This window comes from Protopterus annectens, chromosome 3.part0 (assembly GCF_019279795.1).
Source record: "Protopterus annectens isolate FY-2018-M chromosome 3.part0, PAN1.0, whole genome shotgun sequence".
NCBI classification, from domain to species: domain Eukaryota; kingdom Metazoa; phylum Chordata; order Ceratodontiformes; family Protopteridae; genus Protopterus; species Protopterus annectens.
The window spans coordinates 359,780,007-359,924,185 of record NC_056731.1 but is presented as its reverse complement, the minus strand read 5'-3'; positions in this window follow the sequence as shown (position 1 = coordinate 359,924,185).

Below are 144,179 nucleotides of genomic sequence, written 5' to 3'. Positions count from 1 at the left end.
ACCCAATTTGTCAGAGGAAACTTATAAATACTTAACCTGTTGGACTTTTTCAAAAAGATCACTAAAGCTATGAATGAGGGCAAAACAATGTATGTTGTCTGCCTTGACCTGGCCAATTAATTTTACTCAATACTTGACTTGAAAATTGTAGATAAACTTACAATATTAGGCATAAAGCCACATGTCACCCAATGTATAGCCAGCTGGCTCACTGATAAGACACAAGAAGTTAGGATAGGGAAATCCAACTCTACAGAGAGGCCAGTCACTTGTGGAGTACAACAGGGATCAGAGATAAGTCATCTCCTTTTTGGCATCTATTCTGTGAAATTGAGGCCAATTAGTCATGGCCACTGAATCCCCTAAAGACACAGATACCCTTCAAGAGGGCCTGGCACAGAAAAACAACTGGTTCCAGGGCCATGGAGTAAAACTCAATTTTAAGAAAAATGCATAACAGTACCCTTTGGAAAGATGGTTACCATGGTGTATTACCACATTGATAATACACCCACAAATGTAGTCCCAATGGTCAGGAATCTAGGGATGCATGCTGACAGTAACTTGACCTTTGACCACTGTTTGTCTACTTTGGTGAGAAAATCATTCTAATTTGCACAATTTATAGGTAAGGGAATAGCAAACAGGTCCAAGAAGGTCATTTTTCTGCTGTATATCAGACCAATCATCAGGTCCAGTATGCTCTTCATCGTGTACCCGACCTTGCATTTGCAACAGCTTGAGAGACCATAAAGGTTCTTCACAAAAAGAAGACAGGGTGTAAACAACAAGTCCTATGCAAACTATCTGAAAGCCCTATCCCAGTATTCACTTTTCTACAGCCTGCTGTGTGGCAATCTGTATCTAGCCTAAAAGGCATCCTCTGATCACATACTGATGGATTTGTTGCAAATCTGCATAACAAATAGCATCTGAAATACCTGTTCTAAGGACCTAAACCTTGTCTGCAACATAAAAAGGATATGTTGTAGGGGCAGGTATATGTCTTAAAAGATTATCCCTTCTCCCGAACTAGCTTCCCAACCATGTGAAGCAAAGCTCATCCCTAATTCTCTTCAAATGTGACTTGAAACAATGGATGGGAAATGACAAATTTAGCCCTGATTTGGAACCTATGTCCTTTGTGGCAGGAGCAGCCTGTGAATACTTGACGTGTTTTAACTGCACAATTCCATAGTATATTGACATGTCAGCAATATTTTGGTAAATTTGGGGTAAACATGATTAGGCTTAAAATGCCTAGCAACTACCTCTGAACAGATTTACCCATGAACAGAAGTATTTGGAGAGAGAATTAGGAATCTATATATTAGGCTTGTGTGTATAACATATTAGTGTATAATCAATAGGGAAATTTGAGATGCAAGATGTTGAACTGAAATAGCAAAATATTTATAGGAAGTGTAGATCAGAAAAACTGAGAAGTAATCATTGAGAATGATTATATCAGGGTGATAGATATAGGGGGAGAAGCATATTGTACATTACAGGAAGGATTTTTAAAGGAGGAGTTAAAGGTGAAGAAGCAAGGCCAGAACATAGGTAGTAAAGTGGCAAAATATTCAAGCATGAACAGAAAAAGAGGGCAGAGGGTAAGCTAAAACAGTAGAAGAAGACACGAGAAAGAAGAGAATGAAAAAAGAGCTTTGGCACTGGAAAGAAAGATGGCGACAGAGGAGGGCAAGAGAGAAAGTCAGGAATAACATGAGAGATGACAGAAGTCAGAAATAACATAAGAGATGACAGAAGTCAGGAATAACATGAGAGATGACAGAAGACTATATGCTATGCTTGGTTAAAAGTGAATTCAGGAAGGAGAAGAGTCAGAGAAGAAGGATTATCTGAGCAAATTCAATGAAGGAAGGGTGAACAGCATACATGAATGACTGATGCTTTTCAGCTTATTTTGCAAATTGTTATCCTATATTCAGTCTCCACTGAAAATGGACCACTGGCTTAGTCATAGGTTCATATGTTCATTGGTAGGTACTAGGCTAACTGACCTTGCAGACCATTTTATGCTTTTGGTGCTCAAAATAATCTATCCCATTTGGTTACAAATTGGCCTTACCCATAACATTGATAATTATATATTACTCCTAATAAGAATAACTGGGATCATACCATAGATAATTTGAGGGACCCATGCATAGGATAAAGCATTTAGCAGCTGCCTCTGTTCATTACTAGTACAGGCGAAGTCCTGTTCCACATTAGCAGTATCTCTGTGAGATATACCTGTCCCTCCAAACTGTTCTGATGATGTTGCAGAAGAGGTTTAGATCCTTAGAGTGAGTATTTCTTATGCCATTTGACTTGCTGATATGCAGTAAATCCATCAGTAATGGATCAGAGGATGCCTTGTATGAAAGACACAGGTCACCTCTTAGCAGTTTGTAGGATACCAATTATAGTGACAGAGCTTTGAGTCAGTCCATGTAGGACATGTTCTTTAGGCATTGTATCCTATTAGTAAGGTATCTCTGTGGGCATTTCAGTTGTTTCATATGTCTGAACAGATACACGTCAAAGAGGGCATTATATTCAATGACTGGCCTAAAGAGGGCTGAATAAAGGGAGAGAACGCTATGCTATTCTTAGATCTATACACAATCACTTTGTTTATAAGCTGTGCAATATACAGTAGAAGGACTTTTTTTACAACAATAGAACATACTGGTCAAAAATTAAGTCACTGTCCATGTAAATTCCTAAATCCCCATAAAAACTGGGGCTTTCACAGTTACTAAAGGACAAAGAAAACAAAAAAAAATATTATGATAATTGTATTTACATCGAGTGAATTTTAATCAGTTTTTTAATTATAATTCCTCAAAACAGTGAGCACTTTAATTGTGAGAGCTGGTGTTATATTGTGCTGGTGTTTTTCACTTTTCCTACTGTTATGTAAGTATATGTAAATAAGGAGACTGTGAAGGTTGAATTCCCACATGATTAAGTAGGGGGAGACTTACCCTCCTGTCAATAAAATTATATTTTATTGCCATTTTAAGTTATGTGTTTCTATTCAATAAAATTGATGAAGCTGAGTTGTAGTTCAGTGATATTGTTTGACAGAGGGAAAACAAACTATTTCATATAATATTTGCAATATTACCAGAAAAAGTGCTGCTATTTCATTTGTCCTTGTATGAGTGTTACAGTTATTAAACTTAGAATTCTATAATATAATATAATGTAATATAATATAATATAATATAATGGAGTGGGAAGTTGAAGTGATGAGAAGAAGGGGAAGGAGGGGGTCACTCCCTTCTGATGACTGAGATAGTGGCAAAGCTGGGTAAAGAGGAAACTAGAGACAGCCAAAGGTAGAACAAAACTGGAGAACTATTTCTTGGATTAAGGAGGGACTAACAGGTCAACAGTACCAGAAATAATTGCAAAAGGCTAGGAAGTTCTCAGCCAGAGGAGATGGCTCAGTATTTATCCTGTTCGGTCTTATTTTTTGCATTTGACATTACTGTGTTGTCTAAGGTGTTGTAATAAAAGGATGGATGGTGTCCCAAGGACAAATGTCAATGGAAAATTGACAACAATGTTGGAACAATCTAATGTCTCATATGAATTAATAACTGGAAAATAACCAGGCACACAACAAGTACCTGATTACCATCTTACTAGGGCATACACCTAATAGGAATGGTGGAGATAGGCAGGAGAATATGTGAAATACAGAGGAAGGAAGAGGCATGCCTATCCTCTTAAGCTAAACTACATAACAGAAGACATTCATTTCTTGGTTGAATGCATAGGAATGAGAGAATCATTTCGCTAGTGATGAGTAAATGAGGTCAAAAGGACAGACTACCAAAGAACTGACTGTGGGAAGTGAAGGGGACAGAAAGGGTTAAGAGCATCTGAGGAAAAGGAACTGAAGAATTCTTCTGCAGGTATAGGATCAAGCTTAACCTATCTCAGCAGGAGGGCTGAGCATAGGAACTTTTAGCACTCAGGAGTGAGGGTATTTTTTACTCCTTACCTTGCTCAGAACAATTAAGGTAGTGTGAAGGAGTCACACTAGAGTGGGGGTGGAAGAGAGTGTGTTGTGATGTAATAGTTATACTTTGGCAGGCAGGTACTAAACAGGAGATGGGAGAAGGAGGAGGGGAGAGGGAATGTACAACCTTATCTTGGAATATGGGAGGGGGTATCAAAATCAATTAAAAGGAAAAAGATGACGGTAAATAAATAGAGTAGTGTCTTGCGTTCTGCTGCTGGAAACAAAAATTTAAAGTAACAGATGTTGCAAAGTTAAGGATATACAGCATAATAAAACTGATGTGGACAGAACTGTTAGTGAACCGGGGGGGGGGGGGGGTGCAGTGAATTGAGAAAGGGAGGAGGACACCTTGTTATCTCCATTCTGTGAAAGGGCAAACTAAATGAAAGCTATCCCTTTCCCCACTTGGTTTCTCCCTGATGTTGTTATATTTAATTAAAGGAGAGTTGGTATAAGAGTAACAATCCCCTGTCAAAACACTCACATTCCCACACTTTCAATGTGAGTTTCAGAAATTACTGTCTGCAGTGAACATGGCTTTGATAAGATGTCCTGGATCCTTAGGAAAAGATGGACTTATTTTATTAACTCTCTCCCTCTTCTCTTCTCTTCTCTTCTCTCTCTCTCTCTCTCTCTATATATATATATATATATATATTTGTATATCACACAGACACATACCTATCACAGACATGCACATGTACATACACTCCCCCAAAAAATATATGTGTGTATATATATATATATATATATATATATATATATATATATATATATATATATATATGGAGAAGGTGCAGTATTTTAACATATCAAAATGCCTTTTTGTCAGGGATATGTGGCAACCTTTAACATATGCCAACATTTGAGAAGGAATATAGAAAGAGAGAGAGAGACATGGAAAGCACAAGTTAAACATAGTTAAAAAACACTTAAAAATGAGAGGGGCTAAGAGGAAGGGAGTATGGAAAATATACATGAAGACCTCAATATATGAGTACAGTAAAAAGAGCCCATGGCAGGGCTAGCACCCAGTGGTGTAAACCTTGGCTCTAGATGATTGTCACTGTTGGAAGTGACACCCTGACTCCATGTGCAAAAATGGGAAAAAGGGGTTGTGGGTGGATGGATGGATTTGGGTATGGGAAAAGAGCTCTGGGGTTCCATAAGTAACAGTGGAAAAGAAGGAGATGTGGCTTTAGGATTGGCAGAAGAAATACGTTCTAAGAATAAAACACAATGGAGTTAGGTAGAAAAGAAGCTGATCTTAGAAGCGGTAAGAAATTAATACAGAAGTGGGGAATAAAGGAAGCAGAAGAATGAAGGAACAAGCAGATAAAAGCCACAGTAAGGGCATGGCACAACAACTTATTACATGAGATGAAGAAAAAAGTAGAATAAGTAAAGGCTCCAAAAAAGGGGGATAAATGCAGTGGGGAGGGTTTGGTGACCTTTTTGGGAGAATGTAAAAAGAGAAAAGGGGCACTTGAAAGACATGGGAAATGTAAGAAGTAAGATGGCAGACACTGGAAATTATATGGAAAATGTTTAGAGCAATATAATAGAGTCAGTGACAGGCCAGAAGATATGGATGCCATATGAGTCATATTTAACTGCTAATAAGATGGTGAAACAAGGAAGAAAGATGGATGACTGGTGTTAAGAGACATGGGAAACTGGGAGCAGGATGGTTACATATGTTTTTTGAATGTCTGCATTTAAAAAGAAGTGCAGAAGAAGCAACTGTTTAGAAGAATGTAGAAATAATTTTTGGAAAATGGATGGACAGAGCCTCTGTCTCATGGCAATGGATTTACTTGTTTATACGTTTGTTAACCTGGTAAGCCCAAAGGACACAAGTGCTCCTTTCCATGGGAGGCATGACAGCAGTGTTTGGTCAAGTGACTTATATCAGGCAAATGGAAAGTGGAAGGAATGAAGCTCTGTAAGCTTGACTATAGGAAGCAATTCATTAGCACTTCACTGCACGAACTGCCAAATAGATCTAAGAGAGTAAGAAGTAAAAGGTAGAGAGAGAAGTCCTTTTTTAAAAATATTTTATTGAAATGTTATCTACAGGAACAAACACATTAACATAACATGGAATTCTGTGGTTAGATTGCAGACAAAATGCCTGCAACACACAGATGCTGCAGTACAATAGTCAATGCTGAAGAAAGGCAAATTTGGCTTCCATGTTGTTGTTGCTGTGTCTTTCGGCTTTTCCCGGTTAGGGGTCACCACAGCAGAACTCCGGTCCGCTAATGATTGGCAGTAGATTTTTACGTGCCGAGTTGCCATCCCTGACGCTCAACCTTCAACGAAGGTATGCCCATTCACAGATGTCTCCAGACAGAAGACGCTCTAGCTGAGAATTGAACGGGACAACGTTTTACTGTGAGGCGACAGCGCTACCGCAGCACCACCACCATAGTATATAGAAGCCTAAATGTGCTGTACCTTCCTCAACTACTGAATAAGAAAAAAAAAGGCCCTAGGTACAAAAAGCACTTCAGTGTTGTTAACAGCTTTTGTGTTATTTATTCATTTATTTACTCATGGCTTTCCCTGGCAGCTGCAGTGATCTCCTGACTGTGCCCTATAAGATCTTGTACTTGTGGGGTCCTAACCTGTGTTGTGAAGGCATCACTGTAACTGGCAGGAAAGGATTAGTTCAGTGGCAAATGATCTATGTAGAAATTCACAACAGAACACTATGCAAAATAAAGATGACACAATTTTTGTGAATAATAAAATAATTTTTACCTATTATATCTGAAGATGAGATACTTATTTGGAGAATATAACCCCAATAGTTATTTTTGATATGAAATTTTTAGTTCTTTATTATTTTAAATATTTTGGATAAATATGATTTTCATAGCTCACCATTTGTTTTGCAGTTGTTTGACATTAAGTCAACATCAGGCTATCAGGCTAACATTAGAGGTTAAGAACTATTATGTTCTTATCCATGTCTGTATTATATTTATCCATTAAATATTCTGTGACAAGCACTTTGTTCTCTCCTAACATTTGATTCTAAAAGATCAAATCTTTATTATATAAGCTTAGCATTTTTGAAAGTTCAGACTATCTATACATTCTGGTATGAATACTATAGGGAATAATGTGAAATATCATGCTTTTCTCTTCTGGCATTATTATATACATTTTGCAAATGTTTATTTATGCTGCATAGGTTCATAGGTTCATAGGTTCATACTAGGCTATCTGCCCTGGGGCAATTATAAGCCTAGCCCGATTCTGTATGGCTTACGCCACCCCTTGATTTGAGTATACTGTGCCCTTTTTAAGGTTTAGTTTACTGTGCCTCTGTCTAATAGTGACATGGGAGTAATCCCTGGGACAAACCTACGATCCCCCATCCACTTATCGAGATTCTTCTTGAAGAGATTCAGTGAGGTGCTCTGTCTCACATGAACTGGAATTCTATTCCAGAGCGAAGGGAGCCTCTGGGTTATGAACCTGTCCCTCCAGCAAGTTCTATTTATTTCTGTGCTGAGGTTCAAGTCCCTCGAGCGTGTGGCTCTAAGGGATTTAGATTTACTGAGGTGGATCATGTCCATTAATTCTGGATTTGACATAGCTTTATATGTCAGGCATAGATCGCCTCGAAGTAGACGGTATGCAACTGAGTAGAGCTGGAGTTTTTTTAACCGAGCAGCATATGGCATCTGTTTGAGACCCTTGATCCTCTTGGTGAGATACTTTTGGGGTCTTTCTAATTGCTGCAGGTGTCGGGTAAGGTACATCCCAAAAGGGGCATTGTATTCTATGATGGGCCTGATGAGGGATGAATAAAGGGGCACGATTACCTCTCTTGATCTAGATGTGAAACCCTTTGTGATGAGGTGGGCTATGTAGAAGGTCTTTCTAACCACTTTGGCAATGTGGTTTTCAAAGGAGAGATTGTTATCAACTTGGGTCCCCAGGTCCCTAATAACTTTCTCTGTACTTAATGGGTTTCTGCCTATGTGGTAATTTGTGGGCACATTGTTTTTGCCAAAGGGTATGACTATACATTTTTGGCATTTAGCTTTAAACCATGGCGCTGGCACCAGTTTTCTGTCTCTGTGAGACCTTTATGAAGGATGTTTGTGTCAGCTGGAGAGTTGATTATGGCGCCCAGTTTGCAGTCATCAGCGAACTTGGTGAGCCATAGTCCTCCCACGTTTGCCTGTACCTCGGAAAAGTATATACCGAACAAGAGTGGTCCCAGGACAGAACCCTGTGGGATGCCACTTGTGACCGGTTTCGAGTCTGACATGGCTCCAGCAACTCTCACTCTGTGGGTTCTGTCTTTGAGCCAGTTTGCGACCCATCTTGTGACATAGGGATTTATATTTAAGCTGGATAGCTTATCTATGATGCCCGAGTGGGGTATTGTGTCAAATGCCTTTGCAAGGTCCAGATAGGCTGTGTGGACTACCTTCCCTTCATCTATGGCTTTGGTGACTGTTTCAAAGAAGTCAACCAGGTTCAAAAGGCAGGATCTGCCCTTGACAAAGCCGAACTGGGTAGGATCTAGTGTCTGTAGGTCCCCAATGTCTTTGTTTATGAGCTCCATGATGATCCTCTCCATAGCCTTGCAGACTAAGCTAGTCAGGCTTATGGGGCGATAGTTTCCAGGGTCCATATAGGCTCCACCTTTGTGGAGTGGGACCACTGTTGCTGTACGCCATTCTGTGGGCACATATCCTGTAGTGAGGCTGAGATTGTATAGCTGTTTTATTTGAGGGATTAGTTCCTCTTGTAGTTCATGTAGGACGCAACCTGGGACGCCATCTGGTCTCATGGAAGCAGTGTTTTTTGCTTTGGAGAGGGCAGCCTTCACCTGAGCATCTGAGATGTTTGGGAGGCAGCCCTCTTCCGGGATAGATACTTGCTCTTTTGGGGGGGAGGGGGTGGAGAAGTTTGCACTGAACCTGTCTGCGAGGATATTGGCGATGTCTGTGGGTTCAGTGTATTTTTTGTCATTTAGAATCAACTCAGAACAAGTCTGGGAGTTGCATCCCAGGTTTCTAACATAACTGAAAAAAGCCTTATGATTGTCTTTGGTGTCCTGTACAATTTTTCTCTCGAAGCTGGCCTTGGAGGATTTTATGAGGGATCGTAATTTTTTGCTAGTACTGATCAGAGATGCCTTCCCTATTAGGGATTTTGCTCTATCATGTAGTAGCTTCCTCCTTCTGTTGTACAGTTTATTTATGGCAGGGGTCCACCAGACTGGACGCCTGCCTTTGGATGATTGGGTCTTGGTTTTGTTTGGGATAGCATGATCCATGCATTCCTGGAGATGTCCGTAGAATGCATTTATATAGGATTCTGCAGTTTGGGCCATAGTTTCCACTGGCCCTGGGGCCTTGAAGGATTCCACTTTGGTTTTGAGAAGTGAGAAGTTCGCTTTTGAGAAGTTTTTCACTGTGGTTTTCTGGGCTGGGGTGGGGTCGGGATGTGGACATCCAGTGAAATTAATTTATGGTCTGATCTTACCAATGAGGGATATACTTCTGGTGTGGAGCATAGAGTCCCCATGTTGGTAATGATCAGGTCAAGTATGTTGTCCCTCTTGTGGGAGTGGTGACTAGTTGTTCCATAGCATTTGAGTTTATAATTTCCAGGAATCTTTGGGCTAAGGTGCTGGGGCTTGAGTAGTGCTCCCAGTCAATGTTTAGGTAGTTGAAGTCGCCCAATATAATGGTGTTCGGAGAGATCTTCATGTTCTCCAATGTTTTCAGGAAAGCCGAATGGGATTCCTGACTTTGAGAGGGTGGTCTGTAGGATGCTATAAACTGAAAAGCAGTCTTGCCCACTGTTAGTTGCACATGGATGGTCTCCAATACTTCGTGCAATGCCACTAACCTGGAGGTGTGGATATCCTTGATAAATATGGAAACTCCCCCTCCTTTTGTGGTTCGGTCCGGGTTTTGGGGGCGAAAAGCATGATATGAGGTATAGCCTAGTAGTGCTGGGGTGCTCTCTGGAGCCTTGAACCAGGTTTCTGTCACTGCACAGATATCGATGTTCTCCATACTGAGGAGAGCTTCGAGTGTGTGCATCTTGAGGTTAAGACTTCTGGCGTTTAGCAGCATTACCCTTAGTTTCTTGTTCCTTGTGCTGTCTATGGGGGTGGATTTGACTTTAGAGCCTTGACGAAAAATGGCACTATGGAGGTGGCAAGAGCCTTTGCCAATATCCGAAAGCCCAGTGGTGACAGGTGCTAGCCGTATCTAGCGAAGCAACGTGGCTTGTCGAGCATGTCATCTCAAGCTGACAGACACTGGATCCCCTTTGAATGACACCAAAATTTTAGCCAATTGTTAAAATCGATCATTTTGTCTTTGTACTGTGGCATCATTCTAGGTGAGGGTAAGATGCTGCTCAAGGTCAGGGTCATACCAGCCTGGGCTACATGATCAGAGAGCTCCTCTATGTCTCTTTTCATGTAGTCCAGGGAGGTACGTCTCAGGTCATTCACACCAGCATGTACAATGACTGAGTCATATTTGTATTTGCTTTGGAGTGACCTGAGTGCTTGCGTTATGTGTCGGATCCTAGCACCCGACAGGCAGCTCACCGTGACCTTCTCTTTATTCAGCCTGGTGAGCGGGACATCAGTGTGTCTGACAATAGAGTCACCTATAACAAGAGTATCAGGTATGTTATTCAGCCTTAAGGGCTGTGGCTGCTTGGCACACTGACTTTGTGGGTTATGTGTTGTGTGTGTTTTGTTTTGAGGTAGCGTTTGCTTGGATGTCTGCTTTGGAGGTCTCTGTTGCTTAGGTAGATTTTTATTTAGAGCCTCCGAGTATGTTTTTGTGTATTTATGTGTTTGGTTCGCTGATGTGGTGGGACTATGTGATACTGGAATTGTGTTGTGTGAGGTTACCTTCTCCTCCTGACTGGTTACACCAGTTTTGAGATGAGAGAGCTCAGCCACCAGTTTGGCTAAATAGTTGCATCTCTCACATATATTTGAACCTGTTTGGAGGAGGAGAGGGTTGTCCGTGTACATGAGACAGTTGTAACATTGCCTCAAAATTCCCAGATTCACCAGCTGGACTGGAGAGGAAACCATTGACTGACCTTTGGACATGCTAGAGTAATAGGGAAACTGAATTTAAGATGGACCAATAGAGGACAGGGTAATCATAGAGAGTATAAGAGTAAGTAGTGCTTATGGTTTAATAGTGCTAACTTGTAGGATTACTTAATTGGACCAGTGAAGGGCCTTAGAATGAGAATATGGTGTTTAAATTGAGAGATAGAGCAGTTCTAAGGGAAAAAGTGAAGAGCAGACTTTGTGGAGCCAGGAATAGTTTAAACCCAATTAGGCGGCGCTGCCCGTTGTTGCGCTATGCTCAAAAACGTGCAAAACCGCGCAAAAGAGGGTTTTAAGAGAGGAAGATGAAGGACTTTTGGAATTGACCTAAAATGGCCAATAAACCTACAGTTTCAAGTCAGTAACTACTCCCACAGGGGCAGGCAGGCTGCTCAATGTTTTTCACTGCCACTGATCAACAGAGAGACTTTCCTTTAGCCCAAGCATAAAATGGCCTCACAGAAACTTACAAACAGTTCAAGAACAGCAAGCTTGTAACTGAACTTTTTTAAATCTCAGAAAAGTGGGAAAAAAGCAAGATTTTTTTGTTTTTTTGTTTTTTCAGAGATAGCAGAGGTTCACAAGTATCAACAAGTTATAACAGTGCAGTAAATGACCCCACACAAGAGTATAGTGAATCTTTTTCTATACTTAATATTTATAATTATTATAATATAATATTATTATAAATTATAATTATAATAATTATAAATTATTATAATTTATAATATTAATAATAATTATATTACCCGATCGAATGTTTAGGTTAGCAAATACCTAAACGTCGATCTGGTAATATTGAAAAATTTAAAAAGTGAATGGCCGATTTTACGTAGGGAATGAATTCTCTCAGCTGCAAAAAAAAAAAAAAAATTAAACCAAAATGAAGTGGGGGGGCTTTGCGCCCCACACCCACCCTAACTAAATATACCAACTCTGAGATTGCTCTACTGTGGGGAAAGGGGCAAAATCCACATTATGGCCAAGGGAGTTCTTTCCCTGCGTTAAACCAGCTGTTCAAGTTTTTTTTTGCTTTTGCTATTACCAGATCAATGTTTAGGTATTCGCTAACCTAAATGTTCGATCAGGTAATAGAAACCCATGGTTTCACATTGTTTTTTTCAACTAAGTGAATAATCAGAATTTAAGCATAAAGCTAGTGTTTTAATAACTGAGGTTATACCGCAAGTTTTTAGGTCAGGGAATCCTATTCTATAATCTTTCCATTCTCTTTCATGATTTCCCAGAGTTATTCTGTATTTGTTGGGATACTACAAGAACTTCAAATAAATGCTGTTAAACTGCTTAATGCGTTCTTTAAAAGGAACCAAGGAAGTTGTAGGATGTATAGTATTTTGGGTAAAATTACTATTTTGATTAAAATCAACCTATCTTCCATAGGAAAAAACAACGTTCCATTTATTTATTATTGTTTTAATATTGTCTAAAATAGTTTTTTGTTATGTAACAAATCAACCCATCCAAAGGCAAGGTAAAGCAGCTCCACAGCAACAGCATGTCACAAATCCAAATCTTTATTAAGTGCAAAGATTAAAAAAATCATAATATAAGCGCTTTCATTGATATAAAAAGTGTACACACCCCTGTTAAAATGTCAGGTTTTTGTGATATAAAAAAATGAGACCACAATAAATAATTTCAAAACTTTTCCCACCTTTAATGTGACCTATAACCTGTACAATTCATTTGAAAAACAAACAAATCTGTAAGGGGAAAAATATAAAAAATAAAAAACATACAATAAGTACACCCATAAACTAATACTTTGTTGAAGCACCTTTTGATTTAATTACAGCATTCAGTCTTCTTGGGTAGGAGTCTATCAGCATGGCACATCTTGACTTGGCAATATTTGCCCACTCTTCTTTGCAAAAGCACTCCAAATCTGTCAGATTGCGAAGGCATCTCTTGTGCACAGCCCTCTTCAGGTCACCCCAGAGATTTTCTATTGGATTTAGGTCTGGGCTCTGGCTGGGCCATTCCAAAACTTTAATTTTCTTCTAGTGAAGCCATTCTTTTGTTGATTTGGATGTATTATTGGGGTCATTGTCGTGTTGAAAGGTGAAATTCCTCTTCATTTTCAGCTTTCTAGCAGATGCCTGAAGGTTTTGGGCCAAAAGTGACTGGTATTTGGAAGTGTTCATAATTCCTTCCACCTTGACTAAAGCCCCAGTTCCAGCTGAAGAAAAGCAACCTCAAAGCATGATACTGACACCACCATGCTTCACCGTGGGGATGGTGTTCTTTTGGTGATGCGAAAAGTGTTGTTTTTGCACCAAACGTACCTTTTGGAATTGTGGCCAAAAAGTTCAACCTTGGTTTCATCAGACCATAACACATTTTCCCACATGCTTTTGGGAGACTTGATGTATTGTTTTGCAAATTTTAGCTTAGCCTGGATGTTTTTCTGTGTAAGAAAAGGCTTCCATCTTACAATCCTACCCCATAGTCTCGACATATGTAGAATACAGGAGATTGTTGTCATATGTAGTACACAACCAATACTTGCCAGAAATTCCTGCAGCTCCTTCAGTGTTGCTGTAGGTCTCTTGGCAGGGTCCCTGAATAGTTTTTGTCTTGTCTTTTCATCAATTTTGGCGGAACGTCCAGTTCTATGCAACGTCACTGTTGTCCCATACTTTCTCCACTTTTTGATGACTGTCTTCACTGTGTTCCATGGTATATTCAATGCTGTGAAAATGTTTTTGTACCCTTCTCCTGACTGATACCTTTCAGCAATGAGATCCCTTTGATGCTTTCTAAGCTTTCTGCGAACCATGGCTTTTGCTGTAGCAACTGAGTAAATGTCAGGAAAATCCTACTAAGACAGCTGAACTTTATTTGGGATTAATCAGAGTTTCTTTAATTGATGGCAAGTGTATATCCAAGAAGACTGAATACTGTAATTAAATCAAAAGACGCTTCAACAAAGTATTAGTTTAAGGGAGTGCACACTTATGCAACCAGCTTATTGTACATTTTTTATTTTTTATATTTTTTCCTCTAACAAAGATTTGTTTGTTTTTTAATTGAATTGTACAGGTTATAGGTCACATTAAAGGTGGGAAGTTTTGAAATTATTTATTGAGGTCTTATTTTTTTATATCACAAAAACTTGGCATTTCAACAGGGGTGTGTACACTTTTTATATCCACTGTACTTCATTAAACATATCATAGAAGTATATCAGAGTAAGAAATAATGTGACATACATCTGGACTTGATCCCTTGATGCTATGGCCAAAAGGTACTCTTCAGTCAAGTGATTGTATGTCAACACTCCACAACAAAAGTTGCCCTTTGTTTACATCCAGTAGTCAAAGAACTGTTGAGTAAATGTTGCAAAGTATTGCCTTTATTCTTACTTTACTCTTGTTATCTGCTAGCGCAACATGTTTAAGAAGCTTTGAGTGAGGGTTAACTGGACTACTCTGGGTGATGGCAACAAATGACCAGGTTTTGCCATAGGATATAAACAGCCATTCACCATTACTGAGCATTGTTGCACAACACGAAACTCTGAGCAAAGGCTGAGGACAAAAAGTGAAGGCTTTTTATGGAAAATTTCTGCCTAAAAGGAGTTGATAGGAAAGTGGTGCAATGGGGGTGGGGGGCAAGCAGAGGGGAGGACACAGGGGAAAGAAGAGAGGAATATGCAAGATTGTAGTGGGACAGAAGTATGGATATCCACTACTTCACAACATAAATGTAGACGTGTAGCCACAATTTGCTGAATTTGAACTCTCACCACACCAAGGGTAGGTGACAACAACAGAATAATGTTGTACAGCCAATTGTACCAGATGAAGTCTGTTAAGAAGACACATAGGTGAAGGGGAGAGCTACGTATGGGCTGCTGTTTTTTTGTTGGACAGGTGCCCATTTTCTTTCAAAGAGAGAGAGGAATGTTAAGGAAAGCACTTAGGAATGTGAGGGTCAGGTAGGAAGGTGAGGTGAGGAAGCAGATGCAGACATATAAGACAAACAAGACAGACAAGGATGGTGATGGACACAAAAGCTTGGGGGACACCGTGATTGGGGATAAGTGGGGGAAGTTGGAGGCACACCCACATCAAGCCTGAGAACAGTGAGAATTTAGTCCTCACCATCAGAACTGTCATCACTGTCTCCTCTCTCAGTGTCTTGTGTCAGTGCTCATTGGGGCATCATCTTGGCAATGTGACAAAGCACCTTTCAACATGACCAATTTGGACACCCAGACCCCTTTCCCTAATACCTTCCACCTGCCCTGTCAGCTCCTGGTGGGTTACAGAATCACCACCACCACTACTACTACTCCTGAAGGATACCAGTACACTAGCTGCTGCGGCAGAGCTACCTGTTGTGGGGGGGGGGTCGTGAAGGCAGCACTGACAGCTTGGGACCCTAAAGTGCTGGGTGTCAATGCTGCAACCTGTGGAGGGATGGTGGGCCAATCCACAGTGATCAGTCTATCTCCCTGTGCTGCATGTCAGATTTTGTAAGGAGAAATGTATAACAACTGCACATTTTTAAGCCATGTAAAATATTCCTCCACCCCCCCCCCCCAAAAAAAAAGAAAAAAAATTGAGAGAGAAAGGGTGGGGTTTAACAAAAAAGACGGAGAGAATTAGATCCATGGCATATCACAGTACTGTATAATATCAGTAAAGAAACAGTTATGATTATCCAGTCTATACACCTTTGCCGCATCCACTGTTTATTACAGTACTCACATATTGTATACAAATACAATACTTCTTACAGTTACTGTAAGACCTGATGCATACATACCCCTGCCTCTCTGAGATGAATTAACTTCTCTTGGTGTGCCTCACGGTTCACTGCAATGTTTTCAGGAGCTGTCAACAGAGAAGAAGTGAACAAGAAACATACTGAATAACAGTCTTGGCTGTGTCCTGCATTCTGTAGCATTTAATACATATAGATTAGCAGGGTCTATATTAAAAGACCGAATGTTCACAACCGCAAATACGATAACCGTGACACGTAAACGCTGAACAGCTGAAACAGCGAAACACGTAAACATCGAAATACGGAACACCAAACACATTTCTGAAAACAACAGCACCATACAAGACTTACTTAAACATACCTCAATAAGCACACTTCTGCAGGGGGGCAAGCCACCCTGCACACCCCCCCCACTTATATATACCAACTCCGAGATCGCACTACAGTGGGGAAAAGGATATATTTCCGCTTCCCCACGAACACCCTGCTGGCCAAGGAAATCCGTTCGGTGTTCCGTATTTCGATGTTTACGTGTTTTGCTGTTTCAGCTGTTCGGCGTTTATGTGTTGCGGTTGTCGTATTCGCGGTTGTGAACATTCAGTCTTTTAATATAGACCCAGATTAGCATACTTACACAACTGAGGGGTGTCAGCAGTCCTAAAATCATCCTCCCATCAGCTAAGGGGGGGTCCTTCTTTCACTATTTCAGGTCACTATAGTGGTGATGACAATTGTCTCCAGTGTATGGGATGCCAGTTGCATTGGATACAGCCTTGGTTATGCTCTTCCAAGCCTCAGTCTTATATTTACACCCAGTATAGTCCCCCTTGCAGCAGCCTAATATCCTGGACTCCTCAATACCTCATCTTTGTGCTGTAAATTCAGCACCATCATCTCCTACACCAGCCATACCTTCAGAAGTCAAGCAGAAGCTCCAAGTATGAATTGGCACCAAATTCCAATCTCGTGTTTAACTGCTAGTGTGCAAACATGCACAACTATGCCAACTGCATTTGCATAATGGTAAGTACTGAAAGACATTTGTAAACAAAGTAGAAAGTATTTTATCACACAGCAAAGATGGTGTGAAATATGGCAGTGAGATTTGCCAGGTGTGACACTCAACATATTCACACTTTTTTTTGATGGTCAACACTGACAGCCTCAACGGATTGCCTTGTTATCCCTTGTGTTGTGGATGTTAAATAGGATAACATCTTACATAACTTTCTGGAATTACAAACTGTAAAAAGTTAGTTGACCAATGTGGGAATGAAACCTAGGAAAGAAAAAATGTATAATTTTAATCAAGGTGCTACAGGAGAACTTTTCAAACATTGTCATTACAGATAATCTGAATTCAGTATGGATGGAGATTTACTCCACATATGCCTGCATGCGCATGACTTTAGGAAGTCCTGTGAAATGCATTCAACACTACAAGAATATCAGTATTGTTGAGGTTGTTCACCTAGCTGTCAAGGAGAATTACACTTTTTAAGTCTACTCTGCATGGTACACACACTTCAGAGAGAACAGTCACTTCAGTATTGCTTGTTGTTGTAGTAAGAGCAATCACTAACATTTGCAAGCCATTAGCAGCTAATAATTGTCATTGCCCCTCCCTGCAGTCCTAGGGTGTATGCATGCAATCATGTAGCTACTTTCATCATATTTACATCCCCTACACCAAGTGATTTTTTTTCTTTTTTGGTATTCCGAAATGCTAATGATTTCACTCCTCATTTTCATCTTCACAGTGCTTAGGGAGCTGAATCGACACTACATAATGGTAATGGTATAACTATGGAGGTGAAAGGAAGGGAGCCTGACTGCATGCAGACAGACCATTACTACTAGTTACTTTGAGGAGATTCTGCTAGTAATTACTGAACAATTTCATAAGGTATGTTTGTCCTCTTCATGAACTGCTTTCATTTCCATATTCTGAATGTATTTTAATGTGCAGTAGAACAGCATTTTGTAATGTGTGCAAGTCTGAATATTCACTGCTGGTATACTGTACATTTATCAGTTCTTGCTGTGCTTTCAAAGTTAGTATAGTTAAATCACAGCACTATGTTATCATTTGTTATTGGAATTTCACCAGGTACTGCAGACAACTGTATTGTGTTGTGCAAGTTGTGCAAGTGTAGCTACGGGAGATGTTAGCTTCTCAAATGGCCCCTGGTGACATCCACAGCAGTGGAGAGACCAATGGAAATTGCCTGGGCAATTTGACTCAGAATGTTTGCTTACTTATTGGTAATACTGCCATCAAGCAGACATTTACATAACTGCTGTTATTATTACAGATGTGTTAGCAGAATGGATATAATGCTAATGTATTCATGCTTCCATTTTTATGGGAGGGCTCCCTTACATATGTGTGGTCCAAAATGAGTATTGTGTGTTCAATTGTTTTTTGTTGAGGCTGGATGCACTGATCCATTTTGAGGAGAATACTTGCTGTATGTCCTACAAAGGTTTTTTTTTCTGTTTTGTGTCATACAGAATTAAGTCACCCAAAATATCTGATCCATGAAAGACACTATTCAGTGATGCAAAGAACACAGTCATTATTGAAGCCTTATGCCACCATGGATCCTTGACTGAGAGAAGCAGAGGTGATATGTTGGCCAGAAAAAGCATATGACAGCAGGTGGTCGCTGACATAAATGCTGTGGCCAGGAGTGCCAGAAATTATAATCAGGTGTGGCACCATACCACTGATATGATTACAGCCACAAGCAGGAAGGCAGCTGTGGTAGCATGAGAACAAATAGTTAACAGATGGGGTCCTGCTATGGAACCACCACTTACTGAAAATGAGCATTTTATGTAAACTATCAGAGATCCAGACAGCTCAGCAGAGGGTTCATACAGACTCCTTGTTGTTGGTTTTGATGTGGACAACAGGCCAAGTGGGTCCAAAGAAGAAATCCCAGGTATGTTATATATTTAAGCCATGTAATGCCATTGTAGACATCTCTATGTGCTACTACTTCTACAGCTGAAAACATCAAGACATGTGGCTTACACGAGCGAAGTGTCAATGGAGATTATGTTGGGGAGATGGTCAGTCGGCTTGATTCTGAGATGTTTCTTCAAGGGAAAGATAGGCAGAGCATTGTTCTCGTGTCCTTGTGTCATTTGCTTTCTGATGCTTATTAACCTTCTTTCCACTGCCTTCCTCTTTCTACAGGGACATCAGAATTACCATCTGAAAGATCACCTGCAGATGGTAAGCACAACTTTTATTTTATTAGTAATAACCATTACTTAGATGTAAGCCTGAGAAGAGAGTAGAACATATTATATTCCTTTAACATTTGGAATTGTTTAACATGAGTGTGTAGAAACAAGTCTGGATCATTTCTACTCACTATTTCTCTCCTGCTTATGTTTATTGATTATTATCATTGGTGATCCTGACCGTATCAGTGTAGAACTCATACCATGTCAGTGTAGGGTCTATATTATAACATCGAAGTCCTACAACTTTGAATGTTATAATATCGAACCCAGAAGAGTGAAACACCAGAAAACCGAACAGTCAGAATAGCGAATTTTTTCCCAGGGAAAAAATTTGCTGTTCCGACAAACACACAACACAAGCACACCAAAATAAATAATCCACACACACACACTTCACAAAACCCTACACTAAACCATACATACACCACTAGTTATCAACTTACCTTAACCCAACCCTAACCCTAAGGTCCATCACTATCGCACACTCACCTTACCCGCTTCCTAACCCTAACTCACCTACCCCACCCTAACCCTCACGTCCACACAATCGCACGCTTACCTGACCCACGCCCTAACCCTAACTCACCTAACCTGCTCCCAATTGCACACTCACCTTCGTTCACAAACTTACCTTAACTCAGTCCGTAACCTTCCCTCCACAGTCAGGAAATAGTGAAGCTGCAGAATCGGCCCACCTAATACTTTCCCTAGGAAAATATTCGGTGTTCTGCAGCTTTGCTATTTCCAGCATTCACTCTACTGGGTTCAATATTATAACATTCGAAGTTGTAAGACTTCGATGTTATAATATAGATCCATCAGTGTATCGGTAATGTCTAATGATGATGGTTTTGATGATACAGAGGCACAATCATTGGGTGCAGAGGTTCAGTCTGACACTGAGGTTTTGGCTCAAATATCCACTAGCCTTATTTCAGACACAGTCAGTATGCCCACTCATACTTGTTCCACTCAGGCCTCAAATATAGGACAGGTTAAGGGTGACATAATTGATTGGGGTAGTGTGGTTACTCCAGTTGCAGAGCTGGTTGAGTCTGTCTGTAGCCATTGTGAAGGCATGGCACCACACAGGAGGTTTGCTAGAGGTGCTCAGAGGAGGCCTTCTATCCACCCTTACCCTGATGTTGTTGTGTCATTATGTGCCATCATGGAGGCACAGGAATGCTTTACAAGCTCCTTGGAAGAAATTGTGTGAGTCCTATATGTGGTGCATTCCAATGTGCATGACTGCCTTAACTGTGTGGGTGACTCATTGGATTGGACATGTGACCCACTGAATCAGGCAGTGTCTGTGGCGGAATGCCTGCTGGGGGAGGGCTAGCATTCACATGTCCATAGAGCTGCAACATCCTCTGGTGTTAGCTGACATGCCTGTGCCAAATCTCACTCCTGTAGTGACACTGCTTCCACTGGTCTGTCAGTGATAGAGATGCCCGCACCTAGAATGGTAGGCCATGGAATCATGAAGTGAGTTCATCCAGAAGACATTACTCACATTCAGGTAGCATCCCCACTTCCAACCGGGGATGTGGAAGTGGCAGTTCAACTTCTGGCAGAGGCAAATCTCATGGTCGGGAGTGACAACACTGAAGTGACAGCTCTAACATGCACTCTCACACCTGTCTGACATGGCAGAACATAGTGCTAGCACAGAGCTTGATTGTATTCATGCAGACATACACACACACACACACAAACACACACACACACACACACACACACATTTCACAAAAACTGACCACACCGACCCATACAAGTGAAAGCTAACAAAACCTTAATGTTAATGTTGATTGGGATATATCTAGTTGGTGGGCCTGACATATTTCCTGCTTTACTGACTGTTCTGTGTTCTGTGTTGTATCACACACACACTCACTACTTCGGTGTCACCCTTAACCTACTCTCCCTCCCCCTGCAAGTGATGATGATGGTGCCATGCCCTTTGTTCATTTGGGTTTGACGTAGGGTTGCATATATGTCTGATGCACAGAGTGGGTAACTAAGTGAGTCTTTCTCTGTATGTTGATTATATGCATATTTAGTACATAACAGGATTGTGGATGCTTTTGTAAATACTCATTTTGGAAGACTTTTTTTTTTTCATTTAGAATTGTAAGTCATGCATTCCAACCAGTGATATTGCATTCCTGCTTATTGCTCTACTTATGAAACTGTTGTTATAATTGTCCAGATGACTGTTTTGTACAGTGGATAAGTGACTGACTTAATGCCAGTTATTGTGTACAATGCATACGTGTATATTGCAGATATAATTCCTAAAAGGCAAGAATGCCATTGGTGGACATTTCACACAGGTTCTGATTGAGTACATTTATGACTTACAGTATGCAGGTACCTTATCTTTTTACACATTTTTTTGTATAATACAAGTTCTGCACTTACCCCAACATTACTGCAATTATAAGTCATATGCTTTGGGGCTGTCTCTGTCTGATGCTATCTGTACACAGAATTTACATGGTTAAGTACAGTTTGAATATCGTAACCTCCCAACTATTTTAAATATTTTGAACTATATACATGGATACTTGCAATTCCAATAAATTACTCTTTTCTGAACTTAATGTATATCCAAACTATATGGTGGGCTATACCCCCCCTTACTATATATATTAATTCCAGGGACACGCTACAGTGGGGAAAAGGCCATATATAACTTTCAGTGACATGTGTTTCAGTGAATTGTGTTTTCAGTGAATTGAGCTTTCAGTGAATTGTACACAGTCAAATGTGTTTCAGTGAAATGTGCTTTCAGTGAATAGTCCTAGACCCGTGTCACTATGGATCAGACTTTATGCACAGACATGCAATCAGTTAATCTGTGCAACTATTTGCAGAAGGTGTGAACTTATGTGAATAAGTAATGGACATGGAAAGGTAAGATAAAGCAAACATGGCCTAATGTACTGCTACAGCTCCACCGACCTCTCCAATTACCACCCAGTTGCTATCCTCTCCCTCTCTCCAAGATACTTGAAAAATGCATCAACACCCAGGTCTCCAACTACCTCCTAGCTAATAATCTCCTCTCCAAAACCCAACATGGTTTCAGGCCATATCACAGCACTACCTCCGCTCTGCTCTCTTTCACCAACACTATACTTCATCACAAAACAATGACCTCTTCTCTACTGCAGTATTTCTAGATCTCTCAAAGGCCTTTGACATGGTATCTCATGAATTACTACTCTCTACTCTCCCAAACCTCTCCTTCTCACAATCAGCCTGCAACTGGCTCCACAGCTATCTACAAGGACATCAGCAATCAGTAATCTGGGACGATAACCTATCACCTCACCTCCCAGTTACTCTCAGAGTTCCCCAAGGGTCTATCTTTGGCCCTCTGCTATTCTCACTTTTCAATAACAACCTACATGCTGCCACCACACAAGCATCTCTTATACAGTACACAGATGACTATACTCTCATCTGCTCTGCCCCCACTCTACCATAACTACAACAAATCACACAGGAATCATTCTGTTCTGTAGAAAGCTGGCTATCCAATGCTCAGCTCCTACTCAACCCAAGTAAGACGAAACTTCTCCTGTTCCAACCTTCCAAAGCCACCCAAAACACCCCCCACTTCAACATTCTCGCCAAAGACAATACCATCATCTCTCCATCAGAACCCCTAAAATTACTCGGTGTGGAAATAGACAACAAATTTAGATTTGACACCCACATATCTCTCGCAATAAAAAAAGTTCACAAGAAACTTGGTGCATTATATCGAAGCCTCCAATTCCTAACCAAGGCAGCTAGAATCTCCATAGCCAATTCCCAGCTAATCTCCACCCTACTCTATTCATCCCCCATACTTACCAACCTTAGACAGACAGACCTATACAACCTGGATGCTTGTTACAACAAAATTGCTAAATTTGCCACTGGAACCTCCTACCGCAGCCATCATTGTATCTTCCTTAAAGAACTAAACTGGCTAGAACTTCCACAACTCCTTCACTTTAATCAACTCACCCTCGCTCATAAACTTATTAACCACCCCCTTAACATCCATTCCCTTCAAACCCTTCTCCAACCCTATCACCCCACTAGGCCCCTAAGATCAAGCAACAAAAATCAACTCACTGTTATCAAACCCAAAAACTCAGCAGGAGAAGCCATATTTTCATGTACCATATCTAAACTTTGGAACAATCTTCCACCCTCTATAACTACTCTACCTTCCAACAGCCTTTTCAAGACTGCACTCAAATTCCACTTAAATTTGCACTGGCTTTGTCCTTGTTCTAATCCAGACTAACACACCCACCCTTACTCCATTCAGACTCTTAACCCAACTATACTACCACCCCTACTAACCACAGTCAGAATTAGCTAGTCGTCTTTACATACTTTAAAATCTTGCCTGACAACTTTGTTACTAATATTATAAATGACAAGAAACTATCTTAACTTGCAACATTTACTGTATATACTGTTGATAATCAATATCTTGTTATTGTATTAAAGCCAACAATCTGTAATGTTGTTTACTATTGCTGCAACTTTGTATCTCTATTTATCATGTACATAATGTGGAGCTTTTCTCCCTGGGCATCCGCTGAAAAAGGACCTGCGTCCAGTCGGAATTTCCCGGTAAACAAATGTAAATAAAATAAAATAATACAGAATGAATTATCTTAACAATGGGTAAACGTTAATGCTACATCTATGTTTGATGCAGTCAGAAAAGTAGAACTGCCCATAACTATTACATACCTGTATATGACCCCACAGGGCATCAGTATTGCCAATACATGGCACACAACACCACATCATGCCAGAGAGACATCATGACAAATGTCATACAAAACACATGGAAAATGACATATCTTTCTTTTGTGCATACATGATATAGCAATACACAATTCCAAACCATACCACACTGGTGTGGCTGTACTATGGACAACATCTATTGTCTGTCATTTGCCCTCAGTAAAACACGTTTACAGGATAATTTTTGCAGCACTAGATGCAGGCTAACTGCCACAATCCATGGACAGCTGAATGTGGGTGGAAAGTGTAATGTGTTAATGTGTGGCATAAGCATGTCAGGTATATGATATGCATACACAAGAGCGCATATACGGTCCAGTCAATTATATGGTAACCAGCATGTTGGTAGCATGACACAACTGGAGCACACAGACAATACTTATGGACTAGAGGACCAGGCTGATGGATAAGCCTCATAAATGATCTCCTGGGTTATCTCCTTGAATGGGTCTCACAAAGCCTGTGTCATATTCTAGAAGAAAGTTCCCATCATGTCGAAAAACCTTTGTTTTTTCCAGTCACAAAATGAAAAATAATGCTGGAATCATGAAATAACTTGTGCTCACCACTTCGAATCATATCCTCGACAACTGCAGTTTCAATGTTAATGTCGAAAATATGAAATACATTGCAAAAGTGTTCCACCATCCTTGTACCTCATGTCAGTCTTGATTTTTTTTTAATTTTTTGCATATGCATGTACCAAACACCTCCTGATTTACTTCAATCAGATTACCAAGGTCCCGTTGTGCAGTGACATAACATAAAAAGCCATACACACAGTGAACATAGCCAAATAAAATTTGTATACTGATGCAGTCGAATAATGACATAACTATGCAGTATTTTGCGGTCCAGAAAACTGTTGAAGACTATCACGCAGTAACATATCTAATGAGAAAATCAAAATGAACAGTGCTGTGCCACAAGTTGAACAAATCCTCTTGCTGTAAACTGATCCCTTTTTGATAACAAACATAAGAATACTGCCTCCCTCTCTACCAACTGATACCTTTTTGGAGATGTGAGCAAGCAGCAAAGTGCCCTGCTTTTTAAATCTTCCATGTGATTTTGTTCAAGTTGTATTGCATGCAAAATATCTGAGAGATATAAATGTCTTTTACGAGCAAACTTCTTAGTCTTCTGTACCATCCCTCTACAGTGTTTTGACTTCTGGGGTGTCCCAAAGTGCATGTTTCATACTGGTTCCAATAGGTCAAGTCAAACAAAGAAGGATTTTTTTTTTTAGATGTGGCATTATGAATGCCATAATGCCAAGATCTACCTATCAGATAGTTATGTTTAAAGAAGTCACACAATGATTTTCCGAATTCTGGCATGTCTTTCAATTTCAAGGAAAGTAGGCAGAACATCATTAGGGTGTAAAAATGCCAGTTCTGGAATTTGTTTGCATAGCATAGAAAAAGGAACTTCATTACCAAATTGACCTGCAAGATGTAACTTCTGTATTTACCACTAAATGATTTAGCATAAGTGAAACCAATATCCTTTCACCATGCACACAGGAAAATTCCTAGTTATACTGTTAACAGCATCTTTTTCAAAATCACATAACACCATTTTAGGTTGCAACATCAAGGAGAATTGTATACATAGGTATATTACATAGGTCCAGAAGTGGTCGTAATTACCCTCAGTTTTTGAATTCAAAATACGATACACTGCAGGTATGACTTTACCCTCTGTACCACTTAGTAAACTACAATGCACTGTATAAATCTGTTTACATTCAGTATAGGAAAGGTACCGTCAACCATTATGAAATCAGATGCACACATTAATTGCAGATTGGATTCGGTGGTTAATATAACTGCGTGAGGACAACTAGTACCACTACTGCTATGATGCATAATGAAATTACCAGCTTTAATAGGTAATATCTAGACTTATGTCATTCAGAGAATGTAAATCTTTCACAAGTGCATTCCTACCCTTCCTTATGATCTTACTTTAAAGCAGCTGTGTTAGGCAAGATGTTTATTACTTCTTTAGATGTGCCCACTAACACCTTGGATACAATTTTACAAGGATCCTCTAAAGTGCTTTCCGCCACTTTCTTAATTGCAGTACGAAACTTACATCCTTCACATTTAATACCATTTGGACCATGAAAATGCTCACTACTTTTAATCAACTTCTCTCTATCTAATAATGATTCAGTAATGCAATGTCCCTTGCATTTATCTCTCATCTTTCAAATGTAACACCATTAATTACGTGTATCAGTACTCTTCTCAAGGTAGTACTGATATCCATCTATACACAACATTTTCTTGCCTTTCTGCATTAACACCATACCTCTCAATTGTACAGATTTTCACAGAATGTCCAGATTTTTGCAGTTTTTCATAAAATTGTGATTTTTCTGACAAATTAGTGGGAAATTATTAACGGTTGAAGTTAGAAACTTACAGATATTTGAGTTTCAGACTTTGTACCCTTCAGAAAATTCATACTAATGCAAAACCTATTATTCTATCAACTTTCTAAGTCTGTAATAGCAATATTTAAAAATTGTCCCTATTTTTGGGCCTCTGTCCCACTTTTATTTATAGCTTTTTCCAGATTTCTTGTTCTAAGAGGATGAGAGGTATGGTTAACACTGTCTAACAGAATTCACCATGTGTACATGGAGCACTGTCAACAAACTCAGTGTGACTCATCGTAAACAGCAACACCTATAAGTAATTTATGTTCAATGGCACTCTATTCCAGATTACATAATAATATATTACAAGTACATAACACACTGTATACTTACTGCCTAAATGTGTATAAGACTCTGCTGCTGAGCGATGTAGTCCATGAAAATGTTTTGGATAAATATTGGATAAATATATTCAATCTACATACATATCATGGAAAAACGTACACACACTTGAGAACCGGTGACATCATGTTTATATTACCACGTTCTTAAAGATGAATGCAACTTGTAATTCGGAATTTTTATATTCCATTTTTGTCATTAAATTTAAACCATCATTCGATTTATTCACTTTCAGACATGTCATTTACATACAAAATACATCAATATTTTAATAGTAAACCATTTGAAACACATCTGTCACAACCTCCCATTTCTCCTCCTGATAATTGTCTCTATTCTGGTCCTGGTGTCATCTCCTCCATGGTGCAACAGGCATGATGGCTTGGGCAGATGCAGGTCCAGCTTTCTCATCATCACCATCATCACCATCATCATCTGAGGACTCTGGCAGTGGCCTGGCATGTGCTTATCATTGTTGTCTGTTAGGCGAATGTTCAAAGGTTTTATGTTCTGTCAAGATGGATTGCAAAATACGACAAATAAAAAGCAAGATGCCCATGAATATCATAGCGGAACTTAATATGAAAATGACGTGTACATCTGCAATATAACATACTTAATCAACTTACCATCCACTTGATGAGTTATGCAACTACAGATATGAGTCTGAAAGTGCAGTAGCATACATAAAATTTCTTATTTAAAACACAGTTCAATTTTAAAATTTGCAAACATAAGTAAATAGCACAATTATAACATATTTGCTGCTAGTGAATGGCTCATAATGCACATAACACATTCCCTAGGTCACTTTATCTATAGTTATGGACATGACCAATAACAGAACATGTCAGGGAGAATATATTCATCACCAATATGAGCAGCACAAACAAGGTTGTGCAATGACATGTAAAACACAGCTTACAACTGGAAATCAGGACATCACCTGAACATCTGAATACTGGCCAGCATGAAGCATGACAAGCATACACAAATCAAGCATGTGACATCCGTCCTCTGGGTGAGTAATCAAGGATCCTCAATCCTCACCACTGACACTGGTAGGGAACATTCACTTAGAACAAAGATAGATACATACAGTATTTTCAGATGCAGTTCTCTGCATCAAGCACAATTTCTCTTAAGAGCACGAGGACAGCACACTCCAGACCTGGGGTTGGGTTTTCCTCCCCAGGCCCCAAATAAGACTTTACCTTTCTCTCTACAAAAATCAGTGCTCTGTCTCCCTGTTCCAAGTAGCTGACACACACAAATTCTTTGAGGTTTGATTTTCACACACACACACACACACACACACACACACACACACACACACACACACACACACCTGGGAAAGGCTGGCAAAGATTTACCTGCTATATCACCTTTACCCAGACTATAAGGTAGATTCACTGCCACCAGGTAGCTATTTTTAAGGCTCTTTCCAGGGTACCCAAATACTCTCAGTAAAATTAATACTTCTACAAATGGTAGTATTAATGAAACGGCAAGACTTTCAGGAGCATGAAACCACAGTGTCACCAAATAAATGCAATTACTCTCAGGGGTTAAAATATTTTCTAAAAGACCAGCCACAGTGAAAGGTTTAGATATATTTAATAATAAATAATAAAATAGAAAACATGTAAATACTGAATACCTATTTACAATAAACACCAGAGTTTCGAATCACAGGAAATATAAAAGCTACACAGCTAGAAAGATTCAAACAGATACAGAAAAACAATATTTAACTAATCTTAGTATATTTTCCTAACTGACTGAAGAATTACTGTTCACTACTTACTTGCTAGAGAAAGGCAAGATGAAATGGATATGTGTCTTTGTTGTCAGGTTCTCAAAAACAGAGTGCTGAATGTCACTATCACATCTCTCACTAATATCTCAAATACTTTCAGTGCTGGGTATAGAATGGCATCACATCTGGTCACCTGATTCTGTGGTTGCCACACTACCCCCTGACTAAAAGCTGAAACAGGGTCTAGCACAGATGTGTCACAATACACACCTAGGGCTTTGCTAAGGCATCTGGAGACTGAAAAGCAATCCCAGTACTTTCATCCTTCCTGAAGAGACTAACCAGCCATTCTCTGGCACCCCAGGTTAGCAATCAGTTTACCACTAAGGACAAGAGCCCAGGCCTTTCCCAGACATTGCATCTCTGGCTGCATTCAGGCATGAGAGAGAAAAGTTTTATGGCCTAAACCAATTAAAATGGCTATTTTTCTTAATGTAATGTTAGCTGAGCTAAACCCCTTCCCTTCCAGCATCCTCTATTAACATATATGCATTTCCTCAGTTACAGCAATACAGTCTGATATAAATGTCTATTTATTTTCTGTCCAGCAAGACTCACTGTTGTTAAATTTAACACAAGCAGCTTTACAAATAGATTTTTAACACATAGCATCTGTACAAATCAGTTGAATATACAAATAACATAAAATTATTTACAAAACTCCAGCTAGTTATGCTGGCATATGTTACACATGCACTGCCCTACTCTCTCTCTCGCTATCTCTCTGGCATAGCTTTGACTACCTCACATTATCACAAAACACGTGCAACATATCCTGACATTTGACTGAAAGCATGCCTGACACTGCCTCATGCCATGATAACATAACTGAACTTTGAAGAAATATCTTGTGAACGTCAACTTAACAATGCTATGGTGACCTGCACTGTTTAATAATGCAGTCTGCCTCAGTAAAGTGTTCCTACTGAAGTAGGTTATCATTCCCTTTCCTTTTTCCTTGCATGTGTTCCCTGAAGAGTTATGTCTGTGTGTCAATGTAGATGCGAGGTTCATCTGAAATTTATCCCCACAATTACCACCTGATATCCTGAATGAAATACTGTTTACCACATTCCACATAGCCATCACTGATGAACAGCTCTGCAAAGCACTTCCCAAGCCAAAACACACTACATCAATGGGCCCAGGAATGCTTACTACATAGCATGAAACATGACCTCTCACTTTTCAACTGTAGTCTACAATCAGGTTTTGTGCACAAATAATGGAAGATGGGTATAGTAATTCTCCTGAACAAAGGTTTTCAAAACACTGATCAGGGAAAATACAGGCTCATGTCTGAACAGCCTCATATGTCACCCCCATGCAAAGATTCATGTAGGACATGAGAAATGAGAATATAGCTAGCATGCAAACACTGGCCCTATCACAGTTCGGCTGTGTTAAAGGAAGGCCATGCCGATTAAATGTGGGAGACTTCACTGTGAGTGGCAAAAAAGCAATGGATGTGGCCAAGGCTGTGCACACAACTTACTTCAGCCTGGCCAAGCATTTTAATACAGTACCCTCAGGCATTATAGACAAGCTCAGTAAATAAGTATAAACCCTTTTTATCTCCCACTTAATTGCCAGTTGGCTCACTGATAGATCAAAACAGGTGAGACCACCTCCACCAAGAGCTCAGTCACTAGCAGAGTCCTTCATGACCCACTACAGGAGTCACTTCTTTTTGCCATCTATTTCTTTGAAGTGAAAGCAAACGGTGAAGGTTTATGGCTGACTAACTTTGCAGATGAGTGCAAGCTGGAATTTATCATTGACTCCCATGCAGACACAGGCATTCTTCAAGAAGGCCTATGTATGACTAACCCATGGTGGCAAAGCCATGCTCTTAAGATCGATTGTAAGACTTGCATAATTGTATCCTTTGGAAAGTCAATCATCATGGATAAGTAACCTGTTGATAATATGACCACTATAGTCTAGCCAGTGGTCATGAATCTGTGTACACATATAGACAGTAGCCTTACCTTCAGAAACCACTTGACCACAGCGGTAATAAAATCTTTTTGTGTTGCACAAGTTATAAGTAAGGTAATGGTAGCTAGGTCCATATAGGTCATTATCAGACTGCAGTCTGCCCTTATCACAACAATCATAGAGTACAATGCTCCCTTCAGTATGTACCTTACCTGGCATATGCAGAAACTACAACTACCTCAGAGTTTCAATAAATAAATAATACAAAGTGTAACAAACATGCCTTATGAAGAAGGCCTTAAACACATTTCCCTCTACTCACTCTGATATACATTTCTGAGGGGTGACATTATGATTGAATTACAAGGCATCCACAAATAACCCAGTTACAAATCTGCATATTCATAAGTCAAACAGTGCAGGAAATACAAGGTCTTAGGCCCACAGTGTTGTCTGTGACCTAAACAATACATGCAGGACAGATCATGAACCGGCTTAAAATCCATGTGTAGCTATTTTGTCTATTATACAATTTAAGCACAGCATAGCCAATGAACGGTTATTTATAAATTTTCACAGGGACTGACACAAATGTCCATCATGGTCAGAGGTATCTTATAAATACCTGCCCCTCAGTGTCCTATTTGTAAACAGGACATCACTATTTTGTTGTGAAAACTTGTATATGCTTAAAAACACCCACCCAAGTCATTAGCATAGTAAAAATATACAAATGTAGAACTCTATAAATTGCTCTATCTGCATGCAATGATTCATATGAACAGCCATAAAATGTCATTGTTAAAATCAGTAGAAAGTGATAATACAATATTCTGAAAACTAGTCAAACCATATAACAAACATCTGAATCAGGCAGCATGATAATTGGCTGAACACACATGAATATAATGAATACAACAGTGACAAATATTTTATATGTTCAATTACCACAGACTGTGACATATGATAATGTAATATACATTGCACTAGTGGTATTGTATGTGTATAGCTTTATGCATTACCTACCTAAAATTAGTACCAGTCAGTAGCCTCAAAATGCAAGCATCCTGATGATTTTTACTGTTTATGAACTGCTGCAGAGATGTCTATCAGCACAAGTGTCAGTAAAACTAGGCTACATGTGTGTTGTAATAAAAACACCCAAGGTTTTGTAGGCAGATGCAGTACCAAGGTTGAACTGAAGGCCTTGCTGAATATGAAATTTTGTAAAGACATGTCTATCTGCGCAAGTGTCACAAAACTAGGCTTACAAGTATGTTGTAATAAAACACCCAAGGTGTTGTAAGCAGATGCAATACCAATGTTGAAATGAGGGGCTGTCACAGTTTGCAAACAATGACAGAGCAGACATCTAGTTTGTGAACAAGCAAACTATGTACAACAGATATGTCATGAGGAAACACAACCATGCACTATAAACAGCAATTAAAGCACTAAGACTTGTAGACTAAGCATCAACCTCAAAAAGTGTGACAGATACACAAATGCAACAGTCATTTAGGCTGTCGAGTACATTTAAAAAATGTGTGCTGAAAAAAAGGCTTAAAGCTACATGATATTTCAACATTTTTGATTTAAAATTACAGTTTTAAGCAAAGCTGTAGTGTGATAATTTCACTTACCTTACTGATACATGATCGGTATTCCTGCATTCTAAGCAATATATATGGTAATGTGAAAAATACAGGCCTGTAACAAGCATCAGTTGCACTCCATTTCATAAAACAGAAAAAGTAATCAATATACCTCTCTCTCTCTCAGCTGCTCCTCAAGCATAAAGTGTGATTTCTTGTCCTATCTTCATCACTTGAAAAATGAAAAGAGGAACTCTGAATGATATAGTCATCAAATGACAATGATATACATGTGACGATGTGAGGTATTGCCAGCTATGCCAGGAGAAGTAGAGCAGTGGATGTGTAACATATGCCAGCATAGCTAGCTGGAGTATTGTAAGGAATTATATGTCATTTTTATATCAAAATGATTTGGGCAGGTGCTTGTGTTGAAATTCTATTTATAAAGTTGCTTGTGTTAAAAAATGTACCAACAGTGGGTCCTGCTGGACAGAAAAAGAAGTATATCTGTATGCCAGACTGTATGATAACTATTGAAATGAATACATTGTAATATATGATACTGGAAGAGAAGAGGTTAGTTTCAGTCGAGCTAACTTTGAAAAATAGTTTGAAATTAAGTTACTTGGTATAAGTCATAAAGATTGCATCTCATAGATCTTAATGCAGCCAGAGACAACAAGTCTGTACTAGGAAGCCTTTTTTATTGTCTTTAGCAGTGAACTACTTACTACTCTGGAAGAGTGGAAGTTTGAAATTATTTTATGACTTCCAGAAGCTCCAACAGATCTTATCAAAGCTCTATGTATGTGTATTATTGACAGATATGTGCTAGATTCTGGTTCAATTGCTAGTAAAGCGAGTGGTATGGGAACCAGAAGTTTGATGATCAGATGTGTGTGATGTCATTCTGTAATCCAGCACTAAAATGATGTTTTAATACTAGATGAGACAGAAGTCTCAAAGCAGTCTGTTTTTGAAATGTGACCAAAAAGGAAGACCACTCACCCACTTCATCTTGCCTTGCTTTATCAAGTGAGTAGGAAATAGTAATTTTTTTAGATCAATCAGGAAAATATTGTGAGATTAGTTAAGTACTGCATTTCTGTATCTGTGTGAATCTATCCATCTGTGTTATTTTTAATATTTCCTGTGACTGCAACTCTGGAGTTTATTGTAAATAGATATTTAGTGTTTTCATGTTCTTTTATTATTTATTATTAAATGTATTTAAACTTCTTAGTTTGGCTGGTCTTTTAGAAAATATTTTAACCTTTGAGAGTACTTATATTTATTTGGTGACACTGTGGCCACTCCTGAAAGTCTTGCTGTTTGGTCAACATTACCATTTGTATTAGTATTAATTCCTATCAGTATAATTGAGTAGATTTATAACAGCCTTAGAGTAGCTGGCTTTGGAGTGTCTGGTGACAATAACTACCTTACAGCCTGGGCAGAGGGACATAGCTAGTAGACCTGTACCAGCCTTTCCCAGGTATGTGTGTGTGTGTGTGTGTGTGTGTGTGTGTGTGTGTGTGTGTGTGTGTGTGTGTGTGTGTGTGTGTGTGTGTGTGTGTGTGTGTGTTTGAAAATCAAATCTCAAAGAGTGTGTGTGTCAGCTACTTGTAGCAGGGACACAGAGCACTGGTTTCACAGAGAGAGTGGTGGAGGACTTTGATTGAACACTTGGCTGAGGACTCAACTCTACAGCTGTGCCAGTGGGGATTCTTACTTGGGCCGGGGAGTCTTACTTGGGCCTGGAGAGAGAGAGAAAGAGGGAAACCCAGCCCCCAGACTGAGTGTGTGTGCTTGATGCAGACAGCTACCTCAGTAAATACTGTTTGTATCTATTTCTGTTCAAAGTGAACGTCCCTCATTGGTGTCAGTAGTGAGGATTCAGGCTCCTTGACTACTGGCCCAGAGGAAGGGATATCACATATTGGTAAGCAGTGGTGTGGATATTAATTGAACTTCTGTAGGCTGTAGGCATTTGTCACTGAAGGTGTATGCAGTTTCAGCAGCCACAAGGTAAACATACAGAGTTTCATTTTCATAACAGTTTTATTTATTTTTGTGTTAGTTTAGTTTAGTCAGGGAAAGTAGGCAAAGATATTAGCCCAGGATTATGGCAAGCTGACAAAGAACAGTTGGCCAAGGCGTGCAAAGCCAAAGGACTGGTACATGCCAACCTGACTAAAGATAAAATGATTTTACCCTTAGTCACAGCTGTAGCCCATATCAGCAACCAGGAGGATAACCCGACTGGTGATGGGGATGTGCAGCCCTCAGAAACAGGACAGTTCACCTTTTCCTTAGAGGACTTAAAAATCTGTCTAGAGTTAAAGAAACTTGAACTGGAGACAAAACATTTGGAATTAGAATCGGCAAAGTGACTGCAGCATTTGGAGGTTGAAGAAAAGGAGAAAGAGACATAATTAGAATCAGCAGAGAGACTGTACAGTTTGAAGGCCAAAGAAAATGAGAGACTGTGGCATTTGGAGGCAGAAGGAAAATGACAAGCATCATCAACATGAGATGGAGATGCTAACTCTTCATCAGGGTCATGGAGGTAATGAGAAAGGGAATAACAGAGCTCCAGAAGCAATAAAGGTCATTAAATTTGTTCCATATTTTGCAGAGGGTGAAAGTTTTGATAGTTTTATTCATATATTTGAAAGAGTATGTAGACAATAAGATGTTGACCAAGGGCTCTAGGTACAGTTCCTGATGCCCTTACTCAATGGAAAAGCTGTAACTGCTGTTTCTAAATTGTCTGATACTGATTGTTTAACTTATGATAAAGTCAAACACCGTGAAGCTTACAGAAAAAAGTTTTGTGAGCATGGCGGATGAAAGTGTATGTCATTATATTGCTGACCTAAGCACTTATTTTCATAGGTGGGTGAATGGGTGTCAGGTCACCCCTTTTGAAAGGCTAGCAGACCTTTTGGTGAGGAAACAAGCCCTTAGCATTTTTCCTGAGGACATGAGAATCTGATTGACAGAACAAGAGTGTAACTCTGCAGATGAGCTGGAGAAAAAAAAATATCTCTGCTTAGCAAACAGGGCATCACTGCATAGAAAAGAGATACCCAGTGCTGCATATGGACATAAGGGTACCCATGGTGGGCAGCCTTAACCACCCCAACAGAGTCCACCAATAACAGGGGAAGCCATAAATTCAGGTACACAGCCAGGATCCAGGGTTAGATGTAAGTGTAACCAGTGGGACCATGTCGCATACAGATGTCCATGTAAACAAGGTGGGGAACAAAAGGTGAGAGAGCTAGAAGGTGGGAATAACAGTATGCCAGTGGTAAGTTTTCTGGAGACACAGAGGGGGTACTAAACTATCACCAGAGTTTATATCCTATCTTAGTGGATGGAAAATAGGCCACTGTTAAAAGAGACACAGCCTCTGACATAACCATTGTGAAGGCTGCAGTGGTTAAAGATGGGCAGTACTCGCATGGGTAGTCCACTCCCATCAGAGCTTTAGGAGGGACCCCATTCCAAATGCCTTGATAGGAAATTATTTTGATAATTCAGTACCTTGTTTGCATGCAGGCGCATGCAGTTAGCCTTGGAGACAGGCATGTGGGGTAGACCCAGATAGACCCCACACCTGAAGCTAGGGCTGGTGAGGTGGCTATTTCAGGGAGGGAGCTACACTGTAACATTGAGCCTGAAGGTGAGCCACAGCTGCTGGTAGGTACACTAAGAGACTTGAGGTGGTAGCTAGGGAGAACCTGATTCTCAAGGATATGGGGAGTCTGTACACTGGAACAAAGATTTACTGTATAGACAGTGGACCCCTGAGGGAGGGCTAGAGGGCAAGGTAGTACAGCAGCTGGTAGTGAATAGAGCCTACCATCTGGCACTTCTAGCCATAGGCCATGACATTTCTTTTATAAGTTATATGGGCATAAAGCTTACCAAGAGACATATTATGCAGACCTTTTATTGGCTTGGGATTGTAAGGAGGTATAATAGGGTACTTCCAGACTTGTGAGCAGTGCCAACAAGTAGGCAAGGCAGGAGTCCAGGCCAAAGCTGCTTTGATGCATTTGCCTGTGATTGTGGGGCATCTAAGTACCCCAGGTTCCACAGGGAAGACGTATATCCTGGTGGTAGTAGATTATGCTACTAGATACCCTGAGGCAATGGCTCTGTCCTCCATCAAGATAAGGAACATGGCAAATGCTTTGTTAGAGATTTTCAGCAGGGTCGTTTTCCTGAAAGAAATACTGACTGGCAGAGGTGCCAGTTTCATGTCAGACCTGCTCTCTTGTCTGTGGGAGCACTGTGGGGTGAAGAATCTAAAGACCACCCTTACCACCCCCAGACTAATGGTCTTGTGGATAGGTTAAACTCTACATTAAAGACCATGCTATGGCCATTTGCAGACCAGTTTAAGAGAGGCTGGGACAAATATTTGCCCCATCTGCTGTTTGCATACAGAGAGGTACCCCAGGAATCCACAGGTTTTTCACCATTTGAGTTGCTGTATGGGCACAGGGTAAGGGGACCTTTAGATCTGATTTATGATGAGTGGGGAGGATGAGTGTAAATCCCACAAGGAGTCGGTCTGTTGTGGCACATATCCTAAACCTCAGGAAAAGGATTAGGGAGCTCATGGGCTTGGCCCAGGAGAACCTGGCAGAAGCTCGACAGCAGAAAAAGGTCTGGTATGGCAGGAATGCTTGAGCCCAAGAGTATGCTGTGGGACAGCAGGTTATGGTTCTCATTCCTGTTAGACACAATAAGCTGCAGGCAACCTGGGAAGGATCCTTCAAAGTGGTAAGGTCAGTGATGTTAACTACATGTTAGAATTGCTAGGTAGGAAGCAGGGGCACAAACTGTACCATCCAGCTTTTGTTTTCATTCTGAGGTGTATACCAGGCATTTATCCAGCTTTTGTTTTCTTTCTGAGGTGTATACCAGGCGTTTATCCAGCTATTGTTTTCTTTCACGTGCACAAACTGTACCATGTTAACATGATGAAGCCTTACCATGATAGGGAGGTCCTGGTGCTGAGTATTTGCAGTGGATGGCAGGAGGAGTCTGAGGGGGATCTATGGCTATATCGACCCAGCCTAAAAATGCCAAATTACTAGAGTGGTGCCTAGGGTTGCAGGCATATGACATGACAGTGCAGCACTGTAGTGGGGTCAGCAATGCCAATGCGGATAGATTCTGAAGACAGGCCATGTGTTAATGTAGTCCCAGACAGGCTCATTCCTCTCAAACAATGTTTGTCAAGGGTCACTTGAAAAACTAGTTAGAGTCTTAAAAGGGGGGATGTCATGATGTGAGATATTCCCAGCTATGCCAGGAGAAGTAGGCAGTGGATGTGTAACATATGCCAGCATAACTACCTGGAGTTGTGTAAGGAATTATGTGTCATTTGCATATCAAACTGATTTGTACAGGTGTTTTTGTTTCAAATGTATTTGTATTTTTGCTTGTGTTAAAAATGTGCCAACAGTGGGTCCTGCTGGACAGAAAAAGAAGTATACCTATATGTCAGACTGTATGGTAACTAATAAAATTAATACGTTGTAACAGAGGATACTGGAAGAGAAGAGGTTAATCTCAGACCAGATAACTTTGAAAAATAGTTTGAAATTAAATTACTTGGTATAAGCCATAAAGATTCTATCTCACAGGTCTCAATGCAACCAGAGACAAAAAGGCTGTACTAGGAAGCTGTTTGTACTGTCTTTAACAGTGAATTAATTGCTACTCTGGAATGGTGGAAGTTTGAAATTGTTTTATGACTTCCAGACGTTGCAACAGATCTTATCAAAGCTCTATGTGTGTGTATTATTGACACATATGTGCTAGATTTTGGTTCAATTGCTAGTAAAGTGGGTGGTATGGGAACCAGAAATTAGATGACCAGATGTGTGTGATTTCATTCTGTAATCCAGGACTAAAATGATGTTTTAATACTACATGAGACAGAAGTCTCAAAGCGGTCAGTTTTTGAAATGTGACCAAGAAGGAAGATCACTCATCCACTTCATCTTGCCTTGCTTTATTAACTAAGTAAGAAACAGTAAATCTTTGGATCAGTCAGAAAAATATAGTGAGGTTAGTTAAGTACTGTTTTCTGTATCTGTGCGAATCTATCCATCTCTGTTATTTTTATTATTTCTTGTAGCTGAAACTCTGGTGTTAATTGTAAATAGATCTTTCATTTTTTCATGTTCATTCATTATTTATTATTAAACATATTTAAGCTTCTCAATGTGGTTGGTCTTTTAGAGGATATTTTAACTTTTGAGAGTACTTATATTTATTTGGTGAGACTGTGGCTACTCCTGAAAGCCTGGCTGTTTGGTCAGCATTACCATTTATATTTGTATTAATTCCACTCAGTATAATTGGATGCACTTGTAAGACCCTTAGAGTAGCTGGCTCTGGAGTGTCTGGTGGCAGTAACTACCTTATAGTCTGGGCAGAGGGGCATAGCTAGTAAAACTGTACCAGCCTTTCCCAGGTATGTGTGTGTTTGTGTGTGTATAAAATTGAAAATCAAATCTCAAAGAGTGTGTGTGTCAGCTATTTGGAGCAGGTCCACAGAGCACTGGCTTCACACAGAGAGTGGTCGAGGACTTGGCTTGGACACTTGGCTGAGGACTCAACTCTACAGCTGTGCCAGTGGGGAATCTTACTGGGGGCCTGGAGATAGAGGGAAACCCAGCACCTGGACTGAGTGTGTTCCATGTGTGCTTTTAATGGAAATTGTGCTTGATGCAGACAGCTGCATCTGGAAATACTGTGTGTATCTATTTTTGTACCAAATGAATGTCCCTCACTGGTGTCAGTGGTTAGGATTCAGGCTCCTTGATTACTGGCCTAGAGGAGGGGATGTCACAATACATTTCTCAGAGCAGTTTCTAGTCAATTTGCTTTCAAAGAACATTATATAATCACTATACACATTTTTTCAAGCTTATATACAGGTTTTCACATCTTTGAACACTGCAATGTATATCCAAGCACAACTACCTGCCTAGCTAATCCATCTTGATTGAAAATGTGCATTGTGAAGGTAGTAAAAAGAGTTGGTGTTATGACATCACCTGGATGGGGGGATGGCCTACTAATATGGATCATGACTTAGGATTTCAAATGAACATGTGCTGAGCCTGCAGGTAAAGTGCTAGCAAAAATTAATTCATGTCAGCACTGTAGTCAGAAAAATTAACAGTAATGGAAAACATACGTTCTTGAGATAGTGGGACAGTGTCATGTATCATACAGCTTCTGTTAGCAGAATAATATAAGCTGGTGTACATGAGGGACACAGTAATGTATGTGGGAGGAGTAAGATATTCCTTGACAAAGTACACATTACAAAGCAAATAAAAACATCTTCCCTGTTCTGCATTCCAGCTATAAGTCTGCCCATACCATTCCTTCAAAATATAAGGATGATATTGTTCTTAAACTGAATGGAATAATTAGTGATAAAACAGAACTTGATAGCACTTTTAAATTTTAAACCATATTGCAAAAAACATTTGTCAGACATATAACAGCCTGTAGCAAGCTTTACTAAACCTGCAGTTAAAGAGCTGCTAACAGAGCATTACAGATTATGGCCATATTAACATGAATTTGTCCAATAACCAAGTTATTTGTGACCATGCACAAAATAAATAATATCGGTAAGTGGAATATTCTCCTATACAGAACTGCTATGTGTGAAGTAAACCAAGATAACAATTTCAGATATGTTTCCCATGTGGTAGACATGTTGACCAGTTTGCTTATAGGCCAAGCTAACAGCCAGCAAACTGTTTTTAACAAACAGATACTGCTTTACTAACTTTGCAGTTAAAGAACTGATGTTATATATATTTGGGACAGACATCTGTATTTTGATTCTGCAGCTTTATCATCTTGTTTGTTTTTGGAGCTTTTCTCCCTGGGCCTCTACTTAAAACAAGCTCACCCTGGCCCAGTAGACCTCCCAGTAAACAAATGCAAATAAATAAATAAATAAAATTAATAAATAAATAAAATGTTGGCAGAGTTTTACAGATTATGGGTATATTCATAGGAATTTGATGACTAACTCAGTTATTGGTAACCATGCACAAAATAAATGTTAATATAATTAAGTGCCTTATGTTTCTCTGCATAACTGCTGTGAAGTAAACCAAGATAGCAATTTCAGAAGTTTCCCCATGTGAACTGGAACCTACAGCACATCAAAATGTATGCAAACTGGCTGGTTTTCTTACATGCTGAGCTAACAGGCAGTAGGTGTTGTTTCTTAACAAACAGGTAATGCTGGTGTTTATTCAAATTCCTGCAGAGAATGGTTGACTACAGGCATTTTAAACTCTTATTGGATATTTTATTCTAAAGAAATAACAGCTATCAACATAACTGAAAACGTGTGCAAGTAGTAGGACAGGTATTCCTTTTGGCTTAAATAAATGTAACTGATTAAGAATTTTCACTTTATTTGTAGGAATGACTTCAAGAAATTATGTATGAGTTTTTATTCAGACATATAATGCTGAAGTAATGATACTGTGGTACTATAACTGACAACTATGAAATGCGCAGTCATTAGTGGCTTAAGCATTACAGGCATCAGTGATGCACGACAGTAGATATGTGAAATGATGTTCATTGTTGTAAAACATATGTACATTAATTATGTATATTTTAAACATTATTAAATAAATTAACTGCATGGCAATCGAGCCAACACTTATAAGAACAGCATTTACCAGATCCACTTAATTATCCCCATGAGCTAATTGTCACAACAGTTGCTTAATGGTTATAAAAAATGTCTAGCTGATATATTTTTTGACAGACATATATCTTGAATTTCTGTAGAAATGCTTAGGTATATGAAGGATAGCCACACTTACTGTAGGGATCCACTGCTTTTCTCCATACATCTGTGACTCTCCAATAAAGTTCTCCACATCACTCCAATGCAGGTCATCATAGCAGTGGTGAACCTGCTCTCCAGTGTGGTAGATCCCTGTATGCTGTTCAATTGTTAGTTTGTGTAGTATTTTCATGTGAACTACATGCAGTCTCTTGTGGCATGATGCTTATATTTTTGGACCTCCACTCCACATATATGTGAAGAGTTCGAATCCCGCAGATAGTGTGTAAAGATTTTATGTATGCTGGCATTGGCGTTACTTTTTATATGTCACATTAGTACTTGTCACAGACAGTGTTTTAGACTTTTGCATTGCACAGCAATGCATACTGTTTATGTTGACATACACTGTCCACAGAATCATCTGCATAAATTAGTTCACACAGGAATATGATTGTGTGCATATCACTGTCTTTCAGGTAGCCAACCATTCTAGGGATGACAATTGCTTCCCAGAGGAAAATTACATCATACTTGATGCTCTCCAACAACATGGATGGAGACTCCTTGGCTATTCTGGCAATACGGTTTGGAGGCATGAACGCTGCTCAGACATGATACTCCATGCAGCCAATAGATTAAGATGATATGAGAGATCGAGGGATGCCACCAGTGGTGGACCACCATTGAATCTCCGATGACATCACAATATTTCTGGCCTCACTGCATACAGCAAGTGGGGAGCGACACTTACCTGGGAGTGGGATAGAAGCTGGAGTTCCAGGCCAAACATTTATGTCTGTCTTTTCATGACATGACTGAATATAGAGAAAATCACTGCATATTGCTGTAGCATGCATATTTATGTATTGCCATTTTTGATTTACAGCAGCAAATTTGTGTCATGCACACAGATTCAGAGAGGGTGATGATGATGAATGTAAGTTTAATGACATGTAGTCATACTACTGCAATACAGAAAGAATAGTCCAACCAAGATTTGTAATGCTGCATTAATAATCACAAGTCCATCTACTTTAGGGCAACACCCAGGAATGGCAGGTGAGTGTCTCCATACAGTGCTACTGTGACCACTACCTGTTGTGGCCTAAGCCTGCTGTTTACTCTCATATCATTATTTCCCTAACATTGTACAATAAAGGTACATCCAGCGGGGCCCAAGCCCTGCAGGTTCAAGTTCAGACAGACCAGGTATGTTACTGCAACAGTTTCATTGCTTACATCAGCGTGTAGCACACATAATACATGACATTAATGTCAACATTTTTCAACACAGAGTCATCTGGCCTACAGGTACAACTACAGTTGCAACATCCATCACATGAGTATCTGAAGCTCCTGTTACTGTGTTGTATATGTAATGCTGTCAGTATTGTTTTGGCGAAATACATGACCGTGTTGTTTTTCTCTTTACTTTCACAATACAGCACACAAACTCAAAACAGCGGGAGACTGTCAGGGATATGGCATTAACTGTCTTTCATATATGTCATTGCTGTGTCAGTGGTATGTTATTAACTGTTTCATATATGTCATTGCTGTTACTCCTGTTGCTGTCCTCCATTTATACTGTGTCCTTCTTTCCATTCCTAGGCCAGTCTGCATCAACCTCATCAACTGCACAAATAAGTGGTATGTCTATGTCTAACCTACTGTATCTTTTAACTGTGTTCAAATGGTTAATGGCGGCAATGATGTGATCAATAATGCTGATGTTTTTCCTAGAATAGTTGAAGTTCATCCCTCTTTAACAGCACAACCTTCCTATGAAGAGTGTCAGGTTTGTGTTTTGTTTGTATTCCTGTGTAACCTAATTGTATATTCCATGTTATGTAAATTCCGTGAACCATATATACAGAAGACCTCATGTAAAGTCATTATGATTTGTCAAACGAAACACCACCAGTAAATCAAGACCAAAAAATGACAACAGAAGAACCCAAGACAAGGAGACAAGCTCTTAAATGAGTTGGTAGATAAAATTCAAGTCGTAGACCAAAATGAAAAAAATACATTAATTAAAAGAAATCCAAATTTAAAGTGCTAGTGCATATCAAATGAACAGGGTTGAAGTAATGCTTTTATCAATACATAATTTACTGTTCCTTAAGAAACATTTGATATTAACTGTCTCGTTGAGACCAGGGGGTTGATCAGATTTTAACCTGATCTGCCATAGTGCTTCCCTCTGTTCAACAAAATTCCTAAAATCGCCCCCCCTCAAATCAGATTTACAAACCTCAACAACAGTGAATAAAAATTTTTTAAAATTCACACACACAACTGAATGTCTAAATAAGGCATTTGATACATCATGGGTCTTGATACTATAAACATGTTCACGAATACGTGTTTTCAAACACCTTGTCGTCATTCCAACATAAAACGCTGGACATGAACAACATAACCCAATATAGACAACACCCTTAGAACAACAGTTGACATATTCAGGTACTTGAAATGTCCTATCAATAGATTCAATAACAATCAATGGTCCAACAGACAAAAACCTACACATGTTACAGTTGTAGCAAGGAAAAACACCCTTAGTACTAATACGGGTGTTAACTGTTGAGGTGTAATTTCCTTCTAATGCCTTTTTGATATTGTAAGTATTCCTAAAAACAAAATTAGGTTTCTCACCAAGGACTCTAAAAATGTCAGCGTTTCCTTGGATAATTTTCCAATTATTTACAATCAAGTTTTTTATAGCCTGCCCATCAATACTCATTCCCAAAGAACAAACGGGTCCATCTAACCCTTGATTAATAGATGTTTTGGCAATTGATACAACGGAATGGTTTTGCCCGTTGTACTCCAATAATGCCGGATAGTGGGTGTCTCTTCGGCCAAGTACATAAATAATGATATCATCTAACATAGAACAAGGATACCCCCTATTGATAAACAATTTTTTAATAAGAGCTATTTCATCCATCAGATCACTTTTGGATGATGTCAATCGGCAAGCCCTAATAAATTGACCCTTGGGAATGTTTCTAATAGTGTGTTTTTGATGAGCACTATCAAAATGAAGATAACTGTTGGTAAATGTTTCTTTACGATGTATCTTGCTATTAAATCTACATTCCTTGTTGTCCCACCTTAAGGCAACATCTAAAAAATGGACACATAACCCTGAACTTCCAAGAGTAAATTTCAAAAAATCAACCTGTTGATTAATCTTAATAAGGAAATCATCGATGACAGCCTGATTACCTTCAATAACAAAAAACAAGTCATCCACAAATCGAAAATATAATAATAAGTGGAAACTACTCTTCAATGAATCCAGGAAGGAATCCTCCCACCATGACATAACCAAATTGGCGTAAGAGGGAGCTGCGGAGGAACCCATCGCAACACCCCTCTTTTGTCTATAATAGGAATTCCCAAACAGAAAAAAATTGTGATGTAACAAAATGTCAAGAAACCTGCATATTGTAGAAACTTGACCACTACTAAATTTACCCTGTTTACTTAATAGAGTGCGTACAGCATCAATACCTTCGTCATGAGGTATACAAGTAAACAAAGAAACCACATCAATGGTGAACAAAATGTGTTTTTTTGGGTCAAAAATACTATTGTTGGCAAATTCATTAAACCTATTTAAAAAATGCCATGAATCCTTAATATAGGATACTTGCTTGGACACCAAAGGTCCTAAAGTGGCATCCAAAATCAATGAAATCCCCTCAGTAACAGAGTGGGGGGAAGACACAATAGGCCTAAAGGGAGGTTTCGTGATGCTTTTATGTGTTTTGGGGATTCCAAAAAGAACCCCTACCCTTGGTTTGTTGATTACACAAAATTCATAGACATCCAAATCTATCTCATTGTTCATGAGAGCATCGTATAAAATAGAATGTATAAATCTCTCTTTTTTCTTAATTTCAGGAAGAGTAATAATTTCGTATTCATCCTGATTATTCAATAAAGCTAACATTTCCTTAGAATATTGTTCTTGTGTCATTATGACAATATTCCCTCCCTTATCACTTTTCATAAAACGTAAACAGTTGTTTTTGTTACGTAATTCATTAAAGGCTTTTCTCTCGTTAAAATTCAAATTGTGATTGAACCTAGGATAACTTGCAAAAACCTTGTCAAGCTCATTGAGACATGTTTGCTCAAAGATTTTGATGGTATGTATCAAAGGAGGGTTATAAACAGAAGGTTTTTTTAAAATGTTCCTAACTTCTGGAACATCATTCAAAATATAAGTGAGATTTAATTTCCTCACAAATTTTTTTATATCCAAAACAGTTTTACCATAATCAGCTCTTACTGTGGGAACAAAGTTTAAACCACGTCTAAGCACGTCATATTCAATATTACTAAAAGTAAAACCAGTTAAGTTGATAATGTCAAAATTTCCTTGTTCTTGTCTCAAATCTCCTCCTCCGAGGAGTTTGAGCCCAGAAAAGTCCGGCTCCTGGTGAGCATTGTCTTTTTGGCTTGTGGAATCCTTTTCCCTAAAAAAGCCGAAGTAACTGAATTTGACGAGTCAGTGATGGTATTATTAGCCAAACCTTTAGCGGTGTTGACATTCAAGTCGGTCGTAGTAACCGCACCAGCCTCCACGTCAGGTGCATTACCAGTAATGTTAACTGAAACCCCATTGCTCTGTTTGCCCCGGTCATTAGAATGCCCGGTATTTGAAACACTGTCAAAACCCGGCAAAGGGGGCTTGTTCCGGTAAGTAGCAACAGGTTCGGTAGACAAAACTTTACTATTGTTAGCAGCAGCAGAACTATAAAAACGCTTATTACCAGAAAACGAAGCCACCATTCTAGAATGAGGCTCTTTATTACCAGGAACAAAAAAATTGTAAGCAGAATTGGATTTATAAGAGAAAATGTCCCGCTCAAGTTTGGTATGCTTCCTGTTAGTTATTTCCGTAGAATGCTTGTCAACTTCGTCAAATAATTTATTAAAAAATTCGCTTTGAACACGTTCATTACCAACTCTCTTGATTTCTTTTTCCAACTGACAAATTTCATCATGCAACACAACCATTTTAGCAGAGTTGTTGTCAATTAAAAGCTTCAAAAATGCCATACCTGCATCATTAAAGAAAGAAACAAGGGTGCCGAACATAGGGTCGCCTATCTTCACCCCATTCGGACACTTGAAAAACCGGAGTCCCTTAGGCATAACCCGTAGTTCAATACAACGTTCAAAATAATGATTTTCGATGGACAACGAACAATGTCTTTTCAGCAATCTTGTCAGTAAATCTTGTTTTTGTCTCAAATCCTCGTCGAAAAGGGAAAAAGAAGAATTCTCACCAAAAGGATTACTGGTCCCTTCCAATAGAGGTTTAACAACGGAAGCTTCAGCCGGAAGTTGGCGTCTAAACGCTTTGCTGTTAGCTCTGGTAGAATCTTCCTCCACTTCAATTACAGTGTCCAGTTCCTTAAAGGAACCGCTAGGACTACAGGCATTCGCCGCAGCTGGTGGTGTAATACTAGCTTTTGACACCAAAAACTTTAACGTTTTATGTTGGAATGACGACAAGGTGTTTGAAAACACGTATTCGTGAACATGTTTATAGCATCAAGACCCATGATGTATCAAATGCCTTATTTAGACATTCAGTTGTGTGTGTGAATTTTAAAAAATTTTTATTCACTGTTGTTGAGGTTTGTAAATCTGATTTGAGGGGGGACGATTTTAGGAATTTTGTTGAACAGAGGGAAGCACTATGGCAGATCAGGTTAAAATCTGATCAACCCCCTGGTCTCAACGAGACAGTTAATATCAAATGTTTCTTAAGGAACAGTAAATTATGTATTGATAAAAGCATTACTTCAACCCTGTTCATTTGATATGCACTAGCACTTTAAATTTGGATTTCTTTTAATTAATGTATTTTTTTCCTTGTGGTCTACGACTTGAATTTTATCTACCAACTCATTTAAGAACTTGTCTCCTTGTCTTGGGTTCTTCTGTTGTCATTTTTTGGTCTTGATTTACTGGTGGTGTTTCGTTTGGAATTTCGTTGCTTTGTTATCCAGACCATGGCTGAGGAGACGGATGAACAATTATTGAATTTAAGTATTCACCCCACTCCCGGTAGTGACTCCAGTTCTAATTTTAATAACTTACTCGTATCTACTTTACTTGATATACAGAATTCATTAAAGTTTCTGGTGTCAAAAGCTGCTATTACACCACCAACTGCGGCGAATGCCTGTAGTCCTAGCGGTTCCTTTAAGGAACTGGACACCGTAATTGAAGTGGAAGAAGATTCTACCAGAGCTGGCAGCAAAGCGTTTAGACGCCAACTTCCGGCTGACGGTTCCGTTGTCAAACCTTTACTGGAAGGCACCAGTAATCCTTTTGGTGAGCATTCTGCTTTTTCTTTTTCCCTTTTTGACGAGGATTTAAGCCAAAAACAAGATTTACTGACAAGATTGTTGAAAAGACATCGTTCATTGTCAATTGAAAATCACTACTTTGAACGTTGTATCGAACTACGGGTCATGCCTAAGGGACTTCGGTTTTTCAAATGCCCGAATGGGGTGAAGATAGGCGACCCTATGTTCGGTACCCTTGTTTCTTTCTTCAATGAAGCAGGTATGGCATTTTTGAAGCTTTTAATTGACAACAACTCTGCTAAAATGGTTGTGTTGCATGATGAAATTTGTCAGTTGGAAAAAGTAATTAAGAGAGTTGGTAATGAACGTGTCCAAAGATAATTTTTTAACAAATTATTTGACGAAGTTGACAAGCATTCTTTAGAAATAACTAATAGGAAGCATACAAAACTTGAGCGGGACATTTTTTCATACAAATCCAACTCTGCTTATAATTTTTTTGTTCCTGGCAACAAAGAGCCTCATTCTAGAACGGCGGGTTCTTTTTCTGGTAATAAGCATTTTTATAGTTCTGTTGCAGCCAAAAATAGTAAAGTTTTATCTACAGAACTTGGTACTACTTACCGGAACAAGCCCCCTTTGCCGGGTTTTGACAGTGTTTCAAATACCGGGCATTCTAATGACCGGGGCAAACAGAGTAATGGGGCTGCAGTTAACGTTACCGGTAATATACTTGACGTGGAGACTGATACGGTTACTACGACTGATTTGAATGTCAACACCGCCAAAGGTTTGGCAAATAATACTATCACTGACTCGTCAAATTCAGCTACTTCGGCTTTTTTAGGGAAAAGGATTCCACAAGTCAAAAAGACAATGCTTACCAGGAGCCGGACTTTTCTGGGCTCCAACTCCTCGGAGGAGGAGATTTGAGACAAGAACAAGGAAATTTTGACATTATCAACTTAACTGGTTTTTCTTTTAGTAATATTGAATACGATGTGCTTAGACGTGGTTTAAATTTTGTTCCCACTGTAAGGGCTGATTATGGTAAAACTGTTTTGGACATAAAAAAATTTGTGAGGAAATTAAATCTCACTTATATTTTGAATGATGTTCCAGAAGTTAGGAACATTTTAAAAAAACCTTCTGTTTATAACCCTCCTTTGATACACACCATCAAAGTCTTTGAGCAAACATGCCTCAATGAGCTTGACAAGGTTTTTACAAGTAATTCTAGGTTCAATCATAATTTGAATTTTAATGAGAGAAAAGCCTTTAATGAATTACGTAACAAAAACAACTGTTTACGTTTTATGAAAAGTGATAAGGGAGGGAATATTGTGATAATGACACAAGAACAATATTTTAAGGAAATGTCAGCTTTATTGAATAATCAGGATGAATATGAAATTATCACCCTTCCTGAAATTAAGAAAAAAGAGAGATTTATACATTCTATTTTATACGATGCTCTCATGAACAATGAGATAGATTTGGATGTCTATGAATTTTGTGTAATCAACAAACCAAGGGTAGGGGTTCTTTTTGGAATCCCCAAAACACATAAAAGCATCACGAAACCTCCCTTTAGGCCTATTGTGTCTTCCCCCCACTCCGTTACTGAGGGGATTTCATTGATTTTGGATGCCACTTTAGGACCTTTGGTGTCCAAGCAAGTATCCTATATTAAGGATTCATGGCATTTTTTAAATAGGTTTAATGAATTTGCCAACAATAGTATTTTTGACCCAAAAAAACACATTTTGTTCACCATTGATGTGGTTTCTTTGTTTACTTGTATACCTCATGACGAAGGTATTGATGCTGTACGCACTCTATTAAGTAAACAGGGTAAATTTAGTAGTGGTCAAGTTTCTACAATATGCAGGTTTCTTGACATTTTGTTACATCACAATTTTTTTCTGTTTGGGAATTCCTATTATAGACAAAAGAGGGGTGTTGCGATGGGTTCCTCCGCAGCTCCCTCTTACGCCAATTTGGTTATGTCATGGTGGGAGGATTCCTTCCTGGATTCATTGAAGAGTAGTTTCCACTTATTATTATATTTTCGATTTGTGGATGACTTGTTTTTTGTTATTGAAGGTAATCAGGCTGTCATCGATGATTTCCTCATTAAGATTAATCAACAGGTTGATTTTTTGAAATTCACTCTTGGGAGTTCAGGGTTGTGTGTTCATTTTTTGGATGTTGCCTTAAGGTGGGACAATAAGGAATGTAGATTTAATAGTAAGATACATCGTAAAGAAACTTTTACTAATAGTTACCTTCATTTTGATAGTGCCCATCAAAAACACACTATTAAAAACATTCCCGAAGGGTCAATTTATTAGGGCTTGCCGATTGACATCATCCAAAAGTGATCTGATGGATGAAATAGCTCTTATTAAAAAATTGTTTATCAATAGGGGGTATCCTTGTTCTATGTTAGATGATATCATTATTTATGTACTTGGCCGAAGAGACACCCACTATCCGGCATTATTGGAGTACAACGGGCAAAACCATTCCGTTGTATCAATTGCCAAAACATCTATTAATCAAGGGTTAGATGGACCCGTTTGTTCTTTGGGAATGAGTATTGATGGGCAGGCTATAAAAAACCTGATTGTTAACAATTGGAAAATTATCCAAGGAAATGCTGACATTTTTAGAGTCTTTGGAGAGAAACCTAATTTTGTTTTTAGAAATACTTACAATATTAAAAAGGCATTGGAAGGAATTCATACTTCAACAGCTAACACCCGTATTAGTACTAAGGGTGTTTTTCCTTGTTACAACTATAACATGTGCAGGTTTTTGTCTGTTGGACAATTGATTGTCATTGAATCTATTGATAGGACATTTCAAGTACCTGAATATGTCAACTGTTGTTCTAAGGGTGTTGTCTATATCGGGTTATGTTGTTCATGTCCAGCGTTTTATGTTGGAATGACGACAAGGTGTTTGAAAACACGTATTCGTGAACATGTTTATAGCATCAAGACCCATGATGTATCAAATGCCTTATTTAGACATTCAGTTGTGTGTGTGAATTTTAAAAAATTTTTATTCACTGTTGTTGAGGTTTGTAAATCTGATTTGAGGGGGGGCGATTTTAGGAATTTTGTTGAACAGAGGGAAGCACTATGGCAGATCAGGTTAAAATCTGATCAACCCCCTGGTCTCAACGAGACAGTTAATATCAAATGTTTCTTAAGGAACAGTAAATTATGTATTGATAAAAGCATTACTTCAACCCTGTTCATTTGATATGCACTAGCACTTTAAATTTGGATTTCTTTTAATTAATGTATTTTTTTCCTTGTGGTCTACGACTTGAATTTTATCTACCAACTCATTTAAGAACTTGTCTCCTTGTCTTGGGTTCTTCTGTTGTCATTATGATTTGTAACATTTCAATAATATATATATATATATATATATATATATATATATATATATATATATAAAATATATATCTATATCTATATCTATATCGATCTATATATATATATATATATATATATATATATATATATATATATATATATATATATATATATACCATATGTCTTTGATATTATCTGACATGTGATGTAAGCACGTTGCCCTGATCTGTGCCATCTGACTCTTCTTTTAGTACATCAACTGTCTTTATCCTCCATTAGCCCATCCAGTGATCACGATGTGGGATCTGATGTGTCTTAGCATGGTGGAATGGCCCCTGGCACACAGGACCTTGACACATTGATAGAGTCCATCCAAGATGTTGACAGTGATGTTGAAGCATCTGTAGCCTCACATGTGCAGGGAAACTTGTCTGGCCATTCTGATAATGATGGGACATTGGCTGGTGGAACAGAATGAGGCTGTTGAACCAGAGACCTAAGTTGAGACTGCTGCTGATATTGCCAGTTCGCCACAACACCTTGAAACTGGGCATTGCAGTAGATGTAAGCATCTGCATGGTCAGGTTTCAGAGGGGGTCCACCTACTTCTACAGGCAAATGAACATTTTCAGCAAGATCATGGATCAGACATCTGTGCACTTGCCCGTGCCATAGATTGTGTTGCACACCAGTTCTGGGTGAGGCATGAAGGACAGCAGTGCAGACACGGTGTGGTAATGCCATCACTGGCTGCTCAAAATGATTGTATGCTAGCCGTGGCATGGTCAGTAGAAATTCTAGCTTCTACAGTACTATAGCAGTGCCATAGTACAAGCAGGGTTCTGTGTGCCCTGAGTGTGCTTAGCTGATTGCAACATGGGAGTGGCAGGCCACCTCTTAGCAGAACTATCATTGCACATTGAGCATCAGTGTCTATGATCCAACATGGACACACTACTACTGCTGACCCTTCTGCTGTGGTCTCATCAGTCACAACAAGACCTGCAACTCACAGTCATGCTCCTTCACCTCAACATGGTGTTGCCGCCACATCAGTCTCCTCTGTGGAGCAGCCTGGGCCAAGTGCTTCTGTACATGGTAGGGGCAGAGCAGACCATGGCCTGAGACATCAGCAAGGTTGCCCTAGACTGCTTTAGAGTGAGTCCAACAGTTTTGTAAACATAGCTGACTCCTCGTATTACATTCCTAGCTTACTGTGATGTATTTTTCAGAGGCTATTAAAAGTTCTGCATTATGTCATGTGTTGTTAGTCTTTTTCATGTTATTATATTGTAGAGAATGTGTTGAACTGATATGTGTCCCTTATTGTTTTCCACACACTGGTACAACAGTCTGAGTGCACATGCATACCTGTGTCAGTTGTGCCCTGAGTTGATGATCCCTATGTGTTCATAAATTATATATTATGATTATGGTGATAAGTCTGATGCTCAGTTTGTACATCTAGTGGGTACTTGCCATTAGATACAATCTGTGCTGCTGTGGTGAACACCTGGATAACCACAGTCACCTGCTGTGGGGAATAAAAACACATTTGGTCAGCAGAGATATTGTGAGGGGTATCCTTAGCTTACATCCTAGCTTACATCCTAGCTTACATCCTAGAAGTGTCCCTGTACGTACCCAGTAGCAGTCTCTCAGGTATTTCCCCTTGCTGGAATGTAGCCATCTGTACACTTTCTCTCCATATGGCAGCATCATGAACACTTCCAGGGTGTGCTACCATGATGTTTTTTATGCTGCCATCTGATGCACACAAAACCTGGCAGTTGATAAACGGCAACCCTTTCTGTTTATGTATCATCTGCTTCAGGATGTACTGGTGTCTTTATAGGTATGTGTGCACAATCTATTGCAGTGAGTGCATGGGGTAAGTTTGCAATGCTGTAAGACTTGTGCATTACAGTTCTCTGCAACATGAGGGTGGATAAAAAGTGTAAGTAATCATCCACAATGCTGCACATTACTTTCAGGAATTTTGCCAGGATATAGCTGACAGCTGTCTGTGACACTCTTACAGCATTCCCCATGTATGTCTCTGGAATGTCCCAGATGCAAGTACACCAGGATAGACATACTTTGGTTTCAAGGGGATGGGGTTTCCTTGCAGCATCTGCACAGACATGTGTGAGGCATAATGCTGCAGGCAGCCTGCACAAATTGCCTGTCTAGCCAGTACCTGTCAATTATTTATTGGTCTCATAACTGGTTTAGTTGCAGCCTTGCTCTGACTCTAGCTGGCTGCCTTCTAGGGTGCAGAGCAACAGCCTCATTTATGGCCTGTATCACTGCAGCCTGATGCAGTTCATTAACTGCATTTTTGTTTTGTTTTTGCTATGGAATTTGACAAACTCCATAGTATTAGCTTGAGGTCTGTAAAGCATACATTGAGGACTTCAGAAACAGAGCCGGCATGGCAGTTTGTCACATTTAAGTTGCATTGTGTGCACACAATGTGTTTATAGGTAAACAGAACATGTGTTTTAAAGCCCACAGTCTGCTAACAAACAAGACTGCAATGAAGTTCTGAAAGAGGTCTCTTTCAACTAACAACAAAACACTATAAGAAGAAAATTGCTGTTTTTGTCAACAAGGTAATTCCCACAATGGGTACATTTTTAATACGAGATTAAAAGTAGAAACAAATGAAATGCCTAGAGTTGAGACAAAAAGCTCCAACAGATTAAAAAATCCCTGTCTCTGCATTCATTCTGTACACTGTCTGAATATTTGGTTACTGAGTGAATAAAAGTGAAGACATATTTTCTTACCAGGACATGTTTTAGAAAATGAGAGGTCACCTTTTGGACTAATGACCTGCTTATTGTTTTATACGACTGACAATACCTTTCAATTCTACTTACTCTTTAAAATCTTCTTACTTTAATGATCAGTTTCTTTCACCTGTACAGTACCTCTGGAACTGAAGCAAAAAAAGAAAAAAAGAAAACTCTTATTAAACTCTCTATTTTTCCCGACAGAGAACCACAAGGCTAGGCCCCTCTTCACTTCAGAGGACAAAGAAATGGAAGCCTTCATTTTTACTTTACTTATTTTGCCTCTGACAGTTGCAGGACTGACCCAATTGACTCTTCCTTTTCTTAAAACTACATACTGCTTATATTCTGTATTTGTAAGGCCACAGCAGGCTTTGCAAGAACAATCAACTTATGTATGCCAAAATACCATTCAAAATTTATCTTTTTATTTGATGTAGCACTTCTTTATAATGAAACCAAATTCTGAGTGATAGTTAAGTACGCAAAACAGTGCTGAAGGTATACTAAAAAGATAAATGGAGAACACAATCATTTCTCAGTTTTAGATTAGCTAAGGAGGATTAGTTTTAACATGTAGAAAATTTACCACTAAAACAAACCCATAGCAGTGTGGACTAAATTATGCAAAGAGTAAAAAAAAAACTTTCTAATTTCTGTGAGTTTTATAATACTACATTTGATTAAAAGCAAACTACTATATCATTGTTCCAGATGGAGTGCTTTGTCTCAAATGATGAAATACGAGAGTTATTTTTGTTAAAAATAGAAAACGTATGATATATAAATAAAAAGCTAAAAAAAAGACTTTATTCTTATACAGTGGTGTAATTATAGTTCTTTAGCTGAGAATGCTACACGCACTCGATTCTCAAATGGTTGAAAACCACTATTTTGAAGCCGGGGACTTGAGCATCTTGCAGTTCATGTGGGCTGCTGCTCATGCTCAAACCTGACCATGAGTTTAGGTACGCAGCTGTGGGGAGTAAGCAGGAGGGGGGGTTTTAGAGTGTGGGAGGAGGAAGGGACATTTAGGTTTAGGGAGCAGGAAGGGAGTTTTAGGTTTAGGGAGCAGGAGGGGAGTTTTAGGAACAGGTAGCAGGAGGGGAATTTTAGGGTGAGAGAGCAGGAGGGGAGTTTTAGGGATAGGGACCAGGATGGGAGTTTTAGGGTTAGAGAGCAACAGGGGAGTTTTAGGGACAGGGAGCAGGAGGGGAGTTTTAGAGTTAGAGAGTAATATGGGAATTTAGGTTTAGAGATAGAGGTTGGAGTTTTGGGATTAAGGAGTGATCAGGGAATTAAGATTTAGTTAGATGGAATTATGTTTTAAGGTAAGTGAGTGAGGACTCAGTTTGGGATTTGGGTGGGCGTTTTAGGATTAGAGTTCAGGTTCTGGTAGAGCTATATAGTTTTATAGGACTGTATATTGGGAGAGCTACATAGAAATGAGATATCAGGCTAGTAGGAGTTTGAGCACTTGTTTTTTCAAGCAAATGGTAGAGAACAAGTGTGTCATAAGCTACTAGCATCTGAGCACCTATAGTAGACCCTTTCAGTTACAACTTGGATCTTTGGCTCCATATTTCCCTTAGATTTAATATGTTGCTCTCCATCCTTCCCACCACTACAAAGGCTAGCAAGTAAATCTTTAAAATCCACAGTAAAAAACACATTGGAAAAAGACACTGACACTACTTTCACAGCTGGAAAGTCAAAGAATAATGTATATGCATAACCATTTATTCAAAATGCCATACATTTAGGCACATGCATGTGCATTCATGCATGGTCCCATATTTACACACACACACACACACACACACACACACACACACACACACACACACACACACACACACACACACACACACACACACACACACACACACACATACCTTTTTCAATTAACTTTCTAAGTTAATAATGGCAGCATTTAAAACTTGCCCCTAATTTGTGACATATTTCCTAATTATATATTTTTATTGTGATGATTGCCTCTCAGACTTTGTTACTTTCTTTGATGCACTGAAATATGTCTGCCGTGTCTCTCCTTCTTTTAGGGCAATAATGTTAAGTTCATTTATTCTCTCTGATTCTTGACATGTGTTCTGGTTCACAGCCTATACCATATGTCCTTCTCTATACAGCCTCTATATTATGAGACTATCTTAGCCTTTTTGGGGGATACAGACCTGTTACTACAGAACAGATGTCATTTTACCAACTGTAGAAAGACAGAGGAAAGCAATACATTTCATTATGGATCCAGGAAACTCTGTAAATATTAACTACCATATACAGACTATCCACCTTTAGGCAATATGACATTGTTATGCTAAAGGGTATGCTTTATGCTCTGTTATGTAGTACCAGAAGTGTAGCTAGCTATTTTTGTGTATGGTGTCATTCCCTCATCTGGTGCCCCCTCAAGTTTATGTTGAGAAGTAAAGGAAAAAAAAAACTCTTTTCTCCTTTAAATTATAGTAATCAGCGGCTGCAGTTTATGCCACACATAGTTCACTGCAGTCCTTCATTTTGTATACTAAATGTCAGAATGCACTGAAGATATATGTATATATATATATATATATATATATATATATATTATATAATTTATGCCATCTTTGTGTGACCAAAAGAAGGTGGCATAATAATGAGCACTGGGAGAAGGTAAAACAGGGCATTGGCAGTTACATATATTACACATACACACACACACACACACACACACACACACACACACACACACACACACACACACACACGTATGACAAACAATTTGTTGAAATGACCCATGTAGTGAGCAGAGTAAGACAGAAATCCATCAAAAAGCAAAACTCCAACACAAAAGTGGCTCCTTGCAGTTTATTTCTATATTATGGTAACAATGTGGTATAAAGCAAGAAAAATAAGCAACAGACCAAGGTTTCTCTGATTATATGGTCCCTTCAGTGAAAAATCTGAGATGTGTGTGTATGTGTGTGTTGTAACACCTCTGTGTAACTATCCAAGTTCTGGTATTCCAACACACCTCCAAAATGTTTGTTTGCAGCGCCACTACGAGGCAAATTAAATTTTGACACTGCTGAGTCAGGCTTTCTTCCTTCCATTTTCACTCCAGCACTTTTATCTGCTCATCACCCTTCAATTCCCTTATATACCAACCTGCCTATATCACCACTTCTATCTTTTTCACCTTAATGAGCTCATCCTACCTCCAATTATTTGCATTTCTGCCACCATTTGCATTTCTACCTCCACTTCCCAGCCCATTTCACCTCTATCTGTTCTACTCCTAACACAAACATCCAATTTCTTCTCCATCTTTCCCACAGACCTCAATTACAACTGCACACATATTTCTTCACACCCCGTTCTTTTTGTGGGTACCCCATCACATATATGAAAGAGATCTGAGGAAGTTGATTGTTAACTGATGAAATCATACATCTTTAATTAAAATAAAGCCATTTTAAAAGGTTTATAGGATCCATTTTTTTTTATTCGGTAAGTGCAAGATACCATCTCAGCAGAGAAAACTACTCAGACACTAGGATTATAAATATTAACTGGTATTGTGAGTTAATATCTGTGAGAAAAACACACAGCTAAAGACAACAAAAATGGAAAAACAAGAAGGCGCCAGATATGACTAATGATCCTTTCAATTGTTAAGAATTTAAACACCTTTAGCTAATGTGATTTTATTTTATCCAGAAACCTCGGAACACATTAGGCTAGTGCCAGGTGCCCTCACAGCATGGATTCCCAGGACAAACTCAAACAAAGAATAAACCTAGCATTTCAGGTACTTAATCTGGATGCCTTGATGGTTTGTTTTCTGACAGCACACATTTTAATGCAACTACCATGATTACTAAAACAAGGTAAATAATTCCTGATTTGTACACTGCTTGACTTGATTCTACAGAATAACTTTTTTTTGTATTGTCAGTCAGATACTGTAATCAGCTGAACGGTATGGGAATGGGAACCTCTGTGGCCTCTTCATTCACTAACTCAGTATACACATTTTTGAAAAAAAATCTTATAGGTTCATAGGTTTATACTAGGCTATCTGCCCTGGGGCAATTATAAGCCTAACCCGATTCTGTATGGCTTACGCCACCCCTTGATTTGAGTATACTGTGCCCTTTTTAAGGTTTAGTTTACTGTGCCTCTGTCTAATAGTGACACGGGAGTAATCCCTGGGACAAACCTACGATCCCCCATCCACTTATCGAGATTCTTCTTGAAGAGATTCAGTGAGGTGCTCTGCCTCACATGAACTGGAATTCTATTCCAGAGCGAAGGGAGCCTCTGGGTTATGAACCTGTCCCTCCAGCAAGTTCTATTTATTTCTGTGCTGAGGTTCAAGTCCCTCGAGCGTGTGGCTCTAAGGGATTTAGATTTACTGAGGGGGAGCATGTCCATTAATTCTAGATTTGACATAGCTTTATATGTCAGGCATAGATCGCCTCGAAGTAGGCGGTATGCAACTGAGTAGAGCTGGAGTTTTTTTAAACGAGCAGCATATGGCATCTGTTTGAGACCCTTGATCCTCTTGGTGAGATACTTTTGGGGTCTTTCTAATTGCTGCAGGTGTCGGGTAAGGTACATCCCAAAAGGGGCATTGTATTCTATGATGGGCCTGATGAGGGATGAATAAAGGGGCACGATTACCTCTCTTGATCTAGATGCGAGACCCTTCATGATGAGGTGGGCTATGTAGAAGGTCTTTCTAACCACTTTGGCAATGTGGTTTTCAAAGGAGAGATTGCTATCAACTTGGGTCCCCAGGTCCCTAATAACTTTCTATGTACTTAATGGGTTTCCACCTATGTGGTAATTTGTGGGCACATTGATTTTGCCAAAGGGTATGACTATACATTTTTTGGCATTTAGCTTTAAACCATGGCACTGTCACCAGTTATCTGTCTCTGTGAGACCTTTTTGAAGGTTGTTTGTGTCAGCTGGAGAGTTGATTATGGCACCCAGTTTGCAGTCGTCTGCGAACTTGGTAAGCCATAGTCCTCCCACGTTTGCCTGTACCTCAGAAAAGTATATACCGAACAAGAGTGGTCCCAGGACAGAACCCTGTGGGATGCCACTTGTGACCGGTTTCGAGTCTGACATGGCTCCAGCAACTCTCACTCTGTGGGTTCTGTCTTTGAGCCAGTTTGCGACCCATCTTGTGACATAGGGGTTTATATTTAAGCTGGATAGCTTATCTATGATGCCCGAGTGGGGTATTGTGTCAAATGCCTTTGCAAGGTCCAGATAGGCTGTGTGGACTACCTTCCCTTCATCTATGGCTTTGGTGACTGTTTCAAAGAAGTCAACCAGGTTCAAAAGGCAGGATCTCCCCTTGACAAAGCCGAACTGGGTGGGATCTAGTGTCTGTAGGTCCCCAATGTCTTTGTTTATGAGCTCCATGATGATCCTCTCCATAGCCTTGCAGACTAAGCTAGTCATGCTTATGGGGCGATAGTTTCCAGGGTCCGTAGAGGCTCCACCTTTGTGGAGTGGGACCACTGTTGCTGTATGCCATTCTGTGGGCACATATCCTGTAGTGAGGCTGAGATTGTATAGCTGTTTTATTTGAGGGATTAGTTCCTCTTGTAGTTCATGTAGGACGCAACCTGGGACGCCATCTGGTCCCATGGAAGCAGTGTTTTATGCTTTGGAGAGGGCGCCTTCACCTGAGCATCTGAGATGTTTGGGAGGCAGCCCTCTGCCGGGATAGATACTTGCTCTTTTGGGGGGGGGGTGGAGAAGTTTGCACTGAACCTGTCTGCCAGGATATTGGCGATGTCTGTGGGTTCAGTGTATTTTTTGTCGTTTAGAATCAACTCAGAACAAGTCTGGGAGTTGCATCCCAGGTTTCTAACATAACTGAAAAAAGCCTTATGATTGTCTTTGGTGTCCTGTGCAATTTTTCTCTCGAAGCTGGCCTTGGAAGATTTTATGAGGGATCGTAACTTTTTGCTAGTACTGATCAGAGATGCCTTCCCTATTAGGGATTTTGCTCTATCATGTAGTAGCTTCCTCCTTTTGTTGTACAGTTTATTTATGGCAGGGGTCCACCAGACTGGACGCCTGCCTTTGGATGATTGGGTCTTGGTTTTGTTTGGGATAGCATGATCCATGCATTCCTGGAGATTTCCGTAGAATGCATTTATATAGGATTCTGCAGTTTGGGCTGTAGTTTCCACTGGCCCTGGGGCCTTGAAGGATTCCACTTTGGTTTTGAGAAGTGAGAAGTTCGCTTTTGAGAAGTTTTTCACTGTGGTTTTCTGGGCTGGGGGTGGGGTCGGGATGTGGACATCCAGTGAAATTAATTTATGGTCTGATTTTACCAATGAGGGATATACTTCTGGTGTGGAGCATAGAGTCCCCATGTTGGTAATGATCAGGTCTAGTATGTTGTCCCCTCTTGTGGGAGTGGTGACTAGTTGTTCCATAGCATTTGAGTTTATAATTTCCAGGAATCTTTGGGCTAAGGTGCTGGGGCTTGAGTAGTGCTCCCAGTCAATGTTTGGGTAGTTGAAGTCGCCCAATATAATGGTGTTCGGAGAGATCTTCATGTTCTCCAATGTTTTCAGGAAGGCAAATGGGATTCCTGACTTTGAGAGGGTGGTCTGTAGGATGCTATAAACTGAAAAGCAGTCTTGCCCACTGTTAGTTGCACATGGATGGTCTCTGATACTTCGTGCAATGCCACTAACCTGGAGGTGTGGATATCCTTGATAAATATGGAAACTCCCTCACTTTTGTGGTTCGGTCCAGGTTTTGGGGCGAAAAGCATGATCTGAGGTATAGCCTGGTAGTGCTGGGGTGCTCTCTGGAGCCTTGAACCAGGTTTCTGTCACTGCACAGATATCGATGTTCTCCATACTGAGGAGAGCTTCAAGTGCGTGCATCTTGAGGTTAAGACTTCTGGCGTTTAGCAGCATTACCCTTAGTTTCTTGTTCCTTGTGCTGTCTATGGGGTGGGTTTGACTTTTGAGCCTTGCCTAAAAAGGCACTATGGGGTGGCAAGAGCCTTTGCCAATATCCGAAAGCCCAGTGGTGACAGGTGCAAGCCGTCCCTAGCGAAGCAACGTAGCTTGTCGAGCATGTCATCCCAGGCTGACAGACACTGGATCCCCTTTGAATGACACCAAAATTTTAGCCAATTGTTAAAATCGATCATTTTGTCTTTGTACTGTGGCATCATTCTAGGTGAGGGTAAGATGCTGCTCAAGGTCAGGGTCATACCAGCCTGGGCTACATGATCAGAGAGCTTCTCTATGTCTCTTTTCATGTAGTCCAGGGAGGTACGTCTCAGGTCATTCACACCAGCATGTACAATGACTGAGTCATATTTGTATTTGCTTTGGAGTGACCTGAGTGCTTGCGTTATGTGTCGGATTCTAGCACCCGACAGGCAGCTCACCGTGACCTTCTCTTTATTCAGCCTGGTGAGCGGGACGTCAGTGTGTCTGACAATAGAGTCACCTATAACAAGAGTATCAGGTGTGTTATTCAGCCTTAAGGGCTGTGGCTGCTTGGCACACTGACTTTGTGGGTTATGTGTTGTGTGTGTTTTGTTTTGAGGTAGCGTTTGCTTGGATGTCTGCTTTGGAGGTCTCTGTTGCTTAGGTAGATTTTTATTTAGAGCTTCCGAGTATGTTTTTGTGTATTTATGTGTTTGGTTCGCTGATGTGGTGGGACTATGTGATACTGGAATTGTGTTGTGTGAGGTTACCTTCTCCTCCTGACTGGTTACACCAGTTTTGAGATGAGAGAGCTCAGCCTCCAGTTTGGCTAAATAGTTGCATCTCTCACATATATTTGAACCTGTTTGGAGGAGGAGAGGGTTGTCCGTGTACAAGAGACAGTTGTAACATTGCCCCAAAATTCCCAGATTCACCAGCTGGACTGGAGAGGAAACCATTGACTGACCTTTGGACATGCTAGAGTAACAGGGAAACTGAATTTAAGATGGACCAATAGAGGACAGGGTAATCGTAGAGAGTATAAGAGTAAGTAGTGCTTATGGTTTAATAGTGCTAACTTGTAGGATTACTTAATTGGACCAGTGAAGGGCCTTAGAATGAGAATATGGTGTTTAAATTGAGAGATAGAGCAGTTCTAAGGGAAAAAGTGAAGAGCAGACTTTGTGGAGCCAGGAATAGTTTAAACCTAATTAGGCGGCGCTGCCCGTTGTTGCGCTATGCTCAAAAACGCGCAAAACCGCGCAAAAGAGTGTTTTAAGAGAGGAAGATGAAGGAGTTTTGGAATTGACCCAAAATGGCCAATAAAACTACAGTTTCAAGTCAGTAACCACTCCCACAGGGGCAGGCAGGCTGCTCAATGTTTTTCACTGCCACTGATCAACAGAGAGACTTTCCTTTAGCCCAAGCAAAAAATGGCCTCACAGAAACTTACAAACAGTTCAAGAACAGCAAGCCTGTAACTGAACTTTTTTAAATCTCAGAAAAGTGGGAAAAAAGCAAGATTTTTTTTGTTTTTTGTTTTTTTCAGAGATAGCAGAGGTTAACAAGTATCAACAAGTTATAACAGTGTAGTAAATGACCCCACACAAGAGTGCTAGGCCAAAGAGATAAAATGCAAGTTTTGAGAAAAAAAATGATTTTAAAAATAAGTGCAAACAGGAAATTCAGTGAACAGCTCTAGGTTGTGCTCTAAATACAGTTACTAATGCAGAAATCAAATTTAACAAGCCAGAAAATGCTCAAAATAGGCGGCTATGCAGAAAAACTTAGCAAATAAACAGAGGAAAAATACTTAAAGTCTCAAAAGTGGCTCCTTTCTTCTCTCAGCGTTTTCTCCTCTTGGTGGGTGCTTCACCAACAGCCAACAAGCCTGAAAAGACGCCAAAACCACGAGGCAACCAGGTTATAAGAGAGGAAGATGAAGGAGTTTTGGAATTGACCCAAAATGGCCAATAAAACTACAGTTTCATGTCAGTAACCACTCCCACAGGGGCAGGCAGGCTGCTCAATGTTTTTCACTGCCACTGATCAAAAGAGAGACTTTCCTTTAGCCCAAGCAAAAAATGGCCTCACAGAAACTTAGAAACAGTTCAAAAACAGCAAGCCTGTAACTGAACTTTTTTAAATCTCAGAAAAGTTTGAAAAAAGCAATTACAACTGCACACATATCTCTTCACACCCTGTTCTTTTTGTGGGTACCCCATCACATATATGAAAGAGATCTGAGATCTCTTTTATATGCATAAAGCATCCTGATTTATGGATATACATTTTATGCAGACTTTTAGATGACCTTTGTTAATAAAGTACAAACTAAAGACAACTTTAACCTATAGGTAAACTGAACATGAGCACAGGATCCTAAAATTTTCTACTCATATCAGTGCTAAATTGTGTGTGTTATTTAGATATTAACATTTCATATGATAAAGAGAGTTCTCAAATTCAGTCAAATAGGTTCAGGAAAAACCACAATTGTTAATAATTATTTATGATTGAAAAATCATTATAGTTACAGCTATGTGAGAGGGTTAACTACTTCAAATGCTAGAGCTAAAGAAGATCAGTTGGGTAAATTGATTCAATTATTTGTTCAGAGAGGTTTAACCTGGTTTTATTACACATATGTATTGATGGGTTAGCCAATATTCAAAGCACTATATGCATTCAGATTCTTAGAGCTTTTATAGACAATAACACAGAGGTGGATTCTGAGAATGCTGGTTTCAGTCCGGTTGATTCCTTTGAGATATTTATCCAAGATAACTGAAAGATTTAAAGCTTGATCCAGGAATAGTTAAAGGTTGTTAGCAATAATCCTAAATTTATTACCCAAAGAAACCTCAGTCTAAAGTCTTTATTGGAAATAATCATTTCACTGGTGGAGATTGCCAGAACTTTGAATCTTAAAGGTATTTATGTATGTGATTTTCATACATGCTGCAAATTTATCTGCAAACATCAATATTTGAATTTAGAATATTTACTGAGGACTATAGTCACAAAAGAACATCTCAATTGTTTTTCCAGCGTGGTAGCATATGTAGCCATATGCTCAAATTGTAACACCGTCTATCTGCAGAAGACTAAAACAAACTGTCACAGTGTATATAAAATAACGTATACACTGTTTATGGATCCACTTCTAAATCTTAAAATCTCATAATCTCAAAATTCAAAATACTGAGTCCAAAATCTCGAAAGTTCAAAATACTGAAAACTCAAAATACTGAATTTCATAATATCGAAAAAAACTACAGGATACCAACACTTACTATACTCTACCAGAAGTGCATAGAGAAACAAATAAAAGACAAAGCATATTACTTTACTCCAACTATTAACTCCGACATCACACTTTACTACCCGAAGATGAGTTATGTTGCAGTATAGTAAATTAAAAGGGAACATAACTAAGGTTACAACTGGCGGCCATGAAGCACGGAATGGTATGTTTGCCATTTTCTTCTGTGGAGTGTGATCTCGGAGTTGATATATTTAAGTAGCAGGGGGGTGTGGGGGGCACAACCCCCCACATGGCAGGGCACAGGGAGGCTTGTCCTCCTGCTTATAGTTGGAGAAGAGTAATATGTTTCATTATGTAGTTGTGCTGGAATATTGTAAGTGTTAGTGTACTCTGTTTTTTTGATATTATGAAATTCAGTATTATGAGTTTTCAGTATTTTGAACGTTCGAGATTTTGGACTCAGTATTTTGAATTTTGAGATTTAGAAGTGGACCCCTGTTTATACAGCCTCACTAATGCCTTATATAAGTACAGGATAATATGTGCAGACTGAAAGAGATTCCTTTTCTTTGTAGTTGACAAAGACAAGGTGGAGAGTTGGGGGCAGGGTGACTTTAGAGGCATTTTGGATTTTAAAGAATTGCACTGGCAGTTGTCACCCTCCCCACTTTTATAAAAACATATTAATATTAAGAGTATGCTAAGGACAAGACACCTACAATAAGCTCAAGCATTCTGCTATGATTGATGTTTATTGAATTAACAAATACACCTAATTCTTTATAAGTTCAGAGGATTTTGCCAAGCTTATGGCGAAGGAGATAATTGAGAAGTTCAACATACCTCTCAACTCTCCAGATTTTCACAGAATGTCCAGACTTTTGCCTCATATTTTTGGTCTGTTCCTTATAAAAGTGTGCCATTCTGGCAAATCACTGAGGACTGAACTCATTAAATAATGATATATATTTGAGTTTCAGTCTTCATATCTTTCAGAAAATGTATGCTAACACAAATTCCATTATTCTAGCAACTTTCTAACTTTATAAGAATAATATCTACAGTCTGTCCCTATTTTTGGGCCCTTTTCCCCCTATTATTTTAGACTTTGTCCAGATTTCTTGCACTAAGAAGTTGAGAGGTATGAAGCTCAGCCACTTTACCGAGCACTGTGGGAGGCAGTGTCCCCCGTTAAGTAGGCTTTCTCCACATATCCCTGGTAAAAATTTACGATCACCCATCCAGTTATCCACACCTGTAAAGGTTGCTAGGGAAGTATTCTGCTTGATATGTTAAGGCAGTCTATTCCATAACTAGGATATACATTGCTTTAGGTATCTGTCACCCCATTTGGTATTACTGATGTTGTAAATTTGTAGTATTGGTTTAGGTCTCTAAAAAGAGGCATTTGCTTTACAAGTAGCTCTTTTAGGTGTAGGTGTTCAAAGAGTGCTGGGTCATTCATAACATAGTAGCCTAGGCAGAGATCACCCCTTAGGAGTCTGTATGACACTGAGCAGAAGGGCAGAGTTTTTAACCTATTAGAGTTGCTAAGCATTTTGATGAGGAAATGCTGAAATCTCTCCAGCAGGTTGAAGTGCTTAGTGAGGTACATGCCAACCATTAAATTATATTAAATAATAAGCCTAATAAGAGATGAATACAGTTTGAGTATAACTTCTCTGAACTTTGAGGACATACCATGGAGGATGAGTTGTATAAGGCAGAAGGACTTTTATAACCACCACAGAGATGTGTTGGTGAAAGGAGAGTCTCTGCTGTCAAAATACATGCTCAAGTCTCTGATGCCTGGGTCAAATTTAAGTGGATTGTTATCTATATGGTAAGCAGCAGAGATTCTGGATTTGCCAAAGGAAATGATGCTGCATTTCTTGGTGGTGATGGTAAGCCACGATTAATACACCAAGCTTTTGTTTGATCCAGACCTTGCTGGAGAATTTGAGTATCAAAATGATGTTTAATAACCACTCCTAACTTTGCAATCATCAGCAAACTTAGTTTGCCCTAGTCCCTTGATTTCATCTTTTATGTCACAGAAATACATACCAAGGATGAGTCTCAGAACAGAGACCTGTGGGACACCTCTGGCAACATTTTTTTCTGTCTAGAGTAAGTACCCCAACCTTAAACAGATGGGTTCTCTCAGATAGCACATTACCAATCCAGTGAATCATACATGGGTTAATGTTGGGAAAGTTTCTTAAGAATGTCAGAATGGAAAACAGTATCAAAGAGATTGGCAAGATCCAAATAAGCAGTGTGGACTGCATAATCCGTATCCATGGCCTCAATAACCTTGCAAATAACCTAAAAAGACATGATCTGCATTTTACAAAGCTGAAATGGTGTGCACCCAATTTATATATCACTGTAATAGATTTTTGTTTAGATATTATGCACATTTATATATTTTACCTTCTATTGTTTACTTATACATTATCTGAGCATTATTATTTGCTGCCTTTTAGATGGTCATATGATTTTTATCTCTAGTTAATGAGGTGTGACATCTTTTACTTTGTTCTGAAAAAGTTTCACTGTACATGTTGAGATAAAAGCACTTAGCGTAGCTCAAAGTTCAGTGAGGATCATGCTCTATAGCTGGTAAATGTTTGGGTTTATTTTCATTTTTGTACTGCTTACTTGCCACATTTTTATTTTGTTCTCACATTTTTGCCTGTAACAGTAATCCGCATGATGTGAAGCAAGCGCTTAATGATCCATCTGAAACATTTTATAATGCACAATGAAAACTTACAGCACAGTTTCACAGTGGATAGCATTGTTACCTCACAACAAGAGGTTCCCCAGTTTGATCCTCGGCTGAGGTACCTTCTGTGTGAAGACTGAATGTCCTCTTTGTGTTTGCGTGGGTTTTCTCTGGGTGCTCTCATTTCCGCCCACATTCCAAAGACATGCAGTAGGCAGACTGAACATTCTAAACTGTCCATAAGTGTGAGTATGCATGTGAATGTGTGGTGTGGAAGAACAATCACGGCAGGGCTTGCTACACAGTAAGAACCTTTGCTCTAGATGGCTGTCACTGTTGAAGTGACACCCTGATCCCATGTGCAAAAATGGGAAAAAGGGGTTGTGGATGGGTGGATGGATGTAAACTTACAGCCACCTCAGCTAATTTGAAAAGCATCAATATGAGCAGGTTAAGAAAATAATCTAGAACGAAGTCCAAGACAAATAAAAAGATAGAAAGTAATATAGGCAGTAATTAAAAAACTCAAAATCTCACTCAGAGCAGTGCAATTACAACTTTCAGCTATGGTCTTTCTCTTCCTCTTTTAAGAAAGACTGTGGAGAACTGTGCTTGTTTGCCTCAACCTCAGATGTCAGAAAGTTGTTCTGGTTATTTGTTACACCAGAAATAACTCAGGAAATTACTTCTTCTTCTTCTGTTTTCTTTTCTTTCTTTCTTTCTTTTTTGCATTTTCCACTGCATTTAAAGTCATTTTGCTGTTTTTGCTAAATTTAATCTGTTTTGCCTCTGGTTTTTACATTTAAATCACTGTTTGCAATTTGCTTGTTTCTAACCTAATGCGGAAGCCATCTTGAGACATCAGTGCATTATTTGCTGATTTTCTGGGTAGCCAAGCACTGATTGGTAGAATTTAAAGCTTCTGTTCATTGATCTTTTACTTTTTACTGTTTGCTGTATACTGAGATCAGATAAGCGCTCCTGTTGTCAGTTAAGAAAGACTTTGAAGAGCTCTGCTAGTCTGCTTTAACATGAAAAGTTGGATAGTTGTTCTGATATTTTTTTATACCAGCAATAACACATAAAAGTTACTATTACTTTTTATTTTTTGTTGTAGTTGTTGCATTTCCCCACTACACTTAAAATTGATTTAATAGGCATTATGAATTGATTCTGTTTTGCTTGCTTTTTTTTCCCATTTGAATCATTGTTTTCACTGATTGCAGTCAGATTTGTTTCTGGCCTAGTGTATGAGCCTGATAAGTCTCAACATTATCTGAATTGCTTATTTCACCAGCAATAACTCAGGAAATGTTTTTTTTTTTTTTGCATTTTTCCATTGCAGTTAAAGCCATTTTGCTGTTTTCCTAAATTTAATCTGTTTTTCTTGCTTTTTTTCAATTTAAATCACTGTTTTCACTGTTTGCAGTTAGCTTGTTTCTGGCCTAGTGAGGGAGCCAGTTTACTATCAAAATTCTGAAACACAGTTGTTCAAGTAATGACTTTTACTCAAAAAAAAAAAAAGGTCGGAAATGACAAATATCATTCACTCAAAACAACGAAACTGGTAATGTCGATCATCCATAGTCGACATTATCAACATTACCTAACTTACCTTGATGTCTGGTGATTTCCTACAAATGTTTTGCAGGGGGGCACGCCCCCCTGACCCCAATCCACACCCCCTGCTAATTATATAGTCCAACTCCGAGATTGCACTACAGTGAAGAAAAGGGTAAATTTCCTAATCCCTACTGCAGTGTGATCTCCAATCAGAACATCCACCTCGCAACAGAGAATGCACACTAGCATTCACTGTTATGGAGTTGAATATTTTCCAGATTGGCATTACGTGAACTCGAAACTAGCCACTCAATCAAAGGCTTCCGCATACTGACCAAAGCCTTTGCTGACTCCATTGTACCTTTTTTAGGCAGAGTTCATCTAATGAACATACCAACCTAGCTAAACAAATCAAATCATTAATTGAATAGCATTGTGGGCACCCTTTTTAATGCCATGAATCTTAGCAATACACAGGCTGATTTGGAGGCACTTATGTTTCTGGAACAATTCCATGCCTGTGTAATGACAGATGTGCAGTTAAAGTGCCATGAATGCACTGTCTGCATGCCATGATACTGTGCCCATCATTCCTTCAAGCCCACTTTTAATGGTGGAGGTGTTTCACTGCCCATCAGGGATTTTATCCCTTCCAAAGTGATATGCCATGACCCCACCCGTGAGTTAATTGACCATTAGCTCACACTAGATTATTCAGAATTTTATCTCATAGCTTGTTACCAATCACCTTCTGTGGCCCTATGGAATTATGAAAACTTCCTGGCATTCCTTGAAAATATCCTATCAGAAATTTTTTTTTAATCCTCAGTGATTTCAACCACTCCTCTGTAGACTGGAATACTTACACTTCTAGTGTTAGTTATACACAACACTTCTTATAGGTTCATAGGTAAGTACTAGGATTCTTAGATTGGGTTAATGAGAATTCCCTGAATCAAACTGCCCAACGTCTCAACAAAGGTGGTAATATCATGGAGCTAGTTCTTGTAAACTTGGTCCCAACATATTCCCTGACTCTGATTGTTTCATCATTAGTTAAGTCAGACCAGGAATTAGTTACCTTTACTTTAAGAACATCTGCCACCTTTTAACCAACACCACCCTCTTTAGAGACTTCAAAAGAGCAAATCTTTTACAATTGTACAATAAAATATTTAAATGTACTGATATCAATCCCATTGAATTTTCAGGGCATGTAGCCACTTATGCAAAGGAGTTTTATGCTCATTTAAATAAATGCATTGATGAATCAGACCCTACCAGAACCAAACACAATGGCAAATTCAACAACATACTATCCTGGTGATCAGCAGACATTAACAACTTATATAACAGAAGGATGAAACTGCATAGATTACCTTGGAAAGCCAGAATCTCCAATCACAAAGATAATATAAAATGCCTCAGCAAGAAGCTGAAGGCAACTGTAAAGACCAGCAAAGTTTCCTATGAATGTAGTCTAGCTTCTGAGGCTAAGAATAATTATAATTCCTTCTCTGTACTGCTCTGAACTTATCTATAATGGCACCTCACATTCAAATCCTGAAGGCACTGCAAACATATTAGCAAATATGTTTGCTGAAAATGTTTCCCCTGAAACTATCAAATCCACTCCAAACATCTCTGAGTCACTTCTGGCTACCATCTCCAAGGATCATATCCTTAAAGCCATCTCCACACCAAAGCCAACTCGTCAGTGGTTCCCAGCAATATACTGGATTATCTAACAAATAGGGTTAAGCAGAATCTTTCTGATCCCCTCTGTAAGTTGTTCATGCTAATCCTTGGCACACAATATGTTCCTGAGTCATGGTGTATTGTGGTAGTGATGGTCCTCCATGAGGGTGGCCCTGCCACTGACCAGGGAAACTACAGACTCATTAGCCTTATTATCAGAAAACACAAATAAGCCAGCACTTCACCAGTAATTCTTTAATTCACAACGATCTGGTACCTCGGCAATTCGCTTTCATGGATCACATTTCATCCAAGTATAAGCATAGTATATATACACACGCATATATCCCAAAATCGCAAGTATCATTATTCAATTAATTAAATAATTAAATAATTAAATATAGCAGCATTCCAAAATTTAAAGTGACCATGATCAGTTTCATCAATAAATATCATTATTAATATATAATAACATTAAATAACATTCAAACATTTAAATAAATTATTAAATAAAATTAATATACGGTGAGAGTTAGGGTCTTAGAGCATTTAAAAGACATCAGAAATAATAATCCAAATAGTCCTGTTGCCAAACATTTTCATGATAGACATAACAGTTCTAGTAGTAGTTTAATATTTTGTGTACTTGGAAAACCCTTCCTAAATAGAGGTGGTGATATTGTAGTTAAATTATTAGAGTTAGAAACAAGAATGATTCTTAAATTTCATACTTTAAAGCCATATGGTATGAATCAGGAATTAGGTATATAATTAAGTATATTAATTTCATTTAATAATTTATTTAAATGTTTGAATGTTATTTAAAGTTATTATATATTAATAATGATATTTATTGATGAAACTGATCATGGTCACTTTAAATTTTGGAATGCTGCTATATTTAATTATTTAATTATTTAATTAATTGAATAATGATACTTGCGATTTTGGGATATATGCGTGTGTATATATACTATGCTTATACTTGGATGAAATGTGATCCATGAAAGCGAATTGCCGAGGTACCAGATCGTTGTGAATTAAAGAATTACTGGTGAAGTGCTGGCTTATTTGTGTTTTCTGATATACTGTCTGCTGATGTGTTTAAAGTCATTAGCCTTATTACTCTTGTCAGTAAAGTCATAGAACACCTTGTCACAGTCCCCATAAGCTATGATATTAACAATATTATCGGACTCAGCCTGCAACAATTTGCATTTGTTAATGTTAGATTGTGCAAAATCTTGTGTGCTTCTTTCAAAAGGTTATGCAGGTGGTGGACAGTGGTCACACTGTTCATGCTGCCTACTTGGATAAGGCAAAGGCATCTGACACCACAAGATGAGATTGTTATCAAGCTAATGGCTTTAAACATTGACTCATATGTGGTAATATGGATTGCAAGCTGGCTCAAGGACAGCGTATGTCGTCAGGGTCAGTAATGCCTCCTCATTTAAGGAAAAGGTAACCAGTGGCATTCTTGATGGTTCTGTACTAGGTCTCCTCTTTTCAGGCATTTATTTCTCTAACCTAAACTTAGCAATAAGCATCTCTAGCTGAGTAAGTTAGCTGGGTATAGTAGTTAAATCAGTCAGTGATACTGACATCCTTCAAATGGAACTAACATGCATTAACTTCTGATGTGCTCAAATTAAATGCTAGGAAATAATCTCATTTGGAAAACAACAAACTCCTACCTCCTACTGTATCCATGACATCCCATTGTGCTGTGAGTTCATGATTATGGACTTGGGCTTCTAGGTCAGTAGTTCACTCTCCTTTGATGACTATGTAGCAACTATAGTCATAACATATTTCTATATCTCACAATTAATCACAAAGGGCATTCCATCTAAGACCAAGGAAGTTATTGTTCCCCTGTACTCTGTCCTGTTTAGATCCCATTATAAAATATGATGTACTGTTTGCATGTATCTCACTAGATACATAAAAATCTTGAAAAACTGCAGAGGTTCCTAAAAAATGAATTTCAGGCCTCCAAAACCTTAGTTATCAGGAAAAGTTGGAATCACTGTCACTGTACTCCATGTGATATAGGCTACTGAGGGGAGATCTGTGCCATGCGTTCCATTCCCTCATAGACCTTATTATCTATGACCTCCTCTTTCTTGATATGACAAATGATGTAGCCTGCACTAGAACATAAGATCTCAGTTTACAACAGGTAATAAGCAAAATGAAATGGAGAGACAGATTCATTACCCAGTGCCCCCCCCCCTCGCTTTGGAACAAATTCCCCTTGCATGTCAAGCAATGTGACTCCATGCCAACCTTTAACATAGTTTAAACAAATGGATGGGTACCCCAATATACATATGGATGTACAGGCTTTGCCCTCCTTGAAGAAGTTTATAGAGCCTGAGGGTTGTTATTGACAAGGCACACACATGACATTTGGTTGAATGGCCTTGTATTTCCTAAGATACCTATCAATCTCTCATTGATAAAAAGTTTAGATAAGGTAGAATCCATGCTGTACAAGCAGTGCCCTAACAGATCATGTATAAGAAATGGATTTAGTAAAATCACATAGGTAGAAAAACATTTCCTCATTCATTGCTTTCTAGGTTCAGATATAAATTTAGGGCAGTCTGCAGTGTACAATTACAAACTGTATAAAGTCAGGAACGCGTGAGAGTTGATAAATCAGCAGCCGTAACCAAGCTGTCTGGAATAAACCCATAAACACAACATAACGTCACTACAGTTTCATGAACTCCAAGCTAGATGACGTCCTTGTGTAATCTGAAATCATGAATTTCATGCGTTCTTTTATTATAGTGATAATATAGCAAAAATGAGCAGAGAATCTCAACAAGGTACATAAAAGGGCCATATGTAAAATATTAGCATTTATAATATATAAAATGAGCCCATTGGTCTTGAATCTGCATATCTGGGAAGCAGTTCTTTACTGACCTTTTCATAAAATTAATATTTTTTCTAGTGCTGAGTGTAACATGACTCAGGCTGTAAAGACTGAACATTTTTTGGCCTGACTTCTTTCAGGCGATCATTTTTTTAAATTTTTTTTATGTCAACTTTAATTTTTGTGATATCTGTAACTACTCTTACTAACATTTCCTTCTCTGTCTGTTTCGTTTTTATGTATTTTACTCTGTAAATGCTGCTGAGATGTTGAAGGCTGTAACTAATATTATGGTATGGTACTTTTCTCCATCTGTTCTACATTATGCAGTAAGCCATTACATCATTAACTTCATATTCTTTACCATATTGCATATGTTCACATTTATAAATGCTGTTCTTGCTTCCACATAGTTTTATTATGTTATACCAGGGCTTTTCTGATCAGCAATAATCTTTTTCTATGCCCTTTTTTCTTGTGTACATTTATATTTTCCACAATCCATGTTATTTTCATAGAAGCTTGCTAATATCTTTCAGCAAATGGTCTTGTGATCTACTGCAAAGCCATAATAATAATAATAATAATAATAATAATAATAATAATAATAATAATAATAATGACAGCAACAACATATTTGGTTTCCCAATCTGCATATCTCTTTAATAACAGTTAATACTCTATAACTTTTCCAGATCTTGCACATCTGTGAATGTAACTACAATGCTTTGTAGTATTCCATTGCTTTATTACTTCTTTACATTGAAAGCACTGATATATAACTGTGGGTTACAGCCACTTATGACGTTTGTTCATTTTGCTACTTATTTGGTAGGCTATAAATTCTTACTTTGTCAAAATTTGAGTTCCTTTTCTCTACTTATTCCAACATCCTTCTCACAAAGTTCTGCCACGGGCATTTTTGAAGTGTGTCACTACTTTTGTGACCTGTATATCTTCAGAAAACCTAGTCGTCCTCATTGTATTACAGTAAGTTACTTAAAACGTTTTGTCACATCTCTGTTCTACATTCTTTTTTCCACAATATATTTTAAACCTTATGTGTGTGTGTGTGTGTGTGTGTGTGTGTGTGTGTGTGTGTGTGTGTGTGTGTGTGTATATATGCATATACACACATATATATATATATATATATATATATATATACACATATAATTTGAATGAACCCTGAAACACAGACACTGAATTTCTGAAAAAATGGAGTTACATGTATTAAGTCATAGATGGCCATTTCTCAGAAGTAGGTAAGTAAGTAAATAAATGAACAAACAAAAACATATTTAAAAATGATTACAAAGTATATATGCTTCCAGGAAACAGGCACCATTTCTTCATATCTCTACCAATGCTGATCAATATCAGTGGAGATCATTTTCAGCCTTTGCAGAGTATAAAAATGTACTTCCAAGCACAAATCCTGAACTCTCTTAATTTGGTAGCATTGGTGGCCATTTGACAAAACCTAGTCCAAGGTGCTTCTCTATTATTTCATTTAACAAAATAATTCATTTTTGTATTATTTTAACAATGGTCTCATTCTCTAAAGCAACTAATATCTTGGATATCTAATTAGCCAACCCTTTCCTGCCTCCAATAGAAGTGATACCACTGCTAGAGGCTTAGCACTTAACAACTCAGCCAATCCCATAATCCTCACTGTTCCAATTAGATTTTCATACTCAAGTCTAAAGAACTGAAACAATTCAAACTCCTGCTGAACCTGTGACCATATACGACAATTTGTATTAAATCTTAATCAGTCTCATTTTCCTGCCTTTCCAGTTCTTTAAACTTGCCTCCTCATGTATTCCCATTTCACCACCTTCTGAAGGCACTAACAACTTTGTTTAGGGATTGACTTCATCCAACATGATACATAAAAACACTATTGTCTGCTTCATCTCATATGGGGAATCCAAGCTCCTGCATTCATAGATGCACACTGAAACACTGTCAAACATACTGGAATTTATAGTATTTATTCTTTCTAGTATTTTCTATTCTGCATTATAATTATTCATGGACAACTGTCACAGGCATAATGTTGTAGCATACCATTAACTATTCTGAAAAAGTTAAATTGGAATATCACTATAGCCATAAAATGTAATCAAAACAGGAACACATGAAAATCTTCCAATAACCACAAACACAGTCCAGCTTTTGTTCAACAAGCATAAATTGTTTAATAATACTAAAAAACAAGCAAAAAAAAAATGAACACTGTCATCCTTATTATATGGATTTCATTAAAATATAAATTTAACAGGACACTTCCTGTTTTATATCAACATACAATCATGTGACCATTGTTTGAACCAATATAAACACACAGCTAGTTAAAATAATAAATAGATGTTTCAACATAAAGGTGTTTCATAAATATATAACACCTTATCAGAAATACATATATAAGAACTACTTATGCATATAGTATTTGTGCATACAATCTGTCATTAAATAATAACATAATAATAATAATAAAATAATAATTTGGAAGCAAGTAATTTTAGAACACTCGATATTAACCATGTCATTCAATGCTGAGGATGAGACTGCATCCAATCTTATCTGCCATATTAATTTTCTATAGTCTAGATTTGTCTCCCAAAATATATCCCTAATGTTTATATCCACTTTCCACTAATACTGAAAAAAGAAATCTTTTCTGATTACTACACCATTTTGCACATTTGTTTAAAGCATTCCTAGCATCATCTCTCCGAATGCTGTAATCGTACTCTTAAATTCTTGATCTTAAATCCCTTTCTGTTTTACTCATTTAAAATGTTTTGCATGACTCCAAAGCAGGCCAAATATACTATGCATTTTGTGCAATAATTGTATCTGCCCTTTTCAATCTACTTTTCCACCCTTCTGGACATGATCCCATGTTGTTTGTTGTTACATTGGCTATATTTGCCTAATTTTTGGGTCATTACACTATAATGGTTACCTTCCGGCCTCACCTACTTGTTAAAGTGATAATCAATTTTTTCTTCTAAATTCTTTCCAAATTTTAATGCAAACTCTCCAATTGTTATTAATGATAATTTCACATGGTCTGTATCTATATTCAATCTTATAACAATGGCCTTTTCAAAACAACACTCTTTTTCTGTTCTTTGTTTCATTGGACGTCTTGCTGTTTAATATTGGGCCACTGCTTTTCTATTTATTCTAAAGTCTCCCTCCACTCCTTTTAAGAGGAGGTCAAGATTGTCCCTTTCCTTATATAATCCAATCAAATACATTAACTACTTATCAAACACTGAATCTTCAACCCATAACCTGGACAGTCAAACCACTTGTCCCTTAATAAGGTTATATGTTTGTATAAAAAGGTGGCAGCTTTTGAAATACAGATATACATTTAAATGAAATATAGTTATGAATTTAAAAAGGTGGATTGCCTGTGTACATCAAAGTATTAACACCCTTCTGACTCTTTTTTTAATAATGGCTACATCCATATACTCAGTTTGCTCCCTAGAATAATTTATAGTTAAAATGTAAAAACTCATCAGAGTTATTCAGATAAACTGAAACTTCTACTAATAATGACTGAACAAACCACAGAAACATTATCTAAAATCCTCAAATAAAGTAAACAAAATTTTATAAACTCTGAATTAAATACCAAAATTCTTCTCCCACTCCCATCACTAGTATTTCACTCGGTGGCCGTATTCTGCATCAAAATATATAAAATTGCAATCAAATATGTAATCAATAAATTGATATATTATTTTGATGTCAAAGGCTGATAGTGACTCATATTTCAATATAGCTTTTTTAAGCCACGTTTTACTCAATTTATATGTAATCACAAAAAATACATCTTTAATGTCAATAGTGACAAATCAAGTAACTTCATTATAAGTTATATTCCTTCCTCAAAACGTGCCGTACGTCCTTTAACAGATAGCTGAAAAAGTCCTGGAAGCTCTTTAACTTTTTTCAATGAGCATAACCAGGGGTTGAGTTTTATAACCCTCTGCATACTTTCCGTAAGTTTTTAAAGGTAAAATTTCAAAGTATCCTAGCAACTTTTGTGATCCAGAAAAGTGCATAAGCAATTGGACAATCCATTATTATGCCCCATAGTAGCTACACAGGGTTCTAAAACTCAAAAATCCTGTCATATTGAAGGTAATTTACAGATATAAACTATATGATAAGCTGCAAAGTGAGCAAATAGTATTTCATCTCAAATGTGTCCAGAAATCAATGTATGAGTTGCAGAGAAAAAAGTGCTCAGTTTTTCACCATAAGTGTAACCTTGGAAAAAATACCTTATGTCTTATTATATTAGTAATGCAGTTTGAAGGTACTTGAGTAGTACTCACATGTTTGGTTACATTACTGGAAAATAATAAATACATTTCTGAAGGAAAAAAATAAACATTCTCCCTTTAGGGTAGGTGTTGTGTAGTTAGATGATTAACACCACAGCTGTCAACCTCTTTTTGCAAGAAGTCTGGACAAAGCCTGGCAAAATGGGGGATAAAGGCCCAAAAATAGGGACAGATTTTAAATGTTACTCTTATAAACTTAGAATGTTGCTAGAGTAACAGGGTTTGTGTTAATATACATTTTCTGAAGGGTATGAAGTCTGAAACTCAAATGCATGTCATGATTTGGTGACCTCAATCCTCAGAACATCCCAGTGATTTTCCAGAAAACCACACATTTTATGAGGAAGAGACAAAAAATATGAGGCAAAAATCTAGACATTCTGTGAAAATCTGGACAGCTGAGAGGTATAATTAACACTTTTTGATGACCACTTGCTCCTGAATAGTGTCCACTTCCAGATTAAGCATGTTGTTTCTCTTCCCATATGAGAACACAGGTATAAGACAATTCTTTCCTGGGTAGATTCTTGTACAGGCTGCTTGAGGCCTTCCACTTGCATGATTCCTGCTCTATGGTGAAAAGAGAACTTGCTTTAGTTAACATCTAGCATGTTAAAATACCCCACTACAAGTACATTCTTGTTTCAAATTCATTTAATGTTCATCCTTTGTTGACTGGGCTAGTCCCACTAGGCTAGTGGTGTCTTTTTAAAGACACTCAAGGAGGTATTTATACTAAATTTGACCAGGGAATCAAGGAACTTTACCTACTCTTTCTGAAAGGTGACAACTTGAGATGTCAGCATCTCAAGCAGATGGGAACACAGTTTAATGTCTCATGCAAAGGACAATACACTGAGGAGAGTAGTAATCCCCTTATTCTGCACTATAGTGCCAATAAATCTAGCTACCTGGTTTGGAAACACAACCCACAGTCTTCTGCCCCAAAAGCAAATGCGTTACTTGTTGCACCACTGACGCTGCTTATCCTAAGGATACCACCACTAATCTTTTTGTAAGTTTCTCATAAGGATATGGTGCCCTTACATATCCCTGCAAACAAAATGCTGCTTTTTGTAATAGTCACTTTGACTCACAAAGGTTCATTTCCTTACTGCTTGACTGTTTGTTCTGTTAGTTCACTTCTTATATACATGCCTTTACCTAATGCTAACATTCAATCCATATTTTACTGGGGCATGTGTACTGCTGCAATATTAATATAACTTTTCACCCAGACCATGAACAATGATACTCCATTTTGTTTACTTTCTTTTACCTTGTTGTTATTTGTTCAATTGATGTGTGTGACATCCTGATTACTACATCATTATTTTCTTCTCATCTTGTTCACAGTGCTTGAAATGGTTTACTATTATTTAGTTGATTCCACTTTGTGGGATTTTTATTAGTGTGAAATGGCAGTTTCGCACAACGAAAAGATGAATGCTACAATGTCAAAACCCACAACAGTGAATGCATAACAGCATTTGCTGTTGTGAGTGTCAGCATTGGAATGCAGATTGCACTGTAGTGGGCATAGGGAAATGTACCCTTTCCCTCACTATAGTGCAATCCCAGAGTTTGCATATATAAGTAGTAGGGGGTGTGGGGGGTGCAAGGAGGCTTGTCCCCCTGCAAACACATTCTTTACTGTGCAACACACAGTGATGCTGTTCCCAGAAGCATGGTGACTGTTCATATATGTCGAGTTCGACATGTACGAACAGTCCTTTCAAAGTATGCACTTCCTCAGCCTCCAATTGCTAATTAAAATATCTGTTGATATATCAGTTAAGCCCGTTACCCCATATCCAGGAACCTCTGCCATAGAGATGCATATTGTCACTTCAGTACAGGCCACCATGACTAAAGCGATGCTTACTGTCCAATGAACCCAATGTCCTGACACCAGATCTTCAGGTATCCTTTCTCCTGCTGAGGGCAAGCAGTACCTGTCAGAGCAGTGTAATTTGTACTATTTGTCCTATGTGTCACATTCTGTTCCTGAATCACCTCCTGCCTACTCAGAGCTCTTTCTTAGCCAAGCCATTTATCCTTACATTAATAATGACATCAAGTATTCTAATTTTTCTGAGGCTGTGGCCTTGTCAAACCCTGTCACAACAGCTTGCATGAACCTTTCCTTTCTGGTGTGACTGGGCCCAAATCAACCATCCTAAAAGATAAGTCCCTCAACTTGATAAAGATAGGGTAGAGTGGAATATCCCCAGGCTGGGACTGAAATTAGGCAGAAGTGATCAGTGCTCTGCTCCAGTTAACAAATTCAGGCATTATTCAGTGTATAGAAGAAGAGAGCCCTGGGCTCTCTGGTATTTCCCACATGCAGAAAATCAAACTTTTGTTTGTAAAGCTATGTTTAGGAATTTACTTATTTATTTTTACTAACACATTAATCAGAAAAAATACCTCCTTTAAAGACTTTTAATCTAAAAGAGCCATAGTATATAAAGTAAAAAAAAAAATTTTTTTAAGAGGGAATATGTAAGCAAAACAAAAAATAAGTACCCTTACTGACTGGTTCCAATTATTGTTATAGGGCAGACATGCTATGGATTATGCTTTATTACACAAACCATATTATTTATACTTATGGAGTGTGTTATATTACACAGAAGGGAGTATTTTTGTCATATTTTGCTATATGTTGTTCTTTTTGTCATTGCTGCATGGGATTTTGGGGTATTCTGTCATCTTTATTTTTAGTTATTTTTAGTATTTCTAGTTGGCCATAGTTAGATGGTCATTGTTTGCAGAGAGATACTATGATCAGCACTGAGTGCCCCTGTCCATGAGGGCCATAGGTGCCACCACTGGGTGAATTTGTGATCTCCCATCCAATTGTCAAGGTTGCGCTTAAATAGGGTCATTGAGGAGCTCTGTAACACATGAAGTGGGAGCTTATTCCAGAGGAATGGGAACATCCGGGAGACTTATCTGTCTCTTGCACAGTTCTATTAATGTCACAGGCTAGGTTGAGATTTCTGGAGCGAGTGACTCTTGTCCAATTGATTTGCAGATGTGCAGCATTTCCATTAGTGCAAGGTTAGAGACTGCTCTGTAGGCCAGGCACAGGTCACTTCTCAGCAGCTTGTACGATACAGAGTACAGTGATAGGGCTTTCAGTCTTTCCATGTAGGTCATGTCTTGGAGGCCCTGAATTCTCTTGATTAGAAACCTCTGTGGTCTCTCCAGCTGCTGCAGGTGTCTGGTGAGGTACATACAGAAGGGAGCATTGTAATCAGTGGTCTGATAAGGGTTGAGTACAGCAGAGTAATGACCACCCTGGTCTTGGATGTGATAGCCTTATGTATGAGATGGGCAGTGTAGAAGGCTTTCCTTACTACTATGGACACATGGTGATCGAAGTTTAGATTGCTATCAACCTGCATTCCCAAGTCACACACTGCTGTGTTTGAGCTTAGAGGGGTGCTGTCTATATTGTAGCTAGCAGGGGCTGCTTCTCTGCCGAAAGGGATAAAAAGGCATTTTTTTTTTGCATTTAGTTTTGGTCCATAGCCCTGGCACCATTTCTTTGTCTGTGTCAGTCCTTTCTGCAATTTTTGATGCTGTTGAGGGAACTCTATAATTCCACCCAGCTGACAGTCCTCTGCATGCTTAGTAAGCCACAGGCCATCAACCTTTGAGTGGACTTCGAAAAATAAATTCCAACAGTCGATGGCACAGTACAGATCCTTGTGGTACACCACTGGTAACTGGTCTACTCATGGAGGTGGAGTCCCCAACTTTAACAGTGTGCATTCTATCTGTGAACTAGTTTGCTACCCATCTAGTGATGAATGGGTTGACACACCGCTGGGAAAGTTTCTCAATGATCCCTGAGTGGGAAATTGTGTCAAATGCCTTGGCTAAACCAAGATAGGCAGTGTGTACTGCTTTACCCTCATCCAGGGATTTGGTGACTGTCTCAAAGATGTTCACCAGAATTAATAAGCAAGATCTACCCTTGACAAAACCAAACTGGTTTTGGTCAAGAGTTTGAAGGTTGCCTATGTCCTGGTTGATAAGGTCCATAATGATTCTTTCCATGGCATTGCAGATAAGGCTAATCAGGCTAATGGGTCTAAAGTTCCCAGGGTTGGTTGATGGACCCCCTTTGTGCAAGGGGATTACTGTTGCTGTTCTTCACTCCTCAAGCATAAAACCAGTGCTCAGGCTGTGGTTAATGAGACAGTTAAGTAGTTCTGCTAGGTCTTGTTTTAGATTGTTTAGTATGCAGTCTGGGATGTTTTTGGTCCCATATATGCCATTTTTTGGCTTTGGAGTGTTCTTTAGTGACCTGTTCTTTGGAGATAAACAGTAGAGGACAGGTGTCAGGAACGCTGTGGGGTATGGCTGGTGGGAACAGGGGGTAAATTTTCATCAAATCTGACAACCAGCAGGTTCTGTGTGAGTTGTGCCATCCACTATAGGTTCGGCAAACAGCTGGGTGTTCCCTTTGAGGTTTTGGACGTAGCTAAAGAATGCCTTATAAATATCTTTAGTTAGGGATGCCAGTCTATTCTTGTAACTTGCTTTAGAGGACTTTACAAGGTTTCTGATTTGCTTGTTTAGGCTGTTGAGGGTAATTTTCCTTTGCTAAGTACGTTCCTTCTTTTTCTTCAATATCAGTTTCTTTCTTTTTTTATATAAATTATTTATCCTTACAATCCACTTGCTTTTGTGAGAGGACCCAATTTTAGTCCTGTCAGGTACTGCTGAGTCAATAAATTTGCTTAAGTGGCTATATAGGGCATTTGTGTACTTTTCTGCATAGGAGTCATTGTTGCCTGTGTTAGCAGGGACTTTGAAACCATTTATACCATTGCTTAGGAGGTGATAGTTTGCTCAGGAGAAATTGTTTATGTTTTTTTGCTCCTGTGGGGGTATCAGATTGGATCTTTACTTCAAAAAAGACAGATTTATGGTCTTACTTAACTAGGGAGGGCAGCACACTGGGGTAGTGCAATAGCTCCCCCATGTTGGTAAGTACTAGGTCTAGGACATTTCAGTCCCTCATTGGAGTCCGGACTAACTGTTCCAGTGCATTTCAGTTAACAAAGTCCAGAACCTCAATGCAGTTGTGTTTGTGCTTGTATAAGTTTCCCAATCGATGGATGGGTATATGAAGTCTCCCATGACCAAAGTATTTGGCTGTATACTGAGTGATTTTAAGCAAGTCCCAGTAGATGGTATGTTTCTCCTGGTTCATGGTGGGGGACCTATAGCTAGTTATGATGTGGTAGGGTGTTTTGCCTATAGATGTTTGGACCTGGAGTAGCTCAAGAAAGTCATACTGTTTCACCAGTAATCAAACACTGGTGATTACATAAATGCCTTTCAATCACTAGTATTTTGCAGACAAGTCACATTCCTGGAACATGTGCAGGCAGCAATGGCAAGTATTGGAGGGAGACAGAGATGGAAATAGCCCTGCAAGAGCCAATATCACAAAGAAAATTGGAGGTAAATGGACAGGGAGTGGCACACACATAGAAGGGAGGAATAGAAGGTGAAAGAGGCAGAACAGACAGTGGAAAGCATTTCCAGGTAGAGAGTGGAAGATACAGGAAAGTGAGCCATGGCATTGCAGATAGTAAATCAACTGTTGTAGACAGTGAAGAGAGCTGCTAAGACCAGAAATGGAAGGGGAAAAGTAGGCTGATGTGACAGGACATAAAGGAGGTAGGTTGCAGTCTGGGGATGGAGAAAAACAATTTCATTGAGTGTAAATTCAGTCACTGAGGGAATTAAAAGTTTTGGCAAGGGGAAACATTGGGACTGAGTCACAGCAGGACAGTGAAACCAGTCTTGGGAATAGATTTAGTAAAACATATGAGGAGATGATACAAAGGAGGGGTAGACTGATGTGGTACATGTTGGCACCAGTGATATGTCAGAGAAGAAATGGAAAAGGATGTCAGGGGGAGGAATGGGGGTAGTTGAGAATATAGGTAGCCTTCTCGTAAGTATTACTTATGCCAACAGCCAGCACACAGGTGAAAGACAAAATTAGGGAGTATAAGCACTGGCTGTGGCAGTGGTTAATGGAGAACAGCTTGAAATTTGATGCTGAGATTTGCAGATGGGGGCATATTCAGTCCAGAAGGCCATTTAAAAATGACAAACTGCAACTTTTGGGAAAATGGGCTAAAAATAAAAGTGAAGCTATTAGTTATAAGCAGAGTAACAGACAATGTCATTGTGACTTCAGGCCTAAAGCAAGTATCTATTTCCTGTATAAAAGTGAAACTTTTATTCCTTTTATATGTTGTGACATAAAAGTGACATTACAAAATATATATTTTTTCATTATAATTCAAAGAACACCTGATCTTTTCCCTGTGAGTCTCGGAGCACAAACTAGGAGTATTTATTTAATAAATGTTCCTTGAATATTTCATCAGAGTACCATAAACTGTTTCTGAGATACATACATTTGTATACAGACAGTCAAAATAGTTTGTCATTCACTGTGTGCAGAAGACAGCCTAAAGACTGCAGACAGTGTTGTTACAGTAACTATGCCCTCATTCTCAGCTTTTCTCTCTTCTATGCATCTTAGTGTCATTAAAATTCAAAAAACAGGAACACACATACATATTTAAATTATATGATGAAAGAAAGCTGCCAGTAAACAAAACACACACAGACAAACACAGACACACAGATTGCATACTAGCTTGGCAGTGAGTAAGTGTGATTTCTGTGCATTAGTACATGTTTGGGAGACAGAGGGATTAAGGAAGTTTTGTTTTTTGATGATGATGTATTCAACATTTCTTTACAAAGGTATGTGTTGCGAGGGAAAGTACACTCAAGTATTGCTTGTGTGTGTGTGTGTGTGTGTGTGTGTGTGTGTGTGTGTGTGTGTGTGTGTGTGTGTGTGTGCGTGTGTGTGTGTGTGTGTGTGTGTGTGTGTGTGTGTGTGTGTGTGTTCCTTAAAATTTGAAATGTAAAATCTTACTGAACGTAAGCAAACTTTCCATAAAAGAACATACATTGTTTATTTTTTACATAATGCTTATCTATTGTTTATAAAAACTTTCCCTGGGATTCAGGAAGCCTAAATTTCCATGCAGGAACAGTGTAGGAGCTCCTGCATGGAAAATGGCCACTGAGCGATTCAGGATAGTGCTGTTTTCACGTGCACGAGCAGCACTACACTGTTCCTGCACGGAAAACCAACAAGTAGCAAATCACCTCATTTGCTGGTGAAAACCATGCAAATGAGGTGATTTTTGCAATTCACCAAGCTGCACGGACTCTATATAAGAACAGTGTCATTGCAGAAATGCATTCGGCTAGTAACCGAATACATTTCTGAATCTGACAAAAGAGGGGCATAACAGCTCATGTAAAAGCATGTATTATGTTCAATACATATACCAATGGCCAAATATAAGGCCATTTGCATTAAAAACAGTTTTTTTTTAATTAAACTTTTTTTTTTTTTTTTGGACCGATCTCCGACGTTTAAGCTTAGGGCAGCGGCGCACAAATGGCATTGTGCCGAAAAAAAAAATGAGAAATATCAATTTTAAGTTAATTCTGCATTTTGCCATTATAGTCAATGGCATGCAGAATGTAAACATTACCAGGGAGCACTGGCTGTCAAGGGGAAAGGGTCCATTTTAGAGCAGTGACTAATGACCTACACACTGGGATATGCAAATAAGGGGAGTTATACTGACTCACAAATTTCCTCAAAGTGTCCGCTTGTACCTAACCGTGTAGGTACAGTAATAGAACAGTACAAGTCTAAGAGCTGGATGACTTCATAATGGGTTGTGTCATGCTTGTTGGAAGCTCATTTGAGCTCTGTGGCCCATGTTTGCCCAAAGAAAGGGGTGTCAGATGTGCACGAGCATGGTGTACATAGCCTAAACGGGTGTGCATGCTGAGCACTGGGTTTTAAACAAAAAAAAAAAAACACACACACAAGCACAAAAAAAAAAAAAAAGAGTAAATGGCAGCACTGTTTACATTTGAGCTATGGGTACAGACCCAGGGTAACCTACCAGGGGCTACATGAGCTGGAGATAGTGGAGTGCTATAGGGTAGACAGGGACATTCTACAGCAAATTGTTGAGCTGTGCCGGCCATACCTCACACACAGAACTAAGAGGGGAACCCATCCCAGTGGATACCAAGGTATGTCTAGGCTTAAGAATACTAGCCACAGGTACCTTCCAAAGACCAACTGGGGATATCATGGGGGTCTCACAGGCATCAGCATCCAGGATACTCCACCATTTCCTGGATGCCATGACACCTCATGCCAATGAGCATATTTATTTCCCCAACACCCTTGAGGCATTGACCAGAAGTATGCGTCTCTTCCACCATATAGCAGAATACCCTGAGGTAGTTGGTGCTATAGACTACACACACATCCACATCAAAGCACCACCCAGTGAGCAAGGTAGGGTCTACATAACCCGCAGGAGCTTCCCCTCCATCAACTGCCAGGTCATGTGTGATGCCTAGGGCATTATCATGAATCTGTATGTTGGCAGCCCTGGAAGCTATCACGACTCTCATATCTGGCATTGCTCACACCTGTATCAGGCGTTTGTCAGTGGGGACATCCCATATAGCCATCTAGTGGGGGATGCTGGCTATGCACTGGAGCCTTGGCTGATGACACCCATCATAAAAGCACACACATCTGAACAAGAACACCATAATGAGGCACACGAACAAACCAGGATCATTGTAGAGCGTGTGTTTGGCATGCTCAAGTCATGGTTCCACTGCCTTGACATATCCGGTGGATCCTTGCAGTACTCTCTAGCTACATGTACACAAATGTTCATAGTATGTGCTATGCTACACAATATGATCCTGCGGAAACAGTTGCAGCAGGAACAGCACGGGGCAGGGCCACACAGCCCCCCACCATTGCCAAGCCCATCACAGGCACAGACGGACTTGGAGGAGGAACATCCTGAGCCTGCCCCTGTAAGCAGAATGAGGCATGCCCAGTATGCCCAGGCCTTGGCAAAGAGACAATGCATAGCACACACACTGACACTGTGGGGACCCAGGGACTGATACCTCTCTCTGACTCACACATACAGTAAAAGGGATGCCATACATGAACTACCTGTGCTTTACCATGTATAGGGAGTGTACTACGTACATCTGACATAGTCAGCCCTCCAGCACCATTCTCAATACTGGCCCAAGAACAAGGTAAGTCACCCTTCCTATCAATTACTGAATGGAGTAGTATGTTCTCATAGTTGTATGTAAGATATGGATGCAAGCATGCAGGTTAATTGGGTGGCTGAATGGGATAGCAGCAGACAGCTATATGGGACAGCAGGAAATTCACAACAGATACTGGTGTCAACATACTAGGCAGCACTACAGAAGGTGACAACCCCCAACGCAGTACATGTGATGGCCCAAATAACTGTGGGTATTACTAGGTCACACAAATGGATGTCAGTGAGGGTCACATACCCACCACAAACCTCAACCAGTAGGACAGGTGCAGATGACCATAAAAAAAGGCCAGCTAAGGTCATCAAATGATAGCAATGTTGAACAGCCCCCCACCAGACCTACTCAGACATACTACAACAGATCTGGCAGTTGCTTTCTAGTTCTGAAGGGTAAGAAGCTTGAAACTGAAATGTATGCCATTAAGATCTAACATGTGTACTCTACTGATATGCCTCCTTTCTGCATGATAGGTTACAATAAAATATGAAATGGAAGCCAACAGAGTAACCGGAATACCAGTACAGTCATTGTAAATGTTTAAAGTCTGCAGGTGTGCACCCCCCAAAAAAAATCCCAAATAGAAATGCAGTAACAGATGGCCTGCAGCACTCTCAAATGGACTACAGTCCTCTGGCAAAGGCCCATTCATCACCCACAGTGCCAATGTACGGAATGTCAGGGGGTCCCAACTAACAACCTAACACAGTAAACAGGAACCAAATGCAAGGCCATGTTGACAAATGCCAGTAGCATGCCTCCCCATGTCTTACTGCAAGTACTGTGGACCAGGCCATACATACTACTGGGATAAAGGCCCAACTATAGGGATACCTCTGAGATATTGCTTACGTAATGTTAGTAAGAGGAGAGAATAACAGAGGGGGGAGTGTAGAAACATGGATGTCATGGAGTGTGTGAAGTCTGAAATTCTAATGTCCACCCTTACTACTCCCTGACTGCAAACCCAAGAATGAATAGCCACAAAATTGCTTGTAAACCACAATGTGAAGGTAAACTGACCACATATATGAGTCTTGCCTCTGGATAACCTGGGTGTATCTGTACAGATGAGAGGTATGGCCCCAGCAGGATATGGTCATTCCATGCAGTTGATAAAAGCACAAGAAGGGGATCCCCAGCCAGCACACTAACAAGGCATTACACTATTTAAACAGAACCAGCAGTCTATTGTCTGTAGCTACCCCTCCACAATTGCAGGTGTGTGACAGAATGTGGTCTACATCCCTCAGAATATTGGTCTCAGCTTCCTTCATCCTGTATGTTCTTGGTAAATAACTGTGAGCAAAGAATGATAACTGTCAGTAGTTGATGACATGATACATCACAGTGTAAAACAGTACATATGTCTGAAAATCTATGCTACAACCAAACATGTCACACAAGCAGCACAGACAGCAATAGTTGCAGTATCCCATGTATGTTATGCCCATTGTGTCTCCATATTGACAACCTAGCTACAGATGTCCTGCAGAAACAGTTTGCTAGGTGTAGGGGTAGCACACAAAACCCTGAACTGGAGTCCAACTCTCCCTGGAATGGATGCATACACTCAATATAGAAGGTCATACTGGGCATCCTCCTACACTGAGAGTAATGAATCCCATGTCTCACAACACAGTGGACTACAGGTATCGGTTATTCACAGCTGTCTGTGCACACACACCAAATTGTACACCACTGATGCTTCACATGCACAAATTGGATAGGAATACTCACAAATATCTAAGGCCAACATAATATAATATGTCAAACATACACACACAGAGACGTGAGGAAGAGAAAGATAGACAGTGACAGAGAGAATCCCATTATGAGGCCTTTCACACCCAGTACACATCCCATTGGCCTAGATCACATGATGTTCTGATATCATTCACTGTAGAAATACCTTTGGTTATCCCCCAGCCCTATAGTCTCAGTGGTCCTTGTGATAACTGTGTAACTCTACAGTCCAAATAAGTATACATGTAGCAGTTGTGATCTCAGTCCTGTCAAATGTTAAGTTTTGTGTGTGTGTGTGTGTGTGTGTGTGTGTGTGTGTGTGTGTGTGTGTGTGTGTGTGTGTGTGTTTGTGTGTGTGTTTCTAGATGAATGTGGTTGAGGCCATTCCAACACACACTAAACTTCCCTTATCCCTCCTTTAGCACTGCTGCTGATGTCACTCACTTTCAAAGATACATTAGGACAGCCCTCTAACATATAAGTTCTGTGGTGCTTGCGATAACTGTGTAATACTATAGTGTAGCAAACTAGTTAGGTAGGAGTTCTATTCCTGGTCCTTGCAACTGTAAAAATGTGTGGATTTGTGTGAGAGAGTGTGCTGTGTGTCTTTGTACACACCTGATTTTGTGGTCATTCACACTTACTACACTTCCCTTACCCCTCCTTTAGCACTGCTGCTGATGTCACTCACCTTCAAAGATACCTTTGGACAGCTCTCTAACATATAAGCTCTGTGGTGCTTGCGATAATTGCATGATACTATAGTCTAACAAACTAGTTAGGTGGGAATTCTAATCCTACTCCAGGCAACTGTAAAAATGTGTGTGCTTGTGTGTGAGAGAGAGAGAGTGTGTGTCTTTGTAGACACCTGATTTTGTGGTAATTCACACTTACTACACTTTCCTTATCCCTCCATTAGCACTGTTGCTGATGCCACTCACCTTCAAAGATACCTTTGGACAGCTCTCTAACATATAAGCTCTGTGGTGCGTGCAATAACTGTGTAATACTATAGTGTAGCAAACTAGTTAACTAGGAATTCTAATCATGGTCCTGGCAACTGAGAAAATGTGTGTGTTTGCATGAAAGAGTGGGTGTGTCTTTGTAGACACCTGATTTTGTAGTTATTCACACTTACTACACTTCCCTCACCCCACCTTTAGCACTGCTGCTGATGTCACTCACCTTCAAAGACACCTTTGGACAGCTCTCCCACACGTAAGCTCTGTGGCGTGTGTGATAATGGTGTAATACTATAGTGTAGCAAACTAGCTAGGTAGGAGGTCTAATCCTGGTCCTGGCAATTGTGAAAACGTGTGTGTGTGTGTGTGTGTGTGTGTGTGTGTGTGTGTGTGTGTCTTTGTAGACACCTGATTTTGTGGTCATTCACACTTACTGCACTTCCCTTCCCCCTCCTTTAGCACTGCTGCTGATGTCACTCATCTTCAAAGATACCTTTGAACACCTCTTCAACATATAAGCTTCATGGTGCATGCGATAACTGTGTAACACTGTAGTAGCAATACATAGCTAGGTAGGGGTTCGAAACTCAGTACTGGCAAGTGTGTGTGTGTGTCTGTCTGTTTGTCATCAGTATTATGTGTGAGGCTGATTATGTAATAAAACTCTTGATGAAAACTGCAAAAAGTATCTACAAAACCACACTTAAACGCCAAAATTTAATAAGTAAAGCTTTCGGGCTCACCACCCTTCATCAGTACATAGAAACAATGAAATTTTCAAACCATTAAATAGGGATACAGATAAAATCACATGATCCAGCCAGCCTAACACATTCAACTTACAATTAACTATTTAAATTCTGCTACTTAAAACAGTACTAACATATATTAAAACCTTTTAAAACATTCAAGTTATCCTATACTACTAACGTATAAAAATCAATACAGTATAATTACATCTGTTTACACACATATGTATATATATAGTTTTTAAAAAAACTTCCTATGCAAAACATATTTCATATAAGATTTCCCTTACTATACATAACTACATGTATGCTATACAGCAAATAAACTGTCTTTCAGCTTTTCCCGGTTAGGGGTCGCCACAGCGGAACTCCGGTCTGCTAATGATTGGCAGTAGATTTTTACGTGCTGGCTTGCCGGGCCTAACGCACAAACTTCAACGAAGGAACGCCCATTCACGCATATCGACACACAGAAGACGCTCTAACTGAGAATCGAATGTGCAACGTCTAACTGTGAGGCAACAACGCTACCACAGCACCAGCACCGCAGTATGCTATACAGCAAATATTATCTCATATTTCATAAACATTCAGCTAAGAAGAACTGTGTAATAACAGGATTCATTGGGTGGTGGGTTTTGCTAAATTATTATATTGACGACCTAGTATATGTCCCAATGTCCACATTACAAGGCCAATAGTTATCAAACACCGTAGAGGTTGGTGTACACAATCCACAGCCCTAAGTGTCTACTGCCATGTGGAATGACTATGTAACAGTATGAATTAGTGAACAATATAGGCAACCTTCTAATACTCAGAGTCCACTCTCTACCCATGAATCATACACAAACACACTTGGCTAGGCAGCAACCAGTATATTGGTAGTTCTCCTAAAAATTGCTTCACACGGTGTGATTGCAGTGGACTACGTGCCTGCTGACCTCAACAGTGCCACTGATATCAGAAAGTACTTTGATGTGTTACATCTCCTGACTGAGTGTGTGTTATCCACTAAGTAAAAGGCCATGGCACCCTGTTCCATTCCCTCAGTAGCCCAATCAAGGAGTACAGTGGCTCTTTTGCCATGTTCCCCACTGGGCACCTACAACTGTAGAGTCTGCAAATGTACCCCACAAAGGGAATACCATGCCTTATACAAATGCCCTGTAGGGACAGATGCCAATAACTCCAATGAATCCCCATATCATACTGTCTATGTAGGTGCAATCAATACCTCAGTTACATAGCCAGGTCTCAACAAATGAGGTCAGGAATGCTACTTTTGAAGATATCAATCTGTCCACACAACATGGCCCAGAGACCTCAAGCACACTTCCACACTTCAAAGGACATGCTTGTGGGATAAGTTCACAACCCAGACACTGTTCATGGTATGGAATATAAATCACATACATGTGAAGCACCTCTCCATTACAGCAGACATGTGTCCTCCACTCTAACAACTGCTATGGCTGACTGCATCCTGACAGTTAGATGTCTACTGTTGAGCAGCATGACCCTCAGTTTGCATACATGTGTAGCTGTTATGGTGGCAATAACATTAGAAACACTGCCTAATAAGGCATCATAGGATTGGCAAGACACTTAGGGAGTGCCTGAAAACCCAGCAGTGACAGATGTAGGACATCTGTAGCAAGCCATTGGGTTCTGTCAATTGTGTCATCCCAAGCAGAGAGGTACTGGATCCCCTGAGAATGACACATAACACATAAGCCAATGTTGCAGTCAATCTGTTGATAGTACCACAGCATCATTCTTGGTGACAGTGGTACACTGTCCATGGCTATTATCACACCTGCCTGGACCACATAATCAGAGAGTTCAACCATGTCTCTTGTCATGTAGTCCAGGGAGGTGTGTTCCAAATCATTCACACCCACATGGATACAGAGTTATACTCGTAGTTGTTGTGGAGTGCCATGACTGGCTGTCATGTGTTCGATGCTGGCATGTGATATATATTTGTCTGTTACCTGCTCCATATTCAACTTAGTGAGTGGGGTATGTGAATGCCTCGGTACTGAGTTGACCATGATCACTGTATTGTGCAAGGTGGTTTGCCTCAGAATAGACAAGTGTTCCAGGTTAATGGGTGAAAGCACAGATAATCACCTTACAAACATGCCAGAAGGGGTGGACATAACTCGTAAGTACTGGGGCTACATCTGTGATGAACAAGTACTGCTGAAGGCTCCCAGGTGTGCCACATGTCTTGATACAATAACCTGGTGAAGTTCCAAGCCATAATGCTAGTTGAAGTGCAAGATAGGAATAACTAGCATGATGTACAGGTGGAACAGAAGGCAGACTGTCTGCCACATGTAATACTTTACCACAGCTGTGCAGTTACCAGCAGCTTTGGCCATGTGAAAGTTTGGTAAGCTCTGTAGTGCATGCAGTATCTGCATAACACTATAGTAGACATAACTAGATAGGCAACAGTTCTAATCCCAATACTGGCAAGTGTGTGTATGTGTGTGTGAATCATGTACTGTCTGGCTTTTACCATTTTTGACCTGTGTACTACCCTTTACACTTCCCTTCACTCCAGTTTAGTAGTCCTGTTGATGTCATCCACCTTAGAAGTACCTCTGGAAGAGGTGGAAATGTATAAGATCTGTGGCGCATCTGATAACTGCATAGCACTATAGTCGGAATACCTAGATTGGCAGGAGTGCTAATGCTGGCAACTGTTTGTGTGTGTGTATCTTGTGTGGCTTACACCATTTTGATGTGTATACCATACATGGCTGGTGACCATCTCCCACTTCCATTACTTTATATAGTGTGATAACATCATCTGCCTCACATGCAGCAGATTAAACCATTGTACAGCCCCCTATATGTGTCTGGCATATCCATATGTTTGCAACCTATAGGTGGTCAGAAGTGTCTGTGTGCCTTAACAATGCCCATGTATGTGATATTATAGTCAAATACGCCACAGTGAGTGTACTGACACATATGGCAGCATGAGGTATCATACCTGCCTGAAACATCATGCTGATACGATGTCTGCCTCCCTCACAGGTGGCCAGCCTTGTAGGTGCAATAAATTAGTCCAGATGCATGGTTTTACAGGTGAACTGTTCCTGTTATGGGTCACATTACAGGCTGGAAGAGGTGTGAACTGTCATACTGTGATCCTAATTAGTATGTAACAGGAACACCTTGCATCTTAAGAGGGGTGAGTACACAATTTATATTGACTGTATACCACTAATGTGTCATGCATGATGCTACCTTAGACTGTTTGTCCAGCCCATTTTGCTGGCCTCTGTCCAGACATCTTGGCACTGACAAGTTGTGAGGTATGCTGCAGGAATGTTGAATTCACATCAGATAGGCCCCGCTGGTGACCACTGTGATGCAATACAATTAGCCCCAGCACAAGTGAACATGCACAACAAGCAACATAGTTATTACATAAAGCAATATAGCTATTGCTGATGGTTGTGTGCATGGTAAACTGCATGCACTTTACATGCATGGGGTATTGCCAGGCAACAAAAGAACAATGTCATACTCACCAGCTTCAGGCTGCTGTCCCATATGCAGACCAGAGGGTTCTAGGTAGATGTGACAGGGAGTTATTGTCAGCAGACTCACACGTGGCCTTGGTACAGGATGGATGCAGCATGTCTGTACATCTACAGTACTAACCACAATAATACACAATATCCTGTACTCACCATAGATGTGCAACTCTGTGCATTAGAAAACCCCATCCACAACTGCATTCGGACCTGACACATGCATGTAGATGCAATACAGATTACTGTACTAATCTCCACTAGGCCCTTACCTGCAGGCTCCTCGTCCAGTGTATGTGTGTGCAATCCACCTCCACAATGCATCCCTCAGCATCATGGCTTGTGTATGGGACATGTGCCACAAGTTTGGCACAGAGATCCTTGGTGGGTGTTAGTGGGGGCTGTATGGCTGGGCCCTCACCTGTGGCTAGCTGGACCCTCGCTACAGCAGCCGCCCATTGACGGGCATGGCAGATGAGGTGGGTGGCCTGGTGCTGCACATGCTCATAAGTTCTGCTGTGCAGGCTAGCATCATTTACCCTGTGGACCCTGTGTGATGTTTACATTATGCACAAAGGCCACTATGACACATATGACTGTTGTCAGAACCCTGGACATTACCTCAATGCCAGGAGATGTGCCGCCATTACCTTTGTGAACACCATGGCTCACATGAAGTAATACATTGCTGGTAGTCCACTGAACAGTAATGTTGTTATAACATAATGGGGAACTTGGGTTGACATTGAGCTGTCTGTTGACCACAACAATGCCGATGACATCAGAAAGTACTTTGATGTGTTATATCACCTGACTAAGTGTGTGTTATCCAGCAAGTAAAAGGACATGGTCACCCTCTACCTCCCCTCAGTAGCCCAATAAATTTGTACAGTGGCCTTTTTGTGATGTACACCACTGGACACCTGCAACAACTGTAGAGGCTGCAAATGTACCTCACAAAGATAATACCAGGCCTTACACAGATGCCCTGTATGGACAGACTCCTATAACGCCAATGAATCCCTGTATCATACTGTCTATGCAGGTGCAGCCACTGCCTGAGTTACACAGCCATGTCTCACCAAACTGGGTCAGGAATGCTACATCTGAATATCCCAGTCTGTCCACAGAACATGTCCCAGATATCTCAAGCACACGTCCACACTCTAAAGAATATGCTTGTGGGATAGATTCACAACCCAGTCACTGTCCATGGTATGGAATATAAATCACATACATGTGAAGTAATGCACATCACTGGCCATCCACAATACACATCTGGATGAGTGGATGGGGAATACAGTACACACTCCTGGGGCTCACTCCAGTGAGTATACTCATTAGCCACACTGGGGACTATTTTCATGTGGCCTGATGCCAGGGTATTTCCTTGGCCTAGCCTTGTAGAGCCTTCATGGCCATTCACCTACTACACACCTATGAAGCTATGAACCAAAGGATTTGAGTACTGCAAAATGTTTATGTGTGTGTGTGTGTGTGTGTGTGTGTGTGTGTGTGTGTGTGTGTGTGTGTGTGTGTGTGTGTGTGTGTGTGTGTGTGTGTGTGTGTGTGTGTGTGTGTGTGTGTGTGTGTGTGTGTGTGTGTGTGTGTGTGTGTGTGTGTGTGTGTGTGCGTGTGTGTGTGTGTGTGTTTGTATATGTATAGTAATCTGAATGTTTTTGTTTGATGAATACCCCCTGGGAGTGTGGTTATTAGCAAACAGAGGTGTGTCCAAACCAACATACTTACCATTCTCCACTCTGAAACAGATGCTGTCAATCAACATAAGCCTATATACAACCCTCATCCCTATAATCTGCGATTCATATGCAATCACTGTTGTACAGACCAGTGCAATTCATGCAGATACAGCTGTACCTTGCCTATGACATGGCTGATGTATTACTGCACTGCCATACCCCTTGGTCTTTTTGCAGGGTCACATCCTGATGACACACAGAGGCCTAGAACACAAACAGGATACAGCATGTGATAACACATTCAGTCAGGATTAAGAATAGCAATAATACATCATAGCTTAAACTGTACACACACTCTGATGTGTACCCCTTACAAACGCTATTATGGCGACTGGTGACGGGGAATGGGTGGGCATTGTGACTGTGTGCGGGGAAGGTGTTGATATAGGTGGGATGCCAACCAGTGACACAGCTGCAGCCCCTGACAACCCCACCTGTGCCTCACTATGGGTATCATCATGGTCAGAGTCACCAAACAAAGTAATATCACTTACCCAGCAGGAGGAACTGCAACCACCATGGCCACCTGTGAGAAAAAGACAAAATATGTACATTACTATTGGCACTATAAAGTTTGGTGGCACACTCACATGCTCACACACACACACACACACACACACACACACACACACACACACACACACACACACATGAGGTGTCCCAGAGGCATTCCACAGACCTCATATTAGCCAACAGATAGTCATGACACACACTCAAACCAAAGCAGACACACTCTGGAGTGGTCCTCAACATCATGCAGTCCATACCTTTCAACTTACCATAACTACAAATTTACACCACTCTGATATGTGACTGTTTTTATTTGGTGGTGAGCCTTCACCTGCAACACACTGCACCCATGTAAACATTACTACTGTTCATCTGTGTACCACTGTGGCCAAACCTACAGAACATACCTACCAACTGTTTCCAGGAATATCTACATATGTGGTTCATCTTTCCTGTCTGATGATCATTACTGGTTGGTCCAGTGGATTGGTGACACTACTTAATGTCATACTGTGATATGAAAATGGCATAACCTGCAGTGCATGTATGTGAAAACAAGGTTGGTTACTGAAACAACTTCCCAAGCCTACAATGGATATAGTAAGTGCACAAACCCTTTTTAACATGCAATGATTTTGTGACAGATCACATGAGACATCAGTGATATTGCCATAACATTTCCACCATTTCATATGACATATAACCTGTGCACTCCAATTGAAGAACATACACATCAGGAAGGGTTCAAATATAGTACATGATATGACTACAATAGCTGGGTTGCATAGGGGTGCACACCTGTAAACTGATACTTTAGTAAAGCACCTGTTCATCTCATCACAGCATTCAGTATTCTTGGGAAGGTGTGTATCAGCATGGCACATCTTGACATGGCAATGTTTGCACACTCTCCCTTGCAGAACACCTCCAAATTGGTCAGATTGCAAAGCGATCCACTGTGCACAGCGCTCATCAGGTCACCACACAGATTGTGTATCATATTCTATCCATCGTACATATATATATATATATATATATATATATACATACATCTTATATATATATATATATATATATATATATATATATATATATATATATATATATATATATATATATATATATACATATATATATATATATACATATATATATATATATATATATATATATATATATGGGTCTACCTGAAAACTCCCACAGTGCACAATGCCGATGACAAGAACACCGACACCGGAAGATCGACAACTGAAAAGACCGACAGTTGAGAATCCCGACGCTGAGAACACTGACATGTTAAGGTAAGTGTGCAATAGGGATGGACGTTAGGGTCAGGGTATGGGTAAGGTTAGAGTATGATAGTGACGGACGTTAGGGTAGGGTGCGGGTCAGGTAAGTGTGTGATAGTGACGGACTTTAGGTTTAGCGGCAGGTTAAGTGAGTTAGGGTTAGGGTGCAGGTAAGGTAAGTGTGCGATGGTGACGGACTTGAGGGTTAGAGACAGATGAATTGAGTTAGGGTTAGGGTAAGGTAAGTGTGCAATAGTGACGGACCTTAGGGTTAGGGTTTGGGTTAAGGTTAGTGCATAGATAGTTGTGTATGTAAGGTTTAGTGTAGGTTTGTAAGGTTTGTGGTGTGCTTGTGTTGTGTGTGTGTTTTTTGGGAAAGGTATTTGTTTTGTTGATTGTCGGGATTTTGGTTTGTCGTGCATGTGACGTTTTGTATTTTTGAACTTTCTTTTTTGTCGTTTTTTTCGTGTTGGTTATTTCGTTGTCGGTGTTTTGGTATGTCGGTGTTATCAGGTAGACCCATATATGAATGTATATATATATATATATATATATATATATATATATATATATATATATATATGTGTGTGTGTGTGTATATGGTATCAGATTGTAGCCATCCTTTTGCCCAGTGGATGTAAGGTGTGGGCCATTGCTGTGTGCAATGTTGACATACCTCTCCATACACAGGTATGTGGCAGACACCAGAAGGATTATAGCCACAAGGGACTGGTGTTTGAAACTGGTCATAATACACTCCAAATTGGCTACAGCCCCAGTTCTAAGTTGTGAACACCAAACCTAAAGCAGGACACTGCCATCAGCCTGCTTCACTGTGTGGGTAGTGTGCTTCTGCTGTTGTACAATGATTTTATATGGCCAAAATAACATGACCGAATTGTGGACAAAGACAGATTAACATGGGTCTCATAATAAGTTACCACATTTACACACATGTTTTTGGAAAAGCTGATGTATTGTTGTCCAGAAGTTACCCAGGAATGGATGTTGTTTGTTGTGAGGAACAGTTGTCATCTTCCAAACACACCATATAGCCAAGACATGTGAAGACCAAATAAGATTGTTGTCACATGTAGTGTGCACACACAGTACTTGCCAGAGATGTCTGTCACTCCTTTGGTGATGCTGTATGGCTCCTGGCAGCCTCCCTGGACATTGTTGGTATTGTATCCTCCACATACATGTAGGGATGTCCACTTCTTCACAATGTCACAGTTGCACCATATCCGGAACACCTTTTGATGACTATCTGCACTATGTTCCATGGCATATGTAATGCTGTGTGTATGTTTCTGTAGCCTTCTCCAGGCTGATACCTTTCTAACATGTGATCCCTTTGTAGCATGTTAAGCTGTATGTGAACCATGGCTTTTGCTGTAGCAGGCAACTGTGGGTCTATGTTGGGATATCCTTGGTATGTGAGATGAGTGTTATTTGCAGTTGATCCAAGAGTCTGTAATTGATGGCAGGTGTGTATACGATATGATGTACTGCTGTGATTTTGTCACATGGTGCTGCACCACAGTATGAGCTTTATCCTGTGCACACATATGCATCTAGTTTCTTGGACAATTTCCATGTCACATACTTGTTCCACTAACAGATTTGTTTGTCTGTCAATTGCATTGTACAGATTATAGGTCACAGAAAAGGCTGGATATATGTTTGGTCTTCTGTATTGTGCTCACATTGTCATATATCAGAAATAACTGGCATTCCAACAGGTGTGTACACCTTTCATATGCACTGTATAACAGCAATGTCTACAATATGTCCTACTCCTGGTCATTTGTCCCCACATTTTGACAGTCTTTATCCAGATGTCCTGCAATGACAGGTTTGTGAGGTAGGTATGCTACAGATATATGACATCACATGCAAATAGGTGCCTGTGATATCCACTGTGATATTAGGTAGTGAACCCCACTACAAATGATCATGCCGATATTGCCAGATGGCTGTGTGTAACACCTTACCATGCCTGGGGTACTGGTGAGCCAAAACAGTAAGATCTCATACTCACTGGCTTCAGGCTGCTGTACCTCTTGTAGAGTCGAGGGACCTAGGTAGTAGGGAGGGAGGGAGAGATATTTTTAGCTGATTCACAATATGCATTGGTCCACGGTTAATGCTACATTTATGCACAGGTACAGTATACACTATGGTATTTCACAATTTGCTGTCCTTTACCATAGATGTGCACTTGTGTGCATAACTAAACCCCACCCACTGATTTTATTAATTTATCTATTTTACAGTTTGTTTACCAGGATAGCCCATTGCTCCAAGAAGAACCTGCTTTCAATGGAGTCCCGTGGAGATAATCTCCATGAACAACAATATAATATGAAGACAATGTAGTTACTGTTATGCAATAGTATTGAACGATGGTATTACATAACATTATAAAAAAATCTACAATTGCAGTGAAAATACGGTTACAAATGCAAAAGGTAAAATTACACACATATATAAGTCAACTAGAATATGAAAACCCCATTGCTGCATATTTCTGCTACATTTGTTAGAATGTGAAATAAGACAGGGATAGCATTACAGTTTTACGTGAAATCTTAGCATAGTTAAAGTAGGATGGGTGATAAGAGGTGAAATTGTTGAATCGTAAGAAGGGTGGGACAATAACAAAAAAGGAAAACAGTCGAGCAAGAGTACGAGTAAATGAGACAAATGAAGATGGTAGTAGTCAGAGAAGCTCAGTATGATGAAGAGAAGACAGACGTAAAGGAGTGTGAGAAATGGGGAAAAGCAGGCGAGTCATGTGTGATGAGAGCAGCAACATTCCCAGAGGCTTTTGAGATGGGAATGAAGCAAGATCTTAAAAGGTAGAGTGGTTTTCTGTAGTACCAATAAGAGGTGTCTGGGATTTCCAGAGGTGAGCTAGGGAAAAGAATAGTGGGTGTCTGCCTGGAGGATGAGCAGGCTTGTGCAGTTAATGAAAATTCTGGTTATTGGATCTTAGAAGTTTGTTGGGTATCTGCATTTTAAAGAGGGATGCAAGGGAGGGGTAGATATAAGGATTACAGATGAGTTTATGGGCATGAGTAAGTTGAATTTAGGTAAGATGGCTGGGAAGTCCAAGCAAATTTAGTTTGTGTAGGGTATTGCAGTGGTGGTATTTGGATTTATAGCTGGTAGCAAACTTAGACATTTTCTCATAACAGGATAGCTTTGTTTTTAGAGAAGATTGAAAGTTGGTAAAAAGTGGGGCACCATATAGGAGACAATGAATGAGGAAGGTGTTCAACAGTACCATTTTAGTAGTGGGAGTGATATAGCGGTTATGGTGGTACTATTTTACCCTGGCATATGCATCACAAGACTCTATAGAACACAGTTGTAATGCAATCTCAGTACATTGATGTGCACTTTTGGCTTACCTCCTTGCCTGTTGCCTGGGTGCCACCCACCTCCACGACTGAAAGTTGTTGTGTAAATCTTCTTGTGGGCACTACCCCAAGGTTGGCCAGGAGCTCCTCCACTGCCGTAAGAGGGGGCTTTGTAGCTGGTCCCCCACCAGTAGAAGAATGGTTCCTAGCTACAGCAGCAGCCTGTTGATGGGCACCCCGAATCAGGTCAGCTGCTCTATGACATACCTGATCATACGTGTGGCCATGGTGGCCCAAGTTGTTTACATTTTGGACAATTTCATCCTATAATTCAGTCTGCTCCCGCTGGTTTTGGCGACCCTGACCAAAAAGATTGTATAGTTCTGCAGGATGGCCTCAGTTTTGGCCGATGTCTCCTGCTCATTGTAGCCCGGCTGCCTTGGCATAGCACTTGAAAGACATAAACAGGAAACACATCACAGGACCTCAGACATTGCACAGACTTCTTTACAGAGACAGCACATGACTAATTATCAACAGTGTACACTATATACAAATACATAAGATGCAGCACTGTATGAACATGCATTGTACTCCTGGTCCTGTTGTGTCATATTTCCCCCTGTGAGGGCCATACATTTCATAAACCACCATTCACATTTATGTAGAAGGTAACAGTGTCTGTGTTTCTTACAGATGGGCTGTCAAAGCTGCTCAAGCTTAGCTTGCATACAGTATGTAATGGAGCTGGAAGCATATGTCTGAGTTTGTGTACGATACAGACTGGAATGTTATCAATCCCCAAGGGGACTTGCTATTTTCATGTTTAAGTGGGCGGTTTGCACCTGATCCATGATGATGAGGGTAGTGGTGCGTGTGGTGTGCATATCCACCTATACTGAAGTTGACCGGGGGGTGATGTTTGGCCTAAACATGTCTGCAGCAGGTTGGCTGTAGCGGTGGTGTGTGTGTATGTGCTATGATTGACCTCCATTACAAGGTAGTCTGGGTTGTTGCCTGTGAGACTGCAGACATATGTAAAGATGGCCTTCTGATTGCCCTCAGTGGATGTGTCCAATTTATACTCATAGTCAGCCTTACAGTAATCCACCTGTGACCTACTATGATCATCCAGACAAAGGATGACATGCTGGCCAGTTGGTGACTGCTCCTACTGCCCCCTGTACAGCCAATATAGCATCACATTATGTACTTTGTGCACTACTGCTGTCCAGCAAAGGGTTTTCTGTACTTTGGTTGAGACAGGTTTTACAAGTTAGGTATTGCTGAGGTGATACAGCTATATGGCTGGTCATATCAATTTTGTAGTAGGCATGGACACAAGGTCATAACACAGTTGGACACCTCTCTATTTCCTACTTGATACTCCTGCTTATGGCAGTGCCCATGTCTGTGTCAGGCCAGTGCAACAACCATTAGCTGTAAAAGTGTGAATCTGTTGACTGCACGCACATTAACATTACACACATGTGCAACACATGCAGCTCAGTTACATGCTGCTTTGCATCCCATGTCAGGTGTTATGAGGCAGACAGGTACACCTACCCATACATGCATACATCTGCACAGGTAATTACAATACATTTCTGTTCTATGTCAGTATAGCACACTGTCATAACACTTTTGTTCCTCAGTCATACCTGTCAACCTGGTAGGGATCAACATGTGGAGGATGCCGTACATACATGGTGGGCTATGGACCAACATTAGTGACAGTGTCTTCACATTGCTGTAACATGCATACATCATTTGATATTTGGGTTGCCTTTGCATTCACAGTCATACCCTGGAGAATGTGCAATGCTCCTATGGCAGGCAGAGAGGGGAATGGCTAGGAGTGTGCAGTGAGTGTTAGGGACATTTACACATTTATACAGTGAAAGAGGTTGGCAAAGGAGAAATGGGATTGTAAGACAGATGAAGCAACTATACAGGAGTATAATGGGATGCATGGCAAAGAGAGTGGTGGCAAAGGGTAGGGATGGTGTGTCTGAATGGTTGTATGTAATGTTGGATACCAAGGATGGAGACTAGGACCTGTACCAATTGGCTAGAAAGAAGCACATAGATAGGAGGGATGTGCAGCAAATAAGGGTGATTAAGGATAATGTGGGAAATGTACTCACAAGTGCTGAGAGTGTGTGCAGCAGATGGAAACAGTACTTTGATGGTCTGTTGCATGAGGAGAATGAGAGAGAGAGAGAGAGAGAGAGAGAGAAAGTTGCATGATGTGGGTTTGGTGAATCAGGAAGTGCAACAGATTATGAAGGAGGAAGTAAGGATTGCTACAAAGGGGTGTAAGGCTGTTGGTCCACAAGGACATACCTGTGGACATATGGAGTTGTTTAGGAGAAATGGCAGTGGTGTTGTCAACCACATTGTTTACTGGGATCTTGGAAAGTGAGAGGATGCATGAGGAGTGGAAGCAATGTGTTTGTGTACTGATTATGAGAATAATGGTGGTGTGCACAGCCATAGTAACTACAGACGGATAACATTGATCAGTCACAGCATGAGGTAATGGTAAAGGGTGGTGGAAGCTATTTTAAGAAGGATGGTAAGTATTACTAATCAGCAGTAGGATTTCATGCCAGGAAAGATCAATACAGATGTCATGTTTACTATGAATGTGTTGATGGAGACATACAGACAAGGTCAGAAGTAGCTGCATTGTGTCTTTGTGGACTGACATAAAGCATATGACAGAATGCCTAGGGGGGGGCTGTGGTATTGTGTGAGGAGGTCAGGAGTGGCAGTGGAATCTGTAAGAATGCTACAGGATATGTACAAGATTACTGTGACAGCAGTGAGTTCTGGTTTGGGAGTAACAGGTGTATTTAAGGTGGAGGTGGAAGTACATCAGGGAGCAACTTTGAGTCCTTTGTCATTTGCAGTGGTGATGGACAGCTTGATAAACATGATCAGACAGGGGTCCCTGTTGACTGTGCTGTTTGCAGATGACATTGTGTTCTGTAGCGAGAGTAAGGAACAGGTTGAGGAGACTCTGGAGAGGTTGACTTATGGTCTAGAGAAGGGCGGAATGTTGATCAGCAGGACTAAGACAGAATGTATGTTTGTGAATAGAAGGGAGGATGGAGGAATGGTGAGGATGCAGGGAATACAGTTTGCAAAGGTGGACAAATTTAAATACTTGCGAACAACAATTCGGAGTAATTGGGAGTGTAGAGGAGAGGTAAAGAAGAGAGTGCAGGGAGGATGCAGGTGGTGGAGGGGAGTGTCAGGTGTGAATTGTGACAGACAAGGACCATTAAGAGTGACATTGAAGATCTACAAGAGGGTGGAGAGCCCAGCTGTGTTTTATGGGTTGTAGACAGTGGCACTGAAAAATAATGCAGGAGTCAGAGGTGGATGTGGCAGAGTTAATGACATTAAGATTTGCATTGGGCGTGATGAGTGTGTACAGGTGTAGGAACATGTATGTTAGGTGGTCAGCCCAGGTTGGATGGCTTGAGGCCAAAGGCAGAGAGCCGCAGGATTATGTTTGTTTGGACATGTGATGAGTAGGTATGCTGAGTATATTTGTGAAAGGCGGAAGTGTGTCCATATTCATTAAGGATATCCACACCACCAGGCTAGTTGCTCAGCATAATGCATCTGAGGTTATCCAAGTGCAACTAACTCTGGGCAAAACTGCAATCCAAATTGTAGCTTGCTACAGATCCCCCACCATGCCCCAGGATTCCCACTCCTCTTTTCTTGATGTGCAGGAAAATATTAAAGTTCAACCAAACACCCTAATAATAGGCGACTTCAACTACGCCACCATTAACTGGGAAAACTACTCATGTACCAACTCCTTAGCTCAACGCTTTCCGGAATTCATAAACTCCAATGCCCTGGATCAACATATCCGTAACCCCAACAGGGGCAACAATATCCTAGACCTAGTCATTACCAACATGAGTGACCGGTGTTCCACACCTGAAGTCAACTCCTCGTTGGTCTGATCTGACCATAAGCTAATCACCCTTGATATCCACATCCCACCCCCACCCCTGATTAAGGAAACCACAGTAAAAAATTTCTCCAAAGCCAACTTCATGCTCCTTAAGACAGAAGTGGTGAAATTCACGATACCCATGCAGATGGACAATACACTTACAACTGATGAATCCTACACAAATGCACTCTATGAGCACTTACGCGAGTGCATGGATCATGCTATCCCAAACAGAACCAAGACGCTACCCTCCAAAAAAAGAAGCCAGTCTGGTGGTCCCCTGCCATAAACAAACAACAAAAGGAAGAAACTATTGCAAAAGAGAGTAAAATCCCATGAGTGGAGGAGCTCCCTGGTCAGCCTCAGTAAGAAGTTGAGATCCCTTATAAGATCCTCCAAAGCTAGCTACGAAAACAAAATTGCCACTAATTCTAAGGACAACCACAAAGCATTCTATAGCTATGTCAAGAATCTCGATGGCAACACCCAGATCTGCTCTGAGTTACAGCACAACGGCACAAAAATTACAGAACCAACTGATATTGCTAACATCCTGGCAGATAGGTTCAGTGTTAACTTTACCCCCCCTCACCCCCTAAAGGGCCCATATCTATACAGGAAGAATGCAGAGTCCCTGTAATCACAGCTACGCAGGTAAAAGCTGCACTCTCTAAAGCCAAAAACACAGCATCCATGGGACTGGACAACATCCCAGGCTGCATTTTACACGAACTTCAGTGCGAACTGGCTCCCCACTTAAGCACCATGTTCAATAATAGCCTCGCATTAGGCTTTGTGCCCACTGAATGGCGCACAGCAACAGTTATCCCACTCCACCACTGATCCCGGAAACTATCGACCTATTAGCCTGACGAACCTGGTCTGCAAGGCCATGGAACGTATCATCATGGAACTCATAAACAAAGACATTGGTAACCTCCAAACTCTGGATTCCACCCAGTTCGGGTTTGTGAAAGGCAGATCATGCCTACTGAACCTGATCGACTTCTTTGAGGCAGCCACCAAAACTGTAGATGAGGGTAAGGTGGTTCACGCAGCCTATCTTGACCTCACTAAGGCTTTCGACACCATCCCCCATTCTGGAATGATAGCTAAACTCACTAAACTAGGTATAAATCCCTACGTCACAAGATGGGTTGCAAACTGGCTCACTGACAGAACCCACACTGTAAAAGCTGCAGACTCCAAATCTGACCTCAAAGCAGTGACAAGTGGAGTACCTCTGGGTTCCATCCTGGGATATCTCCTGTTTGGTATCTACTTCTCTGAAGTACAGGCTAACACAGAAGGCCTCTGGCTAACGAAGTTCACAGATGATTGCAAACTAGGAGCCATAGTCAAGTCCCCAAATGATGTGGACATCTTACAGAAGGGCCTCGCTGAGACAGATGCCTGGTGTCAGAGCCATGGCCTCAAGCTCAATGCCAAAAAGTGCAGTGTCATCCCCTTTTGTAAAAACTCATGAACTACCACATAGGCAGCAATCTACTTAACACCAAATGTGTGATAACAGACCTTGGGACTCAGGTGGACAGTAGTCTCTCCTTTGATAGTCACACTGCCACAGTAGTCAGGAAGTCCTTCTACATGGCACACCTCATCATAAAAGGGTTCTCATCCAGGAAAAAAGAGGTTATTGTTCCCCTCTACTCGACACTCATTAGACCCATTATAGAGTACAATGCCCCTTTTGGAATGTACCTCACAAGATATCTGCAGCAGCTGGAAAGGCCACAGAAGTACCTCACAAAGAGGATTACTGGCCTCAAACAAATGCCCTACACTGACCGTCTCAAAAAACTCCAGCTTTACTCCGTAGCATATCGCCTACTCTGAGGTGATCTCTGTCTAACATATAAAGCTATGTCAAACTGTTGGAGCTGTTGGACATGCTACACCTAAAGAAATCCCTCTGAGCTACACACTCTAGGGACCTAAACCTTGTCACCACAATAAACAGGACATGCTGGAGGGATAGATTCCTGTCCCAGAGACTTCCCATACTCTGGAACAGGCTACCCATCTATGTCAAGCAAAGTTCTTTATTAGTACTCTTCAAGAAAAAACTTGATGAGTGGATGGGAAATAGGAAATACACTCCGGGGATCACTTCTGTGTCTCTGCTCGACAGTGGCACAGGAAAATAACTTTCTTGGGTGGCGTAAGCCAGGGAACCTTGTTGGCTAGGCTTATGTAGGCCCTTGGGCCAATAGCCTAGTACCTACCTATGAACCTATGAACCTATGAAAGTATGAGGCTGTTGGTAAGAGGAAAAGGGGAAGGCCTGAGGTAAGGTGCATGTATGTGTTGATAGCGGACATACAGCTGGTTGGTGTGAATGAGCAAGATGCAGAGGACTGGAAGACATGCAGTTCAACACACACAGCTGCAACAGTATTTTACTATGCAAATACCCTGTACCTCACATTTCTGATACAGACATGTATATCACATTAGTACTCACAATTAACATATGGATATATGCGACATCCCAGTAGCTGGCCTTGGAGTGTCACAGTCAGTATTGTTCAAAGCACTCTCCAGTAGTAGTCATATGTGACTGACTCAGGGGCATGAGCTGTGTTCTATGTCACTAAAGACAAACACAGATGCTATGGCCATAGGTTCTGATCCGCAGTATATCAGTACAGCAGGTGTTGTTGAGAAATATTTCTCTAACTTCCTATTTACCTCCTTTACATACCCCCTACTACATTCCATTGCATGATTACTTGTTTCACATGCCTTTTTTTACTGACCTGTTTCAGTTGCTGTATTGCACAGGTAGACAGGTGTGTCTCACAGATTTTTTTTTTGTAGTCTGGTTGTGATGGTCTTGCTTTTTGTTGATTTATCTTTCTTTCTTTCTTTCTTTTTTTCTTTCTTTCTTTCTTTCTCTCTCTCTCTCTCTCTCTCTCTCTCTCTCTCTGGTAGATGTAGAAAAATACATCTGTTTTGCACAGGCAGCAGCTTGACTTTTGTAGGTAATGTTCATGATCAGCTGATGGCCTGTGCACGAATTGGAGTCCACTACTTGCTAATTGCATATGGAACAGCTGTGGTATCATTCCTATAGCCAATTGCATGGAAACACACTCCTATACCTAAGCATTTCATGTGGGTGTTGGCCCTTTTCCTTCACTGTGAGCAGGACTTCGTGTGGGTGTCTGACAAACAGCATCACAGAGGGTAGTTGGAAATACCTCTTACAACAAACACTGTGGAGACAGCCCAACAAACTGGAGAAGGATGTTCCAGACATGGGGACAGAATGTAAGTATTGCTGTTATACATTTGGAGTAATGTTAGTTTAACAGGGTTTATGTGGATATGGCTGTTCTGCATGATTTAAAGTCTGACATGACAGTGTTATGTGGTTGAGAAAACTCTCACCTGTAGGACTATCTGCAGACTGGCAAGAGTTTGTAGTCTTAGATTTGGTGTGTTACTCACACATATTTTATCTATATAAATTCAGTAGAATACTCTGTGGATTGTAGTCAGTAAATAGTAACATCCATGTGTGTTTCTGACTTCATATCCCTCAGAAGAGATATGTTACATTAAACCCTGCAACACCAGCAACTTTCTCAGTGTATAATAGCAATGTTTCAAGTGTGGCCATGTATTTGGGCCTCTCTCCCCCAGTTATGTCAGGCTTTGTCCAGATGTCATACAGTAGTAGGTGGATAGGTATACTGGTCTATCATTAGTTAGTGCTGTCATTCCTGCTGAGGGGAAAGGCTGGGAAACATGTTGAAGTCGGTGCATTCAAAAGGTTGGTGTATAGAGAATGCTCTTAGATGCCCTTGTAACATATTCTATGTGGGGCAGTAACACATGTTTTACAACAAGACTGTTAGATCATGTGAGACAAATTACTGATAAGAAATATTACAGTTCTATAGCCATACATTTGAATAAATCTCACCATGGGGACAGTAGTGGGTCCCAAGGTACAGTTTCTAAAAACGTCTGTTCCTCAGTTTGATGAAGCATTCATAAAAGGACAATTGTTATGTATAGACTCAATGTATTAATATTAACTGTGATACTTTATCCCGTATGGAGTTAAATGAGGGGTGTAATTGGAGGCTGAGTATTCAATTATGTAATTAGGTGTTAATTGCTTGTTGTGATTAAGGCTTGTATTTCTGGTAATGATTTACTCCATAAAGGCTTTGGCCAAGACATCAGAGTATAATAAACATGTGTGACTTACTGGCTGGTTGTATTTCTCTTTGCTATGTTCAGACATTTTATTTGTTTTGCTAAGAGGTTGTTGTATGTCTGGCCATTGTGTATGGCCTATCATGATTTTGTGGCAGAGTACTGTTCACTTATTTATTTGGACTGTGGGGGGAGGGTCAGACATGAGTGTCATGGCTGCTTTTGTATCAAACTTTGCATGCTGCCCCAGTTGTGGGTGGTCTATAAGCAGCATATGTTTGTATGGGCATTTTGGGACATGTGGAAAATTTAAACATAGTACAAGTAGGACTAGAAGCTAGGTGCCTAAATAAGGCCTTATTAGTGTTCTGCTTCCTTACTTGGTACATGTGTTCATATATTCTGTTCTTTAGGGCTCTATCTTTTTTCCCCTATATAGAACCCTGGACATGTACAGCACTTAGCTAAATATACTATATGCTTCAAACTACAATTACCATTCTTAAAATACACAACAGATCTATTGACGTTGTCTAAAATTAAAAACTGTTGCTCCAATATGGCAAAACATTGATTACATCTTCCACATTTTTTAGTACCTTCTATTGTTTGTCTTTTAGTAAAGTAAACATGGTGTTCAAATTTATATTTCAGGTTAACCTCTGTTTTAAAGACAAATTTTGGTTGGTCCCCTAATAAATTGTACACCTCACTATCACATCTTAATAAATCCCAATTCCTAACCACTATACTTTTGATAAGGTCAACTGAGGGATTGTATTCCAAGACAAGAGCTTTCCCATAATCATCACCTCCTTGTTTATTATTGTTATTATTAGTGGATTCAATTTCCATTCCTAAAAGGGGTTTATATTTCTTACCCCACTGAGTTTTTACATAATGAGTCACATCCTTAACCATCACTAATGGATAGCCCCTGTTCGTGAACATTTCACCTATAAATTCTATTTCCCTTATCATATCATTATGCTCAGACGTCATGCAGGCAGCCGTAATACACTGCCCTCTAAGTATACTTTTTTCTGTCTATAGGGTTGGCAGCTAGTAAATTCTAAGTAAGAATTGCTGAATGTCTTCTTCTGATAGATCTGAGACTTGAACCCCTTTTCTGAAAGAGATATATAGGTGTCAAGATAGGGTATACCTTCCCTACTATAAGCTGGTGTAAATTTTAGAAAGGTACTGGTGTTATTTATGTATTTAATAAACTCACTTATATTTTCAGATGTTCCTTTCCATAATAGAAATATGTCGTCCAAAAAACAGACATAGCATTTAATGTTCTCGACATACTTGCTCTTCAATACATATTGGGTTTCCTAGTCTAATAGTACCAAATTTGCAAAAATAGGGGCGCATGATGCATCCATAGCCACCTTACTCGTCTGTCTGAAATGTTCACTTTCAAAATATATGAAATTATTGTCCAATACTATAGTCATAAATTCAGCTATCAATCGAATTTTCTCCCACTCGAAGTCTGAATAAGCTCTCATACTGTTAATGAAACTTTCCAAACCTTCATCCCTGGGGATACAGGAAAATAAATCTATAACATTAATGGTTACAAATATTAAATCCTTACCCCATATCTCTCCTTTTAATCGACTCAAAAAATCCCTTGAGTCCTTCATCAGATGTTCAATATTGTTATATATATGTTTTAACCCCCTATCTCTACTCCAAAGGGGAAGGTTTTGGATTTACTACTCAAAATAATGGGATGAAATGGTGGTTCTAAAATATTTTTATGTATTTTCGGAATTCCTACTATAGTAGCTAATACAGGGTTCTCCACTTTTAAAAAAGTTATATTTATCCTGAGTTATTTTGTTATCTAACAGAAATTCTTTCAAATATAAATCAATGCGATGGTGGACAATATTAATCTCATTAACAGACATAGCCTCATAGCAGCTAGAATTGTTTAAAATATCATACATCTTATTCATGTATTCCAGTGTGTCGTATAACGCTACACCCCCCTCCTTTATCAGGTTTCATAACCCGTATTTGTTTATTTTTACTTATTTCATGTAGTGCTTGCCATTTTGTTATACTTAAATTGCTCTTTGTCTTTGTAGTCTTGTATTTCTCTTGTAACATATAAATCCACAGTGACAACCTTTTCAAACACCATAAGGGAAGGGTGCAACGGGGGATTAAAACTGCTTTTCTTCTTTAAATTCCCTTTGTTCGAAGGTGTTTTAACATCTTTAAAATAAATAGCTAGATTTAGCTGCTTATAACAGTATAGTTTCAGGCTTTGTGGTTAGAGTCTCTTAACACATAATAAACTTTGGATCAAACTATTTGCATCCCATGATGGGTGCTAAAAAGACTCAAAGTTTACCACATTATCAACAGGATAATCTACATGGCAAATTCTTCCTTATGGGAGATGTCAAATGTTTGCCAATTTCAGCTAAAACTAGTGCTTCTCAGAATATCAGCACTCTCTAGACAGCTTTCTTGTTGGACTCAGGACAAATTTAGGTCTGGTTACCTTCCTAGAACCACATCATTTTATACTCTCTGCTACAGCAACTCCAGTAGAACTGAAACAATTTATGCAGTGCAAGAGCTATTACAATCCCTTTGTCTCTCTCTCTCCTGCTGTCTCTCTCTCTCTCTCTCTATTTGATGCTTCTTGTAAATATTTGATAGCTTAGTATTGTTGTATGGGCATTTATATACCACCCCCTTCCAGATGTTTAAGGAAAGAAGGGCACATTTAACGAGTTCCTTAAATCCCTTTCTCAAGAATTTCTATAGGCTCATGAATACATTAGGTAAGTCATTAAAGATGTTGCAGTTATTTTGTCATGGTGCTTTTCTCCCTGGGCCTCTGCTGAACATGGGCTTCTGGCCCAGTTGGACATTCCCAGTAAATAAATAAATAAAATAAGATTCTTATTCTCAGCACTTTATTTGATATTCATACAGATGTTTTTTTTTTCATGCCAGGCTGCCCACATTGACCAATGTCCTGTTGGTGTCTTGGCAAAGAGACCAGGCAATGCTGCAGAATGAGTACCAATGATTGTGGACAGCCTAATCTTCCACACACCTTAAGACCCATTGTTACTGTCTTTTAGAGCTTAAGACTAAAATTCAGAACCTCATAAGACAGATATCATCATGGTTCATCTCATCTCATGCTTTAATACTATGAATTACCCCTACCTTGTACAATCATTTAGTCAAAACGTTCCTCATGTCACCATTATGTTCTGATCTTAGATGATGTTTCTAACAAGACAAGTCCCCCCACATTGTTTGAGTCTCTTTTACTCTGTCATTCCTATTTCTTGTCTATGATCTGGATTCTTGTCCATCAGGTGACAAACCAGTGGATAATACATTAGGTAAGTCATTAAAGATGTTGCAGTTATTTTGTCATGAGGATGTGCAGACATTAGGTAACCTGATTGCTTGAGAAAAGGTAGATAAATCTACAGCAAAATCAAATCCTGGTAAAGCACCAGGAATGGATGGACTCCCAGTTAAACTTTATAAGTACTTCTTGGCTATAGCCATAGGACTCCTTTAGAAAGTCTGCAATCACACTTTGGAGGAAAGTCTTTGCTGTCTGTGTTGGAATCAGTGCTTTATAACACCACTGTGTAATCTGCAGAATAATTGTACATCTTCAGATATTCTCTGCCAATTTACTTAACATTGACTATAAATTATTTCAATTGGTATGGGGCACCCAATTAAGGCTGCACTTGCCAGGGATAATACATGCAGATCAAGCTTGGGAAATATTCTTAGAGTAGGTCACTGGATGGAAACAAGTACAATATCATCTTCTCCTTAGGTCATACTGACATTAGATGCTGAAAAATAATTTGTGTCAAATGGTCATGCATGACCAATTGACACAGATTATTTTTCAGCATTTCAGTGAGAGTGAAGTGTTTATGGTAATTGGCTGATTGGGGTTACCTGGACTACGGCTTGGAGTAAACACCTCATTGATTCTTTCGAGCTTTTTTTTTTTAAGTTGTTTCAGGTTTCAACTTTCTGCTACTTATGAAGTTACCTTGTGAGTGTTTCTGTCATTTCACACAGAGCTAATCGGAGGAAGGGCACTGAGCAAAACTCTGATCTGTGATATATAACATTAAGTATCCTGTTTTTGTTTATTTTTACTAGTTATTACTTATTACAGATATGTATAGCACTTTTATTGTCTGCTGCATACTTTTTACTGTATTTTATAGCTATAAACTAATCTGCACGGTTATATTAAAATTGTCTGCCTCACAGGGCCTGATAAGGTTTAAGGTTTTTACTGTCATACTGTTTGTAAATCTTTTCCAGCTAGTTTCATTGTGTGTGAGGTATTAACTAGACATTTTCTCCATTTGTTAAACATCTGTTTGTGTTTGTTCTGATTTCCTGCCAGGCAGTGTATCATATAACTGATTTAGTTTCCCACCCCCTGTCCCTACTGATATCCTGTTCTTATACTTGATGGCTTTGCAGTTGCCCGCCCCTACTCTAAATTTGATCTGGGACACTCCTCCCAGTCTAGTGTCATTAGCTCATTCTAACTAAAACAGAGAGAACATTTGGGAAGTCCAACCTACTTAGTTTCTTAACCTTGAATTATCTTCTGCTCCTCCATTCTCCCTTTCCATTTTACTTAAAAAAAATTCTAAGCTTGTTTCCTGCCTTTCCTGTAACTAGTCTAGTCTAGATACAGAGTTGATGTATCCAGGACTGCTTGTAGGCTTCTGAGCCCCCCAAGTCTTTCTGTGTTGGAAGGAAGCCTTCTAGCTTATCAGTGGGAGTGGTAAGCACTAGGTAGCCTATCTGCCTTAAGAGGAGTGGTTTCTGGCCCAGAAATTGTAGTATATTGGCCGTTTGGGCAGGTTTTCCATCTCTTTCAACTTTCTGGTTTAAAAGCCCACATTTGCGCTTTTCCCACCTTTCCTGTAACTAGTCTAGTCCAGATACAGATTTGCTGTATCCAGGACTGTATGTAAGCTTCTGAGCCCAACAACTCTTTCTGTGTTGAAGGATTCTGAGCAGTGCCAAAGTCTGCTCTTTAATTTTTCCCTTAGATCTACTACTTCTCTCCTCTCCTGCACTTTTAATAGCTTATTAGTCTAGCACTTTACCAGACTTTACCAGACTTCTTTTAGCAATTGTTGTAGCACACAAAAGTGCTACCAGCACTAAACGTTCTGCAAAGAAACAGCTCCAGTACTTATTATTAATGCCCACCCCTCCAGGTATGTCTAAAGGTCAGTTCCCTGTGCATTCTCCTATTAACCTGGTGAACTTGGGCATCCTGAGGCAATGTAGCAACTGCCTCATGTACACTGACAATCCTCTCTTCTTACCTCCCAACACTCAGTCTTGCGAGAAATGCACTTATATATCCAAACTGGAAGTCACGCACTCTCCAGCCAAGACTGGAATAGCTGGTCAAGAGGAGAAGCTCAACACTAGCACCCCACCACATGGAACACATAGCCCTCCAGAAAACACACCAGCACTGTCTTCACATAAAAACACAAACTGCACACCCACCTTCGCGGAGGCTCTCAATAAAAATCTACCCAAACAGCAGAGACCTCCAAGGCAGAAACACACTCGACCACCACAACACAACACTAATCACGAGACACATAACTCTCCTAAACAGCGTGCCACTCAACCAAAGCCCCTAAGGCAAAACAGCATGCTCAACACACTAGTCATAGGTGACTTGATAGTGAGGCACACTGATGTCCCACTCACTAGGTTGAATAAGGAAAAAGTAACAGTCAGCTGCCTGTCAGGTGCCAGAATCCTCCACATAATGCACGCACTCAAGTCCCTCAACAACAGGTACAAATATGACTTTGTCATTGTACATGTGGGTATGAATGATCTGAGACTTACCTCCCTGGACAGCATGAAAAGAGACATGGAGGAGCTCTTGGATTATGTAGCCCAGGTGGGTATGACTTTAGCCCTAAGCAGCATCCTACCATCACCCAGAATTATACCACAGTACAAGCAGAAAATGATTGATTTCAACAATTGGCTAAGTTTCTGGTGTCATTCTAAGGGGATCCAGTATCTGTTTGCCTGGGATGATATGATTGACAGACCTCGATGCTTTGCCAGAGATGGCCTGCATCTTTCACCCCTGGGCTTCTGGATACTGGCCAAGGCTATTGCCACCACTATAGTGCCTTTTTAGGTGGTGTTCCAAAGACTAAATTACCACCATAACAGCTACAAACAATCTGAGGGTCATGCTACTCAATGCTACAAGTCTAAATCTCAAAATGCACTCGCTCAAAGCACTCCTTAAAATGGAGAACATCAACATTTGTGTCGTAACAGAGACCTGGTTCAAGGCAGCAGAAAGCACCCCTGCACTACCAGGCTATAACTCATTCCACACCTTTCGGCCCCAGAACTTGGACCGAAGCTCCAAAAGCGGTGGAGTTTCCGGGTCTATATTAGCAAGTCAAAAATACGTTAGAGTGAACACCTAATAAGCGACACATGTTAGTCGAAGTTCCTGAATGTCGAACTAATTAAATTCGAAAAAAGTAAGAACAAAATATTTTAGTTGGCCAACTCACGTCTATGACGTAACTGCATGGCTAAAATAATAAAGCATTAAAACCCAAGTCCCACTTTAAATTAATTTATACGTATATATTATGTATACTGTATTTAATAGTAAATATCTTTGTGTATTACAAAAATAATAAAAATATATTGAATAAAATGTTACTATAGCGCGTACTATTTACTTGCATTTTGAGCGGTACTATAGCGTACATATTGCATTTACTATATGCAACAGTGGCTTATGCTCTTTCAACAGTACCTGGTGTGATAGGTAATTTGTATGGAACTGTACAGTCTCAAAAGCTAAGACAGATGCTTATCATTGACGGGTATTTGTATGTATTAGAGAAAACTATTAAAACAAAAAAGTATTTCTGTTGTCAATTGAAACATAGCCATAAATGTAAGGGTAGGGCTATTACTACCAGTAAAGATTTGAAGGAAGTGTTACTTAAATCAATTGTACATCAGCATGCTTTAGATCCAACTGAGGCTGATAAATACGTTGCTTGTAGTAAATTAAGACAAATGTCTAAAGAATGCAGACATACACCTGCCTTATTGGTAGATGACGTTTTGGCTACTACTTCATTGGAGAGTGTTGTTACATTACCTACTCGTAGGTCTCTTTTACAGCGTGTACATAGAGAGAGGCGAAAATGTTTACTTATTCATTCTAAACCCTACAGTACATTAAGTTCTGTTTCCTTAGATGATTTTAAATTGAAAGAGTTTACTTTTATTCAAGAACGTAAGGTAGATATTCATTCTAACTTACATGTTTTGGTATTCACAACTAAGGAAAATCTAATTGATCTCTGCAAGAGTGAAATTTGGTTCATGGATGGTGTCTTTTTGACTAAAGGCAAGTTTTGTAGACAGTTATATAGTATTCATGCATTAATTTCATGTAATGATAATCAAAAATGTCTTCCCTTGTCGTATTGTCTTATGACAAAAAAGTCCTTCAAATCATACTTCATGTGGGAATGTGTGTTCACATTATGTATGCAGTCAGATGTAAGTCCACATGTGAAGTTTATACTATGTGATTTTGAATTAGCTGCCATAAAAAGTATAGTAGCTAATTTTAGTGATGTCAGCAACAAAGGATGTTTATTCCATTTCTCTCAGTGTATATGGCGCAAAGTACAACAGTTGCAACTATCAAAGTTGTATGGCAGTTGTGCTGAATTTCAGAGAGCTGTAAAGGAGCTTATAGCAGTAAGTTTTTTACCTGAACATGAGGTCATACCAGCATTTAAACAGCTAGCTAAAGAGTTTCCTGTAGAGAGTAAAGAACTAGTGTGTTACTTTTCTGATGTATTTGTTTTGGGTCGTATAAGGAAGCAGTTGACTCGCTCTATAGCATTAGGTAGGTTTCCTCCTATGTATCCTGTTTCCTTTTGGAACGTGTCAAGTTTAAACAATAGTTCTTTGCCGTGAACACAAAACTATGTTGAAGGTTGGCACTGGCGAATCAGATGTCTACTTGGAAAATTAATTTCCGATATTCCATGTGTTTTGTCTATTTTAGTTCGTGAGCAAAACAGAGTAGATGAAATTCGCCTTCAGCTAATGTCAGCTCATGCTGTATCGCCGAAGAAAAGGAAAACTGTAGAGCGTGAAAGACGTTTGCAGTCTGTACTGTCAAAGAAGCAGGAATATAACAGTGCTGAGTTTCTTCGTGCTGTAGCTATGTTGCTTAAAGTATGAATGCATGGTTGTTAACATCTGCATAATATGCACCATTTAGTGATTGGGATTTATATTTAATTTACTTATTGTTTAGTTTATTTTTAACATTATATGCACAAAATTTATCTTGGGTGGCAGCATTAGGTTAAGTATGGTACTAGTGTGTGGATCATGTGATATGTATCGTAGTTAGGTACACGTCAGCACTTATAGGTGTGTTTTTATTTTATTAGTTTAGTTCCTTACGGTATTGCACCAGGTTTTGTTTGCTGGCCAAATAAAATCATTCAACATTTTGAGATTCAGGATTTAAGTATTTCGCTATTTTCTGTTTTCGCTCTTTATGTGTCACTTATTAGGTGTTTGCTCTAATGTATTTTCAATGTACTAATATAGATCCGGTGTTCCCATATTCATAAAGGATGCGCACACCTCCAGACTAGTAGCCCAATATAACACATCTGAGATACGTCAGGTGCAGCTAACATTGGGTAAGACAGCAATTCAGGGTGTAGCCTGCTATAGGTCCCCAAACATGTCCCAAGACTCACACTCCATATTCCTAAGCACCCTGGAGAATATTAGGGTTCAACCTAACACTCTCATACTGGGTGACTTCAACTACCCTCCATTAACTGGGAAAACTACTCATGTACCAATTCATTTGCCGAACGTTCCCTGGAATTCATTAATTCCAATGCCCTGGATCAGCTTGTTCTTACCCCCACTAGAGGTAGCAACATCCTTGACCTGGTCATTACTAACATGGGCGACCGTTGCTCTACACCAATAGTAATCTCCTCCCTGGTTAGATCCAACCACAAACTAATCACCTTGGAAATCCACATCCCTTCTGCCCCCCCACAAAGGTAACCACCATGAAAAACTTCTCCAAAGCTAACTTTGGGCTCCTAAAAACAGAGGTGGCTAACTTCACGGCACCCATGTAAATGGAGATCAGTTGCATGACAGCCAAATCATACACCAATGCACTGCATGAACACATAAACAAATGCATGGATTTTGCCATACCCAACAGAACCAAGACGCTCTCCTCCAAAAAAGAAAGCCAATCTGGCAGTCCCCTGACATAAACAAACTCTACAACAGAAGGAGGAAACTGATGCAGAGTAAGGTGAAGTCTCAAGACTGGAAAAACTCCTTTATCAGCCTCAACAAAAAGTTGAGATCCCTCATCAAATCTTCTAAAGCTAGCTATGAAAACAGAATTGCAGCAGATAGTAAAGACAACCACAAGGCCTTCTATAGAATCTCCTCAGCAATACCCAGATTTGCTCTGAGCTACTGCACAATGGTACCTCCTATACCAAGCCAACAGATATTGCCAATATACTGGGTGACACATTCAGTGCCAACTTTACCCCTCTCCCCCCAAGGGACCAGTCACAATATCAGTAGATTGCCAGGCACCCAGTATTACTGCTGCACAGGTTAAAACAGCACTGCCCAAGCCCAAGAATAGAGCTTATATGGGACCTGGCAATATCCCTGACTGTGTTCTACATAAACTACAGAGTGAAATGGCACCTCACCTATGTGCCCTGTTCAATCACAGCCTCACCTCAGGCTTTGTCCCTACCGAATGGTGCACTGCTACAGTCATCCCTCTCCACAAAGGAGGAGCGACTTCAGACCCTGGGAACTATTACCCAATTAGCCTGACAAGTCTGATATGAAAAGCTATGGAACGCATCATCATGGATCTATTAAACAAGGATATGGGCACTCTCCAAACTCTGGATCCCACACAGTTTGTTTTTTTGATTTTGTATTTTGAGGTGTGATTGCTCAGTGATGGGAGGTACAAACAAATGATTCACTTGACTGAAACTGGAAAAACAGCAACAGAAACAGTTTAACTCGCAAATGTTCTACAGGGTAATACAATTCAAATATCACATACAAAACAGGAGACTAAGCTAAAACCCAAAGCTAGTAAAGTCTGGACTGGACTGCAGAGGAGTTTGGAGGGCAAGCACAAACTGTGGTTTTCCATGTTCATCCTGCATCCATATGGGTTTCCTCAAGTCATTTTGATTTCCTCCTACCTGCCAAAATATGATTCATAGTGACTAATCTCAATTATTTCATTGGGTAATCCTTATTGTTGCCTATATGAGAAAGGAAATATCTGGAAAAGCTCTACATGTATTAGTCCACATACCCAGTTTAGCACATAATAAAATCAGTAAATAAAAAAACATAGTTAGAGGTGTGGTGGTGTTATTTCTAAGGATAGGCTTGAAATTATTAACATTATTGTTGAGCATTCTGAGGAAGCTCCAACAGTTTTATGTGGTTTTGTGGGAGCACATTGACTACAGCAGGATATGAGAACTAACTAAGGAACTCCAACCATTCAGAGCAAATGCAGGAAATTATTGGAAACCCATGGAGGAAGAAAGGGTTAATATAAGATGAGAATGTATAAAGGAGGATAGAAATTGTTAATGCTCTTTTTGGGGCCCCCAGTCTTGCTACAGCTGTTAAGAGCAGCCACACTGACTCATTTGCCCAGTCTACCTTTTATCCAAGGACATTGAGAATAGGAGGCAAGAGAGATGGATGCTGTGATGAGTCAAACAATTTTGCCAAGTATCGTGCTTTGAAATCCTCCTGCTTCTTAGTAGCACGGTACATTTTGTCATTGCCTGCAGCACCTCCCAAAGATGTTAAAATGTGTGGAGCACTACAAAGATTTTTTTTTTTGTTTTGTTTTGCTTTGTGTATTTATTTTTACTTTGTTAAACAATGGAGAGAACTGACCCATCCAGATTATTTTCCATCTCAGCATGGTAGAAATACAACTAAAGAAACAGAAAACTGTGATCACTATTGCTAAAATAGTGGTAATGTGAGATTCAGCATGGAAAGAGTTGTAATAATGTAAAGCAGAATAATATATATCATAAAGAAACACAGTCATAAGTAGATGTGATATAGCGACTGAAGCAGTAAAACAAGTAAGAAGAGGACCTGGACTGTATCATAACACTGTCATAACATCATATACTATAATATTTTTATGGAGAAACAATTCAAAGAACAATGTGTTTATAGTATATGTAATTGTTGGGCATGGGATGTGAAAGAGAGTAAGGCCAAATAAAAGGAAAGATGGGAAAATAGGAGGCAGAAAAGAGAAAGACAGAATGAGAAAAAAGAAAGGTTTTGGGGGGTAGGGGTAGAGACAAGGGGAAAAGGTGCAGCTATTTCCTACTCAAGGTGAGATCTGGTCAGTACTGCAAGAGTTTGGGGACATGATTACTGGTAAGACCCGCTGTACCCACCTGATAAAGCACCAAGTAGACACAGGGCATCAGTGAGCCATCAAATGGTCCCTTATACCATGCCTGGGAAAGTTAAGCAGATCCTGAGAGATGAACTACAGGAAATGTTGGATCTGGGTGTAACCCAGGAATCCAGTAGTTTACTTTTGTTTTAACATACACTGAAGTACAAGCTAGTAAATAAACATATTGTTTTATTTTTAATACACACTGATAGCATATTCTCCTGATATCTAATTTGAAATAGACTTAAGTCCAAGAAGCCAGAAAGTGGATGGAGGATCTAGGTGGTAGATGGAGTGTCAACTGAGAGGACCCATCAAAACTGTCCAAATTAGGCCATGCACAAGTGTATTATTTCTGCTCCAAGGATCTGAGAACTTTGTATCTTGAGCCTCTCTGTCTCTTTTAAGGTATCAGGTATGCACCCTCTTAGATGCAAATCTTGGAATCTTTTCTAAAGGCATTCCTTCAAATAAATTATATTGCACCATTGTTACTGATGGCTCACTACCCTACTTATTTCTTCATACAGGCATACCTCTCAGCTCTACAGATTTTCACGGAATGTCCAGATTTTTGCCTCATATTTTTGGTCTATTGTTTATAAAATCATGGTTTTCTGGGAAATCACTGGCAAATCATTGAGAACTGAAGTCAGAAAATAAAGACAGACAGTTGAGTTTCAGACTTCATACCCATTAGAAAATTTATGTTAATGCAAAACCTGTTATTCTATCAATGTTTTAAGTTTGTAAGAGCAATATTTAAAATGTGTCCCTATTTTTGGGCCTTTGTTCCCCCATTATTTGTGCCTTTGTTCAGATTTCTTGCTCTAAGATGTTGGGATGTATGCATACAGAGAATTCTGCTGCAGGCTTTTCATGTTTCTTTTTGGGGTCAATAAAGCAAATAGTACATCTCAATACATCAACACAATGTACCCAATGCTTGATGGCCTATTTGTTCTTCTATATTATTTCCTTTACATGCAGTTCCAGGTGTTCTTGCTCTCTGAATCATTGGCAGCATCCGGACCTTTGCTGTTCTATTCACATGCCTCTGTCTCTCTTGTAGAGCATTTGAGTCACCTCAGCAAATTGCTGGTACTAGAGCCTCCTACTCTTTGCAATATAACAAGATCCTACACTTTCTTTGAGAAAATCAAAGTACTTGGATCAGCTTTACATATGGATTACAAATTGTTGTTGATTATGACTAAGGGTGGTAGACCTTCCTAGAAGTCTATCAAAGTTCTACAACTTGGTCCTACAAGTGGCCTTTAGAGTGCTCAGAACTGTTAATGTCTCAAAGTGAGAGAGAGAGACACATAAAGAGGACAACTTTTGGGAAGTAGTTCCTTGAAGTTAACTTTGAAAAACCCATTTGTCACTTGTTCAGCATCTAAATGGAAGCTTTTTGCCAGAAATTGTCCTCATTATTTGTTTCCCACCCCCCCCTCCTGAGTATATAGCAAGCATTTTCTAATTGCAGTTTCCATTTGAAATGTCTGGAGAAGTCTGCAGACAATGGAATGCATATTTTCTGGGACTGCTCTAAGCTAGGAGCATTTTGGATACTTTTAGGGATGGATTGTATTTGGGCAATAGGCATAAGGTCTCCTTTTAACACAGACTGTATACTGTTCAACCATTTCTTTGTAGTGAGTCCTGAAGGTAATGACCTTTTCCTTATGGTCATACTTATGACAGCCAAGAAGGTGATCACAACACTTTGACAGTCATCATAGCTTCCTAACATTTGCTAGCTTGTTGGCAGGTTGACAGTCAGATTTGGTGTATGGAGTTAAAGTTTGTTCAGAGGAGGGGTATAAAAGCTAAAAATGCTCTTCTGCTGGAACCCCATATTGACTCCCGGGATCACAATGTAGGTTTGTCTAAGAATAGTCTTTCTCTATAGCATAAGCATTTGGTTATTTGCAGTGAATTTTAGGCAATATTATAATTATTATTATTATTATTATTATTTGTAGGTGAGGTTTGTAGTCAGCCATTCTCTCATTTCTGCCCACTTCCTTTTTCCTCTCTTTTTCAGCTCCTGTAACATTTTTGTTAATGTCTATCCTTAATTTGTTTTTTTTTTGTTTTGTTTTCATTCCTTTTTCAGTCAGGATCTTGAATTATAAGCTTACCACTTAATAGTTTTATGACTTTAAAGTACAATATTGTGTCACCACATATTTGTAGTTAGTTACCTTTCTATGTTATTCAGAAATGCATATATTTTGTTGCTATGATGATATGATTTAAATTGTTTAAATGTACTATTCCATGTTTTAAATTTACATCTGAGTCTTCATTTGTTAGAAAACATAAACAACAATACATAGAATTTAAGCAAACAATAAGCACTAATATTGATGATAATTTACAAGTTAAGGATAAGAAAATGCAGTAATAAAATAGCTGATGTGCACTTTGACAATGTACTAGACAACTTGTTGACAACGTATCTCATATGTTATAAGAAATAACAGATGTAATAAGTGTAAGATGGAGCAATAATGTGGGCAGAGGCAGGTAAGGTCAGGATGAAGAGAATTTGTTGTGAGTAAGACTGGATAGAGAAGACAGGATTTGTGATCCTGAGTATTACAGTAAAAAAGGAAGTAATGTACCCGGCTTGATTGCTGACTTCCTGAAAGTCTACATTTCAAATGAATGCAAAAACAAAAATGTCCAAAATCCATAAGAGCAAAAAAACCTCATTTTTTCTTGTTTTTTCCAAGGGTCAAGTCCCATCCTCCACCCCTGGTGTGGGGGCAAGCCTTCCACTCTCTCTGAAGTTATATATACCAATTTTATGGTCACACCACCTTGAAGAAAGGAGAAATCTCCCTAAAAAGTGAACCATTATCAGGGCATAATTAGAAATAGCACCAGCAATAATTTCCAATGGAAAGCAACATCTGGCATAATGCCATTCATCTTTTTCTTCTTTGAGCTATTGAAGCTCATACAATTTCTCCTTGAGTTTGTATAGGGAAGCCACCAGGGTTGACTAAGTTAGTGGCTAAGTAATGACATGTCACATGTATAGTCAAATGGCAATGTTCTCCATCAAATGTACTACAAAATATGTACATTACATTGCTCTCTGTCTATGTTGGAAAATTGGGCTTGGAAAATGTCAAGTAGATATTTTCGGAGTAATGGCATTTGATTGTCATAGGGTTACACACTTTTGGGCTGGATCATTGTATCTTGATCTGTATTAGCCATATAACATTTTTCTATTACTATGACCTTTGGACTGTTTCTCAAGTTTATTTATTTTCTTTTGCCACAGTTTCTACCAAATAATTCTATGATAACGTGAGAATATAAAACTTCAGAAAACATATGACACAGAAACAAGAAAACTACATACCAAGAATGACTTTGGGCTGCACATCTCTCTCAAAATATATTAAAACTATGAAATCCTGTGGCAGAGATTTTTAAAATGACTTTCTGTAATGAATGTACTATAATTGTGAATATCTTTCTCAGACCAGTCTTATTGTAACTGATACATATTGCAGACACGTTTCTCATATGTAATTGTGGGGAATTGTTGCATATTTGGGATAAGTTCTATCATACTTTCCTTTAATGTAGTGGCATATCCTGTTGGACTACAGTGACTTGCTAAGTTAAAGATGGAGCTGTACATTGTCAGGTATGGTGCTCTGTTGGCTAGGTATAGCCAATTAGCTTTATTGCAGTAGAGACTGAGAAAAGTCCCACCATGGCCTAGGGGGCATAGTTAGAATGTATCACTGAATCTTACTCGGAACTTGTATTTTTCAAATTCGCTGTTAATTTCATTTGGCCATTTTATCCACTTTTGACATTTACCAGCCCAGTCATTAGCCCTGTCTGATGGCTAACTGTCCCCTCATTCCCCTCATCTTGATGGGAGCAAACTTAAAAAAAATTAAGCTGAAATTTGACTCATAACATTTAAAAAATATTAAACTGATATCTAATTTGAACAACACTAGCTTTGGGACAGAACACAAGTCCTTCTTCAGGTATCAAGAATCAGATGCAGTAAGAATTACTTTAAATTAAAACAGTCACATGGCCATCAGACTTAGAATAATAAAACCTTAACTAAAATGCTGTACTGTATTTGAAAGTGCTAAATTTTCATGTACTGTGTAAAATGCTTATTTATATATAATGCTGATATAAACAAAGACTTGCAAGCAATATATATTTAAAGTTTAAGTTTTATAAGTTTTGCAGTTTATTTAGCATTTCTATTGTTTTCTCCTCTTGTACAGTTTATTGCTAGCAATAACTAAAAGTCTCAAACAAAGGAGCACACTAACTAGAAACCTGATGCCAGTGGAAGCACATTTCATAAAGGAGACCAGAACTGATAACTATTTTGGTAATAATTAATTTTTTTCAAAAATTCTGAAGCAAAATTTCAGAAAAGCTCCATAAAGCTGACTAATTGGAACTCAGTAATGATTTGTTTTCTTCTATACCCCCCCAAAAAATGTATACATAGGTGCATAGGTAGGTACTAGGCTATTGGCCCTAGGGCTTATATAAGCCTAGTCAAATGGTACCCTGGCTTTTGCCACCCAAGAAAATTATTTTCCTGTGCCCTTGTCATGCAGAGCCACAGAAGTGATCCCTGGGGTGAATTTCCTATCTCCCATCCAATCATCAACATTTTTCTTGAAGAGTCCTAATGAGGAGCTTTGTTTGATATAGATAGGTAGTTTGTTCCAGAGTATGGGAAATCTCTGGGACAGGAATCTAGCCCTCCAGCACGTTCTGTTTAATGTGGCGGCAAGATTTAGGTCCCTAGAGCATGTAGCTTGGAGGAATTGGGATTTCTTTAAGTGGATCATGTCCAACAGCTCTGGGTTTGACATAGCTTTGTATGTTAGGCAGAGATTACCTCTGAGTAGGCGATATGCAACAGAGTAAAGCTGGAGTTTTTTGAGACGGTCTGCATAGGGCATGTGTTTGAGGCCGGTAATCCTCTTTGTGAGGTATTTCTGCGGCCTTTCCAGTTGTTGTTGTAGATGTCTTGTGAGGTACATACCAAAAGGGGCATTGTACTCTATAATGGGTTTAATGAGTAATGAGTAGAGGGGAACAATGACCTCTTTTTTCCTGGATGAGAAACCTTTTGTGATGAAGTGTGCCACATAGAAGGATTTCCTGGCTACTGTGGCGAAGTGATTATCAAAGGAGAGACTACTGTCCACCTGTGTCCCAAGGTCTCTTATCACACTTTTGGTGTTAAGTAGACTACCGTCTATGTGGTAGTTCATGGGTACAGAGTTTTTACCAAAAGGGATGACAATGCACTTTTTAGCATTGAGCTTGAGGCCATGGCTTTGACACCAGGCCCTTCTGTAGGATATCCACATCATTAGGAATTTTGATTATGACTCCTAGTTTGCAGTCATCTGTGAACTTTGTTATCCAAAGACTTTCTGTGTTAGCCTGTACTTCAGAGAAGTAGATACCAAACAGGAGAGGACCCAGGACTGAACCCTGTGGTACTCCACTTGTTACTGGTCTAAAGTTGGATTTAGAGTCTGCTACTCACAGTGTGGGTTCAGTCAGTGAGCCAGATGGCAACCCATCTTGTGACATAGAGATTTATACCTAGTTTAGTGAGTTTATCTATAATTCCAGAGTCGGGGATGGTGTTTAAAGCCTTGGCGAGATCTATATAGGCTGTGTGAACCACCTTACCCTCATCTGTGGCTTTGGTGACTGCTTCGAAGAAGTCTATCAAGTTTAGGAGACATCATCTGCCTTTTACAAATCCAAACTGGGTAGGGTCCAGAGTTTGGAGATTACCAATATCATTGTTATAAGTTCCATGATGATATGTTCCATAGCCTTGCAGTCCAGGCTCATTAGGCTAATGGGGTGGTAGTTCCCGGGGTCCGTGGTGGCTCCCCCTTTGTGGAGTGGGATAACTGTTGCTTTGCACCATTCAGTGGGCACAAAGCCTGAGGTGAGGCTATGACTGAACATGGTACTTAGATGGGGTTCCAGTTCATTCTGTAGTTCATGTAGAACGCAGCCTGGGATGTTGTCAGGGCTCATGGATGTTGTGTTCTTGGCTTTGGAGAGTGTGTTTTTTACCTGTGCAGTTGTGATTACAGGAACTTTGCATTCTTCCGGTATAGAGATGGGCCCTTTAGGGGGTGAGAGAGGGGTAACATTAGCACTGAACCTGTCTGCCAGGATGTTGGCAATATCAGTTGGTTGGTTCTGTATATTTAGTGCCCTTGTGCTGTAACTCAGAGCAGATCTGAGTATTGCCATTGAGATTCTTGACATACCTGTAGAATGCTTTGTGGTTGTCTTTAGAATCAGTGGCAATTTTCTTTTTGTAACTAGCTTTGGAGGATTTTATGAGGGATCTCAGCTTCTTACTGAGGCTGACCACAGAGTTCCTCCAATCATGGGATTTTACTCTTTTTTGCAACAGTTTCTTTCTTCTGTTGTAGAGTTTGTTTATGGCAGGGGACCACCAGGTTGGCTTCCTTTTTTGGAGGATAGCATCTTGGTTCTGTTAGGGATTGCACAATCCATACACTCTTGTAAGTGCTTATAAAGTGCATTTGTATAGGATTTAGCAGTCGTACCTCTGTTGTCCGTCAGCATGGGTGTCGTGAAGTTTGCCACTTCTGTCTTAAGAAGTGTGAAGTTGGCTTTGGAGAAATTTTTCTACGGTGGTTTCACTAATGGGGGTGGGATGTGGATGTCTAGGGTGATTAGCTTGTAGTCAGATCTGACCAACAAGGAATTGACCTCTGATGTAGAGCACCGGTTGCTCATGTTGATAATGACCAGGTCTAGGATATTGCTGCCCCTGGTGGGGGTGTGGATAAGTTGATCCAAGGCGTTGGAATTTATGAATTCTAGAAAATGCTGAGCACAAGAATTGGTACATGAGTAGTTTTCCCAGTTAATGGTGGGGTAGTTGAAATCGCCCATTATTAGGGTGTTAGGTTGTACCCTAATATTTTCCAGTGTATCAAGAAATGAGGAGTGGGAATCCTGGGGCATGGTGGGGGATCTGTAGCAAGTTACAATTTGAATTGCAGTCTTGCCCAGAGTTAGTTGTACTTGGATAATCTTGGATGCATTATGCTGAGCAACAAGCCTGGAGGTGTGGATATCCTTAATGAATAAAGACATGCCTCCGCCTTTAGTGTTTCGGTCCAGGTTAGGTGGCCAAAAGGTGTGGTATGAATTATAGCCTGGTCACGCAGGGGTGCTCTCTGGAGCCTTGAACCACATCTCTGTCACTGCACAGATGTCGATGTTCTCCATTTTAAGGAGTGCCTTGAGTGAGTGCATTTAGAGGTTTAGACTTCTAGCATTAAGTAGCATTACCCTCAGATTTTGCTTGCTTGTACCTGTTACGATGGTGAATTTGTCATTTGAACCTTGCCTAAAAAAGGCACTATAGGGGTGGCAAGAGCCTTAGCCAGTATCCAGAATCCCAAGGGCGACAGGTGCAGGCCATCTCTGGCGAAGCATCGTGGTTTGTCGATCATGTCATCCCAGGCAGACAGATACTGGATCCCCTTAGAATAACACCAGAAGCTTAGCCAATTGCTGAATCAATCATTTTGTCCTTGTACTGTGGTATCATTCTGGGTGATGGCAGGATGCTACTCAGGGCTAGGGTCATACCTGCCTGGGCTACAAGATCAGACAGCTCCTCCATGTCTCTTTTCATGTAGTCCAGGGAGGTACGGCTCAGATAATTTACACCAACATGGACAATGACAGAGTCATATTTGTACTTGTTGTGGAGTGACCTGAGTGTGTGAGGCATGTGGTGGATCCTGGCACCTGACAGGCAGCTGACATTAACTTTCTCCTTGTTTAGCTTGGTGAGTGGAACATCAGTGTGCCTGACTATAGAGTCACTTATGACTAGAGTGTTGGGTACGTTGTTATGCCTTATGGGCTGTGGTTGAGTGGCACACTGAGTTTGTGGGCTATGTGTCATTTGGGTTGTGTTGGAGGGGTGGAGATTGCTTGCATTTCTCCTTTGGAGGTCCCTGTTGCTTGGGTAGACTTTTGAGAGCCTCCGTGAATGTAGGTGTGTGTTTTGTGTTTCTGTGTGTGTGTTTTGGTGGTGTAGGTTTTGATGGACTATGTGATGAATATTGTGTGGTGCAAGTGTTTACCTTCTCCTCATGACTGTCTAGTCCAGTCTTGGGTGAAGAGAGCTTTGCTTCCAGTTTGGCTATATAAGTGCATCTCTCGCAGGTTGCAGTGTTGGGTGGTAGGAGGAGAGGGTTGTCTGTGTACATGAGGCAATTGCTGCATTGCCCCAATATGCCCAGATTCATCAGGTAGACAGGAGAAAACATCGGGAGCTGACCCTTAGACATGCCTGGATAGGTGCTTATTTATTAAGTACTAAAAACTGTTTTCATCTAAACAAGTGAGGAAAGTTGAGTGCTGTAGTAATTTGTAGCTTATTTAGTGCTTACAATGAGTTCTGAACAAGTGCTGATCTCAAAGAAACAGATTTGAGTGCTGAAACTAAAATAATGGCTAGTTCTAAATAAAAAAAAATTAAGCTAGAAGGCTTCTCTCCAACACAGAAAGCCTTGAGGGCTCAGAAGCTTACAAACAGTCCTGGATACAACAAATCTGTATCTGGACTAGACGACTTACAGGAAAGGCAGGAAACAAGTTTAGAAAATTTTTTTTATTTATTTTTTTGTAAAGTGGAAAGGGGAAAGGAGGAGCAGAAACTAAGTGGGTTGGCCTTCTCAAATGTTCTCCCTGGATTAGGTAGAATGAGGTAATGACACTAGACTTGGAGGAGTGTCCCAAATCAAATTTACATTAGGGGTGGGCAACTGCAAAGCCACCAAGTATAAAAACAGGATACCAATAGGGAAGGAGGGTGAGAAACAAAAATCAGAACAAACAAACCCAACCAGATGCTTAACAATTGTAGAAAATTTCTAGTTAATATCTCACACACAGTGAAACTAGCTAAAAAAGTATATGCAGACAATAAAAGTGCTATAAATAACTCATAAAAATAAGTAAAAAAAAAAGGGATACTTAATTTTATATATCACCAATCAGTTAGCTCAGTGTCCTTTCTCCGATTAGCTCAGAGTGAAATGGCAGAAACAGTCACAAGTTAACTTCTTAAGTAACAAAGTTGAAACCTGAAACAACTTTAAAAAAAAAAGCTTGAAAGAACCAATGAGGTGCTTACTCCAAGCCGTAGTCCAGGTAACCCCAATCAGCCAATGACCATAAACAATTCACTCTCACTGAAATGCTATACTGGCTTTGGCTAAACTAAGATGGTCTGGAACATGTGCTCAGACACACAGCCTCTACTAACAAACAACTATGCCCAAAACACAAGCCTGAATATGAACAATGCTACACTACCCACACTACTTAGGTAAAAAAAAAACTGCAGAAATGTTTAAACAGATAAAGGAGCAAGGAGACTCTAGAGAATGCTTTTAACTGCAAACAAGTTATATGAAAAAAGCAATTTCTGCAACAATTTACTTCTACCTTCACTCAGTATAAACCGCACCCAGCAGAAATTAAGGTTCATGTCATTTTTTCCTGTGCATGGAAAATTCTGTAGTCCTTTAAAGATTTTTAAGGTTCTGTAATAACAGTGTTTCAAAGTACCATTACCCTATCCTACGTCTGAACTAATAACTACTGTGGAAATTCCCAGAACTGTCTAAGCTGCAGTGATTTTATCTGTACGCCATGATCCTTACCTTTTAAAACTGACTTCTTTATTCATCGCATATTTTTGCATGCCTTTCTCTTATTACCTCTTTATCACAACTGTATTGTTTTTGAAGCTTTTCTTCACATTAAATGAACCAACATCAACATGGCTAACCTGACTAACAAAACATAACTATTAAGAATAAACTAGCATATGATTAATTAGCATAATAGCTCATTCTATGCGCCTTAATGCATGGCACCGAATTAGATGGTGTAAAACATCAGTGCCACAGAGATATACAAGTTGCAAAAAGGACAAATATTACAAAAGTGAGACTAGTAGTAAGTATATTATAAGGCCTAGTGAATTTATTGGCTTTGTGGTGCGGAGTATGGAGTCTTTACTGATCTAGGTTCATCTGGAAAGCTCAGTTACAGGAATAGATGACCAAAGAGGAATGGCTGTAGTAGGCAGTTGTTGGCTTACTGATCCCAGGTAGGCAGTGGTAACAAAGACTGGGACAGAGGCTAGGTTGTAGCAATGGAGACTGGCTCACCTCACTGCTGGGAAAAAATGCACAGTTTATATGGAAGGTTAATAAGTGTTAACATGATTTAGCTAGTCTTACCTTTCCTCCTAGCATTGGTTTTGAAACCAGGCATCTCATGTAGAGCTGAGTGGCAGAATCTTCATAGTGAGTTTGGTGCTGCTGACCAGTCCCTTACTGCATGCTCTACCACTGGAGCTTGTTCAGTATATGAGATGATTGCACCATTGTAGCTATGAGTGCCAGAAATTAAAACTGTGTTCTTTGTGCATACGTATACAACAGCTGATTGGAGGATTCAGCCTTCTTAGTCATGATAGGTATGAGGTTTTATAGCATATCACCGAGTCTACATTTCTCCTAGTTCACTGGTTACTTAGGGAATGGCTGAGATACCTACACAGGCATAATAAGGAGGTAAAGCTTGCCTGATCTGAACTTGTGTGCAATTCTTTTTGTACTTCTGTGCTATTCATGGAGTGTCCATAACAAATGTCATGTTTGAACAAAAGGATGACCATAAATTAACTTGCTATTAGAGCTCCTTAAGGCAAAGATCAAATATTTTATAGTCATTTCATTAACCACATTAATGTGCTATGATTACACAGCTCAAGTTATCTGCTGAACTTTCATTAATCACAAGACAATAGTAAGCTGAATCAGATGGCAGATGCTGTGGCTAGACAGGCCAAGAAAACCAAAAATGTAGACACTGATTTGTGAATATATAACCAATACTTGTGTGGCCTGACCTTCACCTGCACCACTGTAAACTAGGGATGCGAAGTCCAGGTGAAACCTGTTTAATTTTCAGCAGTTGAGAAAGTAGGAAATAAGCATGGTCAGAATGTGGTCAATGTGGTCAAAGTCTGTCATGGCAGTAACCTCAGAAAGTGTGTAAGCTATCAAGATAGACAAAGAGGCTTCCCATGCTGTGATAGCAAGTGATCTCCAGATTTGACCAATAGAAACCAACAGGCCAGCATCACTGACATGAGTGTGAAAAATATTTAACATATGGTAGACTCCCTCTTATCCATTCTCACTGGGACTAGACCTTAGGCTGGATAAATGAATGGTTGGTTAATCAGAAAAAGCATATAAAATAGCATTTATAGGTTGTAAATCAGATTAAAAAAATGTATATATGTTGTATGTAAATATTTATTAAACATTTATTTATTTAGTTGAAAAAAATCAGTAATTTTCATTAACTTTTTTGATTTCAGTTCTTGTTTTGAAACAAACTCACTCCACTTTTTCATAAACAGCTACAACTACCCTTACATACTTTATAACCCTAAGATATCAAGTTAAACATTTACACTGCTCATTGGTCATCTACGAAAGAAATTCTACAGATAGCCATGGGTCACCTGTAAAATATATCTTCTGCAGGTAGCAACCATTACCCTGAAGGACAGCCTTCATAGGCATAAATGTGACACAGCTAAAGCAATTATTTTGAATGTACATTTTATGACTGTAGGTGATAAGAACTGAAATGACCTGTGCATTTCATGTGCACTGGGTCAACAGACGTAGATATGTGTACATTTTCACAAATGGCTGTGGATAACAGTAGAAAGTCTGAATACAAAAGGGGCATTTCTGACACTCCTGGCACTAACTAAAAGAGATATGAAAAACTAGCAAACAAGACTATTAATACAACTCTTGTGCAGCGAGCCTTATCTTTGCACTGGTAGTCTTCAAGCCCCTAAACGAAGTCCATACAGTGGTGACAGAAGGTGCCCTTAGTCAATGTCACTTTGTAAAAGCTGTGTCCAGGTGGCCCAAACAGCTGCTGTTGATGACTCCATACTCTAGGAGATGACTGCTGCACCTTTTTACTAGCACCCATCATTGGGCTGCTTCAGGGACTCCCAGTTCCACCAAAAGGGCTCCCACCTCCAGATGGGGCCCACTCACTCTCTGCAAGGGCTAGAGCTGATACAACAGGCTACTGTTGTCAAGGGACAAATGTCAGGAAAGTGGGACACTGAAGCAACAATGCAGATTGTATGACCCCCTATGCAGAACTACCAGCACAACAGAACTTGCAATTGAGATGGTGTCATGCAAGATTGGTTCTGGTTGTGACTGTTCCCAGCCATCATGGAGCATGCACAACAGTTGATCCAGATCTCCTTTACTAACACTCATTTAAAAATCTTGACAAAAATATGGCCAGTTAAAACAGAGTCCAGTTAAAGCGAGACTGGATAAGAGGAAGTCTGCTGTAGTCATAGAGAATGATATTTGAATAGTCTCAAAAACGTTTAGACAAACCATCCAGTGACTCAGGAAACTGTTCTCAGCAAGGGTAGAGACCTTGAGTGGAGACATTGTTGGAAGGGGGAAGGAACACCTTGAGGAACTCCTGAAATTGTTAGATTCACCTCCTCTAAGTAGAACTCATCAGGACTGAATCTGTTTGTCTAGATAAGTTCATCATTGCAGTTGCAAAACATTTCCACTGTGGCAAAACTGAATTAAAGAGTGATATACAAATAGAAATGGTGAAGGTGTTTGTTATTTTGGGGTGTTGTAGTTGAGGTACTTTTCCAAAACTGCATAGGTGGAGCAGTAGCTCTAGATTAGCAGACTGAGGCAAGAGGTACCCAGTTTCAAAAAGAGGTCAGGAAGGCATTTTCCAGTTACAGTGAGTTAACACTTCTCAGTCTGCCTGAAAAAATCAGGGGGGTGGGACAGAAACTATCTGATAGTCAAGCATTTGACTCAGGATTAGCAGTGCATATTCTGTTCTGTCCTGTCCTGTCCTATCCGTAATAAAGTTGATCAACAGTTTGGTCTTACACAGATATTGCAAAGTCAATTGAGTTTATCAGTACTGTTTAAATGTGTTTTGTGGACCTAGAGAAGGCATATGACTGTGCACCCTACACTGTCTTGTAGGAAGAACTACAGAATACAGGGTCTGAGGGTCACAGCTGCAACCATGAGGTCCATGCGAGGAGCAAGAGTTGTTCATAGGTTCATAGGTGTACTAGGCTAATGGCCCTGGAGTCTTTACAAACCTAGCCCATAGGATTACCCTGGCATCGTGCAACCCAGCCTTAGTTCCCAGTACCTCTGTCGAGTAGAGACACTGGAGTGATCCCTGGGGTTAATTTTCTATTTCCCATCCACTCATCAAGATTTCTCTTGAAGAGGGCCAGTGATGTGTTCTGTTTGACATGTATGGGAAGTCTATTCCATAGCATGGGCAGTCTCTGGGTTATGAATCTGTCCCTCCAGCATGTTGTGTTGATTGTAGTAATGAGGTTGAGATCTCTGGAGCGTGTGGTGTGGAGGGATTGGGATTTCTTTAGATGCAGCATTTCTAACAGAGCTGGGTCAGACATGGCTTTATAAGTCAAGCAGAGATCGCCTCTAAGTAGGCTGTATGGACAGAGAATAGTTGGAGTTTTTTTGAGTCTGTCCATATAGGACAAGTGTTTCAGGCCTAGGATCCTCTTTGTGGGGTACTTTTGTGGCCTCTCCAGATGTTGCAGGTGTCAAGTGAGGTACATGCCAAATGGGGCATTGTACTCGATGATTGGCCAAATGAGGGAAGGGTAGAGGAGACAATGACCTCTTTCTTCCTAGATGCAAAACCCTTAGTAATGAGATGTGCCACATAGAAGGACTTTCTGACCCCAGTGGCAATGTGGTGATCAAAAGAGAGGTTGCTGTCAACCTGTGTTCCCAGATCTCTTATAATGCCTTCTGTGTTCAGTAGACTACCATCAATGTGGTATTACTGTGTTCATTTGTTTTATCAGATTTCTAAGTTTGGGGGGATTTATTGACCTTCTGCAGTCTATTTATTTAATTGATTTTAATATATCTATCTATTTTTATTACTTCTCTTAGTTAATTTTCCTCCAAGCTGAGGGCACATCCCTTGTTTTCCATTTCCTGCTGGCATTCTATAGAAAGTTCTATAGCATCTTCTTGTGGCACCTTCTCTTCAATTTCATCCTGTGCCATCTCTTGCTCTGTCATATGGGAACTCACTGGCCTATCACTCCTCAACATTAACTGCATCAGAGTTTCCACAGTTTCCTGTTCCTTCTCTTGCTGTCTAACTTCAAGTGAGCTTTTATTTCCTGTGGAAGACTCCAAGCTATCTTGATATGGCACCTGACCAATTACTTCCTGTTCCACTGGTTTCCCCTTAATTTGGATATCCATTGCTCTATTCTGTTGTGGTGCTTTCTGCATTAGATTTTCTACACTGAATCCTTCACTTTACAGGTGCTCCATAACCTCAATTTCTATTTCTTTAACTTATCCATTAATGATCTCCTTTTCTACTTTTACTTACCCTTCCCTGTGGCTCAAGACATGACTAACAAAGTAGCATACAGACCATAGCTCAGGGTGCTACACATGATATATGGTGCACTGTGCACCAACTCACAAGTGTGTACTGTGCACCATCTCAGAAGTATGTACTGTGCACCAACTCACAAGTGTGCACTGTGCATCAACTGACAACTGTGCACTGTGCACCAACTCACAAGTGTGCACTGTGCACCAATTGACAACTGTGCACAAATGCATCTGAATTACGAAGCTGTCAGTACTATGACTAGGTTTCTACTGCACTACCTTTGGTATAATGCTTGTTATTAATTATACTGATGCTGTTCCATCTGTTTCTGAGTTTGTTAGTCATATATTAACATCTTGGAAAATGTCTCATAATTAAAGAAAATATAGTTCAGCTTCTTTTAATTTAGATAGGTTTAAGGCAGGTCATAGCTGATTAAGCATGGGATCGTATTTTTTTCAAGGAAATGTTTATAAGGTTTCTTGGACAAATAATTGTTAATTTTTTTCTCTAAATGTTATAATGTCTTGAAATGGACTCATTTGATCATTCTAAATAAAAAGGAAGCTTGTTTTTAGTTTTTCCAACACTGATTCCACTTTTGAACTAGCTATTCAGTTTCTATTAGTAGGGGAATATTTTAAAATGATAAACCTACTCTTCCAACTATACCCAAGTCACATAAATGCAAAGTAAAAGTGTTGTTTTTCTAACAGAGTTAACTAGCAAAAAGCTTACGGGTTTGTTACAATTTATTGCTGATCAGAAAATAGTACACAAAAAATTGTATATGTTCTTAGGTGAAATCCACAGACATTCACTTTAACTTGTTGATTTGAGTTTATATTTAGAATAGATATCTGGTGTAAGTTTGTATAAATTCAGGTCATCTGTCATTATATATGCAACCTATCACCTCAAGCCATATTACCATCCTGATAGCTATTTCTTTTTTATCTCTTTATTAGTTTTAAATCTTTATATAGACTATATATTTTATACATCATAATATACTGTACAGTTTTGCACCACACAATACCAGCCCACCATTATTATTGTTATTATTCACTCTATTATGTAAAAACTCCTCCTTCTGACGCGGGTACCATTCCATCTTGTAATATTAAATGCATCTCCTTGTATTCTGCCTCATTTGTAACTGAGATCACCTTATTTATCTGCCTTAATTAATATTCAATTTCACTACATTACCTTTCTCTATTTGTCCTCCCAAACAATTTCTAACAACCTCTGCAATATTTCAAAATGATAAACATTTTAGTCTCCCATTGCTCTCAAGTTAAGTAGACCTGGCTCCTCATCCACCCCACAGATACACAGATCCCATGTTGCTTTCCAATAACTTTCCATAATCCTACTCTAGTCCCTCACTATCCTAATACAAAATGTTCTATGTCCCTACAGCCTCACTACATATGTAGATTAACTAACCCCATACCTCTTCACACACTTCTCTAACATCTAATGTGGGTGGCATATTGGTGCAGCAGTTAGCATTGTGGCCTCACAGCAAGAGGTTCTCCTGTTCGATTCTCGACTGGGGTGCCTTTTGTGCAGAGTCTGCATGTCCTCCCTGCATTCACATGGGTTTCCTCTAGGTGCTCTGGATTCCTCCCACATTCCAGACACACGCATCTGGAGAATTTCAATTTCTCCCTGGGCCTCCACTGAAAATGGGCTCTGTCACTGTTCGACTTTCCCGGTAAACAAATGTTAAATAATAATAAATATTGCCTGCATCACTCCTTTTCTCCTTAACTTTACTGCAATTTTATACCACTGCTGCAAAATCCTCAACTGCATATCCCAGACTAACAATATATTTTCCAACTGCCACATTTCCACAAATCCACCTTAAAACTTCACATTTTCCCTCCATTAAATGCCCTACAAATCCTTCTAAATAGCCCATGTTCCTGACTTTCAGTTCCTAGTAAATGTGTTCCATTCATTCTTTCTTTCTTTCTTTCTTTCTTTCTTTCTTTCTTTCTTTCTTTCTTTCTTTCTTTCTTTCTTTCTTTCTTCTTCAACAGTCTTACATGTTATCCCCATCTTATCCTGTTGTCATCCCTATGTATCATTTCTACCTCCATTTAACATTTCTCTACCTTTTTAAGCTTTAATATTTTGACCTCTCCTTATGCTTAGCCCTTACTCATCCACTGACTTAACTGTATCTAGAATCTTATATGCCCTGCCATTAGTCCTTTTAGAAACATATCTTACCCCCACTTTGTCCACTTCCTTGAAGTTTCTGGCCTGTAACCACTTCTGTACTAATCATTTTGGGCTTTATACATCATAACATTTCCTCTTCTGCCCCATTTCTTGTCTACTCCTGAACCTGTACCCTCACTTGACAAATCCTTCCTCTACCTTTTGCAGTAATGTTCTCCTCTGATCACTTATGCTTGTCTTTCCATTCTCCTGCAGTCATCCCCTCTATTCATTACAATTTACTCCAAGTTTACCATTAATAATACTCAGCTTAGCTCTGGTTGAACAGTTCCACTCCCCCACATCTTCCTTTTTTAATCTTTGACATTTCGTCCCAATAATTCCCTGCAAATTAATCTCTCACATATATTTGCACAAATCCCCCATACTGCCATGTCAAATATCTCACTTGATAAAAGCTGTATTGGTAAAACAATCGTCTTTATAGTTTCTGTCTATTCAGTTCAGTGGTAGCCAGTTCTTCTTCCACCTTGCTGATAACTCATTTACCTTATCCAAAATCCTGTTTCAATTTTTTTTTACATTTTTTTACCATTGGTAGCACCTTTACAACTAGATATTTGATTTCCTGCTAACACTGGAAACCCCATATCAAAACCCCTTCCATCATTGGCCCTAAAACTGATTTCTTTGATCGGTATCACATTCTTGACTGACTCATAACTCTTCAGGTATCTCCAGGACCTCCACAGACCAACTCTCACTTTTCTTATTTGCATCATATAAGCACCTGAAAATAAACTAAAACAATTCCAAAGCTACTGTCCTCACCTCTTCTTCTAAACATCTTCTCACAAACCTATTAAATACTTCCAACACCAATATTAACAAATAAGGACAAAGCGGACACTTCTGCCTTATTCTCCTTCCTACCTCTTGTCTTCCTTGTTACAACCTTATTTACTACAATCCCTACCTTTGGGTCAAAGTACAAAGGCCATCAACTTTTTACAGAACTCACTCCTAAGTATTTCCCTACAAATCTTTCAATCTACTGTATCAGAAGCTTTCATGATATCAAACTGTACCACTCCATATCCATCCAACTTCCTTCTCCACCTAATTCATTATATTCAGTAGTTTCCTACAGGGGTCTATTGATGTCCATTCTTTGACAAATTCCACCTACCCCAATAGTATTCATTTCCCAATAACTCTTAACATTGTGGTCACCAATACTTATGCAAAAGCCTTTGTATCTCATTATTTAGTGTATGCATGTATTTATTTGACCTGTAATTATTGAGATCCTCTAAAACTGCCTTCATTGGGTAATAATACTCCTACCTTTTCCTCCCAGGATCAAACCCCTTTCAAGAGCTCACTCAATATCACCTACATTTTCTATTCTTCATTGTTTTATAACAAGAAAATGGAAAAACAACAGATCTCCTCTCTCTCCATTGTTAAATTATGAATGGCCTTCACTATATCCTCTTTATTTACAATTTTCCCCAATATTCCGTCATTATACCTTTCCCTAACCATACCTCCTTATGAGTTCTTTCTGCAACTTCCCCTTGGAATCTCCTTTCAGCTAGATATAGCCTGTCTTAGATATCAGCAAGTAGCTTCATCACCCCTTCAATCAGTCTTCCCCTCTGTGCCTTTCCTTTAAACTTCCCCATCACTCGTATCTTGCTCTCATCTTTTAATTTCCAAGCTGACATGCCTACCAATCTGTCTCTTTCCATCATCCTGCAGTTCTCCTTTTCATTTCTAGCTCTCCATTTATTAATATTTTGATCTTCCACCTGAATCAGTGAATTTTCATCTACGTTTTTACTTGTCCTGCTGTATTCCTGAGCAAAACTACCTGCATGGTCTAAGTTCACCTTCACTCTCCTGAATTCAACTTTCCCTATCATTCTTCTATACTCCCCCTTCAAAATATGCTCACTATATCACTTCCTACCCATCCATGTTTCTTTTAATACCTCCTACCCATACCTCTAAGCCTTTGTTGCTGTCTATCCCTTTCTAAATACATTTCATTTCCACATTGCATCTCTTTGTACCGCTAAGCCTATCACTACACAAACCACTGTGCGATCTATTATGCCTCTTATGTTAAAGCACATACCTACTATCCCCTGCCCTATTAGCAGCCTGTTGTGTCTATTATTTTGCACTTCATCATTCCTACTTCAGGTAAAATTGTCCTCTGAGCTCCTCAGCTCTCTCCAGACATCAACCAAACCCCCTTCATTTTTTCTCCTTCTCAGTGCCTCTCACAATCTCCCATAATAATCCACCATCACAAAAAACATGGCCTTCCTTATATTCAAGACCACATTGAAATCTCTTCCATTTAGAACTCTTTCTACATTGCTTTGGGGTCTCCCATCCTGCATAAAGAACTGCTCCTTAACCTTCTCTGTATTTTGATTTGGTCCATATACCAACCCCGTCAGAGGATGACAGCTATCCTACTTTAACCAGCACTCATATCCTTTCCTTTTCCATCCACATCCATTCTAGTTTCTATCTGCCCACTAACATTTGACTAGAATTGTGATTCCACTCTCACCTCCTTCAAGACCCCAGGACTACTCATTGCCTGCACCCTTTTCAGTACTTACCTGCATAGCTATCTCATGTGTTCTCCTTATGTTCTTACCTGCATAGCTATCTCATGTGTTCTCCTTATGTTCTTATGTGCATAACTATCTCATGTGTTCTCCTTATGTTCTTACCTGCATAGCTATCTCATGTGCTCTCCTTATGTTCTTACCTGCATAGCTATCTCATGTGTTCTCCTTATGTTCTTACTTGCACAGATATCTCATGTGTTCTCCTTATGTTCGTACCTGTATAACTATCTCATGTGTTCTCCTTATGGTTCTTACCTGCATAGCTATCTCATGTGTTCTCCTTATATTCTTACCTGCATAGCTATCTCATGTGTTCTCCTTATGTTCTTACCTGCATAGCTATCTCATGTGTTCTGCTTATGCTCTTACCTGCATAGCTATCTCATGTGTTCTCCTTATGTTCTTACCTGATAACTATCTCATGTGTTCTCCTTATGTTCTTACCTGCATAGCTATCTCATGTGTTCTCCTTATGTTCTTACCTGCATAGCTATCTCATATGTTCTCCTTATGTTCTTACCTGCATAGCTATCTCATGTGTTCTGCTTATGTTCTTACCTACATAGCTATCTCATGTGTTCTCCTTATGTTCTTACCTGCATAGTTATCTCATGTGTTCTCCTTGTGGTCTTACCTGCATAGCTATCTCATGTGTTCTGCTTATGCTCTTACCTGCATAGCAATCTCATGTGTTCTCCTTATGTTCTTACCTGCATCACTATCTCATGTGTTCCCTTTATGTCTTTACCTGCATGGCTATCTCATGTGTTCTCCTTATGTTCTTACCTGCATCACTATCTTATGTGTTCTCTTTATGGTTAGTGTTCTGTAGCATTGCCAATTGCACTGCCATTCCCACACACCAGTCTATACTCTGTGTGTCATCACAGAGTTATTAAATCCTCCCTCATCCTTGTTGTCATTCTTACCCTTATCTCTCCCCCTTAGCCTATGGTTATTCTTCCACAGCAAGTGACAAGTGACCTTCATGCACTCATGAATTATAATACCCTATCTCTGGGAACAGGGCTTATGTGGATTTGCCTCCCCCTCTATGACTATCTGCCTCTTCCCTGAGCCCCAGATCTTCATTCTATCATGCTATCATTCTTAGCCCCACCAAGACCCTTCAGCCTGCCTAGTAAAATGTGAAAATGAATCACCTACGGCTATCATTCCAGCTCACTCTATTCTCTTACCCCATCTCCATGGCCTCATTTTGATATTTTCCCTAATGCCTGTTTATTGTTTACTATCTGCAATACCACTAAATCTCTTCTCAAAAAACACCCTCCCTTTCTCCTTCACACCCTACCATCCCAACACAGCCTACCTCCTGCTTTTCTATCTATCACATACACTTTCATAAAAACATACAAGAAGAAAAACTCTCCCTTGTAGAAAAGGCTTAGCTGAACGCTATCCACACACTGAATAAAGTTCGTTTCCACTTTTAGTCTTGATGTTTTTCTTTCAAGAAACTTCATAAATACATCTGATGCCCTCTCTGTCTCTCTCTCGCTTACCTACATCCTCTCTTACTATCACCACTACTAAGTTAATCCTCTGATCCCCTTCTTAACAAACATGTGGGAGTTACAGGTTACGTTGATCTGACTCCGAAGAATTTCACAGGGTGATTGTTTCCTTTAGTGACAGCACAATGATATTTTGTATAGCTGTTTAGTTTTACATTTCTATAAATACTATCATCTAGTATTTCCACATGAATTCTTCACCCTAAGATTGTATTACAGTGTCATAAAATGACAGTCCTTAACCAGAGTTGCATACACTTTAATGTCCCAGTGCAATTATTGTTGCACTATGGTTCTCCAAGGTCCTAGCACAGCTTATCAATGTACCCTCTGGCTTGGCTTCCACAGCATCTCTCTTTCACCTTTATGATGATGCCTCTTGTCTGAAATCAGACTCACATGTAAAATTAAATAAAACTGAAAAAAGAACATGCCACAGAAAACCAACGCAGTATGTAACACCACCGAGCTTTATCACATGTCATAATCTCACTTGTTTCTCATTCCTTTTTGCACTATACTCACCTCCTTAACATTATTCATCCATCTTCTTACACCATAATGACTCTCCTACCTTCCCTTAGTTACCGTTCTCATAATGCCACATGCACATCTCAAATCCTAAGCTTGTTTGCACTTCATCCACCCCCCCCCCGAAGACATTAATTGTTCAATTGTTTAATATATCTCATCCCATACATGTACTGTATCTAGCCACTCAGCCCTCATGAAAAAAGTCTTTTTAAATATAAAACATGTCATACCTTTCATACCTTGCCAGGATTAAAAAATGCAGTAAAAGTAAATATTAACTGTCTTTTAACATATCAGCCTATAATCTATTAGAAACCCTACTAGTCTAAATGTTGTGAAAAGTATTTTCTAAAATAGCTTCTGCTGTTTGAAATACCCTTCTGAATAAATTAAGGAGAATAATTAAGCTTAATAATTTTAAGTTATTAACTTAACCTGTACTAGTTGATGAGATTGCACCAAGTAATATTTCATCTCCTTTGGGAAAAAACATGTACCTGTGAATTACCATATAGGTGGCAGTACACTAAACACCGAAAGTGTGATAAGAGACTTAGGGACACAGGTGGACAGTGGTCTCACCTTTGATAACCACATCGCCACAATAGTCAGGAAATCCTTCTATGTGGCACACCTCATCACTAAGGGCTTTTCAACCAGAAAAAAGGAGGTCATTGTTCCACTGTACTCATCCCTTATTAGACCGTTTATAGAATACAATGCCCCGTTTGGTATGTACCTCTCAAGACATCTGCAACAACTGGAAAGGCCGCAGAAATACCTCACTAAAAGAATCACCGGCCTAAAACAGATGCCCTACGCTGACCGCCTTAAAAATCTCCAGCTATACTCTGTCGCATATCGTCTACTCAGAGGCGATCTCTGCTTAACATACAAGGCCATGTCAAACCCAGAGCTGTTGGACATGCTACACTTAAAGAAATCCCAATCCCTCAGAACTACATGCCCCAGTGATCTAATCCTTGTCATTGCAATAAACAAAACATGCTGGAGGGATAGGTTCCTGACCCAGAGACTCCCCAGACTCTGGAATAGATTGCCCATACATGTCAAGCAGAGCGCCTCTTTGGACCTCTTCAAAAGGAACCTTGACGATTAGATGGGAGAAAGGAAATTCACCCTGGGGATCACGTCAGTCGCCCTGCTAGACAGGGGTCCAGGGAAGTAAATAGTGTGGGAAGAAATAGCCAAGGAATTGTTATGGCTAGGCTTGTATATGCCCTAGGGCTGATAGCCTAGTACCAACCTGTGAACCTATGAACTTATGAATACTGTACTTACTGCTGCTAGTGTTTACTGCAAAAGGAACTGTATAAAAACTATAATGTAATACTCAGCTGATTTATGTTAATTTAAATATGCATGTGAATAATGTTTTCTCTCTGTCATTTAAGCAATAGGATATCAGTTTCTGTAAGGATGTATATTTACTTGTCTCTACTATGGTATGATGTAATTTGTCTATCAGGTTTCTCTCATCTGTAAAACTGCATATGCCTACACAGATAAATATTTACTTGTCTGTTAGTACTAAGAATTCAACTATGTATGTCAGTTTTCTCTTATGTCTAAAACTGTAATACTCATTCACTGATAATGTCTAACATGTTTCTTAATACTCTACTGTAATAGCTGTAAGTGCATAATTTGTAAACAGTCTTGTCAACCTGGGTAATGCATGAAAAGGGTTTTTCGACAAGTGCACCAACCAGATTAACAAATGGAAATAAATAAATAAAATATAATTTACAAGAAGAACCTTTACAACCCTCATGTTCATAAACTCCATCTAATCCCCATAACAACAGTATAAAAATGATTCACGTAAAAAACAAAGTCCGTAGCGGATAACCAAGGTGCCAAAAAAATATATATGTAGCCTTCACTCAATCACAAAAAGCAGTATTTTGTCAACATGTAACTCAGCAGCAGTCAAGTATAATATCAAGAAATACGATAGAATTCACAGCATAAACCTTCATATAATCCAAGGCTTTAATTTCAGTTAGCGCTTTTACCCACAGGCTTCATCAGACATTCAAAGCCATATAAAACACTTCATTTAAATATCATTCAAACTAAAATGATAGGACGATGAAACAATGACATCACATCCTTTCTTTAAAATCTTGAAAGCATGAAAACACTTGATACAAACGCAGTCTTCTGTTAGTCTTACCAACGTAAAACGCATCACATGAGACACATCTAGCGAGGTAAACCAAATCAGTGCTTTGGCATGTAGTATTGGTCTTAAAAGTATAAATAACTCCTGTACAAGGATGTACAAAAGTGCAACTGGTATCTATAAAAGAGCATTGGCTACAATGGCCACATGGTCTAGTATTAAAACCATCATTTAATGGGTCATTTCGATTTAATGACCTATGACAAAGAAGTCGTTTTCTGAAGCAAGTATAAATAATGAACATGAGTCTCGAATTGATAATAATGATTTTTTAAGGATATCTATGTTTTTTACTAGTGATGTTTTTGAAATTAAACAAATTATAGAGAAGTATTGGACAACTCTACTTTTAGATGAGC